Raw genomic sequence first — 144,179 nt, forward strand, 5'->3', positions numbered from 1 at the left:
TTTTTCTTTTTTTTAAGAACTCAAAGCTGCTTACTTCATTCTCCTCCTCCTGCACAAAGTTTATCTCCACAACAACAACCCTGTGAAGTAGGAGGGCTGAGAGTCTGTCACTGGCCCAAAGTCACCCAGTTGGCTCCATGGCTGATCAAGGACTAGAACTTAAGGACAACCTAGACTACAATTTGCGTATTGGTTCGCAACTGAATTGTGGGTTTTGAACTTGGGGGTGTATGTGGTTAATGGCCCATACTTAAAACATAGTGCAGGACTCACATGTTAACCTCACCTCAGCAACAACTTATGGCTGAGCAACAACCCATACTTAACCCACATCTGAACCAAGTCAAAGTGTGGAGCAGGAGCAAGCAAATACCTTTGTTTTTTGCTTGACCCCTATGACCCAAGGGCAGGGAGGTAGTGGGGGCTTCAGGGGGCATCATACACTTAGAATTAAGGACCAAGTTGCCTCTGCCCCCATACTAGAACTGGGGTACTGGAAAACAGAGTTCTTACATATACAAATCCCTCCCCTGCCCAGTTTTCTTTATTTATAAATTTATTTATTTTCTTTATTTAAGTGCATGGAGGTGCTTTCTTCGTGCTGCTTTAGTTAATATATTCAGATAATCTATGGCAAATCACCCAGATATCCTCTAGGAGATCCTAATCTAGCTTCTGCCCACCCCTGTCTTAGAACAACCATCTCCTTTACTGCATGGGTGCCTTAATGGAGGCTTTTGACTGTGGAACCTTGTTTATGGCTTTAGGGCCTGGACGGGATTTGGAGGAAGCATGTATTAGAAAGCAAGTGGCTGTTATAGCCCTTCACTTAATAGCATCTCATAAAGCAGGGATGCAAAACCTCCATCCTGTGGGCTCTATTCGACCTGTGGAGGCCTGTGTCATCTCCAGGGCCCCCACCGCCGTGGCCCCTCCCCTGCGGCATTGTGGAGGACACGGGGAGAGATAGGAAGGGATGCCATTAATTGGAAAAAGGGTCTAATGTCCTGAAATTGTGGGGAGGGGCTTGGTGGGTCACAGAATGGTACAAGTAGTGTACTTTTTTTTAAATCACGTTTTCCCTTCTCAAAATCACATTTGTATTGCATGGATTCCTCACCTTAGCACTACAAGTACAAAGTAAAATGTGTGAAAAATGGAGCTGCCTCTGACAGTTCGTGTATCCATACCAATTGTGCAAACCCACCTTATCCTTTATTCCTAATTGGAATTATTTAAATATTTATGAGTGCATTTCCACTCATTCATCACATGGTCATTCTCATCCTCTCTCATCCCTTTCTTTAGACTCTTGGGGCTGATCTCTGGCCCATTGTAAGCTCCTCAGGGGCAGAGACCCATCTCTGTTCTGTGTTGTTTCAGCAATGCGGTGCAAAGTGCAGTGTCTGTGGACAGAGCTCCAGAATGGGAAGGCCGATCCTGTGGTTCTGCTACACCGGATGCTGCTAGACCGAGGCTAATAGAACACAATATTGCTGCTTTCCCTGAGCAACACACAAATCACAAGAATAGCTGCAGAAAAGGGGGAGGGAGAGAAAGGGAGAGCCCATAGCAACACAGTTGTATTTGCAGTGTCCCTGGCAAGACTGCTGTCATCTAGTAATCAGTAATTTCATACCCACGGTGCCCGCATCTCTGCCATGCAGGCAAAGTGCTAATCAATGTGGAACACATGCCAGATTGACCTCGACCAATCCAGTCTACAAGGCAGAAATGGGATGCCAGGACCAGCCTGCAGCGTCTCCCTCCTTGGAGTGCTTCCCACGGTCCTATGCAGTGCTCACAGGCCTCCCAGGAGAGGATTGGAGCCCCTCTGTGGTACCCATTGCCTGAAAAGTACAGTGTTGCACAGTCGGCATATATAGTTGGGCCTCTGAAATGGGAACAAGCATTTTGCTTTGGAGGGGGCTGGCACAGCAGTGGGGGGCGGGGGTCACATGGATGAGGCACAATACACACGGCAACCACTGCAATGCAGGAGCCGGCACTGCAGCATCACCTGGCTGTTAGCTCAGCTGCGGGGTGGAGGCAATGATTTCAGCAATTGATAGGAGATGAAGGTTGAAATCCCACCCCTGGGAGAGCATATGTGAGCTCTCTTTGGGGAGTTAAAACACCAACCTCAGCCTGACAGCAGGACCAGAACAGGCATCTCTGGCTGTCCAGCAGCCATGGGGCAGTGGCAAAAGACCAATGACCCCCTCCAAAAGTATTTGGTTTGCTCCAGGATCTTCTGGAACTCCTGTCACCTGATGTCCTGGACCAGGGGTGTCTCGCTGTGATCTTGGGCTCCTATCTGTACGAGGCATGGGTTGAACCCCGCCCCCCTTGGGGTGCTTTTCTTTGCAGTAGCCACAACGTCCACTGGAAATCAGGACTTCCATCCTGGGCAGCAAGAGGTACAGGCACGTTCCCGTCCCTCCTTGATGCATGGCGTGGAAGTATCTGCATCTGCATCACTGTGCACTGTTCTCTTTGTCTAACCCTCCAGTTTCCTCCCTGCTCTTGATTTCAGGCTGCAAGCTTCTTGGGGATGGGGACCCACCCCTCAGACCTGGTGCCACTGCTGACATCATGAAACTGTAAACCATCAGGTATACTGAGGTTGCCAGAGAACTGAATTCTCCAAGGTAAAATCGCAGGTGGAGAGCACAATCCCAGCGCAAGGGGAAGGTGGCATCAGGACTTGGGAACCCCAAAGGTTTGCAGAACTGAGATTAAATGAAAGTAGCCCCCCATCGCGCGTGCGCATGCGCGCGCGCACACACACACTAAAGGAGGGGGCAGAAACAGCCCAGTGTTGACTGGGAGTGCTCAATAAGCATGTAGAGTAGACCAACTGGGTAGCAGGGACAGGGGGGAGGAGGTGATGCACTTCATGCTGCAACATTTTGTTGATGCTTCCATGATGGTGGGGGGGAGGATAACTATATTTGTTATGAATTGCCAAAAAAGAGAAAATATGTCACCAAAAAGTGTGTGTGTGTGTGGAGGGGAAGGATACATATTTGCATAAAATACATATTCTAATTTATATAGGGAGGCAAATTTAGATGTATTTACTATAATTTACTGAGAAACAATACATTTCACCATATTGCAGAAGATCCTGGCTTGCTAACCAGGGTCTGCGCATTCAAGCTGCTCCCCAGGTCCTCAGTGTTGAGGAACAAAAGCTCATGTGGCTCTTTATCTTTGGAATTGGGCTGCCTTTCAAACAGAGGACTGTTCTCTGTAAAGAGGACACTTGGCCACCCTGGTGCTACAAGATCCAAGAGCCTCACACAGCCCAGTTCCATTTTTTCCAGAGTCTGCCTTGGCAGCTACTCTCTCAGGAAGCAGAGTTGGCCGGCCTGGTTTCTGCTGGAGCCCATGACCGCTGGAAGAGGTTTGACACTGAGTGAGGCTGCTATAAATAGAAGAGGAGGAGGAGGAGAAAATCAATAACACGGAGGCCAGACATAATGCAGTCTTAAACCACACTCTCATCCCATCCTGTACGACTTGCACTCTTTCCTCCTACTCATGTCAGGATTTGGATGCCTTCCTTATATTTCACTTGGCTTTCAAATGACTTTTTTGACCAAGATGGTTCTCTTTGTGCCTACACAGTATTTTCAGTCATTGCAAGTTTGCTCTAAAAAAAAAAGAAAGAAAACAAAACAACCCACCCATGCTTTGTTTTAATGTTATCTAAAGGCACAAGAGGTTCAAATTTCATTTTGAAATAGTTGCTTACCTGTGTGAGAATAAGAACAAGAAAGCATGTCCCCAAATAACCCCCAAACAAGGAAAGACAGCACTTTTCATTTTATAATCTCTGCACTTTAGAATCACTAATATTTATTTTTCCTGGCAGGAGAAGGTTGATTCATAAATAGGAAATTGCAATATTATATATCATAAGTGTCTTGGCAGTTCAGTGGTCATGTGTCCTACTTTGCAGACAACTCTCTTTACAACTCTCTACCTGCGGTGTTGTCTAGTCCAAGATGAAAGATAAAGCACCTAAGAAGAGAGGCAGGAGGCTTTGTACCTGGATTGCTGTCTGAGCAGGTACACAGGTCCCCTGGCCACAGTCACCCCCATTCTAGTGAGATGAGCCACCTTTCTCTTCAGCTTATAATTATTTCTAAATGTGCATGTATAGATATGGACCAGTATATGAAATATTATACAACTCTGTGTCTTCTTTTGCTCTCTTTTTCAGTGATGCATAAGTAGCCAGCTTCATTCTTCCCTCTTCCAGCTTTTAAAGATCACCTTTTGGAAGATAATAAGTGCCCACTTATTAGCTGAAGAAGTGCCCACTTTAGATTCCAGTATGATGCAGATTTCGGGGTGGGGGGATATCCAAAGGTTTCCAAGACCCTTCAAAATCGCCTTGCCCTCTGAAGACCGCTAGCCCCGATCGACAACAAAATGAAGCACAGCGCTAACCTGGTTTGCGACAAGCCCAAGCGTGCACGGATCACTGCCCTGTGGCAGCCCACAGTGCCCGTTTTGTGGCACTCCTCAGTCACTGTGTGTCGTGAAAGAAAGACAGTGAAGTCTCCAAATGTCCGGTCAGCAACTCTCTTTCCTAAAGAGCCACTTGGAAATGGGAATGAGTAGGACTGTGTCCAACATTTTGCTGCCTGGGGCACAAATACATACAGAAGCTTGGCATCTGAATATTTCTCCAGTACCAGCAATGGGATAGGGCTGCCCCTCCCCTCATGTGTGGCTGGAGGAAGTTCCTTGCTATTGATCAGTAGGGCCGCATCTCTCATCCCCAGGGATGATCATGAACAGGGCTGGCACCATTTATTTGTTGTGCCTGGCGTGGTCCTTGAAGCTTAGCTCAGTGCTGGGGCAGCAGGCTAGCCTAGGGGGCACAGGGCAGAACAGATGGCCCTCTGTCCTCCGACACTTGGCCTCTGATCTCTTCCCCCAGCACCTGTGGCCAAAAGCAATGGCCTTGCCCTGCCTCCCTGGTAAGACTGTGGTAAAGGCAAAACAGGGGGAAGGGAGAACTTCCACAGATGAAAAAGGCTCCCAGCTTCTCCCACTGCCCCCCCAACCCTATGCCCCCCATGTGAACGCCCAATTGTCTTTTTCTTTGCTCATACTCATGGAAGAATTTGCTTTGCAGTTTTCATTCTGCCCACTTCCCTGGTGCTCTGCGGTGACTTCAAGGAGATTTGATACCTGAGATATTTAAAAGGCAAGTGATTTGACATGCTCCTAATGGGTTTGATTGATTCTTTGGCTGTGCACAGCCCTTCCCCTACTATGAAGGCTCCTTAAGGCTGCTGGAAACCAGCATAGATCATAGCTCAGTGATAATCATCTTCTAAAGCTAAGCAAAATCCACCCCCCTTTCCCTGGCCCAGGAAAAAAGAAAGAAAGAAAAAAAGCTAGTTGCAAACTGATGGCTCACATGTGAATGGAAACCATGGTAACAGGAAATGGGGGAGACTGTTCAGTTTTCATCTCTATGGCTGTTCTCTCTTTCTTTCTTTCTTTCTCTCTCTCTCTGTGAGTTTCTGTTGTGGCGGTTCTTCAGATGGTGTATTATTTTGTGGCAAAAGTTCCTGCACAAGGAAAAAGGGGCTGGATAGCTTTGGCAGCTACAGCCAGAAGGAGTGAAGGCTGAAAGTCGTGACTGCAAGTGTCATCCTCTCCCCCTAACAGGCTCCCACCTACACCTCCTCCTGCTATTGCAGCTTCGGATGCCTTCTACCTACAGGCAGCTTCCACAAGGACACAGCTGAGACCGTTTATGGAACAAACCTGAGCAAGCTTTTGAGTCACACAGTTCTTCTTTGAGCCAAAGGGCTGCGTGCATCATGTGAATTTGCTCTCTTAACCCACCTGGCTTTTCTGCAAGACAAGCATGGCCAGCTGGAAAGAGTGGTCTGTATGCATGTGTGTATGGAACCATGGATTACAGGAGAGATCAGACTCTCCTTTGTGCTCTTGATCACAACCCCAACCAGTTCCTGCTTTCCATGTGATTGGAGCAGACTGTTAATGGCACAGTTCTGGTCTTTAAATCCCCGCTCAGCCATGAAACTCACTTGGTGAACCTGTGCTGGTTCAGCACTTCTAAATCTCAACCAAAAGTGACTTTCCAGATGGTTTAGGTTAGAATTGATCACGCTTGCTGGTGCTTATGGGAATTATAGTTTGAAACATCTGGAAGTTACCACAGGCTGCACCTGCTCTAACTTAAATCACAGGTTGTTGTGAGGCTAAATGTGGAGAGTGTTTCAGTCTTGAGCCACTTGCAAGGAAAAGTGGTCTACAAATGAAGTTAACAACTGGTGGTTTTTGCAAAGCTTTGCAGTTATTCATGGGTATGCAAACCACTCTTTATTCTCTAGGTGCTGGGTAGTTTATGCTGTTTGAAAAGATGCTAAACATGTACATATACAGGGTGGGCTTAGCCCCCCCCCCCCCCCCGCCATGGGACCACAAGTAGACGGAGGCTATTAGGGTAGGTAATTTCATTCCAAAGAGCAAGGATCTGTTTGCTTCGGGGAGCCTCAGTGGGCTTGTGCTGAGATGTGATGGATTGCTATGGGTGGAGCTGGGCAGGACCTTATGCTATTTATTTACAGGTAGAGTTCAGGGACTGCAAGAAAATGCTGCTCTTCCAAGTTCCTGCTAGTCAGCCCTGTCGCCATTCCAGGCCACCTCCCCACCTGCTTTTCTGGTCTTCCATCCAAAAGCCCATCAGCATTCTGTGTCCACAGAGCACACTCAGTCCCCAGAGGGCCATCTTTAGACAAAAGGGGCTGCTCTAAGTATCTTTTGTACTTCTGCAAACCTCAGGCATTGCATGGAAGATTGGCTACATTCGACACTGACAGAAGGAGTTCACTATCAGATATAGGGTTAAATTATTTTGATACTGCTCTTTGGCCCTAAAAAGGGCTCTCAGAGTCAGACTAGTAATAAATTTGGTAATAGTGGTGGAGGTGGAATAGACAGCAACTTTCTTCTTGGCTTTGGCTGGGCTCATTTGTTTAAGCCACCTAAGCGAGTAAGTGAAATAATTCCTTGAACTGGAAAACACCTCTGGCATGGAATTTGATGTTCACTCACTGCTCTGAATGTTTAGCTGGTATAACCAGAACTGTGTTCAAAGGCAGCACCTAGAGAAACTACGTTCAAAGGCAGCTGTGGAGACTGCAGCTTAGGTGGAAGCACAGGCCTCTGATGAGGTGGAGCTAGTGGATGACACCAGCACCCCTGCCAATAAAAAGGGCCAGGTCTGTGTCTGTGTGAGCCCTGGCTGGGGCCAAAGAACAGGAGGTGACCACTGTTCCTTCCTGCCCTGCTTGTGAACTTCCAGAGGCATCCCATTGGCTAAAGTAGATGGGCAGATTGTGCAAAGCAGATTGAATGCTTTCCACCAGCCTCCCCCGCCGCCCCCCACCAAAATGTGTCTGCTAGTCTCCTGGTTTTTGCAGGTCACCCAGCACTCTCCTAAATGATAGTTACAGAGAGCAAGAGCCAGAAGCTACAGTGGGATGGATTCTGTAGTATTTTGCCCCACCCGACACAAAATGAACTTCTCCAAAACAAAACTTGCCCTTTGGGCTGACAGAGGTCCAACACCCCTCCTGCTGTCCCGATGAGCACAGTGTGGATGTTCTCAGGAAGACAGAAGAAACTGATCTAGAAGCTTATCCTTCTAAGCTCAACCATCTCAACAGTTGTAGGGCAGAGTTGCTCCAGCCCCTTGACCCACCGTGTTGCTTATCTGTCCACAGCCTCGTATTACCCACGAATGCTTTTCTGCTAATGTACAGAATTGGCACAGTGCCGTTCAGTTCTCATCACTCCTTCAGAACCACCTCCTTCCCCCAGTGACACACTGTGACCTCCTTTGAAGGCTCAGTTCATTCTCACTGCCATGTTCTGCAGTAGCTTCTCATGCAGAACTCGGGGTTCTTTCTCTGAAGTCTGGATGCTTGTGACACCCTCTTGCTGGAGCTGAATCCAGCCCAGTGCATGGCCAGGTTGTAGCTCCTCCCTCCCTCTTCTGACCCATGTGGGCAGCTGGTTGGTCTGAGATGCCTCCCTCAAGGTTATATTGCTCTGATTGATGTCAGCTGCACACAAGTATTAATTACTGATGGGAGTATGGAAGAATGGGACTGGGCAGGAATCAACAAAAGTCTGTTCTGCACGTCACTGCAGCTTGGCATGACCTGGTCCCTGGCTGACCTGCAGAGAGCCATTTCAATTCCTTCCAGTTATGCTTCAAGAAGGAAAGGGGGATCCTACCACCAGAAGCCCCACATCCTGACTATTTTAATCAAATCATCCTGCTCTCATAGCTCTCTAAAAACTGTAGCTAAGAGGGTTGTCATAAAAGGTAGGAGCACTGGGCATCCCTGTGACATCCTCCCCCAAGTTAAGCACTTTTTTTACTCCCCACAAATCAGCTTATTTATAGTACAATGACCTACACACCTTTATTGGAATAACTTAAATAACTATGACAACAATATAAGCTGTTAGCACCAGAGCTGTGTGTGCTATGATTGTGCCAGAACACAAGAAGCCATAAAATTGTAATCCGAACCTGGAGAATCTGTTACGTCCCATACAGATACTAAAAGATAACTTGGATTATGGTGGTGGAATTAGAAACTAGGTTTCCTTAGGCAAAGGTTTCCGCAGCGCTGTCCACTGGGCCACATGGTATTCAAGCACCGATGCCCTAGTAAATGTAGGTCATGCTTTGTTCATGTCCTGCATTTCTGCTTTCAGGATGTGTTCCTTGCCTTTATGCTGTCTCTAATCGACTGGGAGCTTTTCCCCATTGTACTTCTGAGGGTGTGCTTATACACTCATGTTTTCCCCAGTTTACTATATATATCTGGGAAAATACACTGCTGACTGAATTTGAAAGTGCATCTCACAATCCATTGGTTAGCTTTCCAGATGCCACAGAACTTTTGGCCTTTTCACTGCAACCAAGACTTGATTTGGAAAGATTTGTCCCAGTTCATCACAGTCAACTTCCTCAATAACCATCTAACTGAAGTGATTTACTCCAAAAATGGAAAATGATGCCTTGGAACAACCTGTCTCTGTAGTCCATTACATATATATATGTTGCTTTAATTAGCACTTGTCTGCTGGCACCCCAGAGGACTGATGGAAGAAAATGTCAGACCAACATGGGTTTAATCATCTGCTAGGGGAGATCCAGGAGAATCTAAGACCATGTGCTCCTGGTTGGGGTGCAGATACAGATGTGAAGTCCTTGGGATGGGAGGAGAAAGGGGAAAAATGGGAACTTGCCAGACTGAACAAAAAACAAAACAAAAGCACCTCCTTCTCTCCAGACTTTTGGAAAACTTGAGGAAATTTCTTTTCTTTTGTTCTGTTTCTCCCACCACACCACCAACTATTCACATCTCTAGTGCCATGTTTCCACTGGGAGAATGCATAGGGATGTCATACTGAAAAATAGGAATTTCCCCCTTTACCTTTCAATTTGTAGGTGAGCCAGGAGGTGCAGCAGCTGCGGGTTCTCTGACCCCCCCCCCCCAGTCCTATATTCCATTCCCTACTTTCTGGGCTGAGGAAAACGAACAGGAGAGTTTTAAGGGTGAAAAGGGAAAACTATGGATTGTGACCCCAGAACCCTAAGCAAGACAAGTCAGCATGTAAATGTGTCCTACTGTTTAGCCAATAGTACAAATGGTTCAGAGGCTTCCCAAAGGGTAAATGGTATATTATTTATTATGCACCATGATTCTTTCCAGAGTAAGAGTCCAGGTCCCTACCCAAAGAGCTTGCATTCTAAACTTCAACCTAAGAGAAAAGATGGGGCAGGAGGGGTGAGTGGAGGCAGTGGTAAACAGGGAAGCCATATATGCAATTGTTTCATTTACACGTGCTTTGTTTTGGGGCAAACACTCAAAATCCATTGTGAAGCTGTTCCAGATAGAAGTGAGAAAACATGGGAGAGCTACAAATTGAAAATGACATAAATTTATGTAAAAGCCTAATTTGGAATCACATTTGGCTTAGTCACAGTGTATCCCACTGCGTAGTTTCTACCTATGCAACGCGATCCTGTTTACTCAAGAAGTTTATATGTACCCAGAGAATGAATATTATGCTCTAGTGTTATTCAAGACTACATTTGTAGTTAAATTTTGAAGCAGCGCCCTCTAGCGGGGAGCCGTTCTGGAACACATGCTACAATGTCTTTCAGTTTATGGACATCTACGCAGCCTAGATAGGCTGTTGCATGAGGTGCTAACCCTGCGTCTGGCCTGTACCACTCCAGGCTGCAGGTGGGGGCTGACACGATTGAACGCTCTTGTCTGGACATAATCTACATACATAGAAAATAGCACGTTTGTTCTCTGTGGTCACCTTTCCCACAATGCCTTCTCTGAGGAAGGACCTCCTCAAAGGGAAGCATTTGGATTAGGCAGTTCTCTGGAGAGCTCATGCAGTGACCACCCTGCAGGAGCGGTGGTTTTGGCAGTGACATATGTTGTCCGGGCGCACTACCTGGTAAAAACTTTCTTATGGTATACCCTGCGTTGTGTTGATTTAAATGATCAAATGTCCTAAACATCTTAATTCCTAAACAAAGACCAGGTCAAAACCTTTCCATTTCTTCACTTTGTTTGTTTCTATTATATTTGCATTTTTAAAAGACTCATGCTGATATGACTTGAGGAAAGGAAAAGGGGGGATTAAGTTGACCATTGCTTCGTCCTTGGAAGGAAAGTATTATTGGGCATAACGTTTGAGTTTGCCTTGATGCTGTTTCCAAAGCAGAAGGTTATAAGCATTATATTGGCGGAAAGTGATAGAAAAAAAGTGATTGTGATTCAGCTGATTGCTTTTCACTCCGCCTAGGATAGTAGAGGGGAAATCTGTACTTCCTATTAAATTGTTTGCTGGGTGGCTGCCAGGCGGAAACGGGGCTTGTATCTCAGCTCTGGTGGGCACTTGGTTTGATTCGCAAAGTGCAGGATTCGGAAAAGTCGCAGTATTTATCGTGGTTTGAAGGACAATTCATTTGAGCCCATCCACTGTAAGAGAAATAGGCCGAGGCGCCACGGGGGTGGGGGGGGGTGGAAAAAAGGAGGGGAGGTGGAAAAAAAGAAAGGTGGGGCTGCAAGATGGATTGAACCGGAGGCGGGATGGGGACGCAGGGAGGAAGAGAGCACGAACAGGGGAGGAAAAAGTGAAAGTCCGGGGAAGGCGGCAGCGTACAGTTGTTCAAAGTGTTTTTAGCCAACGTGGTGCCCTCCAGATGTGCTGGACTGCAATTCCCAGCATCCCCTAGCTTGGCCAAGTCTGCTGTATAGGGTTTCCTCTTTCCCCGCTCATGTGTCAGCAGCGGGGCAGAGGGCTTTTCGGAAGGAGTCCCGGAAAGGAAGCGCACCACGGGAGGCGACACGGGACCGTCGCCCGCCTCCCCAAGGAACCAGGCACCTACCGCGACGTGGGTTGCCTCGCGCCGCGCCGCGCCGCGCCCAGCCCGGCCTCGCCACGTGATGCACCACGTGGGCTGGCCGCCGCGCTCCCAGCGCGCCAGCATGGCCGGCCAGCTTCCCCTCTCCTCGTGAAGGCAGGCGGGGGCGCGCGGGGAGCTGCCGCTGCTCGCTCCACCCGCGAGCCCTCGCCCGCTTGCGGAGCTGCCTGCCTCTCGCGACTAGGCCGGGGGCGAACGAGCGGTGCGTGAGCACGCCGGTGGGTGGCGGGGGCACTCCGAGGGTGCGCGGGTGGGCGGACGGTGGGGCGACCGCCTGGCTGCGGGGGCGGCCTGCGAGTGACTGGCGGGGCTGATGGAATCGGCCGCCTCTCCCATGGAGCCCGTGGTCGGTTCGGCCCACAGGAGGACTGTGGATGGGCTGTGATGTCACCCCCTCTGGTACGGGAAGCTGATGGCAGCAGGCTGCATGACGTCTTCCCACATCCTATCTTGCTGGTGGCAGCTCAATAGGCCCCACCGCACTAGCGGTCCTGTTGGCCAGGCGAAGAGCCGCAGACAGCGCGCGGCCAGTGTTGAGAGACCAGGAAAGTTGTAGCTGAAAACATCTGGAAGGCACCGGGTCGGGGGAAGCTGGGTTAGGGATTTTGCTATCACAGCTGGCCAAGGTCTGCTTTCTCTCCATCACCCCAAATGCACAGACCATTCTCGGGATTGCTTAAATCAGTATTAGCACAGTCAATTTATTCATTGATCCGGAGTGCGTAAGGTTCCTAACAACTGGAAGTGCAAATTTACTGTAATGTGTGGCTCACCTGCACTTATGTAATGCCCTTCTGGGAATTTGTTTGATGTATTTACTTTTATTACTGGAAGGATTTGAAAGACAATATTGAAACTATCCACATGGTAATTTGTATTCCCTGCCTTCTGACCCCCGCCCCCCAATGTGATTATTTTGCTTGTTGGGGCATCGCCTACTGAAGCTAATGTTTGGCTTTTTGGGTAACTATTTGGAGACACCCCCCATAAACTTCATAAATGAAAGTGCAAGGCATTACAGTAGGGATGGGCAGAAGTTTAGCTCTCCAGATGTTTGAGAGTTCAAATCCCAGAATCCTCTACTAACATGACCAATCTTCAGGAATGCTGAGAACTGACGTCCAAAACATTTGGAAATCTATTTTCTGCCCATCCTTGCATTGCAGGATCAGACCAAGAATATGTCAGTATTTTTGTAAGAACTTCAAACAGATTAGTTATTAGAAATAAACTAGGGCTCTTCAGTGAACTGGTATTTGTTTCTGCCCACTTCATCACAATTCACAATTCCCTATAATTTTTAGTGTATGTCTATAAACTGTTGCATTATTGTGAGCCATAGTGTAGCCCTATATTGGAATGCCAAAAGGTTAAGACCTTTTTATTTCAGCAATATTTTAATATGTTTTAATATTGTCTCCTATATGTTTTTAACTGCAACCAGTGTGGGTTGGTAATTTATTCATGTTATATTTTATGTTATTTCATTTATGTAAGCCGTCCTGAGGCTTTCGCGACAGGACAGCATATAAATATTTTAAATAAATAAATAAATGCAGATTCAAATAGGGTGAAGTGGCATTACAATGTTATGGGGATGTTTGCATTTTATGTTGTCCTTGCTGCATGGCCCTAACTTGCTGCACTGTGTACTTCCTCCTGGCAGGAAATACAACAGTGCTGTCACCCCTGTCAACCCTTCAGTTGGTTATAAATATTTCTGGAAAGGTACAAATACCTCTCCATATCTGTGCTTAATTTGGAAACAGTGTTTTGTGACTGTGCAGGCCTTGAAGACTGCCCATGCCCTGGGGAGGAAAAAGAGTGACTGGTAGTGAATTGTCAGGTGAATAAGTGGGGCCAAACTGAATAGCATCCTGCAGGAAGGACTTGATTTGTACAGGTTGCTGGGGGCTTGCTGAGTGACAGTGGATTTGCTGAGCTGACTGGTTGCTTTGGCTCCTTTCCAGGGGTTCTGGGACGCACTGAGAAACATGGATCCTGCCGGACTGCAGGAGACTGGGCAGGCATCCACAGATGCTAGGACACACTTCAAAGTCTGCAGGTTCATCATGGAGGCAGGTGAGAGGCTTCTGTGCTTTGCTTCCCACTTGGACCCAGTTGAAGAACCTTCCCCCTGCTTGGTTAGTCAAGTTGCAGTCCTGATAAGAAAGGGGGACTATGCAGGAGGGAAGGAAGTGAATTGGGAAGCACAGGACCTGGTGGGTAGTGGGCCTTGCTTTTGTGGGCCAAAGGCAGGCTCAACAGTGGTGTGGCATAATAGTTGGAGTTTTAGCCAGGGACGGACTCAGGAAACCTGGCCATGATGCTCGCTGGGTGACTTTGGGCCAATCATGGATTCTCTGTGTACTTGAAATGGAGAGGAGAAGGGTTGTGTAAGCTGCCTGGGTATAAAAGTAGTGACAACAATAACAATTATTATAAATTAAAAGGGTGAGCAGTGGGAGTGGAAGGAAGAGGCAAGTGGGCAGTGTTGGTCATTGTGGTTGACCACTTTAAGTGGTTGACCCATTTATTAGGCAGCTGTAATCAAATTTTAATTTCAGTACCTTTTTTGAAAACGACCTGCTGTTAATGCAGGTGGAAGCAAGTTTACATCATTTTTCCTTAGAGCTGCAGAAAGAAAAGGACTGAGCACACTGTGGCTCCCAGATGTTGCTGGACTACAACTCCTCTCTCCTCTGCCTTGGATCTGATGGGAGTTAGAGCCCTCACAATTTCTGGAGGGCCACAGCTGCCTCACCCCGAGCCAGAGGCTTCAAACTGGGAGCTGTGCAGCCTTTTGCGTAGGAGAGCTTCCCAACAAATTGATCGTCACTGGTAGCCTTGTGGTCTGGAGTTCGCCGCCCAAGGCGACCGTATTATCTTGCTCCATCACCAAGTTGCCCCTGAGCAAAAGAGGACTCCCTCTTGCTTTCTGCTCTCCAGCCCTCCTGGGGGTGGGCAGGAATAGCCAGAACCGCCTCGCTGAACCTCCCTTTGGGTACCAGGTGTGAAGCTGGGACTGCGCTCCATCCCTGTAGCCACGGCATGCACCATCTATCACCGGTTCTTCACGGAGGTGCCGCTGGAGCCGTACGATCCCTACCTAGTGGCTATGGCTGCCCTTTATCTGGCTGGGAAGGTAGAAGAGCAGCATCTGCGGACGAGGGACATCATCAACGTGAGCCACAGGTAACGGGGATTGTGCTTTTGGCAATGCAAGGATGGTGGGATTCAGCACACTATGCAGGCACAGTGTACAGCAGGGGTAGGCAACTCCCATCAGCCCCAGCCACCATGGCCCCAGTCTTGGATTGTAGTGCCAAGTATCCAGGGAGCTCCAGGCTGCCTATCCCTGGTGTGCATGCATCCAGGCATGCATCCAATTTGTTTAAATTGGGGTGGTGAACTTTTCTGAGGCTTTGGGCCTAAGATGGATCAGGGGCACATTTCAGTAGTGGAAAGGGTCAAGGAGTAGAACAGAATAGTAGTAGAGTTGGAGGGGGGCTAGTGGGCTATTGAGTCTGACTCCTGCTCCACTTGCTGCTTAGCAAAGCTAACTCGACGTGCGACCTTAATATATAGCTATGCAGGTAGGAGGGAGGCAATTCTTAGCAGTTTAGGCATTTTCCCACCAAGCATACCAAACTCAGGCATAAGCCGAGGGCAACAGTTTCCTTGCCTGCAGAAATACAGTTCCCTTAATTTACTTAAAACATGGCTAGGTCACCTTTCAGGGTCCTTTGCCCTTGCAGGGTGGCTTATACAAAACATGAAAATTTAATTGCAGTTTTGAAAACAATTCCTGTGGCCATGATACAGAGTGGGCATAGCTCCAGGGTGAACTTTTAGATTAAAACATTTGTACTAGAACAAACTAGAAACACAATGAATCTAAAACTGAGTCCCTGGGGTTTGCCTTTCTTTACAGGGTCTCCTTATGCAATTTCCAGTGAGCCATAAGGAGATGCTGGACTGGACATGATGTTTTAGATGCCACCAATTCATGTCTATGATTTGATAAAACTGCCTGTGTGTTGGCAAAACTAACCAAGGCAAATTCTTTCCTGGCCTTGTGGTGACCTTCAGAGTCAGGCAGACTGTATGCTACCTGCCTTGATATTTGGTCCCCCCGGTTCAGATGAGCCTAGCCTGCTCCAAGCTGGCTTAGCGCATACCCAGTGAGCTCTTGACTTGGTTCTCCATAGTTGAAAAGGAGACCAAAATGGTTTGAAACTCTGGATTGGGGGACTGCAGTTCAAGAAGCACAAGCCCCCTTTGGGCACAAAGAACTAGTTGCCTGCTTCTTTGAATCCTGGGAGTTGTGTTTTTAGTTATGGAATTTAGATCGTAACTCTAGGCCATATTTCATATATGGCTCTTAGGCATATTTTAGCCATATATAGCAACCTTTAGCTACATTTCATAATCAGTGCTGTCAGCTATTTAATGTGGCTTTCTCGGAAAGGTTTGACTACAACTTCTATCTTCTCCAGTACACCCTGACAGAGATCATGGGCATTGTAGTCCAAAATGCTGGAAGCCATCAGGTTAAGGAAAGCCAGCTCAGTGGGTTGTTTGGCCACTTCTTGACCTAAAGTGGATCACACCCCTGACACCACTGTCATTTTTTAAGAGAAGTGGAGGCAGGAGATGAGAGAGAGAAAAAAATAGCAGAAAGTAGCTAAACAGAGAGTGGGAAAGGTGATGAAAGATGCATGTGATAAAAGCATGAAATGGCTCTGTGCATGTGGAGTTCACTTCTCATTACAGATGATTGTGAGGTCACAACAGAAGCTTAGATGGAGTGGCTGCCTATGTGGGTCTTGGCGTTTGTTTTTTGGCCATTGACTGCAGGCCCAGAGGACGAGCCACGTCAGTGTAATCGCGGCCTGCAAAATGCACCTTATCAATCCGAGTCTTCTCTCCCCAGATATCTGCACCCCCAGAGTGACCCCCTGGAGCTTGACACCCACTTCTGGGAGCTGAGGGACAGCATTGTCCAGTGTGAGCTGCTCATGCTACGGGTGCTCTGCTTCCGTGTCTCCTTCCAGCACCCGCATAAGGTGCAGGCTGCACAACACGGGGCTCGGGCAGAAACGGGGGGTGCGTGACTTGCATGGGAGGCCAGGGGTCCCTCCCTCAGCGTGGGGGATTGGCCCTCTGGCATCTGCCACCATGGCCCAGGTGGGAATGGGCCCCCGTGGGTTGGGAAGTGGGAGTGGGGCAGAGGTCAAGGTTTGTGCCCTGGGAAGGGAGGGTGGACAGTAGCGGAGAGGAAGGATGGCACCCAGGAATCCTAAGTGGGGCTGCGGGGAGCCAGGCCACCCGGGAGCCATGGGCCTGAGTGTCTGATTCTTCCTTCTCGGTGGACGGTGGAGCGTGCAGCTGGGAATGAAATTCAGCAGCTGTGTGAATCGAGTGGTGGATTTCAGTCCTGGTCAAGCCTTGGAAGCTTGCTGGACAAGTCACTCTGTTTGCTGAAATTCCTTGCCACAGTTGTGTTGAGAATAAGTGATTCCCCTTCCCCTGAATACACTAAAGAGTCATATACTGAGTGTTCCGCTAACAAAGCAGCTAGGGGGACTTCAGGATCAACAGCTTCTCCCAAAACCATGATGCCCTCCTGTTGGAGAATGTCTGGCTTCTGCCAGAGCGAGCCACGGAGGTGCTGTGGATATAGGGTGTTGGGCCAGGCAGACCTTAGTTCCAACTTTCATTGGGCAGTCTTAGGCAAGTCCTTTTCTCTACCCCACCAGGGCCATTGTGAGGATTCAACAAAAGGGACTGCGGGGGAAGGAAGAGCTGTGTGATTTCATTCTTGGTTATTTGGGGTTGGAGCAGGGAGACTGCAACTAGGGCTGCCAGAGGAATCTGCTGTGGACTCAGATGAGTCTGGATTTCTCCAAGCCCGTCCTGTGCTTTCTGCAGCACACAGGCTTTCCCAGGCCATGCAGAGTTTGCAGGGCTTCTGGACTGATATTTTTGTTTTGCATGCTTATGCTCAAATTTTGCCACAAAAACACGTGCAAATTAAAAAACTGATAAAAATGCACATATAGTGAATATATACATTATGGGGCATTGGTGTATTTTTGGCCAGTTTCCACATTGCAAGGAACACTGATGCAAATTTGCACAAATTCATTTGCTCAAATCCTTTGTCTACGAATTGGTGGACAGCGGAGTAAAACTTGTCTGGAAATCTGGAAATTTCCAGTTGGAGCAGCCTTCTCCGTATGGGCGCATCCCTCACTGCAAGTCGGTGAGGTCCCCGAGAACAGCGCACTGCAGGCTTGCCATGTGTCACAGCCTGTGTTGAGAGAAACAGGGCTCATGCAGAAGTTGGCGGGCAACCAGCCTGTCGCTCGTGATGTCCCCAGCCGTCCCTGACAGCTGCTCTCCTTTCAATGCAGTACCTTCTCCACTACTTGCTGTCCCTGAAGCACTGGATGAATCGGCACAGCTGGGATCGGACCCCGGTGGCCGTGGCGGCCTGGGCCTTGCTGCGGGACAGCTACCACGGGTCGCTGTGCCTGCGCCATGCGCCTCAGCACATCGCCGTGACCGTCCTTTACCTTGCCCTGCAGTGCTACGGGGTGGAGGTGCCTGCCGATGCTGAAGCGGAGCGGCCTTGGTGGCAGGTAGGGATGGAGCACGCCACTGCCTGGGGCCAGGTAGGGCGGTGTCCCTCCTCAGCCCAGGCTGGACCTGGTCTTGGGGCATGTCTGGGCGGGAATCACTGTGCACGTTTAACATACAGCTTTAGCCAGTGCTGAACAGGAAGGCTTAGAAGAGCAGCTTCTTGGCTGCTCAGTCCCTGCTGCAACCATGGCACTCCCCGGTTGCCGGACTTCAACTCCCGTCAGCCCCAGCCATCGAAACCAAAGGTCAGGTGGCAGCTGTCATCTAAAAGTTTCCAGAGTCGGGCTACCCCTTCCCCACTGGTCCTGCGTTTGCTCTTGCCTGCTTGGCAGGGGCAAGATAGGAGACCAGGGTAGGAAGAGGTGGTCGGGGTGTCCCCTCTACTCACCTGGCCTGTGTGCACACCCGACATGCCATGGGGGGGGCGGGGGTGCTTCAAATGCAGAGGCCAAAGGAGACAAGTCTTGGGAGAGCTGTGACTGGGCCTTCCACTTGGTTCCTTGGATATGAGTCCAGCTGTAGTGTCCTCAGATTGGATCAGGACTGGGTTATTGTGTTCCTTGTTGAAGTGCATCATCCCCCCTGCCCCCTTGTGCTGCTGTTTGTCCCATGGGGTAAAGCATATGAGGAGATGGAGCAAATGACCTCTTCAGGAGGGCCATTGCAGCTGGGAAAATGGCCCCACAAGCGAGGTTAATCCGACCTCATTTGCCATTCATTTGCCATTTCAAGTCAAGGCACATGGGAGGGCAGGGCATGGATCTGCCTTTTCAGCTGGTCCCACCCCAAGAGGCCCCTCTCGGAGAAGCAGAAGGGCTGCCCAGGCTCCTACAGCATGTTGGCAACAGGAATCGGCCGAGTCCTGTTTCTTGCATTGTTTCTCCTATTAGGCAAGGATGTGCTGTAGCGTTGGCATTGATGTGAGGGTGGGAATGGCGGGAGGGGATGCTTTGCCACCTCCCCCACTTTGAGGGCACTGCTCAGGGAACTGGCCAACGCCTTCATATTTTGTATGGGTACAGCTATATATGTCCCTTGAAGTTTTAGCTTTGGCTCCTCAGTGATGCCACTTAGAAGCTCCTCTTGCCCATTCCTGTTTGGGCACTGGAGTGCCTGCAAATTCTGTGGACTGCAGGAAGGGATTCCTGCATGCCATGTGTGGAGCCAGCGCCGTCAGACAACAAAGACCAGAGGCAGAGGATCGTGCTGAATGATGTTGATCTGGGAGAGGTTTTGCTTCCTGTGGTGCCTATTAGAAGCCAGCAGCATGTAGAATGCATGGGCCCCCACCAGGAGTACAGCCAGGGGGTGCTCCAAGGGCCTAGAGGGTGGCCTCTGGACACCCGGAGGACTGCCTGTTCCAGTTGCTGAGATCTGTAGGGCAGGAAGATGCCTCCCACTGCAGGCCTCCTTGCAGGGCATGCAAAAGGGACATTCTCCTGGGTTGCTCCCAAACTGGAAGACTGTCCTTGGAGTTGTGACTCGTCCCTGCTCTCTCGGTGTGAGATTTTAAATGGTCATACCTTTAAAGGTTGCTTTTATTGTTTTGAAATTTGATGCATGCACTATACGCAGCACCATAAGCAGCAGCAGAAAGTACTTTGACCCATTTTTCAGAGTACTTTCAAGTTGCAGGAAAAGTAAGGGTGGGTGTCTGTTGGTTCCTGTCCTGCTCTGTAGAATGTTGTTCCTCTACCTGGTTTTCTGTCCTCCTAGGTTTTCAGTGAAGATCTCTCCAAGAGCATCATTGACCAGATTGTCTTGGACTTGATACGGATTTATGCATTGGATGCAGAGGTCTCTTAAGCACAGCGTAAGGAACAGGGTTTGTGCGCCAGGACCCCCAGACTGCTTCATGTGGGGACTGAGATGGTAGCTCTGCCCCCACCCGAGGGACTGCTGTGTGGACCTGTATCTTTCTGCCTTTAAGCCATCCCGTACAATGGAGTGGGGATTCAGCCAGCATCAGTGCCTTGACAGAAATGGGCAACTGTAGGCTATGTCCCCGTTGCCCATGAGTCGTTCTCCAGTCGGGAGTTAAATTTGGAGGCTTCCTTCTCCTGTAAAAGCAAGTTTTGGGTCCTGTTGGACTTGGTGCTGACCAGGGTTTATAAGAGAGGAAATAATGCAGGAGGGACCCTGTTTTCCCTACATGTTCATGCCTCTAAACGGCTAGAATATCTCCCTCTTTCCTATTTCCAGAACAGTCCCATAAATGGCTCCCATGCAATGCTGTGTCGCTCTGATTTGGTTGTGAATCTGACTGCATGTGTGATGTACCAGACAGATGGTGATAAATTACACACAGCATGCATTGCATCTGAAGGGGCTTCTGTCACCCAGTTCTGTTCCACAGACGTGTTTTCTTTAGTTTTGGAGTAAAAATGGAAGTTTTACTGGGCTACTGTGGTTGCTGTGTTGGCGTTTCTGCCTCTAGTGGTGCTGTTCTGTCCTGAGGAATGTCAGAGGGAATGATGCATAAAATTCCAGAATGCCTGCCCCTTCCCAGCCTATGATTACAAACATGCTACTCCTAAAATTACAGAGGGGTGAGGGAATTCAAATGCTAGAACCTCAAGCCCAGAGGTACCATTTTCTATGTCGCTTTGTACAGAATAGAGGTAATGTCATTGCTTCTGACTCAGGCTGCCTTCTAGCTTCTTAAATTCCCCTCATTGGGACGTCCTTGCTTAGCGCTTTTGCTTAGCCATCCCCACTAGTAGGTCATGTCTCTGCTTAAAGTTGTTTAGAGCAGAAGAGAGAAACTGGCATGAGTTTGGGCTATAATCAGTCAAAACAGCATGCAGAAGATATTTTGTCTCCAGTGGGGCTGAACTGATGTGCACTACTAGGGGAATGGAAGCAGACAGAACTGTGTCTCCAAAGCACCTCTTGAGGAGGTAAATCATATTTCTTAACTTAGCAGAACTCTTAACTTAGCAGAACATCCTTCAATACTACCTTCTGTTTCTAAAGTGTCAAGCAGAAACTGCCTGGACATGTTTAGATTTCTCTTAGTAATCCTGAGAGCTAGAAACTTGTTCTTTTCTCAGGTACTCATGATTTTCTGGAAGCTGCTATTCAGCCAGTCCAGTAGCTAGCATAGGCAGTGGCTAAGCTAATGTGGGCAAAGCTGCCCCCATCACCACATTGTAGCTCACTTGCTTTGCATGCATGAACAATCTCTTGCTATGGTTTAGATAATGGTAGGTTTTCCCATGCAGAGTTTGACCTTTGTTAAATTTCAGGGCTGATGCTAGGGAAGGAGAGTTTTCAGCTCCTGGAAATATGGAGAGCAAGTTATAACGAGGTTTAAGAAGCTGTTCCGAGTGAGCTCGTTTCCTTCATTCACTTTCAGCCATACCAGATCCTCAGTATGATATTTAGGGGCCATTCTGCACATTACACTTTTCTATGAATGAAGCAAATGGGAGTCACCCAAATGCATATGTACTGGAAAACCAGGATAATGATAGATCCCCATTAAATGCATTATGTGGTGATAATCCTGGATTTGCTACCATGTAATATGTGGAACAGTCTTTGGCTTTAACTGTGAACTGCCAGTATATTTTCAGATGCTTGTAATTATGAAAGATAGGAAACCCCTTAAACTCCACTCTGTCTAAATATCCTTGGAACACTGGGCAAAGTACTGGTCTAGAGGTTACAGCTATAATTCATAATGTACAAAAAAGCTTGCTAGGCCAAGCAGGTTTTGTGACACTGAGGATGAGTCCTAAATACTCAGTCTGGGAACTTGTAACTTTCCACATGTTTTGGCTTTGAGCTCTGATAATCCCTCACCATGGGCTGTGTTGGCTGATGGGAGTTGTAGGCCAAAACATAGCCTAAAAAGAGTTACGATGGATTAGTTCCCAGGCCCCTCTGGTCCTGCATTCTGCTCACACAAGGGCCGGACGACCTACCAATGGGAAACTCACAAGCAAGAAAGGAATGCAGTAGCGCTTGGCTGCCCATGTACCCCAGCGACCGCTACACCTGGACATCTCGCCTCAGATACTGCAGGGAGCATGTTGCCCCTGGTAGCTTTATCCTCCATGTATCTGCCCAGTACCCTTTTAAAGCCACCCAGATCGATGGAGAGCACGACACATTGTGAATACCAAAGTTTAACTGTGTGCTTTGTGAAAAAGACCTTCCTGTTACCTATCCTAAATTTCCCACCAATGAGCTTCATGTTGTAGAGGAGTTGCTCCAGCCCCTTCATCACTTTAGTTTCCCTTTTCTTTACTTCTTCCAGCCCCTTTTTTAACATGTGGTGACCAGAATGGTATGTAGTGTTCTAAGTGTAGATACACGATAGATTTGTACAATGGGAGCATTTTCTGCTCTTTTCCTAATCACGCCCATCATGGAATGTACCTTTTTCACTGTTGGCACATGCTAGGTTGACATTTCATTGAGTTTGGCACCACAACCCGAGGATCTCCTTCTCAATCACTTACTGCTCACTCAGATCCCATGAGCTTATATGTGAAGTTGGGCTGTTTTGCACCATGTGCGCCACTTTACCCTTGCTGACATTGATGCACACTTGCCGTTTTGATACCTGTTCTCCCAGTTGAGAACTCCTTGCAATCCATCCCACCCTTTTTAAAGCCACTATAAAGAATTTGATGTCATCAGCAAACTCGATTACTTCACTGCTCACTTCTAATTCCAAACGGTTTATTAATAAGTTGAAAAGCGCTGGTCCCAGTGCTGATCCTTGTGGGACCTCCATTTACCTATGGAGGCCACACCTTGCCTTGAAATAAATCCTGTTGGATTCAGTGGGACTCACTTGTGAGTAGGCATACATAGGATTGCTTCATGGTGCTTTTGGCCCAGGGTTGTGGGTGTTCCATGATAAATGAATGAAAATTGGATTCTCAGGCAATCCAAATTCTGTGCCAAGAAAAAATGATTTGTGTCATGTAGAAATTATGTGACTTGAGCAATACTTGCACAGCTTTTCTTACTTTGCATAGTACTGATTTTGATCATCATTGAGAGGGGGCAATGAGTGACATGAGGTACTGAAATGCCAACCGTGATCCTCTTAATCAGCCACTCTGAAATTTCAGCAGACATTGCATGAGCATCATAGCCATAAAGGCTGCTATGAAACTTGCTTTGTTGTAAGCCAAAACTGAGATTTCAGGACACTAAATTCTTTCCCTGTTATCTTTAAGTTTGATTCTTTTGGATGCTTCCCTAGATCCTGCTTACAGTGATTGCCTTGTACCAGCAGATGGACTTCCAGTCTAGTCGGTACAGAAGCTTGAGTTTGATGGCATTTAACCAGGGAGCTGGGTCCACACCATTCTTTGATCCATTTCCAATGGATACTGTAGTACAATGCATAAAAAGCACCCTTTAAAATGACCAAGGAGGGGGAGTATTTTTTCAGAACCCTCTAAAATAATCAGGGCAGTGGCACATCCCCCCACCCCTGAAGTTTAGGAAGCCAGCAGTCTTACAATGCAATGCTATACATGTTCACTCAGAACGAATTCACACTTTGTTCTATGAGATTTATGTCCGAGTGGCTCTGTATATATAGACTTGCACTCTTCCATTAGAAAAGGCATTATGGGAAGGGGGTTTCAAGCATTATTAGTACTGGTGAGAAACTAAGCAAAGATATCACTGGAGCTCAATTTCATCTATTTGCATTTAACGGCTTCCTCATGCCAAAGGAAGTCCACCTGTCCTGTCAGGTCTTGTCTGAGAGCCTCTGCCCAGTGTCAGGAGAGAGAATGTTGTATTGCTAGGTAGATTCTCAGTCTGGCCTGTCAAGACAGGTGACTCTGATTCATCTCTCAACCGAATGTACAGATCTATTTGTGTCCAGATTCTAGTGTGACAGGAGATGTAGAAGTTAAGCAAGTTGGAACTGCAGCAAAACGTTGCGGCATGGGGTGCGTCTCCTCAGGATTCCAGGCAGCAAAGCTGTGTTGTTGTCAACAATATTTCATTCTCTCTCCTGGCAACTGCCTGTCAACAAGCTTGGAACTCAGTAGGCTCTCTGTTTTGTGTTTCCTTTCTTCAAACCTTGGCATTTCCCAAGCCATCCTCTTGTATGTGGATGGTGCCATTTTGGTAATCTAACTCTATTGTTTGCACTGGGCTTTTCTACATGAGACATTAATCATGCATTCATCATTCCTTGTGCACAGATATTTACAGACTCTTCCTTTAGACAATTTTGTGACCCTCTGGATTCATTTCTGTGCCTAAAGAAAAGGGAAATGCTGCATTTAAATGTAAAAATGAAAACATTTTACTTGTGTATTAGTGTTATTCAGCTTCTCCACTACACCTAGAGGAAAAGCAAGAAAGGAAATATTTGTGTGAGCATTCAGTTCTCAATTCTGTGACAAAACAGAAAGCAAGTACAGCAGATTAACAGCCTCATGTAGAAAAGCTCACTATTTACAACTATCCAGTATTTTGCCATGGGTCTTTCTCAGTCCTACCTAGAGATGCCAGGGATTAAATCTGAAAGAATGCCAAAGCATATGCTCTTCCATCAATGTGGCATCACCTTAGAAGGATTAACACCTGGAGAATGAGTTCACCATTACTATAGAAGATGGGACAAAGTCTGACAAAAGGATGACAAAAGCTATAAGATACGTGGTCACTTATCTGGGGCAGCTTTGACTTGAACTTGGTCCGTTTACTACAAATATGGCTTAGATGGGAACTAGGTCTTTTGTCCAACTGAGTGCCACGTACTTTCAGCTGATGCTTTTGTGATTTTTGGGATGGCCTCTTCCATTTGGACAAATGTACAAGTGGTTTTTTTACCGATTTATTATTTTTAAAAAAACCCTTCATACTTCTCACTTTACTGTGGTTTAAAAAAAAAAGTTCCCAGCAAAAGCAGAATCTCCTCCCTCTCTCCCTTAGAACGAATGTCTTTGCCCACCCCATCTCAGTCTTTGTGAAATAGATCTCACTAATAAACAGCTGACAAATTTGTACAGCAGCAAAGTGACCTCTTTTTTGTTTGAATGTTTTAAATATATATATAATATTCATTTCTATCAATCATATCTACAGGATTAAATGAAAAGAAGCCCAGGCTTGGGACTAAATCTTTCCTTTGTCCCATTCCTTTTCCTTGAAAATTAAACACTTTAGATTTTGGATTTTATTTTCTTTAAACACTCAGATGAGGAAAAAGAAACTTTTTTGTTTTCCTTTTTTTGTTTTTTTTTTTTGGAAAGAAAATATGGCGACAAAAAGATTTACAGATGGGGTTGGCATTTGCCCTTCCGAAGAAGGGATGGCTTTTCTGACAGTGCTGCAGCTGGTATTTCAAGCAGGTTTGCCCTAGGAAAATGCAGGCTATATTTCACATACAGTAAATATTACAAACTTTTAGCCATGGTTTTCTATGTGAAGAGAGCTGAAGTTGCTGGGGGCTGAGAGCAACTCATTTCTATAGCCAAAGACATTCTGGGTAGCTTTCACACCCACCTGTCTTGACTTGCACCCCATCTACTTCCAACCACTGGATAGTACACTTGTCATCACCTATAACAGAACCTGTATTTTGATGGTCTCTGCAGTCTCACATTTAGGAACAGTATGAACAGGCCTTGGCATCAGGAGCATCTGAGGAATTCCTGGCAATGTTGAAAGGCTTGGTCCTAGTGCTTGGTCCTGGTCAGGGTGAAGTCTATCCATTTTGCTTAGATCCCTGTCACCTACCATGAAGAACTGCTGGGTTTCTTAAAGGTTCTGAAAAGAATGTTGTGTAGCTTAGTTTGTTGTTGTGTAGCTTAGTTACAGTTGGGCTATTTTCAGGAGAAAGGCAGAGCAGGTTGAATCTGTTGAATGGCTGATGCCATTCAATTCTCTTCATGATAAAGTGTTTTTTGTAGCCATGTGTCACCAAACCTAGGCATCAGGTTCTTGCTTGGGTGGGACAACATGGCCTAGCTACTGCTGTGCCATATGTGGCAAGGTACTGTTTTCCTTTCTGACTTTCTCCACTACATCAAAGCTTCTTAAAACATGAGGGCTCCCTGTGGGAGCCAGGATGGTGTATCTGACAATGCCTTGGACTCAGATGAAAGAATTCTTCATTCAACCCTGAAACTTACTTTGTAGTCTCAGACAAATTACTCTTTCACTTTCTCTCAGTCCTTACAGGATTGTGAGGATGATAATGGAAGGGCCCCTTGTAGGCCACACTGAGCAACCTGGAGGGAGGGTAGGATATACATGAATGAGTGAGTGAGTGAATAAATAAATAAATAAAATGTTACCTTCATTTTCCTGCTTCAGGGCAGCAGTGTGGTCATAAGATCAGCACAGCATATATGCCAGAAATACAGTTTAACAGCAGCAATGGCTGGTGAAGCTGTCTGGACCATTTTAGTACATGAGGCAGAAAGTACGAATGGTGTACATTGCCAATTAATTGGAGGCACATCCACCAGGATGTCTCTGAAGCAAGCGTCCTTGAAATGCATGGGAGCATCATAAAAACACAGTAGTGCTCGCTCATCCCAGTGGGTCTGGCATAGGAGGACTTCACAGTGGGTCATGCCCTATGCGTTAGATATGTCTTGTCTCCTACTCCTCTAGCTTCAATGGCACCTGAAATCCTTTGCTCAGATGGCTACCCCATCTTCTGCATTGGCAGGGCCTCCTCAATATGATGGTAGGAATTGCTGAGGCTGAACTTCGCACTTCCTGGCTCATTTATTAAATAACCATGAAAGGGGAAAATAAGTGAAGTAATGGTGAGGAACTGGCCCCAAAGCAAGTTTCTTGGAGGAGGTATGCAATCCTCCTGGAGCCTTGTTCCTCCCAGCCCAGAGTTTGCATGTACCAGGATTGGGTCAGGAGGAATGCAGTCCTCCCAGTCAGTGCAAAAGGGGCATTTCGAAGGCATGGTAACATGACTGAACTCTGGAATAAGGCTGATACTAGTAAGTTAAAAGTACAATCTACAGTGGAGGGGTTAGTAGCCTTAACTGTGGGTACAGCAGCCTTCTGTAAGCATTGCTGGTCCATTTTCAAATGTTTCTCCATAACCATGAGGGCTACAAACCTCTGTCTTTGTTTTGGAAATGAAAGTACAACTTTGTCAGATTCATCTTTGCTGAATAATATAGACTGGACAGCCCTGAACAACGATCTGATTTAGTAGCCTGAAATACCAGAAAAGATGTTTTCCTTTCTTATTGGATAAAATAAATCAATAAAAAATTTATCTCCCCCCCCCCTCCAATTACTTCACCAATGCTCAGGTATTTTGAGATTGGTGAAACCAGCTCTAGGAAGCATTTGGATTGACTGTGAGCACTTTGTTGGGGGCTGGGGGCAGTAACCTTTAAATGGGACTTGCTTTTGGTCACCTTTTGGATAACTGCCTGAAAAGGCCTGCATTTGTGTCACTGCAGTCTGCAAGCACACCTGAAGTTCAGTCATTGTATCTGCACAGCACCAAAACCAACAGTGCTTCAGTTTCTTAGGAACTGTTTCACAGTTAATTCTCCCTCCCAACAGGAAATAATCCATTTTCTTTTCCCAGCAAACCCTGTATAAAATACAAGCTACAGCGAGCAATGATTTAAAAAAAAAAAAAAATTGCCCCAGACAAATTCCATTGGGAGCGGGGAAAGAGGAAAGGAGAGTTTGATAACAGGCATGCGTTATGGTCAGAAGGTCTGTTAATACATCTGCCGGTTGGTATCATATATATATATTTAAGATAATAGATGTCTAGATTATTCCTCTCTTTTTTCCTTTTTTGTTTTTTGTTCTTTTTCCGGTGCAAATATAGTTCCTTTTTTAAACTTTGGAAAACAAAAACTGAAAAGAGGTCCCAGAAATAAAGCAACCCCCAAATGGGGGATCATTGTGGGTTCGGTGAGCGTGTTTTGTGTCCAAAGAGAAACAAAGAACATACTAGAGAAATGGGTGGTTTTTCCTGTACACCCTCTGGGACTCAGCCCAAACCCCTCATGGGTGACTGAAGAACACTCATCTTCCCCCTCCACAGTATGTCTGTCACTTTCATTGCATCAGCTCAGCTTCTCTTCTTCATTTGCCTGAGCCATCCAGTAGTGGAAACTTTGTTCCATTTCCACCTGATTGAGAGAAAAAAAACCTCCAGTGTCAAAGAGGAGAAATGCCACCTCCTGCCCACTTTCCTTCCTTACGGACTCAGCTAGTCTTTATCTCCCAGGAGGAACTGGACACCCCTGCTGTGCACAGTCATTTTGACCGGTTACATGGTGGGGTTGTGTTAGAGGGAGGTTTCCATGCTGTGGAGTGGACTAACTGGGCTGGACGAGGAGGTAGGTGTCTTGCTGACATCGGTGCTTAAGTAGATGCCGCTGTCAATGGCATTGTTGTTCTTGTTGGGGGATGGTGGGGGGCTGGCCTGGAAGCGCCTTCTTGTGGGACCCTCGCTCTCCTCCACGTCTGTATCATCAATGAGGGGGATGTTGTGGATGTAGTCATTGATCAAGAACTCTGGTGTTGTCATGAAGTTATGGATGGAGGTCTTTGTATCTGGCTTCTCCAGCCCTTCGTAGAGCGAGCTACGGAACGCTTTCACTACGCGGATCTGCAGGGAAGGCCAAAGGGAAGAAAGACAAGAGAGAATGAAAGCTTGATTCATAGTTGCTGGTCTGAATGCCAGGCCATATATGTGGGTCTTCCTAAATCTTCACCCTCTGCAATTCTGGCTTAGTCCAGAGGAAGTTTGCAGAGATGGGGCAGGAGCCTACAGTTCTACTTAGTTTCCCCCCTCTCCATTCCAGCACTTGTAGAGCAAATGCTGTCAACAGTTTACTAGGTATTGCAAGCATCTCTAGTAAAGTAGTTCCCAGCCCTGCTACCTAATCAATGGCACACCTACACTACAAACTTAGTGGTTTTATATGCCAGTTTAATCGTCATGGTTTCCCTCAAAGAATCCTGGGAATTGTAACTCATTGAATGGGCTAAGAACGTTGTTCGTTTTTAGCCCTGGTTGGGGGAACTGCAGTTCTCTAAGGATGTGGAATAACGATTAAACCAGCCTAATTCGATGATGTTGATATATTTGAAAAGCTATTAATTGAAGATGGCCTTGACGTCATCCATATTAATCTTACATGTTGTCTCTAAAGTGTTTTACTCACTTTCTAAGGACATGCAATACAAATAGAAGCCAGGAGCTTGAATCAGGCTTTGTAAAGCCAAGTTCTTGGTGCTGCCAGCCAGCCAGCTTCCCTCATCACTCTGAAAACTATAGACCACACTATTTTCCCTTGTGATGCAGTTTTCAGATTATTTTCCATGGCCCAGCCATACTTGGGATATACTTAATGCTTCCTGGTGGACACTGATGAACAGGTAGGTAGGTGAGGGAAAGGGAAACTAAAGCAATGAAAAACAACAGAAAGGGGAATGGGAAGAGCAGTTAAGAGAAAATAGGAGAGAATGGTTCATACAGAAGTGTGGTATGATGGAAATATATGGCCAACCGCATTTTACACTTGGTGAAACAATATAGTGGCTCTGTATGGAATAGAGCAGTGAAGGTGGAAATCAGTTTGAAGAAAGGCAAGAAAATGGAAAAGAGGTGATTTAAAAATACCTATATCCACTTTTCCCCTTCAGGACGATGCTGATATGAACGGACACATTTAAAATTCAGCTGAGCTCCACTACATATCTTCATGTGTAGTAACCTGATCCAATGGCAGTCAGAAAGTAATAATTTTTCCCAGCTTTAAGGACAAACCAAATAGTTGCATCCTGTTTGGTTTCACAAGCAGAGTGAACCTGCTGCCTCTTTCAAGGAAGTGTTGGGGAAATTAATTCAAAAATACTTGAGTGCTTTTCCACCTTGATTTAAGTTATGGCTCTTCCTGCAGGACTTTGTGGGTAAAAAGGCCAGGACACTGCTTTTAGCATGGATGTTAGTGGCTTAATTTCTGGTGGATTAATTTCTGCTGTGGAAGAAGAGGGGACTTCTGTCATACTTCTCCCCATGAAAACAATATGAATAGCCCATCTTGACGAGTGCCCAGAAAGCTGGTCATGGACAACAAGTACATAATGTGGACAAGGCCTACATGCTCAGACAGGAGGCGGAAGATTGAAGCGTATGATCCTAGGCAAATGCATGCATTTAGATGCCTTCATGCCACATTCTGTTTTGGGGACGCAGAATCCAGCTCCTTCACCAAGGGGATGGGCCGAAAGGGACCAACCTTGGCAGAAGGCCTGAGAGAGAGACAAACAAGAAAGCAAAAACCCAAGGCAATTCAGGAGCATGCAGGAATGGCAGAAATACTGGATCAGACTGACAGGGAGTTTAACTAATACATACAGAATTTAACAAATACACCTAAGTGCTAAGGCTCCTTAATAGTTTCTTTTGTTCTGGGAGAGAACGGTCTAAGTGTGTGAGAGATCTTGCGTAAAGAGAGGAAGCACATGAGAGAAATGTGGGTTTGTCATTGCAAAAGGTAAAACAAGGGCTCCTGCCAAGGATGTTTGTAGTTAGAAAGAAAATAAATCAAAACCAGAATTCAGCCTTCTTCTTTAGCAGTCTGAGTAAATTTTCATGCACTCTCCCAGTCATTTGCCAAAGCTACCACCATGGGCATATAAGCTAGCCTTGTACTGTCTTGCCAAGTGTTGATGAAAGTCTTCATAATTCTGCATGTGAGCAGACATCCAGAGAAGCAGGGGAAAGGAAAGCACCTTGTTAGCACATGGTAAAATTATAAAGATGACCAGCTTCCTTATGTGCATGCTGTGGTAGGGTATGACCTAGTAAATAATATGTATGAACAGCAAAGGGAACAAGTTCTTACATGACTATATGGATTTAGAGGGCACACCCATTATGTTTTGTGCACCACTGAGCATTGCAAAGTTGGAAAACAGATCTTGCCCATATGGTATAATTCACCAGGAAATTTGTCTATAGAAGTCCTATGGATCTGAATGAGAACTAGAAAATAAGTTGATCATTTCAATGTGGCTCGTATAGGCAAAGTGTGTTGATAAGCAAGAGGGAAGCCACTTTGATCTTCTGTCTTGTATCTGCATGGCAGTTTTAAACTCTTGGTTTAACTGTTAGGGTCCCAGCGAATGAACTCCAGGAACTTCAACTGCAGAGTATTCTTAGTGATCCCTACACCAATCACAGAACTACAGTTACTAAAGTGGTCCTTGAAAGAAGGACCTTTCAGGGAAGAGAGGGTGATTTTTAGAGAAATTACCAAAGAGAAAAGGGTAATGGCCCCCACAAAAAAACTGTATGATTCAGTACCATGCATAATTTAATTTTAAAATTTGGTGTATGTGTATGGGGAGGGGAGGTGTATATAAGGGATCTGTCAGTTTCAATTGTGTCATATGGGAATTGCAATCGCATCCTCTTCACATTGCAGGAATTTTGCAAGCATAAATAAGAGCCAGAGTGGTATAGTGGTTAGACTGTTAGACTGGAACCTGGGAGATCTAATCCCCACTTGGCCATGAAGGTCACTGGATGATTTTGGCCCAGTCACTTGACTCTCAGCCTAACCTGCCTCACAAGGTTATTGTGAGGATTAAATGGGGCACAGGAGAGCCTTTTAAACTGCCTTGGATTCCTTGCAAGAGGATAAAAGGCAGAATATAAATTTTAATAGTCGTAGTAGTAAGAGTAATAGACCTACACAGCTTGTTATCTACCAACCTGAATGTTGACCACTGGCCACTAATTTCAACCACCAGCCTTCATTTTTGGCATCTTGCTATTATTGTCAAATATCTGACAAGCCACAATACAAGGCAGCTATATTCAATTTGGTGGACTTCAGTTTATGTAGGCAAGATGAAATAATTATATATAGCTCCTTGTGAACACTTAAAATGGCTGGAAATGTGAAAGAATTGTTACTTGTTCTTGAAGGTTGGGGGAAATCAACTAACACAAAACAGGACTTGAAAAGGGAATATCCGTTGGAAGCTGGTGGGGCCATCAGACTGGATTCCCAACGAAGCCATGGACCCACTGTGGTGAGCTAACCTCTTAGAAAAAGCGTGCAGTGCAAATGGAAAAGCGAAATGCCAGGTAGTTCGCAGCTGTGGCCGCACAGAGCAAAAGGCCTTGTCAGTGCAAGATGTGGATGGCGGAAGTGGAGATGGAGGGGGCAGCGATTGCTTTCATGCTGCAAGAAAGTCAGGGCAGAGGCCCAAACTGTGACTTTACAAAAGCAAAACAGCACAAACAAAAAGTGAAAGACACTTCCAATCACAGACTCAGGAGAGGAAGAGAAGAAAGACCCATGCATTATTGCAACAGTACGGTAAACTTTCGAGTATTGAGGCCCATCCTTGCTGTTTTGAGGAGGAGACGAGGGAAGAGGGGAATGATGAGTCCATGCAGTGCACTGGTGCCTCGGTCCATGCCTCACAGGCTTCCCCCTCAACCCTGCCCTAGCCAAAAGCAGGTGGTAAGACACAGAAAAGAAAACAAGAGCCAGCGGCTTGAGACGGAAAAGCATGGTGTGGAGTGACCTTTTCTGAACAGGTCTCTAGGCACTGTCTGCAGTGGAAATTCATTATTCAGTAATCATCTGCACTAGTAGCTCAGCCAGGAAAGGTTGCACAGCCAGGGATGGACCTGTTACTACTCCTCCTGTGGACATGTCAGCTCTGCAAGCATAAACGGGTTTAAAAGCATTCCCTCTTCCCAGGGAGCTGTGATTCTGTGGGGGAGGCTCTGCATCAGTAACAGAGAATTCTCACCACCCTCACCAAACTACAATTCCCAAGAGGAAACTGATTAGTCCAGTCACAGACCTGCCTGTGCTTGTATCAGTGAAGATCTGGTTTTAAGTCCCTGGGGTACTCTGCCATTGAGCTGGGCACAAACAACTCATCCCTGTATAACAGTGACAGGTTATGCCACACTCTAGCCTGATCAGAAATGAAGCCCCAAGATTATGTAGATTACAGAGTGGGGCTATTACAGTCTCAGTTTCCTAGAATTTTCTAAGTGGGCTGGAATCTGGAACACCATGGAAAGGGACAAAATCCCATCCATGCTGGATTCACCATGTGGGGAGCCAGTTTCAGCTTCACTCCAATGGTACTTCTGCTGTATGTCTTGACTTTCAACCACATAAGTGAGTGGTTGCCTGCAATTCATTTCAGTGGGGCAAAAATAGAGCAAAACCTACATGTGTTTGGTCCTCATTAAGTTTTTGAAAGGGATCCTTGTTATACAGCTCCTCCATTTTTAATTTTTTATTATAAAGAATAAGCTTAGAAAATACACACATCTTTATTATTACAAAATACTCGAATCTCCACAACTGACTGAAACCTTACAAGAAGCATATGAGTTACAGAGGTTGGGAATGCAAAATTCTCAGTTAATTTTATTGTTAATGCTACACTATTCCATCTTTCAGCAGCTTACAGGTGAAGTCCCTGGCAAACAGTTTCTTGGGAGAAACTCTAAATTATGGGATTCTGTCAGATCCTTGCTTAGATTTGCATTGGGAATTTTATTATGCTGGATTTTCTGACCATCCAATTAGATAGGGTTTTTTTTGAGATGCAAAGCCTCTGGATTTTGAGGTAAAGTGGCTCAAATGTTTGGTGAACCTCCCTCTCTGCTTCCCAAAATACTTTTTACAGGGATTTCAGAGAAATTCCACCTATAAAGTGGGTGCTGCTGATTTGGCAGAGAACTATTTGCTCTGCCTGTTTGACCATGACTGTAGTAGCTGCTAGGAAAAATGACTTTGCATAAGGAGTAGTTTCTTGTTGATGACTATGATAGGAGAATTTTTCTTTTTGTTCTTTTTCTTAGTTTCCTTTGCTGACAAGGGTTTCTTGGAAGGTGAGCTGAATCCTATAGCTGCATGTGATGCCGAAGTCCTCATGAATAAGCAGAAAGCAGTGATGATGGGATGAGGGTGGGGTGAAGAGAAAATAAAGGGAGTTGGGGAAGAGGGAAGGGGAATACTTTGACTAGTTTTATTATTTGAAGTTGTTTTCTTTTTTAAAACACTACAAAAAATTTCCGCTGACACTGAGGTGATTCCATCTGTGATATCTCCGCAGCTGCAAAGGGAAGAGAACAGGGAGGGGAAGTTTGTAAGGGAAAAGTGTACAGGAAAGGGACTAAGATAGGGAATTCATTTCAGGCTCCAGTAAGAAAGGGTTCCAAAACATCTAGTGAATATAGGACAGCAGCTGTGTGAGGCTAGAGCTATGCCTATGCAAGACTGCAAACCAGACACATATCTAAGGTTAGAGAGCATTTGTTCATAGGGTCGCTTATAGCAACTTATAGTTGGAGATGACTTAATGGCATGCAAAAACAAAAAATCATTTCCTGAATATATTAACAGTTCTCTTAAGCACATTAAGTTGCTAGGGGAGTTGGAAGCTTCATTTTAATTCTTTCTATATGCCATCTTCAGGAAATTGTTAACTAATGTAACTGATACATTAACTAATCCAGAATTAACAACCAGACTAGTCTGGTTCCAAATCCAAATAGAAACTTCATTTTATTCATAAAAAATTAGTGAACAGGTAGAGGGAAACCCCATCATACTTTAATCTCAGATTTATTATGACAACATGGTGAATATTAAGGGGTAATCAAGTTGTGCTGTGATGCTTCAGTGCTTTCATTCAACTTACACTGTTGGTGTTGCACAAACACAAGCAACCTCTAGAACTGTGTCAACCATGTATGCAATTGCAACAGGCTTTCCAGGGACACCTGCTGAACCAGCATATGCCATTGGTGGTGTGCTAGAAGTCACTTATGCTAATACATCTATGGCATAAGTGAAATGGCAATGTTGGATATTTCCCCTTGAGTATGCTCTCCTAATGTGGACCATAGCTGACACACAGTAGGAGTGCATAGAAATGCTGTGGAGTTGGTATTGCAAACATGTTGTTAGTACATGTGCTGATTTTTGTGTGTACAACTTGAACTTTTATGTCCAAACTGTGGTCAGTTTGATTTTGCCAACAACACAAGTGTGACCAGTACTGTTGCAACAGACATGTGCCTCCTTCTATATTTTAGGTTTCTAGGCTACACCATCCTCAAGGTTCAGGGCAGATAATACTAAATTTAAAATACAGACAAAAGATGCAAAAAAGTTATCAAGCGCTGTATTTAAACTGTGCTCCACCCTAGTTTAAATTTTAATCCAGCCCAAGCAGCAGCAACAAAAGGGTTTACAATTCTTCTAAAGGAAGCTTATCAAGTATAAGACTCTTTAAAAGGATCTGAATGGTGCTAACATGTTATGCACTGAAGGCTAATTCCAGCAAGGGTCACTTACACAAGGAATCTGGTATCCATGTGCACAACTGATGTGAAATCTGTACACATCTCCCTTTTGGTGGGCACTTTTTTGGATCCCGCAGAACTGGCTGTACATCAAACAGAACTTGAGCACATAAAGCTCTTGCCAGCATGCACAGACAGCACTGAGGGAGCTTCCACTTGCTGAATTTTCTGCTTATTACTGTCACAGGCACAAGAACCTTCAAAAGGTGACAACATGAGCAGACTCTGTTTAGTTCATTAGGCATTCTCTTTTTCCTCACTTGCTTCAAAAGTGGACAAAAATTCCTAATGCTTTCTCAGCTGTTATGAGATTCTGGGTGGGATAGCTCAGCATTTGTATGAAATATAATAATATTGCACTGTTTAGATTTCTCTAGGAAAGAATTGTCTTCCAAAGCTGCAGCTGATTTATGTAGATTCCCAGTTTCTGGATGGGGTCATGAAAAAAATCTACAAAAATGCAAGACTAATGCCATCATTAAGTGATTTGATAGGTTACACAGAAGGTTGTCAGGCTCTGTCTTAAGAAGAAAGTTGAGGATTGGATGCCGCTAAACACAATGTGCTGGGAAGTTCTTTTGCAGAAGGCAGCTTGAAATGAACTCTTGCATAGCCTCAATAATTTCAATGGACTTGTTCAGCAGAATTCCTCAGTAAATTGTGCAGCATACTAATTAAGGGTAGGGGGAAGTGCTCTTTGGATTTTCTGTTTCATTTGCCCAAACATTGCAGGCTGTCCCTGTTTATTCTGTGAGCCTGAAATGACAAATTCCCCTTTGGAAAATTTAGGGTGGAGAAACCCATTTGCCATCCACAACATGGTTCCTAAAAAAGAAATGTAATCATCATCAAAAAGAACAGAAAAACCAGATAAAGCATTTCCAAGATGCAAGAAGTGGGGAAGACCAAAGGCCATAATGGATATCAATTTCCCAACGAGCTGCTGGAAGGGAGGAAGAGAGTTTAATATAAAGGCAGCATTAAAAAAAGAAAGAGAGAGAGAGAGAGAGAGAGAGAGAGAAACAACTGATAAAATGCCAGCAAAGATTACAAGGCCATACTCGAAGGTTTACACAGTAGGGTGCACCCCAATTGAAAAGCAAGACCAGTGCATGTCATATTGAAAGGCACTATGAATCTACCACGCGACATACAATGCTGGCATGACCACCAGCATGGCTCTGATTAGTAGGAAAACCAAAACAAAAAAGAAAGAGAGGGAGAAGAGGAGAAGGAGGAGCAAGAGGAGAAGAAAGAAGGAATTGTTGGAATACTCTAACCCAACCAATTTGCCAAGAATATCTAGTCTGGCAGCTGGAGAACTGAAGAAGTGACAGCTTACCTCTTTGGATCTCTCATTGTTATGCCAAAAAATGAAAAACAAATGCAGAAAGTTTCTTTTCAAGAAGGTAAGTAGGAGTTGGCATAGTTTCTGAAGGGGGGATGGAGGGATGAGGCACAGGAACAGGACTGAGTCAGATAAAAGGAGCAGGGAACCAATTCTTTTTCTTTGATACACAGAGGAACTGGACCATGACATCACTGTCAATGACTTCAAGAGGCATATTCTCACCTTCTGCTTCCAAGTAAAATAAAAGGCTCCCTTGCCTGCCACAACCCATTCACCAGATGTCTTTTCCTTTACTTGCCCCAGAATTCCATCCCTTTCTACAATCATATTTTTAAACTCTTAAATGTCCCATACCAGTTGGGGAGACCAGCTTCATATCAGACATGCTTTTTCTTAAGCTCACTTTTGGTTCTTTCTTTTGAGTCTCTCTACAGTAAATCCATCTTGAGATTTAAGAGTGAATAAGAACTGCTTTGCCATCTCCTCCAACACTGTCTACATTACAAATTTAAACCAGTCTCAGACCTGGTTCACTGTAATGGCACCCAGTCAAGGAACCCAGACAGGGCATGTCCACACTACAAACTAATACTAGTTTTATACTTCTTTAACTGGGAATCATAGTTTGGGGAGGATGCTTAGAATTCTGCTAGAGATTCTTCCTCTACACATAGCTGCAATTCCTAGGGTTCCATGGGAAGAAGGAACGACTATTAGTTTGTTTCTACTGCAAATATGTCCAGAATAATAGCTTTATGACAGTAAGTTTTTCATATTAAAACATCTCCAGGGTGATGCTACAGAAATCCCAGGATTCTTTGGAGGCAAGTTTATCTTTAAATCTGTTTTCACACTGGATTAAATGTGAAGTGTAGGTAGGGGTAGGTGATAGGTGATAGTTGAAATAATGAGGCTTTAAGTGCATAGTAGGCAACAATCCACCAGCATCTTTGTTGAGCAACTTCCATTTATTCTGTAGTGGGTTGTGCGAGAGTTGTGACAAGTAGCATGAATCAGTCTCATCAGGAGTCAGAGGCAAAATGGAATCTGACCTGCCAGTTTAGGCCAGTCAGGGGCATTAAGTCATGCTTAGCAGAAAGAACTTCCCCTGTGTCGATTAGCTGGCTATGCAAACAGCTGCCCTTTTTGTGCTGGCTTTCCCCAGTTTTAAATCTAGCCTCGGATTGCCTTCACCCTCATCACAGGCAGCAGATTACTTCAGATGTAACCCAGGAATGGGGAGGTAAAAATCTAGTCTTATCCAAATGCTTCATGTCTTCATCTGGAACTTGATCTTTTCCTCTCCTCTGGTAATACCCTCCCCACAAGTCTCTGATGTGCAACAGTGAGTGACACACACTAAACACCACAACAAACACCAATCACCATCAAGATGCATAACCAGGCCGCGAAACAAGGCTGGATCCCCAGCTGGTATTGTTCTTCCTTACTGCTGTGGCTTTGACTGAAACATATGCCCATACCCATGCCTACCCCCACCTCACCAGCTGGGGATGTGACTCCAGTCCATTAAAACCAACAGCCACTGATAGAGAAGGTGAAAGAGACGAGCAAACCAAGGATAGAAGGGGTGCAGGTGCTTAAAGAAGGAGGGGCAAAGCGCAGAAATTGTATGGCTTTATAGAAGTTGTAAATCCGGCGTGACTGAGACCGGACAGAGAAAAAAACTGAAATAAATAATATTGCAACAGTGACTGCAGCAACGAGGGACCACAAGGTTGGGTGAGGGGTGGATAGAAGAGAAGGAAGGGGAATATTGGAGGAGGGCAGAAATAGGATGGGTTTTTTGTCTTTGTTTTGTTTGTTTTTAAATCACAAGCAGTAAGAGGAAATCAAGACTCACTCCCGGTACCGGTGCTGGCATTTGCGGCGGAGAGAATTACGTGAGTGGGGGTAGAAATATTGGTTACATCGTGCAGTTGACTGAGGACGGAAGAGCGGCGTCGGACAGCCCCCTGAAAGGAGCCGCTTCTCTTGAAGGTGCTAACTACCTCCATCTGCAGGAGAGAAAATGAGATAGAAAATTTGGATGGCAGCGGGCAGCGGCTGCAGTGGAACAGCGCGTGCCAGCCGGAATTGGCCATGCTGTGTATTCAGCCTCTTGCCACAGGCTTTGAAGCATTATGTGCCAGAGGCCAGCTGGTGGGAGTTGGCACCACACTAATGTTCTTTTATGGGAAGAGCAAATTGCACCAGCAGAAGATCGAGGCAACTGGTCACACCTGAAGGCTCAATTTCTATTTTATACAAAGTACAAACCCATGGCACATCATACTGGAAGACAACAATTGGTTGTGAACCATTCGATTAAGAGCACAATTCAAGGTATAACTGTGATAACTTTGTTGGGGAAGGTGGGGAAAAAATAAGATAGTCACAATGTCGTATCATTTTCAACAGGTTCATTCACTAGGCTATTGTCTGGGACAAGGAGTACTGCCGTAAACAAGGGATGATCATAAAACCTTTTGCACATTTCAGAATGTTGTATAATTGAACAGTAATGCAGATCTATCTCAGATATCCCATTCTTTCCCAACATTTAGCTCCATTCTAGTGTGATCAAGGAACTGTACCCTAGATAGAAGTTTTACTGATGGAGGGGTGGAAGTAAATGTAAATAAGAGAAGGTTTGATGCTTCATGAATGGAATGACCAGGAGCAAAAAGTCTTTTTAAATCTAGCTTAATGGTGTCCCTCTTTTATTTCATTATTGTACAATCACTGGGACTCATTCCTATAGTGAAAAGTGCAGCCCTATTTTTATTCCACTGTCCAACAAAAGGTTCCAAAGCAGTTGAGGTACTGCGGGGCAGGGGGGGGAGGTGTTAACCATGTGTTAATCAAGTTGTTTATGGCCTCAGCAAGGATGAGCTTCCACAGATGAGAAAAAATTCATGAAACTACACATATCTTTAGGACAGCTTCTCATGCACTCATTTGTGCTTGGGTACAGGCAAGCTGTATAAAAATGCACAGGAATTGTCCCATCATTTGTTGTGGAAGAATTGCAAAATGCAAGGATGCAGTTATGTAAATACTGCACTTCCTCCTGTGGGATCCTTGCCCAGGAGGGTAAAGTCTTGCAGGCTGAAGTTTAGGGAGCCGATTTTACTTTGTCTACAACTGACTTGGTCTAGGGAAGTGGTGAACAAGCTGCTGTGCAAATGCAGCAAACCCCCTTTGTTCTTGTCAACCTCACTCTGGTCATCATCAATGGCAGCAACATCATCACTGATGCCCAAGCAGCATGGTGGGGTGACCATCACTGGCTCAGTGTCCCTTAGGCTGATCATTAATCTTTTTGTATTTACCATGTTTTTTTCCCCTCTTCCCCCAATATTTTTCTGGGGATCAATTTTTGCAAACCCCAAGAAGACAGCTGTGACAGCCCTTCCAAAGTGCTCAAGGTACACACTGAATAGTCTGTCATTGGTTCACCACCTTGTTGTTGTTGTTTTTAAGCACAAGATGTTTCTGCAAATATTTCCATTATTTTCGTTTTAAAGAAGGATTTAGGCAGGGCTAAACAGGATAATTTTGACAAGAATGCATATACCTATTTCCTTGCCAAAACCATGCTGCTTATCTCTGCCTAAATCTATGAATTAAAAGGAAGCTGTCAAAAGTAAGTTTACATGGATATGGGGAGTCTTGGGAAGGTTGGAAGAAGCAGAAAACAATGGGGGAAACATTAAAAACCCAGAGAGATGATCTCCCTGTAAATGGGGGAGTCCGCCCACTCTTTTTCACAAGCAAAAATCTCTTGTAGCTTTTCTTTTTCTTGACAGCTAAGCCTTTGACAGCTATTAAGAGAGCACAAAGTGAAAAATGCAGCCCCTCTGGGTCAACATCTATGGTGGCTGCCTTGCACTTTGACACCTCCCCAGATATTGCCCAGGTGAGATTTTCCATTTTGGCCCCTGCAAGCACCTACCCCTGCATTTGATTAGATGTTAGATATATTTCTGTAAATTTCTTGTGCTTGACAAAAAAGTGTTGTGGTGACCCAGTGGCAGCCCTTCCAAGGTGCCATTTAGCAACTTTGTAGGGGCTGTTACCTTGGAGATTGTGGAAAGAAATCTTTGCAAAAAGGAGATGTGGTGAGGAGAAAAAAAGCCATTGCAAGAGCAAAATGGCAGTGGGGACAGAAGACAAGGACTTTAGTGGGTGGACCAAAAGGGCATTGGGGGCACATTTTACAGTAAGTCCATTGTATTTGTGGGGTGGGCTGCCATGTTCTGCAAACTCACCCACTGTATAAAAAGTCCTTTTTCATGCTTGGAAGATTGCATGCATCTTGCAAATGTACCTCAGTTCTTGATTCTATTAATGTATTTTCTTGTGTTTAATGTTAATGATTAAATGAACAGAAAAATGATAAAGGAAAGAAATCAAATTCATATATGTGACACATCTAGCATCTTTCAGGGACTTTCAGAGCTGGCACAGACATTTAGATCTGAGATAGAAAATTCAAATGGCACCCCTGCCTTCTCATCCCACTAAATTAACTTGAGGAATAAGCTGTCCATGCCTCAGTGAAATGAATGGGAGTTTGTGTGTGCTTGTGAGGTAGGCTAGGTGAAGACACAAATGATAGTTTTGAATATTGTGAGAATACACAATCACATAAAAGAAATAATGGTAAAATTATCACTAAATTGTGGGGCAGTGCATGAGCAGAAGGTTTTCAACTTTGAGATGCCCTGCATTCCCTGAGGAAGAGAAAATACTAATACGATGATAAAAATCAGTAAAATGATGCACATTGAATATTCAGTTTCTATTTATTGTGCTAAAACTTGATCAGTAGAATGGTCATATATTGACTGCACAAAGAATCATACAGTTGAAGAATCCCCAGGTTTAACTCTTCCATCAAGTCCATATTATCCTGAAACCACATAAACCGCCCTAGATAAATCCTTGTAATACCTGCCTCAAACAGAAAGCACCTTACTAAATGGTGTACAAGACAAACAGACCAAGTTATCTACTGAAGACTCAAGAAAGTGAGCTATCTCTCACCACAGGGAGAGACAGAACAACCCCTTTGGATCTTGCCTAAAAATTCCTGCACCTGGATATAGCAGTTATATAACACTATTTCACATAAGCATGTAGGTTATACATGCAGCAGGGTGTAGAAATGAGCTTTGGGCCTCACCATACATAGAACTCAGGTAAGGGTCTATGTGTGTGCCCACTTATGTGAGCAAGACTTGCTTGTATGGATAAAAATGGGTGGATAGATCCTGTGAATGATACTTTTTTTTATATGCATTTATGTTTGTATAAAATGATTTAAAATGCTTGTGGGTCGGCAACCATGTACCAGACCTTATGCATAACCTGCACACTAGGTGCAAGTGCAAAGTAATCCATAGACCACATCCAAGCAACTGGTAGTCTGCACGCTGCATAGGGTCTTTGGTCAACTCTAGTTTGCCCAACCCCATCTGATTAGAAGCAGGCGAGAAGCATGGCAACTATTGCATTCCTCAGTTTTTTCCACTAATCAGCTGGGCAGTGGGCAATGGGGAAGAAATGAGATCTCAGCATAACAGGAAGAAGATATTTAAATCCCTCCACCCCTCCACTCTTATATGGGGTGCGCTTGAAGAGAGTGTGTGTGTGTGTTTATGTGAATCAGTGAATGAGTGACGGTGGAAGGCTATGGATTCGTGTGAATGAGTGGGTGGGGGCAAGACTGTGTACGAGTAGGAGTTGGAAGTGAGAAGGATGGCAGATGGGGTCAAGAAGGTGGGGCCCTGGTCTGAGGATGAGGAGAGACTCCTCCCACTGGCTGTGCAACTTGGTCATTCCCAGAAACTGCCTGGGTCAGCGAAGTGCCTGGCCTCAAGATAATCACCTCTGCCTCCTTCATCTCCGAATCTTGACCTAGCCCATCCTCCACAATCCCACTGTTATTCGTTTCACATTCGGATTCTGAATTGTCTGGGATGCAGCCCAAGATCACCATCCTTCTCACTCCCAGCATCAGGTGTTTGTCTACGTCTATGCCTATGTGAATGTGTGAGAGACAGAGAGAGGGGAGCCCACCAGTGGCAGAGAGAAGCAGACCCCCACCTGCTGTGTAGTGCTGTGTGGGGTCTTAAACACTAAGTAGAAATTAATATCCTTCTATTGCACCTCATACCACCCACTCCATGTAAAACCCACGCATGTTTATGCACTGGTAAACATGCCACTGGTACATTCAGAAAAAAATGATTGGAAAAGCTTTCCCCATCAAATCAGGCTGCAAATGTAATATTTGAATATTACACATGCATGCACACACACACCATAGAGTAGACCGCTATTTCAGGGAGAATATATTAGCCTAGGCATCTTATTTTCTGATATGCAGGGAGGATATTATTTAATGGATTGCATGAAGGTATCATTCCAATAGGTGAATGATAGCCACCTGCAATATAAAATGATATTATAGTTCATAAAAGCTCTACCACTTGAATTTCACTGAATATTTAAACCGAATGTATCACATAACATCCATTTGACACCTTATTTTTTGGGTGGTCAGTGATGCCTTAGAGGAAAGGAATTGTGGGAAAGGGGAAACCACTTTCCAGATTCAGTGAAGCACCAGAATACATAACAAAAATCTTATCTGGGGTTGTACTTCTACAGCTGTGGAAAGTATATGGCACTTATAATGAATTTCTTGTCACAAAAATCATAGTTTGCGTAATATTTGACTAAGGAAGGATTTTGCTTATACTACAGGTGCACCATTCATAAATTGTACTTTCACACAAACTCATTCATAACTACCAGCAACATATGGGCAGCAGCATAAAAGTGGTGTGGTCCCATGGGGAGCTGAGACTGGAGTATAAATTCCAGCTCAGACATAGACTCATTGAGATGACCTATACCAATTCACACTCTTGGCCACATTTCCCCCAGCTATATATATAATGGGGAATGTATCCTTTCACCAACTTCTGGTGAACACTGTGAGATTAATTGCTAGTGGGACTAGTTGTGTTGTAGTCCAAAAGAATCAGTCAGATTGGCTAAAATGGAAGAAATAAGGGTACAGACCAGTTTGGAACTCCTGATCTCCTGCTGGTGCAAATGGGATGAGCTGCTGGAAGTAGGAGAGTCTCCATTCTGATGCTAGTAGGCCTTTTCTGCAAGGCATTCTGAACCACAGGAAACTCCCTGCTCTCATCTTCCTCAGATAATTTTGCAAGGTGATGCAAATTTGAAGTTGCACTAGCTGGTTAATGTGCTCTGTTCCCATGTCAAGCAGACAAAGTAGGTTTAGTGGGCTGGGGATGAGGGCAGTGCTTGAGATTTAGAATGGGAAAAGCTTGGACTTAAGCCTGTTAGAAAGCTCTTCATGTCATCCTGGAAGCCCTGATCTTTCATCGTTGTGAGGAAAAGACTGGTGAGGTTCACCATATGGAGGGGAGCCAGGATCCCTGAACAAGGGGGATGGGGGACCTAGGCACTCTTCTTCAGCCTGGGATGGATTGGAATCTGCTATGTTTGAGTGGGGTGGAACTGGAGTAGGAAAGAGATTGAAAGATGGGATTCCTGGGTTGTATTCATTTCATTTTAACAATTAAGCAGCAACTTTGATAAACAACATGCCATTGGTCATTTCTCATCATGCTCCAGGCCTGGGTACTTCTTTGATCCGAGAGCATCAACTCTTAAGGCAGGAACAAGCCACCTTTTGTTTGACTTGCTAATGGAAAAGAAGAATTGCAAGGCACATATCCCACCCACTCTTTAAGGCAGTCTGAGGAAATGGGGAGGGAGGGATGGGGAAGGGCTGCAATCAGAAAGCATGTTGTTAGAACATAGAAGCAAGACATGGGTGTCTTGAAATCACAACTCTCACATGGACCTGGTTTGAGATACTTGGTATAGAAGCCCTATAAAGGTTAAAGGTCAAACAACCTGACTTCAGATAAGTTCCTCCCAGGTTTTGTGCCACAACATTGTGCTGCAATCAGGGACCTTATCTTACTGAAAGACTATGGTTGTGCTTTGTCTGCCATAGACTGTGGTGCTTGATTTTGGTGCAGTGCTAAACCTAGCTTTGCCTTTTCTTTTAAAGAAAACAGACATGTGTCTGGCCCTCAGATTGCAGACAGTCCAAGAGAAGTAAAAATAGTTACTGGAGGCTGGTTTCAAATGGGAGACTTATAGTACTGCCTAGTCCTGCTGTGGAGTATGTGCTGAACTACAGCTGATTACCCACACTTTTGTAGTATAGCAGTTTTTGTATATTTACATTCTGCTATTTTCAGTTCAAACTAGAGGGAGTAATGGTGTGTGGGTGGGGGATAGTAATGTACCTTGCACAGAATCTTAGCAACAGGTAATTTTAAAATTTGCTAAACAAACCTTTTTTGTTCTGTGATTTTTCAAAAAAGCCAATGTGAAGATGCCTTTTCTGTAAATTTCAGAAGTAGTTTTAAAAACCACACTGCCAAAAGGGAGCTGTCTGGGAAGGCAATAGGGAGGGGTGCTCAAATGAAACAAGCTAGTAATAGGACTCAATCTCCTAGGGCCGTCTTAACAGCATTATGGACCTTGGGCAAAGCAGTGTACTGGGGCCCCTATGACAACTACAACTACTGTTAATTTTGGAAGTATTCCAATTTTCCAAGGGTTAACATACACAGATTAGTATGGGGCCCACGGGCAAGTGCCCATCAGGCCCATGCATTAAGATGGCCCTGCAATCACCAAGAATGTCACTGCACACGTCAAAAGTAAACCTCTTTAAAAAAAAGTAGCACTGAAAAGTTCTAGATCTGTAGAGATTGTGCTGCTGTTTCCATCTCATCCAAAAAGTTGTATTTTGTGCTCTCTCAGAAGGATTTGGAAGAAGCATAGGGAAAACACAGAACACCAATTTGGTGATGCCATGTAGATGTTTCATAAACAGCAAGTGAATTAGAGGTGGCAATTCCAGAGTAAATACTAGTGTGGAAGCACTAGTGAAACTTGTAGGAGAGCAACAGGGTTTTGAGTGGCTGTGGAAGAATTATGTCTGAAAGTACCTTGTCCTTTTCCTTGTACTCTGTAGGCTCACCTTCCCAGTGCCCCTACCTTCTTGCTGCCAACATCTTATTGCCTTAACATTGAGTTAATATGGGTGTCTCTGCTTTATTAATCTGTACCTAACTAATCACATTTGATTGATTTGTAGGTAAAGTCATCAACCATTCAATGAAATTCAGTTGCAGAATTCAATTTCCAAGGTTTATGTTTCCCATGGCAAACCCAAGAAACTTGGCCTTTAGCATCTTGGGGTTTGTCTTACAGAAAGAGCAAGATCCATGATTCTACTTTGAGACCTCATTGCTACTCAGTATGGGTACCAGAGAGGGCACTATTACTAACAAAAAAGAACTTATCTGCCAGAATTTTTTCTACTCTTAACAAGATTTTCTAATTTACATATATAAAGCCCAGATTAATTGGAAGGACAGATCCCTTAGCTAGCTGGTAGCCAAAGTTCATCTGTAATTTTTTACCTATTCCACAAAATGTCTATTCTACTTCAATATGTCAAACATAAATCCCCCTAAAATGTATCTGCCAGATGCTTACCATCCACTGCAAATATTTAATCCCCTGAATATATATTTCAGGCAGGAAAGACCCTGCAAGGGAAAGGGAGAAGGAAGACCTGTGGATTGTCCAGTGGGGTCTCCTTGCTTCACCTCCCCAGTACAAGAAACATCAAGTTTCTTTTCTTTTTTCTTTTTAGATGCCATTTAGGTGGCAACCTGGGGCCATTTCCAATAGTGGATCTGCTTGTAAGTATGGCAGTCTGCTTCTCGGACATAAAAATGATCAAATTGTTGTGGTTCCTGGTAAGGTGGAAATATGTGAGGCTCTTACGTTTGATGCCTCTATTTCCCATCTGTCACATGGTGGTTTAAAATGAAGTTACTACAGAAATTACTACAAGTACTGTTCCTGCTACTGCTATTGCCAGTGCTACTACCATCTCATTCACAAATTTACTATCCTGGGCATTTTCAAGTAGCCCAGCAACAGAATCGCCATCCCATTTCTGCTTCTATAGGCTCCTCTGTTCATGCATCCAAGCACTGCATTCATTAGCTCTTTCCGCTGAAACAAGGCAGTGGGGGAATGAAATGCCAAGACTGGCATTATGGGTCTCTCTCTCTCTCCCCCAGGCATGAGCATTAGGGTGAAACCACCATGTCCTGGGAAGGGGTAGGAGATAACCAGATGAAGGGTTTGTCTTCAAGTCACTGCTAAAGCAAAGGAAGGACTGGATAAAGGGGGTGGGGGAAGCATTGGTGGGAGGAGTCAGATGCTGAAAGGCTCCTCCCCATTATCTCATACCTGGGTCTGGATGCGATTGAGGCCACGGAACCACAGGATCTGGCCACGGCGCAACTCCCGCTCAGCATGGTCAATTTCCTCCTCGTCCTCTGCCATCTCCTCATCGGTGATCTCATCCTTGCCGGGACCATGCCCTGCCTCCTTCAAGCATTTAAGCTGGCTGGTGGGGATGGTGGCAATGACCTGCAAGAGGGGTCAGAAAGCTATTCTACCTTCCAGGTTCTTCTCTGTAGAACAGAGTCCTATATGTCCAAGGGTCAATCGGTATAGCACAATTTTCTTGCACTGCAGTAGAATCTGGTACTGGATGCTGCATTCACGACTTTGAGGGGCTAAGCACATGTTACTTGCAAATACGTGTCACTCAAACTTGATGCCATTTTTAAAAAATCAAAAAGCACTTCAGGGAGGAAATTTAGAAAGGAGAAGTATGCAAGCGGAGGAGGTGATATTGCTCCTTTCTTCCCCCATTTGCTGTGCTTCTGCTCCATATGGTTCCTGGTGGCCTTTTTCCTTCCCTTAACAAGATTCTAGAAGTGTATCCAAATCCACCCATCCCAAAGCTTTTATTTTTTTACAGTAAAAATGGGTCCATTTTGTGTTTGTATGAATGTATGAATGTATGTATGGTTACAACCCATGAGAATCTCAGCCTTCATGAATAAAAAGGTTTCTAGTTCTTAAGGCTGAGGAGAGGGTTTTGAGACAGCATTGATAAATTCCAGTGAATTCAGGAACCAGGGCAGAGGCTGAAGAGCAGGATATCTGGGGACATGAGGGTAGAGTTTCAGCTGTCCCATATAGCTCTTTGCCCTTCTCCCAGACCTATAATTAGAAGAAGCAGAAGACATGCAGAATAATACAATTCTCAGGGAGAGTTATACATGTGGGTCCAAAAAATGGCTTGAAGTGAAGGGAGGAATTTGGGTTCCTTCAAAGTAGCTGCTTCTGCTTGCCTGCCCTTCCTTCCTTCCTTCCTTCCTTCCTTCCTTCCTTCCTTCCTTCCTTTCTTTTAGTACCACCCTGGTAATGGAAAAATCTCCCCATTGACTGGACTGACTAAAGCCAAATGACAAATTGCTTGGTACTTCCCCTGATTATATTTTCAAAGAAAGTATCATGCAACTCTAAAAGTTAGGATCTAACTGTATCATAAATTCTGCAATGCATAATACACCAGATAAAAGAAACTCTTAACAGTATTATTTTTAACTCTTCTGATATTTGAAGGCAAATCTTGATTTGGCAAGGCGGCTTCCTGAATAACGTCCTTTCAAAACATTTGTTGGCGAAATCAAAATTCTGCAGCAAGGGCAATTGAAATTCTGTGCAGAGAAAGGAAGGAATCTGCAACTTGCATAAAATTAAGCATATTTTCAAATATTTGTGCTTATTTTGCAAACTCTATTTCTCCCAATCCTAGGAAAGAGACAGTACCCTGTTCACTCCTGAGATATTACCGGGCATTTTCTCAGCACATTTAATGATTATTGGTTTAGTAAGGGCTAGAAACACATTCATTTGCTATTTGTTCCATGTATCTATCCTATCTTTTCCTGCAAGGAGCAGAGGGAGCATAGTTGATCCTCCTGCTCACTGTCTTATCGTCACAGCCCTCCAAAGTAGATTAGGGTTCAGACCCAGGACCCTAAGCCACAGGACAGTCCGCTTTGTTTTGGAGAGCACAGCAGTAAAAACAAGTCTCTAGGCTGAATGCTAGAAAGTCCTGGCTTAGTGCAGATGGACAGGTCAGAATTAAGATTTTTCTTACCTGTCCCCAGACAAGCTCGCCAAATCCCACAAAGAGACACCAGAGCCATTGCTCCGCATTCAGTGGGGAACAGCTGAATGGCTTCCCCCCAAATTGCACAATGATGATCTGTGTGGTGGGAAAAAAGAGAGAGAAAGCAAAAAAAGCAAAAAAAAAAAAAAAAAAAAAACCTAGTGGGAGACCCACATTCCTTAATGTACCACATACACACTCTATTAGGCCCATTTGAAGTGTTGTCAAATTACTGCAGTATCAGACACTAAGAGGAGGTAGGGTTGGACATAAATTGTCAAGTTCAGGCCCAAAGGGAAATCAGGATCCTCCTCAGAGCACAGGAGAACTAGGAGTAGAGGCAGAACAACAAGAGGCAGGCATGCTGCCTCAGATAAGACTGAGAACAGGAACTGAAGGCACGCAACCAAGTTCAAGGAAAAGATCGTAGCTGTTGCAGGGAAAGAAGACCCAGAACACTGTGAAGGACAACCATGGGGATAGAAGCAGGTAGAGCTTTCTGTGAGACAGACAAGCTGCTCTAAAGGTTAACCAGCATGCCAGTGGCCTCTTTCTTTTGCAAGGGGTACTGGGAAATGGGACCAGAGCAAACAGAGTTTTCTCTAGCTGTGCCTCATTCCAGATTCCTTAACAGAAATGAAGTCTGAATCCATATAATCCTTTCCTGTTACCTATTTCTTCTTCATTTCAAAATTTAAACTGTAAACTCCTTGTGAAATGCCTAATAGATTGCATAATGATAATGCTAATCATTATTGCTACTGCATATAATAATGTAAGAATTTTGTAATAATATATTGACCATGCTGCCTGGTAATTATGATAGTTACAGCCCAATATACAGAGGGCAGCAAGTTGGGGGAGGCTGACATACATGCATTTTTACCACCTATATATTCATGCCTTCACCCTTCCCCAGGCCAAACCCATTCAGTTTTGTACATCCATCACTTTGCAAGTATGTACCTGGATGCCAAAGGTGCCCAGAACAATGGCGCAGAATATGGGGTTGCTAAAAATACCATCAAAGACATTGCGCTCGCCATGGATTTTGCGAGCATTGATCTCATTGAAGAGTTGCATCATGACAAAGGTGTTGAAGATGATGGTGTAGTGCTCCGAGGGTGGGGAGTGCAGTGGGGCATTGCGGCCACTGTCGATGTCAAAGAAGACTTCACCTGTGGATGGCATAGCGTGGTTAAAACAGCACATCAAGAAGAGGACGCTAGAGTTCTCTCTTCTCCTAACTAGATTGAGCTAACAAACCCATGACCCCCCCCCCCCCAAATTACCAGTCAGTGTCATGGAAACCCACCGACAAATAGGAGCGTGAAGATGATAATGAGCTGGTACACAGCATGGCCCAAAATGTTCTTCATCATGGTGCGGGAAATGAGGGGCTTGTTGCGTCCGTATGGCTTGCGCAGCAGCAGAGCCTCAGTGGGGGGTTCGGTGGCAAGAGCCAGGGAAGCAAAAGTGTCCATAATCAGGTTCACCCACAGCATCTGCACTGCCTTGAGTGGAGAGTCCTATAAGAGATGAAGGGCCCCTATAGCATCAAAAGGTCCAACACTTAGTGGATAAGAAACAGAATGAAGCAGGGATATCTCCATGATATGCCAAAGTGGCATTTGTTGAGGTGCAAACTTTCTGTCAAGCTTATTTCTGAATAGAAACGTTCAATTAAACGTTCTGTGGCATTTGTTCTGTGGCAAGGAGGGCAGTGACCAGAAAGCCTTCTCAATAGCATCCCCATTTGTGGAATTCTCTCCCCAAAGGGGTGAGCCTAAAACTAATGTTGTTATGCCCTTATGGCCTGGCAAATACATTTTTTTTTTATTCTCAGGCTTTTAACTGTGTGTTCTTATGCTTGCTTAGATTAGAAAAAAAGGTCTACAACTCCAAAACATGCTGACTAGGGCCTGCTGGGAGCTGCAGGCCTTTTCTTCAGTCTAAGCATGTTCAGGATTCTAACTTTAACTTTATTTTTCTTGTTTGAGCTTTTAGGATTTCTTTGTGTTTGATTATGTTTTAGTAAATTTCCTTAGAACTCTTCCTGAAAGGCAGAATATAAATCTTCTAGATAAACTAGGAAATAAATATGCAAGAAAAAAAGAAAATAAATATGCATCATCTATAAACAAAGGTTTGTTTATTTCATTTATCATGTATATTTTAAATGTGGTTTTAATTTTCAATGGTATTTTTTCCTCTAGTGTTTTATATCATGAAGCATTTTAGACTGTATTTTAATGAACTGTTGTAAACTGTCCAGAGAACTTCAGCTGTTGGGTAGTATGGAAGTTAAATAATGATATAATTTTTATACTGTCCAATTCTTGGCTGTTGTTTTCACTTCAGAGTGGTTATTTCAATCCATATGCAAATTTAACCACTAAGTAATTGTGCAAACAACATTTTAGCCAACAGAAAAGTTGTTTCACAGATTTCAGAAAACTAAGTTAACACCATAATATAATGTCCAACTGCACAGTAGGCCTGGTCAAGGCAGGGGAGTTCAGGGAAGTTCCCTCACCATTTCCATCTATTCTGTAAAGTCCACTGTAAAGTGTGATTTTCCTGTCCCTGCTCCAAAATATCAGAGGAGTGACTTACCTTTTCTCCTTTATTCCTCATAATCTTCCCTCTGAGGGAAGAAGGTATTCATAGGGATTGTGCTCCTGAAGGCCTGAATCTTCCCTCAGGATTTCCTCCACCATTTCTCCCTCAAAATTCTCCTCAGGACACAGAGGCTGTTTCTCAAGCCCGTTTTTATCAGAAAGCCAACAGAAACCAGGTCTAGCATGGTCTTGTGTCCACTTTTATGGACCATCCTGGATTTGAAAGTTTGTCTAAAGGACTGTCCACCATTTTGAAGGGGTCCTCTAATTGGAAACTGTCCTCATTTAACTGTCCTCTAACCTCTACCTGGAAACTGTACACCTCACGTTCTATTTAAAGATTTTTTAAAAATCATCCAAAGGAAGACCCAGGTCTTGAAGTTGTCCTTTCAAAAGCAGGTTGTGCAAGACAATACAAGTCACTTATATATTTATTTCATTTATATTGCTTTTGCTCAAAGCCTTCACACTTTAGCAAGATGCACTATATTTCTGTTTATATTAATCAGAATGGCTGACATTTGTTTGTTTGTTTATTTATAACTTTTATATGCCGTCCACTACTGAGGTCTCAGGATGGTCTTATAATAAAACACAGTGGAGCACAGCATCCAAATTGGTTTTCTATACAATGAAACCCAACATTAAAGTCAGACTCAAACCTTAAAATAATGGGAAAATAAAAAGGGTTTAGCCTGGCGCCGAATGGAGAAAAGTGTCAAATTTTGTGCAAGCCAGTATATTATCACTTTTTTTTTGGTGAAGTAGTTCTTGGCAATTTATACATGCACAATTTTTTTCTTGGATTCAACATTTATCTCATGTCTCTGCCTCAGAAACATTTTCCATTCACGCACCTATGATCCCCACACCCCAGCCCCACATGCAAATTATTTCTACAACAGCCTGCAGAAGCAGCCATCGCTCCCCACAGGCTCGGTTTGTGGTCTCCTATTTCTGGGCAACGCAGCTCCTGCCATTTCTTCCTCCCACCTGTGTGATGCAGGCGCCAGTGAAGGCTACAATGACGGCCACCACGTTGACTGTCAGCTGGAACTGCAGGAATTTGGAGATGCTGTCGTAAACGTTGCGGCCCCACATCACGGCCTTGACAATGCTGGAGAAGTTGTCATCTGTCAGGATGATGTCTGAGGCCTCCTTGGCCACGTCAGTCCCTGCTATGCCCTGTGGGTGGCACAGAAATACACAGGTAGGTACTTTTGGGCAAGGCACCTCTGTTTTTTCCCTCTTGTTTGCTGATGTGGCAGTGCGCTCACTGGATGCTGTTGTGAGCTGATGCAATTCTGCTAACTATGTGAATGGGTCACCATTGTTTTGGAGAATTTCCAATGACCAAATATGATTTGGCACCACAGAAACCCTCTTACACCAGGCTTTTAAGGATTCATTCCCTACCCAAATTTCTGGGGCAAAATAAAAAAAAATATTTTGTGAAGGTGAAGGTGAAATTGCTCAGTAATTGCTCTGGCTACCAAAGTCCCATATTGAATTGCTTCATTCCCAGAAATGTTAGAGTAAGTTCTGTACCATGTAAGCTGAGTTTGTCCCCTGTGTTTTGTATATCTACCAGAAGCCTTCACCAGAAACCTGCTTTTTAGGCCTGTAGGTTCTGAGCCATACTTTCTGGATGACAAAATGCAGACAGATATCAAAAGTATTTCACTAGATACATGTTAGGGAGTGGTTTCCTTATGATTTGCACTGGCTCAGTGTTCCAAATCTTGAGAAGTGGATCCAGCATCAAAGTTTTAGTTAGGAATCTTGTAAACTAATACGTAGTTTTATTGACAGTATTTGCTATCTTGCAGGAGCAGGTGAAATTGCACAATCTTCCAGTCCATAAACTTTAAATAAAATACAGTATGTGGGAAGTGTAAAATCTGTATCTTTTAAAATGTGAATGAAGGATTGTTCTTTCTCAAGAAGTGTAAAATCTGTATCTTTTAGAATGTGAATGAAGGACTGTTCTCTCTCACAGGAATGTGATGGAGGAGGAAGGAGGTGACTAGGCACAGTGGTGGTGGCATTGTAAAAGTAGAAGCAATATCTTCTTAAATGTAAATAGTATCTTTGTAAAATGTAAGCTGCGCAGAGCTTGCGGTGAAGTGTAATCTGTATGTCCATGGAGATAAGGGAAAGGATGAGGCACATACACAGATTCTTTCAGAGGGACAAAAGAGATGAGCTAACAACTTTTGGGGAACTTTAAACTGTTGAGGGACAGGGGAGAAGACTAATAAAAATTGTAGTTACTAGAGTTCTAACATATAAGGTGCACCGGAAGATTGTATGCTCGAGAGTAGCCAGCCAATGGCAAAACGAGAGTAGAGTTGAGTGGCGGGAAAAAGAGGCTGTATAAAATCTCATTGATGTTTGAAATAATTGCTCTTTGTTTCTCAGACTTCTGAGGCATTGAGCCAGCCTTTGCGGGGGAGGCCCTTCTCCGGGAGCTTTCTGTGAGGGATATTAGGAGGGTGAGTACCCAGAGGAGGGCCTTCTCTGTGGTGGCGCCCCACCTATGGAATGCGCTCCCCAGAGAGGTCCGCCTGGTGCCGTCGTTATTTGTTTTTCGGCGCCAGGCCAAGACCTTTTTAGTTAAATGATATTTTAATTGTTAATCTGTGTTTTATTTAATGGTTTTGTATTATCGCCGAAAACTCCAAATTTTTAATATTGTTCTATGCTTTGTTTATTTGTTTTCCTTGTGAGCCGCCCCGAGGCTTTGGCGATGGGTGCAGCATAGAAATGTTATAAATAAATAAATAAATAAATAACCACTTTTTGTATGGAATAAACTGCTTGTACCTACTTGAATCCTGTCTCAAGGAGTTTTAAATTTCACACAGTATATACTAACTTAATGTATTGCTAGGTTGTATTTATGGTTTATAAACAAAAAAGAAACCACTGTGAAACCAAAACTTAAAGACCAATAGCTTATTAAATGCTGATTATAAATTGATGACAACAATAATGGCCAGCAGAGTAAATAAATTTGGGGAAATGATATAGCTTTATGAAGTCTTGGTTGGATCACTTGGAAAATACTAAATTTTATAGATTATATACAAAACACAAAACAGCCAACATGATTCTGCCTTATACCTGCTTAAAAATTGATTCCAATGACTGCAGTATAATATTTTTAGGTGATTTGGAATTGGTCCTCATTTCTGTAATCTGATTCACTTCATATACACAGGCCTAATGACTGAGATTCTAAGAATTGGCATACTGTTTTCTATAAAACTACAAAGAGCTGTTAGACAATGTCTATTATATATTGAAATCATGCCTCAACAAGTGAGGCAAGAAGGAAGCATAAAAGACATAATTCTAAATCATGAATGTAAAACAATACTGTGCAAATGTTGCTGTGTTTCTGTTGTAAGACCCCATAAGGCCTGCTAGAATTCTCAAAAACAAATTAAATCAATTTAGTAATGTGTGTGGATATAAAGCAAACTCAGGAAAATTGGAATTTATATCATATATGGAAAGGGAGCATAAAGTGGAATTTGAATGTATAGAAGATCAAAAGGAAAAACAATAGGGGTCAAATATTTGAGAATAATGTTCACTGGAATCTTGAAATAATGTTCTTTGGCAATGTATATATACAGGAGTATTGTGTAAAGCTGTACAGAATCTGAAGAAATGAGCAAAATTGCCTGTTTCATAGTTGGGGGATTACCATTAAAAGGAAAATTCTGCTAAGTTTAGTATTTCTCTTTCTTACATTGTCAATTAAGACTTCACAAAGGTATTTAAATATAATTCAATCATGAATCAATCAATATTTGATGTAGCTATAAAACACCATGGGTGAGATCACAAACATTGCAACATGAGAGAGCTAGAGGAAGATTTTCAGTCTGCCATAAAATCATTGAATAGTATAGTTGGGGGTTGCCAATAAGGGCCATGGGTCTAGCCCCCTGTTCACTGCAGGACTCCAAGCTAAAGCATCTCTTATAGATTGCTGTCTAGCTGCTTCTTGAGTGATTCCAGTGTGGGAGAGCTCCCAGGTTATAGGATTCTTTTAAATACTGCTCTAACAGGTCATTTTTCCTAATGTCCATGCAGAATCTGTTTTCCTGCAACCTGCATTCTGGAGATCCAGGCCTTCCTCTATGTGACAGCCTTTCAAGTACTTGAAAAGTACTATCATATCTTCACTCAGTCTTCTCAAGGCTAAACATGCCTAGTTCTTTCACTCTTTCCTCTTGGGGTTCTGTTTACAGTTCTCTGTTCATCAGTGTTGTCTTCCTCTGCAGCTTTTCCTGTTTGTCTGCATCATTCAGGGTGCCCAGAACTGGATGCAAGACTCAAGATGAGGCCTAACCAGTGCTGAGTAAAAGGGAACTAGTACTTTGTTGATTTGGAAATGATATTTCTATTAATGCAGGCCAAAATAGCATTTGCCTTTTTTGCAGTAGATCACATTGTTGACTCATATTAAACTTATGATCAGCAAAAAATCAGAGATCCTTCTCACCTGTGGTATTGTTGAGATAAGTATATTTCTTCTAGTAACTGTGCATTTGGTTTCTTGTTTCTAGGTGCCAAACTTTGCATTTGTTCAGTGCCTCAGCTTTTTAAGGTCACTTTTAATTTTGTTTTATGTCTTCCAGAGTATAAGCTATCCCACTAAATTCTGTGTCATCTACAAATCTGATGAGCATTCCCTGCACCTCTCCATCTGAATAATTAACAAAAATGTTGAAGAACACTGGGCCCAGCACAAAATCCTGCAGTAATCCACTTAACCTCTCCCCAGTTTGAGAAGATGCCTTTGAGAAGCCCTGTTTGAACCCAGTCCTGTATCCAACAGTGGATCTACCTGATAGTTGTTCCATCTAGGCCACATTGAGCTAGCTTGCTAGCCAGAATATCATAGGGAACTTCGCCAAAAGCTTTGCTGAAGTCAAGATATACTATTCCCACAGTGATCCCACAGTAAGCCAGGGAGGCTACCTGATAGAAAAATGAGATCAGATTCATCTGGCAGATTCATCTTGATGAATCCATGTTGGCTTCTAGTAATCATTGCATTGTTTCCAAGGTGTTTGCAGACTGACCACTGTATAATCTGTTCCAGAATTTTCTCAGGGACTGATGTCAGACTGATTTGTTTGTAGTCCTCACATTCCTTCTTGTTCTTTTTTTGAATGCAGAGATAACATTAGCCCTCCTCCTATCATTTGGCACTTCGCCTGTCCTCCAGGATTTCTCAAAGATAATAGGCAATGTTACTGAGCATTCTTCTGCCAGTTCCTTTCTTTCTCTAGGATAATAGATACTCTAGGCTCATTGGGTAATGGGGAGTTGAACTTGTTCTAAGGAACTTGGGTTCCTTGATCATTTGCCTATTAAGCTCAAGATGCTATGCTGCCTCTTTTGAGGGAAAATCTAGCCAAAGAAAGAATTGAAACTTCTATTGTTTCATCTGTTATCATTTTGCTGTCATTAGTGACCAGCTGAACCACAATTTATTTCCTGTTTTTTACTATGCATGGATCTGAAGGCTTTTCCCTTGCTTTAGCATCCCTTACACTAACCCTGATTTCAACTCATTCGCAGTTTTAGCCTTCCTGATGTCATCCCTGCAATTCTGCACTAGGTGCTTTTTCCTTTGTAACCTGACCTTCCTTTCACTTTCTAGATGTCCTTTTTCTGTTTAGGTCTTCTCTAAGCTTTTTGTGAAACTACATTGGCTTTCTTGTCTTCTACCTTTTTTCTTTGTTGGAATTGTTTGCAATTCTGCCTTTTGAATTTACTTTGCCTCAGTATACAATAGTTGTGGATTTTAGACAGCAAGAGAACTGGGGGATTATTCTCGTGAAGCTTGTGAGTGAGCTGGAAAACATGCAAATATTATATTTCCTAGGGAGTTAATTTTTCATAGGTCAAATTACCAGATAGAAATGTTAATATGCACATTTCTTTTCCCCAATACTTGCAAATCAATTTATATTCAAGAAGCAACCAGAGGCACAGGTATAGCAAGACCTCATATTTCTTTTGAGAAATTATTGAGCCCAGTAGAAAGAAATAGAAAGGATTATTGTCCAATGCATGTACAATATTAATAAATTATCTGATAATGGAATAAGGGTATTTAGACAAAAGTGGAAAAGATAATTTAACTTAATCTCAGAGGGCAAATGGAATGATTTCTGTTTAAAGTCTAGAAGGAATATACAAGATGTTGTTTCCAGAGAAAAGTACACTGTGAATACCACATAAGAGGTATATGGTATTACACACTAGACTATGCTGTTTTACACTTAGATGTTCCTGGTGGTAATCTTTTAAAAGGAATCTCTGTAATCTTTTAAAGGAGTATTGAAAGAATATAATTAATTGAAATTGCATGGTGTAAGTTGCAATGAAGTCCAAGAACTATATTCCTGGGTGATGTTAAAGATGAGATCTCTAACCACTTTGTGGTAACGGTGAGCTGCAAGGATCTGCTTAACAAGAGTACTGTGATCAATATGCATCTGTCTGTGGTACAATGGAAAAAGATTGACTGCTATGATGATGAATGAAAGAGCAAGTTATAAATTGCTGTGGGAGGGAAACTCCATCCAAACTTTCCCCAAAAGTTGGATATCATTGATCAATTATTGGAAAAGGTTCTTGCCAGATGATTAGATATACTATAGATTTGTGAAACTCGTAGGTCACAAATAGGTGTGGGGAGCCTGTCAAGGGCTGTATTTCCTTGGGGCTAGTCTCATGGGGAGGTGGCTGTGGCTGGAGAAAAAAGTGGTCAGGACCAGAATCCAAACTGGGTCGGGCCAAATGGTTTATAATCACTGCTGACACCTTATTCTCCATCCCCCCCTCCCCTGCGCCCTTTCACTTAGCAGGCTGCTGGTTAGATTAGTCTTGCCATCTGTCTAAATGGATAGCTTGTTGCAAACTTCCTTGATTTTATGCATTTAGGCTCCTACTCTCACATTTTTGCCTTCCTTCCCACCTTGCTCCTCTGGACTACCTCCTCCTTCTCCATACAACACTTGCATGAAACTAGGCTAAGGACCACAAATGGCTCATCCTTCTCATTTAACATTCCATATGGAGGCTCAAATCAGTCTCTCAAGGACTCTAACAACATAGATCAGCTGGGTATCATATTCATTCTAACTGCATTGTCTCAGCTCACACTGATGATAAATATATGGAGCAGATGAATTCAAGTATACACACATACATAAACACAAATACATAACACACAAATGGCTACACACACGCATACACAAAGAGCAGCAGTAACACTATATAGTATTATACTCAGTATATTAGGATCAGTTATGACTGATGCTGGTGCTAATTTTACTTTCCAAAAATTTTAGCTACTTTGGACCAAAAATATATTACTTAAATCCATATGCAGCAACTCTGACTTTTACATTTTTACTCTAAAGTAGATGTAAGCGCCCTGATCCAGTACTTAAAAGCCCCCTCCCCCTCATGCGCACACACAAATTAGGGTCTCCATTTGGAATGGTGGCCCTGTATCTACTTTAAAATTGGGAGTGGGTACACACATAGCATCTAGATAAAAAGTAATATCTGTTTTGGCCCTGATTCTGATAATTAAATAACTATTTATTGAAGAACTACCTATGACTAAGTTGTAGCATTTCAGGTTTTTTCCACTTTATTCTATAGCTTTAGCTATAGATGCTTCCAGGTCCATCTTTCATTGCATCATCACCTGCTTCATTCACATATTTTCCAGACTTCATCCACTCATAGCTTTCCTATGAGCTTTCCACTCATATTCCTATTAATTTTCCATCTTTTTCTTAATGGAGAAAATCCATTAAGGACAAAATGCTGTGACTTGAATTCATAGCATTATGAACCCTCCATCTGGAAGCAACCCAGATGTACCTGGCAGCCATCAAAGCATGGAGAATAGGAATGATGGATGCTGGTTCTGGTTCCATAACTGGCTGGTTCAGGGAGAAGGCAAGCCTAAAACAACAGACCAAGCTGTATTCAGCCCAAATATGCCTTTCCCTCTATAGTGTCAAGGTCTGAAAAAAAATTCCTGCAAATTTGCAAAAGATGACTATGTAGAAAGCACTATCTTAGTGACACCTGTGATGTTCTCAAGTCCCTAGTCTCTTCCTAAATCCCTTGTGCAGTTTATGGTAAAAAAGTTTGTTTTTTTAGTAATAAGTTGATAAACAGATAAACATAAACATACATACAGTGTTCTTTTTTTTTAAATGGCAAACAGCCTGCCTGAAGCATGGGGGGGAGGAATGGCTGATGGCTGAGCCAGCGTTCCATTCGCGAGTATGTACATCTGTCACTTCCATTGCGACTCCAGGAGGAAGCTGGGCTCATCCCACAGATGAAGGACATGCTGTGAGCTCCCTCTTATATTATGTTTGTCTTCACCCTAGTTCCCTGTAGAGTAGATGTCCCTGTGGACACAGGGGAGGGAGTTCAGTTCAGCTTCTCTTACCATAGCAAAGCCCACATCGGCCTTCTTGAGTGCTGGTCCATCATTCGTCCCATCGCCAGTGACAGCAACCACCTGGCGCTGGTCCCCAATAGTGCTGTCAATGATGCCTTTAAGGTCAAGAATGCGAGTTAGCTAGTAGCGAGGGTGTATAAATCTAATTCAATATCAGAGAGGTCTGCATCTTACAGTGCTATGCATTCACAGATAATTTGGCCTGCACATCTGGAATTCATTTGCAGGAAACAACATCCAGACCCTGAAAAGTCCTACTCCCCTACCCCCATACTAAGTTTTCTTGCTTTTACCGAGGGCAAGGAGACTGGCAGTCTCTTACCTTTCACCAGGGTATGTTTGTCAGTGGGTGATGATCGAGCCAGAACCCGTAGTTTGGGCCAGATTTTATCAAGGCGTTCTTGTTCTATCTGCAGAAAAAGTATTGGGCAGAAGAACATGGGAAGCTTACTGATACTGAGTCAGATCATGGGCCCTTCTAGGCTAGTACTAGTTGCATTGGCCCTTCACGGCTTTCCGAAAGGTTTTTCTCCCCTGACCCATCCAGATATGCCAGTCCTTGAGCCAAGGACTTTTGCATGCAATGCATGTGCTCTACCACTCAGCTGAGGCTCCTTCCCCAAATGTGGACTTCACTCACATAATTCTCCTCAAAAATTAAGAGGCCAGATAAAATGTGCATATTCATCCCTTGATGGCTGCAACATCAGGTGATTATTTGCATGTGTGAATGGGCTATGACATCACAGGTTTTATATATTTATGAATGTTTATGATAGCAATACAAACAAAATGGAAACTAGCTACAGATTTCAGGAGAAGGAGCATTTAAAAGAAATGTCCTTCCAGGTTAAAAAAAAAAAAACCCCTTATGAGCACAAAGCTATAATGACAGGAAGCAGGCTAGGATAAAATCTTTCTCCGTGAAGTGCTAGCTTTCTGCTTGCAAGGAGTTCATTTATTTAACATGTGTTGGGGTGAGAAATAAAGTGAGAACTAAATAGCTTTGGCTATTGGATGTTGGAGAATAAAATCCTGAAATTCTAAGACCAACACCATCAGAAAGATTTAAAATAACAGATCCAGTCACCTCTCCCTTTTCATTGCGGATTCGCCGATTGAACTCCTTTCCTTCCAGGCACAAGAAGTCCTCCCCTGGCTGGATGATGCCACACTTGGCAGCAATGGCCCGGGCTGTGTTGATGTTGTCACCTGTCACCATGCGGACTGTGATGCCAGCACGCTGGCATTTGCGGATAGCTTCTGGTACCTGCAATAGAGACACAGGGCTTCTGAAACTAGGGTCATTGATCTTCTACAATCTGTTTTTCCATGCAACTGCTTTTCCTTCAAAACAAAACTGTCTGTCTTAATCATACTTTTTTTTAGAAAGAGAAAGTAATAAATAAATGGGGTCCTAATTCAGGCATTCAGGATTTCCACAGATGGCCACGCTCCCTTTCCCTGGGCTTGCTCCCTTTTCCCTGCTTCCAATCATTTGGTGGTTCCTTGATTTTTGCATGTTTTTCCCATTGAAAAATTTAAAATGCCTCTCCTAAGGCTTGGTTACTGGTGGTAAGAACTGTAAGCTAGTATTTTTGGCCCTGCCCACCAGTGGAATGCATCCCTGCAGAGAGACCTGAATTGGACTTAGTCTTCAGGTTGAAAGAGGTTCAGCACACTTGACCTGAGGAATCCTGCCAGAATTTTAGCAGATGAATTTTATATTAGTTGGAGCTTTCAAAACTCTTTCTGCAAAACTAGTTTAAGGAACATCCCTCCTGATCCCCAAAATAACCACCATCAGGACAGGCCCTAGGAGAATGAAAGACTGCATAAAGAATTGCTGCATCCACACAACCTTAGAATAGTTGTGGACAGGACCAAATCCAACACACTGTCTACTCTGGCTGCTGCTGTTGTATTATTAACAGGCAGGGGTGCTTCCAGATGAAGGGCTCCTAGCCACTCAAAGACATTAAGAACATTAAGCTGAATCAGACCATTGCTTTGTCTAGCCCAGTACTGTCAGCACTGGGTTTCAGGGGGGAGCTTTTCCAGCCCTCTCTGGTGATACCAAGAATTGCACCTGGAACTTTCTGGATACAGAACAGGTGCTCTATCACTGAGTCACAGCTGGTCCCATTGTGCAGCTAGCCCATCTTTCCCTTACTACTAGGTTTTTAGGGGGTAAAAATAAAGATGCAATAGGAAAATGCAGGTTTCCAATGGAAGACAATGATGCCTGTTCCCTTCATAAAATCTCCTGTGAACAAGGCAGAGCAATGGCATAGTAAAAGCCTTTTCTGGAAGCACCTGGAATACCTGGGTGATCCGAGCTCTGGGTCTGTCACTGGGGACAGGCATGAAATCTAAAACCTGAGATGAATTTCTCTTCCCTAAGAAACAACCAGGGAGGACCATAAATCTTAAGGGATGGGGTGGAGTATAGTTTCACAGAAAAGCCATTCAAGCTGAGCTGTTACCTCCGGCCTCACAGGGTCCTCAATCCCCACTACAGCAATGCAGGTCAAGTCTATCACAATATCATTTTCATTGTCCCAGTCCGGCTCTTTCCCTGCAGGGAAATCACGGTAGGCTATGCAGATAGTCCTCAGTCCATCACATGCCATGGGTTCAATCACCTTCTTGACCATTTCATCTCGGTCACGAGGTCGGAAGACCCGCAGCTCTCCATTGCTATTTAGTATGTTTGTGCACCTGGAAAAGGGAGAACACACTTAAAAACAGATTATACAAGATCCCTTCCTCTGAGGCTACAAATTTGCCACCCATGATATGAAATGCCTCTGATTTTTCATTACCTGAACCTGAAAGGCACTGAATTTTTAGAGTAGGACAGAGAACTCTAAACATATGTGAATTCCACTTGAGAAATATTCTAAGTCTCAGGGAGTTCCAAGTCTACAAGGTTTACCATATGTGAAATAGCCAAGCTCTGACTTTTTAAAACTCTACACTATAATCTGAAGTAGGCAGGGAGCTGAAACAGGGCCTTTTCAGTGGAGGTGCTCCATCTGTCAAATTCCTGAACCAGAGAAGCTTTCCTGACATTAACTCTGTTGTCTTTTTGATGCCAGCTGGAGGTTTTTTTATTTACCAAGGCCTGGGGATGGTTTAGACATTTTGAATGTATTTTATTTTACTGGGAGGGATTTCAAATGAATTACTATTTTGACATCTCTATCTCTCTCTTCCTCTCCCCACCCCCTTCCTTCCTTCTAGCCTGTTCATCCATCTTAACACATTCCCTACCCAGTATAATGGCCATAATAATGCTGAGATTATTATACTGAGATAATGTATGTTCATTATTTTGTTTCTTCTCAAGCACTTTGCAAATGAAGCTAAGTGTTTTGATGGAGATGCAAACTTCTGAGTTCAAGCTAACTCTAATTCTGGAGCAGGAGTACTTGTTCATGTGGGAATCCCTTTAACTCACACAAGGGTGATCAGACTTACTTTTTGAGGACAATTTCAGAAGCGCCTTTGCTGAAGAGGCGGTAGCCACCATCAGGCATGCAAGTGACGGTGCTCATGGACTTGCGGACAGAATTAAAGGTGTAAACCTTGTAGAGCTTCTCTTCAGGGATCTGTTCACGCACTGGCTGGTAGTCACGTCGCAGGTCAAGCACAAAGCCCAGCAGAGAGCACTCCGTCTTATTGCCAACCTGGCGTGGCAGCCCCCCTTCTTGCTCTGGAGGCTGGAGGTAACAGAGAGTAAGAAAGGACAATCACATTCTCTAATGCGTCAAGCCCCATCAATTTGCTCTGACAAAGGGTGGGGCAGTCTGTGTACCTGCAAGCAGGATCAAAATTGTGGGGTCCCAGAATTTGACTTTGAATTCAGGGGACATATCTATATTATAGTGTCAAAACTGGTTTAATGGTCAGTCCCTCTCTGCAGGGAACTCTGGGAACTATAGTTCTTTTCAAGGTGATTTTGGGCTTTCTCTCAAAATGTTATCATTCCCATCCCGTCCTGCCCGCCCACCCCTTCCCCGCAAGTCCCAGAATTTGCTGGAGAAAGCAATGACAAGTATCGGCTGGAGAAAACAATCTGGTATAAAAATAATTTAAGCTGATTTATATCAGTCCCACCCCCTCTGCTGACGTCTTGGCTGCCCCTTCCCTGTAGAAACTTTTTTTCTAGCTAGACTTCCTTCCTGTACTGGAGCCTGGCTAAGGCAAAAGGAATTTGAGCAGCACACTGCTGAAGGTACAGGAGTAGGAAGGGCCTAGCACCTCTAAGCCATTAGCCACTTTGTCTTTTAAAATGAATCTCTGGACACTGCTTTACCTATGACTGGGGCAAACGGTCACTTAAGGAGATGGCTCAGCTGCTGCCATTTCTCTTTTGGCCCTAAACCTTAGAAGGAAGCACAAAGTATGTGAATCCAGATGGTCAGCAGAACATAGGTACATAAGAGTCAGACCCTTGGTCCATCTAGCCTACTCCTGTCAACACTGACTGGCAGCAGGTCTCCAGGATCTCAGACAGAAGGTAATCTCCACCCCAGCCCTATCTGGGGACGCCAGGAATTGAACCAAGGACCTTCGAAATGCAAAACATGCAACCTTCAATTAAACAATGCCCCCCACAATTCCTGATAAGATGGAAGGAAAGATGCCTTGGTTCTCTACTACCTTTATGAATTCCATCCATCAAAGCTCCCTCCCATTGCTGTAATTGTTATTCAAAGTGATAACCATCTTATAGGTGAAGGGTGGACAGAAAGTAGATCGCCAGATGTTTAGCACTTCAACTCTCAGCATTCCTGATAGGGCCTTCTGTGAGTTGATCTCCCAAACCTCTCAAGATCTATCTTTTGTGCAACTGGGTATAGGTGTACTACAGTCTGGGTTCATCTACCCAAAGGTGGCAGTGGAATGGAGGATGGGTCAGCAGACAGAGGGCCACCACTCACTAGTATCTTGGTGGTGTAGGCACTGTTGATGGCGATGGCATGCACAAGCAGATCCAGTGTCTTGGGTGTCAGGCTGCTGGGGTCAGGGGTCTCCTTGTAGTGAGTGTCGCCCAGGTAGGACTGCACAACGGTCATGCGATTGGTGGTGAGGGTACCAGTCTTGTCAGAGCAGATGGCCGTGGCATTGCCCATGGTCTCGCAGGCATCCAAATGTCGAACCAGGTTGTTGTCCTTCATCATTTTCTATAGAGAAAGATACCTAAGTATTTAGCTGCATTCAAATGTCTCCCTTTAAGGGTGCAGAGGGAGTTTGAGCTGGGTCCTCTGGCAGCAGTCAGCCTTCACTGCCCGACCTCCTGCACCACCAGCACTCTGGGCCTTCAGTCAGTCTGCCAGGCTACAATCTATAGGCGAGGGTGCCTCCTGGACTAGGCTGAGTACTGTCAGATAACCCCACAGTCTGAAGACGGTCAGCTAACCTTCTTAGTCAATGGACAATCATCATTATATGGCACACCATATGAAGCCCTTCCTTTTAAGCTAGTCCAGCAGTCTCAGTAACACTCCCCATTTGCCTTGCCTAGTGCCAAGCCATGCCATGCTTCATCTCATTTTCCCTCATATATCCAATCCAGTTGTTGATCCCCAGCCTGACTATACGCCCTGCCTTTGGCTCTCAGTTCCTGCTTTCTTGATCTGGGAGCTGACCTCAAGCCCATTTGGAACCATGCTTCCTGCCCCTCATATGTTCATTGCCACTTTCCTTGACTACAGGTAATTTAGAGGCACAACAGAAATGGAACATGGTATGCCTTCTAGCCTACATTCCTGGGTGACAGGATTGTGAGCCATGCCCTCACCAGCATACAGGTCAAAACCAATAGAACCCGCCACCACTTCCAGGTGAGTCCTTTGCCCACCTGCACCAAAATTTCATGAAAGAGAGACCAGAGGGCCCCAATTTGTAAGGGAGATCTGCATTGGAGGGTAACAGAGGGTCACAATGTGCAAGCCTGATATTTCAGAGATAGCCTCTCTAATGGGAAGGGTGCCAACCCTGCAATAGGATTCTCACCTTGACAGAATAGGCTAGGGATATTGTGACGGCCAATGGCAGACCTTCAGGCACAGCCACCACCAGGACAGTGACACCGATAATGAAGAACTTGACAAAGTATTGCACATAGACAGGAGTGCACTCGGCCAACCACGTCTTCTCATCAATAACAAATGTCTCAATTACAAAATACAGAACCAGGATGATGACAGTGATAGCTGACATCACCAGTCCTAGCAAGAGCAGGAGAAAAGAGAGAACAGAACTTCAGGTGTGATAATGAAACCTGTGTCCAAGTACCATGATCCCACCAACCCCTCACACATACACTTTGTGAACATTTGGATCAAATGCCAGAACATACAGAATTGGAACTAAAGGTGCTTCCTAGTGCTATCAATCAAACAGCACAGTGTAGCTCAAGAGCAGGTAGTGTGTGCACCTCCAGATAGGCTGGACTACACCTGCCACTGTCCTGCACAATTAGCTAAGCTGGCTGGGGTTGATGATGCTTGAAAGCTGGCTGTAATTTGACTTTAATTAATTTATTCCAGATCATTAAAGGTGGCTTACCTGTTTGGGGGCATTGAGGAGGTGCCCACCCAAGGATGCCCAGCAGTCCTTGGGGGGATGCCCACAATTGTCCAGTTTTTAAAAATTATAGTCTAGTACTGAGCATGATCAGCCATACTTGATATCAGATGGATTTTTTCCCCTTCAACTGTCCTTTGCACCATGGGGACTGAGCTACTTAGTGCCATTGGTGTAACTATTTTAGCTTTTCCTCCCTAAAAGCATTTTTTTCTGTTAAAAAAGAACCAATAGTGAGAAAGCATGGGAGGTCAACAAATGAAGGACAATAATGGCTGGATTGATATGAGTTGCTACCCACAATGGGTTGTCATGTCATGCAGGCATGGACTGATTTCCTTAGGGTGGCTTGTTTGTGGGCAACAAGCCGCTGAACAACCTGTACGTGTTGTAGGGATTATTGTACCCACAATAGGCCATGGAATGTGGGTGACCAACCTCATTGTGGGTTCTGAGAATTGGCTTCTGAGGTGTTTTGCAAGAATGGCAAAATCTCCTAGCCACTCTTGCCAAGTGGCTCCCAGGCAATGGCCAGAAGTGCCTAAGAGGTGTTTGGGGGCAGCTGGCACCGACTTCCTCCCCTTCTTGCCATAATCATGAACGGTTTGGCACTCACCATGGCTTTTCTGCCTTAAAACTCTTTTTCTTCAGATTGTGAAGAAAAAATGCCTGAGGTTGCCAAGCATTGATAAGATAAATTTTTCCCTCTTAATTTTCACAAATATTTGTAGAAATAAATTTTAAATATTTTTGCACATACTCACACAACTGTGGGTATGTTAACCTTGGGCAGATAACATACGGAGATATGAGGTAAAGTTATTTTTCTCTTTGGTTACATCTGACAGTTGTCAAAAGGCTTGCTATCAAATGTAATCAATGACATGAATGATCTTAGTTTGCAAAAAGGGGGTGGCACGTGGTTCACCCTCTTTATGGGAAGATCCTCAGTTTGTGAGTAGGAGATCATGTTTCACAGGGGCATCCTCAGTTTGTAGCTGTCAAAGGTTATCCCAGTAAATGGAGTGGCTTACACTTTGTTTGGCAACCATGGGCAGCCCCTCCTAGATGTTGCTGAAGGGATTGTCTGTCGCTGAAAAATCAGTGGTTGCAAAAGCTGCTCGACAGCCAGCCTTTATGGAAGGAAAAAACATACTGTGGGGATGCCTGTGGTGAACCCGAAACAGCTTATGATGGTGATAGCGAGTGGGGAGACAACTTAGTCTGCGGGAGGACTGAGTAGGGAGGGAGGGGGCTGTTGGGAGCACTGTGGACTGTTTCCATGACAACCAACCCACCATGGTTTACTGCCAGGGTGCATTGCCTGGATCTCCCATAAAATACTGTGACTTAGGTAGGGCGATTACAGGATAAAAACGATGTTAGAAAGTGTCCCCTCCTAAGCTGAGGGCTAATGGGAGCTATTGGCTATCAAGAAAATGAAAGGTAAAAGAACTAAGTATGTTCAGACATAGGTGGATGGGCAGAAAGGGAAAAAATGGATCAAAAGGATTACACAGTTTCATGCTTCCTTGGGCAGTGGGAACTTAAGGGCACCCTTTAGAGCACACATTTGCTTTTAGAGGAAAGGGCACTGGAGATTGTGGTGTCTTCATAATAATTTGTTGATGTGCAAATATGCAAGTTGAGCAGGAGTGACATAAGTGCAGAAATAAGCAATCCCTCAGCAACATCTGTCCAACATCTCTTCAAAAGTAAATTTACCATTACTCAGTTCTCAGTGTACACATACTGCCTTTGCCCTTTCAGGGATCAAGCAAAACCATTTCAAGCCTTCATCTTAGAAGGCTGGGTGTGATTTCCATTCAAGATGTTTCAGACGGTCAGGTACCCCTTGTCCCCATTCAATGCCCAGAGATCTGTGACCAGCCATGGGGAGCAAGCTACTCCAGCATTTTACATAACCAAGTGGTCAGTTTCACAACATTGCAAATTAAAAGAGTTTTCAAAAACAGGATAGGGCAGTGCAGGGCCCCTTGGCATCACACTGTCTCCAGTCTATGTGAGGAAAATTGCTTTATCTTTGGTGGTGTAATCACCTTATTGAGAATCTCAGCTTTCCTTCTTTAAAAACAAGACAGCATGTTTCTAATGCTAATGACTATGCAGATATATCTGAAAGCATGTAGGCAGTGCCTGCTGAAATAACAAAATCCAGAGGGGTAGCTGAATATAAAATTTCCAGTGATTCTGGGTGGAAGATTACTGCTTGGGACATTTCTTCCTTGCCCCTCAGCACAAGCAACGCCTGAATAAAGTAATAAAAATGGTAAAATAGAATAATCAATCATATAAAATGAAAAGAAAGATTAAAATTTGTTTAATTGATCCAGGTTTTTTTTTTTTTTTTGGAGAAGATTATTTTATTTATCAGGGTGTAAGAGTTCTGGCTACATCCTGTTTGCCATACCTCTGGGTCTGTACCAGCTCACTGTTCCCCACAAAGATCTATGGCGTAGCATCACATTGTACCTGCTTTCCCGATTTGCACAGCCAGTTTGGTGAGCTTCCCCTGAAGAACAGATTTCTCTTTTTTGGGCACGCTGGCTTTTTTCTTCTCCCGTTCTTCCATCTCACCACCCTCAGCACTTTTCAGGGGTTGCATTTCCATGGCAACTGCCCCATCCTGCTTTTTGGCTGTGAAGAGACAGGGAGCAAACACTGATTCACCCAAAAGAACAGCATTCCTTCCTCATATGATCCTAATGCTAGGGTTGCTAGGCTCAGCTCCTTGCTTGCTCTGCTCCACACATCTTAACTTCTTACCAACACTACCGTTCTAGTGGACATTAAAAGTATTGGAGCAGGGCCAGAAAAAGAAGGAAGACAGCAGCCCTAACTACTAACTCTGCCTTAGTGGGACTTATCTCCTCTGGAATCCATCTGCCAGCAGATGTAAACACTTTACTTCTGAGTAAAGCAGCATTTGTCTCCTGAAGTCAGGACTGGTTTCTAGAGGAGCACTTTCAGACCTGTCCAGTAGAAGGCAGTATATGCACAAAACTTGCTGTCTCTTATTGCCCTTGTCCAACTTTTGCATATCCCAAGTTCATGTACATCCCAGTTATCCAAATAAATAGACAATCACTCTTTTTCATTCTTCTCACAGAAACACCTCCACAACAAAGTTAACCAGATATATCTGTCACATCCATTCTCTGACTTGCAATAAATCATGTCACTGCTGTTTTACTGCTTTTGCAGAATCTTTGGAAGGCATTTATTGTTTTATATTGTTGCAGTATTTTTATACTGTGTGTGCGTTTATGTAAACTGCTTGGAGATCCTTGGCCATCAAGCAGTATAGAAGTAGCTGAAATAATAAGCAAATATTTTTTTTAAAAAAATGGCTCCTCCCAGTGAATTCTGAAGTTCCCTAAAGGAAATGTTGTCCACAAAAATCACAACAGCTTCAAACAAAACTGGATTCCCTTAGGAACAAACTATACTGGTGCACAACAATGAACAATTCCTCTTTACATGGCAGGTTTCAGAAAGTTTGTTTCAGATGACCAAAACCATTTTCAACACACTTACACTGACACACACAGTTTGTCAAACATAACATGCATGTACCCCCCCCCCCCGCTGTTACCTTCCCATTTGATTCTAAATGCCCAGCACTACATGATACTCTAACATGGATTTTGATAACATTCACCCACTGGACCTTGTACCAGACCCTTATTTCCTATGAACTTTTGTTTACATTTTATTCTCCCTGTGACAGGCCTAGTTCTGGAGTTACAAAATCTCTATGTTCAAGTTTCAGTTCTGTAGCTATCTGGTGAAGACATCACCCTCTCTAGGCCTGGATATACCCATATGTAAACAGTAAGTGTTCCCTTTTCCTCTTTTTTGCTTTCTTGCCCTTAACTGCAGAAAATGTGCAAATTATGAAGCCTTCCTACACATATGCAATCTGAATTGCTCCTGGGAGACCAGGATGACCAGAGGCAAAGAAAAACAGCACTCCTGTTGCTTTCACAATTCAGAATCTACTGGAGCACATCTTGGCATAGGAAACACTCTATCTAGTTGCCAGCTGACTGGGACAAATGCAACATAGCTGATTTTTTATATTTTAGAGCCAGTTTCCAGAAAAGTGAGGGATGAGGTAATTCCACCTCTGACCCTGTCACACCCACATTCATTTGTTAGTTTTTAGCAATACAATTTAGGTCAGGGATGGGGAACCTGAGGCCCTCCAAATGTGGGGTTGCATTTTCTAGGCAGCATGGCCAATAGACATTGGATGAAGAGAGCTGAAGACCAAAAACATCTGGACAGGACACAGCTTCCGCACACCTTTCATAGGTGTATAGATAGCTGTTATGCTGGGATCTCTACATCAAATTAATTTGTTAGCATCTACCTTCTGTGCAACTTAATAAATTTAGGTTGCTTTTTGTAGGTATGGTACATATCACAAATCAATAAGCTTCATAAATAAGGAACCAGACTTTGAAATAGGGAACATGTGGCAAACCGTTACATTGCACGGCAGCCCTGGCATAAGTGACTAGACGCTTCCCAGTCCACCAGTAAATGTTTGGCTCTGCTCCACATTCCTCAAACCTCCATTTGGTTGTGCCCCTGGTCCGCCCCACAGCTCTCCCATCTGGAATCCACAACTATTTTTTGCTAACTAATGAGGAACTTTGCACTTTGAAGATTTGCTAATATGAAGACTGTCAAGGTTCTCCTTACTTTCACTTTCAGGCTAACCAGGAACATCTGTGTTATCTTAAGGTTGGAGACAGGTCTGGGTGACTGCAAGACATTTGTTTTTAGAACTGGGAGTCCCAAGAATTCTAGGCATAACTTGAAATGTGTAGTGACTAATTTGCAATGACTAATGACTAATTCAATAAACCTGCAATCTTTATATAGAGACCAAATGTTTTAGAATACATTTGTTTTTTTCTTGTCCCCTTATCTGTGTCTTGGTGAAACATCTAGCCTGATGAAATATTCTGGAGAATTTGAAAACTTGCTCATAATTTTGTCATTTGGTCAGTCCTGATCAAACTATTATCCAGCTGTGGAGTTGGGAGTTTTATGTTCTGAGAGACAGCAACCCTAACAAGAGCGCAGTACGTCTTTGCCTCAGATCACCAGGCCTAGCCCGTTTTGTTGTTTTTAAAATAGCCCAGTTTTCTGAAAGCAGCACAAATTATGGCTATGGCTAGGCAATCTGGAACCAAGTTGTTAAGGCCTAGAGAAGGCAACCCCTTTCTTCTACATCTGTTACCTGCATCTCAGTGCAGAACTAAAGAGTAAGCACTCAAGGGAAGTGTTGGGGGAGCGTCCCGGAATTTTACCTTTGTTCTGATTATTCTCCACTGTCCCATCCTGCTGCTTCCCTACAAAGAAGAAGGGAACGACAAACACAGGACGCTTGAGAACAGACAACATGGCACCAGCACGACACACACACTATGGAGAGCGTGGTTCTTGACAAACACAGACATTCCAGCCCCTCCCATCCTGCCCCACTGGAAGGTCTTGGCCAGTCAGGAGGCTACAGAAGGACACTGGCCAGCCTTCCTTCCCAATATATTGCCTTGCTTATGTGCTGGACTACATTTCCTGCCACTCCCAGTTGTTGGCCTGCTGACTGGGGATGATGGTACCTGTATTTCAGCACAGATTGGGGAGAAAGGCTGGCACATGTTTGCTGAGTTGGGAGACAATGGACCTAATCCAGGAGCTTCATTTCTGAACAGGTAGGAGACATACCCCAGATACAGTCCAGTCTGTGAGTGATGAGCAGGACATCTCATTGACCATAGAAGTGCAGAGTGTGGGAAACACTTGGGGCTAGTAATGCATATACCTGAGAGAGATACAAAGCACTCAGAGTGACAGGGGAGGCGGGGAGAACAGAGAGCAAGAAAGACTGGATGGAACTGTGTTAATTCAAAATCATTTGGATAGTTTCAGTTCCCTGTGAAGAGAAGAGGGATGGCATCCCACCCCACTTCAAACACTATACACTGGGGAACCATGTGACAGTGGACTCCAAGTCCCAACAGCCCCAGTTGGGATGGGGAATAACCAGGGATGGAGGAATCTGCAGTGCAACAACATCTGAAGGACTGCATGTTCTTCCACTGCTGTATTAGATGCACATAAGGCATACAGCGATACAGAGAACAAGGCATGTTTAGCTGGGTAAGGGTGCACAACTACAGTAATAGGGTGCTGTTGGAAGTGAAATGCTTCCCTATCAAGGAACTTCTTAGAGAAGCCTGGCAATCAAGCTTGCTCTGTCATGATCCTTAGAAATACGTCTTCATTCTGCCAGGACTTAGAGGCTGTGCCATGATTTACATGTGAATTCCTAACACTGATTCTGTGAACATGTTTTGTTCTTGCTGCTGCCAGATTTGGTGCTGTTTCTGTAGGGCACTTGCGCAAAACATGGGTCTCTCCCTCCGCCTGGCTGCCACTTGTTTGCTCACACCTTCTCTGGAAAAGCAAAGAGCCAAGCAAGCTGGCAGAGAGCTGTCCCTATCTCTCTACCTTCTCAACACTGCTTGCTGGCTCACTTAGGTGTCCACGTGCCCTCTTTTCACAGAGGACAGCTCTTTATTCAATGGAAACTTCTGTTTGGAGGGATTACAGTAGCCACTTATGAATTCACCAAAACAGAAGAAAATCTCAGCAAAAAGGACAAAAGAGGACACCAGTTTGCATAACATTTGGATAAGCTAATTTATTTTCAGAAGTTATTGCTGTGATTTAAACAGAAACAAAATACTTTGAACAGTCCCCTGGCAACCCTTCCAGAGGCCTCTCCTCTGTAAAAGAAGGTACATGGCTTCCAGGGCTGTCCAGTCCAAGTCTGTTTTTGAAATAATAAGAGAACAGCTCTAAGAAGGAGAAGCCAGAGGGGCCTTGGAGCTGTCCTGTCTGCAGTGAGCCCAGGGACAGCTCACCTGGTCACAACCTTCTCCAGCATAGTTCCAAACTACTTCCTCCACAAATACAGATGAATTGTATTTTCAGCTCTATTGTAGCAATGGTTCTTAAAATTGCATCCATACATGCTCATTAGAATATGCACACTTGATGCATAGCTATGGTTTGGGTTTTGGGTGAATTATTCGTTTGGTGACACATAAGTGAGCATCTCTTGCTCTCTGTCCTGCTCTCTCACTCTGGGATTGGGCCCCAGCTGGGCTGCAATTAGTGGGTGCACAAGTGAGCAAGTAGCTGTTAACACCAGGTCAGAGCACAGCACAAGAGAGGTTGAGTCTCTAATCTATAGCCATTCCTCTGCTGGGTGTGCACTTTTGCCAGGTGTCCAGTGATTCTTTCTCTGGATTTGAGTTACCAGCCAGTCAGTATATTACTGATCTGGGTAGTAAAATCCTGCTGCATGGAATGAAACCACAAATATTTTTTTCAGCATCCTGAGTCTTTGAGCTTTTCTGTATGAGGCTGTTAATTGGCTGCATTGGCATTTGGCTTTATCACAAAACTTCGATCCAAACTATAGCAGAAGTATTTCCTTTCCTGTTTTTCTGCTACATAACCTCTAGGAGATTTGCGAAGTGAGGCATTTATTCTGTGCTCATGGTTCCTTAACAGATAGTTCTTTACAAATTTTTCAGACAGCATCATTATCCTCCAGTTTTGCATCTGTTTTTAAGAGCCTTTCCTGAGTTTTGTTTTGTTTTCAAGAACAGGGAACTGGAGTATTATTTTTGAGAGGAAAATTGATATTTTCCTACTTGTGTTAGTGTGATATTCAGCTATAGCATAACATCACTTTGATGTTAAGTAATGAACATTCAAAAAAGGAAGAGCTCTTCGTGTAGAGCTCCAACTGATCTGAATTCTGTAACAAAGTCAAAAGAAGATGCTGCATTTAAGTGTCTTGTGTAAAAAGGTTACAGAAGAGGGCAACAAGAATGATTCAGGACCTGGAGGCAAAGCCCTCTGAGGAAAGATTGAGAGAACTAGGCATGTCCAGCCTCAGGAAGAGAAGACTGAGAGGAAATATGATAGCACTGTACAAGTACCTCAAAGGCTGTCACAAAGAGGAAAGACATGATCTCTTCTTGTTCATTCCAGAGTGCATGACACAGACTAATGGACTTAAAAGAAACCAGATTTAGACTAGACACCAGGAAGAATTTCCTGAGTGTCAGAGCAGTACAACAGTGGAACCTATTACCTGGGGATACTGTGGTCTGTCCCTTGCTGGAGACATTCAAAAAGCATTTGGGCAGCCATCTAAATGGGATGGTGTAACTTGGTGTCCTGCAAGAGCAAGGGTTTGGACCCACTGGCCTCCTGGCCCCTTCCAGCTCTTCTGATCTATGACTCTATGAACTGCTGTAGGTGGCAACTATGCTGTAGCAGCATTGCTTCAATTCACAAGTGAGAAAAGCATTTTCTTTCATTTTCGGAGTTAAATGTGGCATGTTCCATCTTCAGAACAGCTTGCCAAAGTGCTCCTTAGACTCAGAAGTGAAACAGGAGAGTCACAACATTGTCTAAAGCACATATAAACAACTGTGCATAGGGAATGACTAGCCCATAACAATGCCTCGTGCAGAAAAGTCCCGCGTCTCTTTATTCCATGGGATCTGTTCCTACTCAGCCATCTTCCATCCTAGGTCTGCCCCCCAGGATTTGGCTGACTGCCAGCATTGCCCCAGCCCCTTTCTAATGCATTCTGTTCTGCCATGGCTCAGCCTCCTTGGCTCCATACTCTGGCTTGCCCCCTGCCAGCTCTTTGTAGCTGGTTTGTATGCAACTGTTTTAAAAGCAAAGTTGCTTTCAGAAAAATGATGGCAGCGGTACTCTTATGTTGTTAGCCACCTGACAGGTTGAAAGGCAGGTAATTAGTAAAAGTAATCAGAAGCAATTAAACAGAAGCCATGTGGGAAGTCTGCACTGTAGCCATGGTTGAAATCTGTACATTCACAAGGAAGTTGCAGCTGTATGCGTGTGTGTGCATGTAGGGAAAAACTGCTGCCATGAAAGATTGTGCAAGAATGAATGGAAATGCCTCAAAATGTGTGTGCAACAAAGGGAGAGGAAAGTATGCTTTGGAATATGATCTGCTGGAGGGGTGCTGGGGGCAAGAGCTGGGTCGAAGAAGGAAGCATGCTGCCTTCATGTGCCATGTGGGGTTTCCTGGCTGCCGCCGGCTGGCCTGGACCTTTGGTCTGATCCAGCTGGGGTGGCCAGTTATGAACAGCCAAAAAAGAGGAATTGCATCATCTGGAAAAAGAGGACAAAAGAGAACATTGATTTGCATAATTTTGGCACATGCTAATGTATATGCATATATGCAAGTCTAGAAATAATTATTAGTTTGATCCAGCAACTGCATTCCACAAGAAGAAGGGCTCCACTTGCCAAAGATCCCTCTGACTTTGTGGAATTCACCCCTCACCACATGAATGAGCTCATCTCATTCTGGAGGGTCTGATCCTCTTTAGAGGGCTGGAGGAGGTAATGTGAAAGGAGGGAGCTGGGAGGTCTACTTCCCCCTGCGTGGTCCAGTCCAACTTAAATCTGAAACCAACCAAGGGTGCTTGAAATAGGAATAAAGTACACCTCAAACTGGAGAGGAGGACCATGTAAACTGCCTAGGGTTCCTAACAAGAGTGAAAAGGGTGAATATAAATATAATAATTTAATTGAATTATTATTAAATTAATAGTGCAGAAGATTGTGACCATGTGATCCATCTGCCTGTTTAGCCTGTTGCCCAGGTGTTAATGGTTAATGGATAACACTTTGCATAGTTCTCTATCTTCATACTAGAACTGGGCAGAGCGAATAGGGGATGTCTTCAATCAGAGGATTGTCCTCTGTAAAAGAAGATACATGGCCACCACAGAGCTGGAAGAGTTCTTGTAGGTTCTTCTGGAGTGAATGTGGAATGGATGCTCAGATGTGGTATGCATGGCTAGTCTATGTGAGCGCTTAAGAAACATGTGCCTTCTTGTGCATACCCCCTGTACTCTCAATGTTGAAAGTCTCTGCCTCAGCATCTAGGGGAAGTCCATGAAAGAAACAGCCATGGGATGGGAGAGATTGCAACACACAGGGAGGGAGGGTGCATTGGGGTCACACATGGTGAGAATCAGAGAAGGGAGAGAAAAGCAACATTAATAAGAAGATTGGAGTGGCACGCTTGAGAGACAGCAGGCCCAGCAATGTGCAAAGACAGATTTCTGTGCTGGCACAGCTGAGGAGGCTGCTGTGTTCTGGGGCATGCTGGCCTTGTGCCAAAACCCCCTCCAAGAAGGTCCACTCATCAGTCCATTCCTCCAGCAGAAAGCTCAGGAATAATGTTGAAGCCAAGTATCATAGACCTGATCAGTGACAGGAAGGGAGCCTGCTGCAAGGTCCAGGTAAGCCACTCTGAGCTTATTTCAGAAACAGAATAAATAAAGAAGCAAACAGAGCACAAGGCCTGGGATGACAGTTGCTAAGCAAATGCAGCGTAAGGCATTAAGGTGCAAAAGAGATAATTGCTGGGCCCCGACTGGTCAAGGATTTGCAACACCAAAGTCATCTTAAAATGGCTTTAAGTAGTACATCACAACATGATGGTATTGGTCAGTAAACACTAATTCCCACTTCATTCATCACTGAGGGTGGTACACCCACAAGCCTTTTGTGACTGTAATGCATGGCAATGCCCATTAATATGGAATCAGCCAGTGACTTCTGTGAGTGTATATTTAATAAAGCATGCCAGCCGGGCCATGAGTGGTGCTGAGCCAAGGTGTACTGATGGGAAGCCAGTCACTCTGGCATGGTGTAATTCCCATCTCTAGCTAGTAAGAATGGTTTATTCTGCTGCCAGATAGTCATGGTGCTGAAGCAGCATCCATTAGCATCAAGTAAGTTTAGAGTAGGACCGGCTCTGCATACAGTCGGCTTCTGATCACCAGACTGGGATGTAGAGCTCGCTCCACAGATTCCTGGAATCTTCACCTAAAGGTCTTCATTAGATTGCTACTTTGAGACACTTTCCCTTTGCTTTTTACTCTTGAGCAAAACCTTGAACCTCACCAAAGAAGTACTTAGATTGTGAATTGCTTTCTCTTTGTTGACACTCAGCTCCCATTACACTTGACCAGTGTTCCTTGATCTGTGCTGCTCAGATCTTTTTGACTACTACTTTCATCAACCTCAGCCAGCATGACCAATGGGATGATGGGAGATACAGACCAAAACATAGGGAAGGTACTAGGTTGGGAAAGGCTGCTTGACTCTCTGTACAGTTTATTGCCACCACCTACTGTCAAAATTTACTCTGGGAGCTCTTTGTGGGCAGGAGCATTAATGCCATGGATGTGGATGACCTTATACAAAAGATAATTTTAGTTCTCTCACCCACACTGTCCTACCACTTCTTCACTTTCAGAGGCCTTTTCCAATATTGAGAGGGCACTATCGCAGATCTACACCCAGTCTCCTGGTGACCCCTGTTCATTCCTTCAACTAATTTCATTGTTGTTGTTGTTGTTGTTAGTTGCGAAGTCATATCCGACCCATTGCAACCCCATGGACAACATTCCTCCAGGTCTTCCTGTCCTCCACCATCCCCCAGAGTCCAACTGCTTCAGTGACTCCATCTAGCCACCTCATTCTCTGCTGACCCCTTTTTCTTTTGCCACCTATTGTTCCCAGCATTAAGGTGGCCAAACCCAAACCTGTATAGTTCATGGTCCTTGAACACAGCCAGTTTACAATCTCATCTCTAGACTCCTTTGACCCCATTGACAGGGTAACTTTTTTGTGCAGGGGGAACACTGTTCTTTGTGTACTGGAGTGCTTCTGGATAAATGAGTGAAGTTATGCGGCGTTTCTCATGATTGTTGGGTGCTTAAGCCAAATCAAGCCTGAAATTCCAAGAAGAAGAAATGGGTGTGAGGTAATAAGGGTTTGGGCAGATGCTGGACTTGAAGATCAGCCACAGTGGTTCTCCACCTGTGATGTATGAGTTCCATTTTGCAATTTGTATTACAATGCATTACAGACATGGTTTGTAAATATCTATGCATTTAATAAATTTGTTTAAAGCCTGCCCATTAGCAACATGCTCCCTAGGTGACCATTACAGTATAATATATGTACGTATATGGGTAACACAGCTTTCCGCAAATGTGCTGGACTACAACTCCCATAATTTGCAGGCAGCATAGTTCTTTTTCTCCAAAAAATTTGTTTGAGAGGACTTACAGAAAACAAATCAAGGACTCACACATAATGTGAGCCCACAGTTTATTGAACTCATGGTTATCCTTTGGTTTCTTTCCCTGCCAGCATTAGTCTGTCTGATGGTTGAACAAACTGTGGTTTGTTTTCTTAAACCCTAGGTCATTTCCCTCCTCCTTACACTGCATCTCAAATGCCTTACAACAGTGCCAGCTGCTTGCCCATTGTCTTTTTAGCCTGGCAAAGCCTGGCAAAGCAACTCCTTAACAAGCCACAGTACTGGGTTTACATATGATGACAATTTATGGTTCAAATAAGCAATCCATGGTTCACAACTCATCAACAATTTTTTTTCTGGGTTGTTAATTTGTTAACAAATCATGTTTCATTAGTATGGTTGGGTTTGTATGACACAGCAACCCAGAAATCAACAACCCATATCATAGGTTAATGTTATATGTAAACCCAGATAAAAAAGTAAAAAAGTAAACAAAGTACAGAAAACATCAAACAGTGTAGCAGCAGAATCATAAAGACACCCTAACTATGGGTAGTAGGGAGATCCAAAGGCAGAACTACCTTATCAATTTCCCCCTGCATTAAGCAGTTTCTCAGCATTCATCCCAAAAGTTTGTTTACATACCCCATCTCAGCAACGTGTGGAGCACCTGAGAAGGCCTTGGATCATCCCACAGATCCACAGCCATGTCTGGAATATCCCTGAAACATCTCCTTTTTGTGCCTTTGCATGGCAGAGATCCAATGCTGGAGAAGCACTGGCTTCAGCTCTTGCTGCAGGAGACTTGCCAATCAGTCTCCCCAGCCAAGGGCAGCTCTCTCTCTGCGCCCTCCGAAGTAAGGATACGGAAAAGTTATATGGCCTGTAGAGTACCCCAGGGATCATGGGATTCCAGCCTTCAAGTCCAAGAAAGTCCAATGTAAAAATGTAAAAAAATCCATAGGTTTAAAACAATTCAAAACAGCAAGACCAGAGCTCGCTCTGAGTGGGCGGGGATGTGGGGGAAGGCATGTGGTTACAAAGCTGAGATGCTATGAAGCCACCTTGACTATACTTAAAATGTTCCATCTGCCTTCACCCAAAGACTAGTACGGGGACTCAGAAGGAGAAATCTTGTTGATCCATCTTTGAATTTCTTATATTTGAATATGCATGGAATACGAAGGAATGAAGGAAGAGGGCGGGAAGTGGGGGGACTGAAGCAAGTCTGGACACTCCCTTAGCTGTGGTGTTGAGTCAGTGCCCTTTAGCAATGCTATTGGCTGGAGTTCCATCTAGGCTTAGTTCATCCCGGCACTGAGTCATCATTGAGTGACCACCAGTCAGATCCAGTCTGGTCCTGCCTGCGTTTAGGTCCTAAGGACAAGGACTGAACTGACGGTCATATCGGGTCAAGCCCTATTTAAAGTATTTCAGCTAATTATTTTGTGCATGTCTGTATTCATTTTAATGTTGTTAAAAACATTGAAATCATTAAAAGCACTGTGGGATTCATCAGTGATGCCCACCAACCTGGTTGGCCTCACGAAGGGCACTGGCTGCTAGTCCTGGTGCCTACGTGCTCCTTCCAGTGGCAGAGGCAGTGTGCCAATGTACAGCACTTGCCAGGGGACTTGGGCAAGTGGGTGCTGCAGCACTCGTGACCTGCTTGTGCGTTTCCTGTGGGCAGCTTGCTAGTCTCTGTGGGACGAAATCGTGGTTCTAAGTGGGCCCTGGGTGTGATCCAAGAGGGCTCTTTTTATGTTGGTTTTATAGTAAGCCATCCTGCAAAGATTTGGGTTTGACCAGAATCATATCAGTAAATAGAACAAGTGAGGTCTGTGTATACCAATAGTGTGTAATCCCTACAATGTGGCATTTAATGTACTCCATTGCTGATATTACCAGCTGTGATGCTGTGTCCTTGTGGATGCACAGAGAGTTGCTTAGCAATGGCTGAGTTAATACAGCATGACAGTGAACCAATCTGCCATTGTGTTTCAATTGATTGTGATGGACACACAATGGCAACTGCTGATGGCATCACTGAGCAAACCAACTGCAGATGTTCACTCCAACATCAAGTACCGTCTCTCAGTTATAATTACTTATTAAATGCACACCCCACCATTCTTCCATAGAACTCTAGGTGCATGTAGGACTCAGAAACAGTCTCCTATCCAGATCCTGACCAGACTCAGGCCTAATGAACTTCACCATCAGACCATCACACATGGGAGCAAAGCATAGTAGGGAAATATATACAAATATGAACTGGTGACCAGATGGTGCCAGTTCATGCTGGGCAGCGGGCAAATCAATGATTTTCAGTTTGACTGGGTGATTGGAGGGTGGCCTTGGATTGACCCAGACTGGCTGACATGTTGGCATCTGATTGATACATTGGTAGTGAGTCAGCTATTGATACTGTCAGTTTGATGCAGATGGATTTTGATCAATAAATGAAGCCGTGGAAGACAGCAATGATCACTGACAGTGAACCAGTTAATGCTGATATTGGTTTAATGTCCATTGGCCATGATGGATTTAGAACAGTGTCCCTTTACCACAATTCACTTAGCAGAGTGATTAGTAGTGGTAGGTGGTAGGTTTTTAAAAGAAAACTGTGGTGCAAGTTGGACACAACTTCTTTGAATTACTACACAATTACATTGGCTATTTGGAAACAAGCAAAAAAGGAGATCCAAGGAGTGAATTGCTGTTGACTTGCACAGATTCTTTCTTTGAAAAGTAGTTCCTTTATGCACAAAGAGAGGGGTGAAGTTATGCCTGCTTTACTATACTTTATGTGGGTTAACATGGTTAGCCTCAAACTCTAGTTTTATGGAAAACCCAACAGTAAAGAAAGAAATACCAAAGTCATGACCGGACTTATCTGAATCAGATCCTAAAAATGATGAGCTGCAGTTCAACTGGCTGAGTCCAATTTCAACCCCATTGAGCCAAACATGCCGAGCCAAATGCAATCACACTGTAGTGCCCTTTAGATATTCTCCCAGTTGCGTGGGAATCACTTATTCATGTATAGCGCAGAGAGCATTTGAATGAGCCAGTTGCATGGATGGGTACTGATCACATGGGTCTTTCCCAGGTAGTGGCACCACCCTGCTCCAGAAGCAGTGCCTATTATGTGAAAGGACCAAGGTAATAGATCCATATACATGTGGTTGGGTCATTTCAATGGTCTCCCTGTGCTCATGGGTTAGTAGATCCCATATAGTTGGAAGAGCATCAAAAGGACACTTCTGTCATGTGCTCATGGGAGGAGGTGGGAGTATTATGCCTTTAGGGAGAAGAGGTGCCCTTGAGGCATCTGGATCCAGATGGCAAAATGAGGATTCCAGGTAGAAAGGCAGGCAGAGATAAGGATACAGTGAAGGCAGGCAGATGGTTAGGTGGGCATGAAGGGAAACACAGGCAAAAGGTCTGCTGAAACAAGGGAAGCTGGAAAGAGGCCAAGAAGAGTAGAACTGAGAGAGGACAGAGTTCTGTAGTGTCACAGCTGTAAGTTGCTGCTCTCACAGGGGGAGAAGTCACAAGAAGGTGACACAATGGTAGACAACCTGCTGGCCACCAGATGCTTTGGATTACAATTCTAATCAGCTCCATCCAGCATGCTTCATGGTTGGAGATTATGGGAGCTTCCATTCATGGCTAGCAACAAGAAGCAGCAGGATCTGACCATGGTAGGGAAGGACAGAGTGAAGAAAATAACTGGTGGACCAGAGAAATATATGGAGTCCCTCAGAAGAATGGGGTATAAATTCCGTCTAACCTTGCAAAGGCTTTAAGTTTGCTTTCCACTACTCTGAGAACATTCCTCCAGCCAATTTTCAAAAACTTACAAGCAATCTAGTAGAGCAGTGTCAAAACCTACAGCTTGCCGAATGTTTATTTGGTATTTGATGCTGTTGATCCTTTACTGGTGCACCTGAGCTGATATGATGTACAGAGCTATTTCTTATCACTTTTCTTTTTTAATGAAGCAAAAGAAACAGACAATTCAGGGATGGATCTGGGTGGCATATTGCTGTGTGAGATAAAATATCAGCAAGACACAGCCCTGCTTGTGGAACTAAGGGCAACAGCTGATGCTGAACATGAGGTCCCCTGAATGAATTGAATGACCTTGCAGTCAATATACCATGATGAGGTCCTGCTGTCTCATAACTATGATTGTGTTTGCTTGCTTAATACTACCGATGTTGAGACTGCAAGATTCACAAATAAAACTGGTGATAGTGGAAGACACTGTTTATGGGAGATGGACTTGAGGCTGTTCATGTTGCCCTTACATTGGCAAGCAAAATGCAAGTGTGCACATGAAGACTGAAATACAGCACAGAGAAACAGATGCACACTCAGGAGTGGCTTATCTAGACCAGATGGGCGGCCTTACCTTTCTTATCTTTCTTTTCCTCCTCTTCCCCACCAGCACCCAGCAAAGCGAAGATAATTCCAGTCTGTGAGTTGACTCCAACGGCCGTGATAACCATTCGCCCAGAGCCTTCCATGACATGGGTGCCTAGAAAAACCCAAGGGAGACATCAGGTGGGGAATTGGGAGCAGAAAGGGCAAATTCTTGGGATTTACTGCAAGATCCTGCAGCCCAGAGGTGGATGCAAAGTAGAATGGCACCTACTGGTGGATCTCGGGGTGGTTTGCAATAGACCAGCAATGCTTCCTGACTCTCTATGGCCTGACAATAGCGATAATTTAAAAAGCAACCCCCACTGACCAATTAGATTGTTGAAAAAGAACACTTTGCAGAACTTCTTTCAGCTTGAGGGCTGAATTCCATTTTGGAGATCACTCAGAGCTGCATTTCAGCACTGTGCAGGGTTGCAGGCAACTGGGGGGAAATGCATGGGCCCCAAAATCCAAAAAATAATATTTTCATTCACAACACCTTCTGCCAGCAACTAATTCTTAGAAGCAGTTCAGCCTTTTACAACAGGGAAAAATGTATCCACAAATGTTGGGAAAGGATGGGTAGAACTGGAGAAGGACATGTGGTTATCTATAAATCCTGAAGGGCCAGACTGGGGCCCTGTGTGGGCTGGAGTTGACCTACAGGATGGAGGTTTAGCACCCCTGGGCTGCAGTCTTGCAGCACCAAGCCGCTCATGGCAGAGTGCAGGAGTACTAGCCTAGTTTTCTGGCAATGGGGATTTCTGATCCCTTATGGAAAGTTTTAGTGTGGCTGTGAAAGATTTGGAAAGGTGGCACAGTTTTCACAAGAGAGCAAATATGGTTGTGAAAAATGCTCTCCCTCCATTTTGGCTTAGCCCCTGTGCCTAACGGAACCATTTCCAGGTTGCTTCCAGGTGAGATTACAGCTGCCTCTGGGGTCCATTGTCAAGGCAGCAGCAACAGCAGTGGCCCTCCTCGAACTGCTGCTTTCAAGTTGACTCTCAGGGAAGCTGCAGATTTCCTGGGTGCTTCTCAATGAGAAGATCAGTGAATGTGGACACCCACCCCCCACCCCAAGAATGGTAGCTTTCTTGCCATGATGTATCTTTCCTGCCATGTGCAGACACAAGAGCGGATGAGTGTGTCCTTTAGGGCAGGGATGAGCAGTCTTCAGGATTGTGTCTTTGTTTGCAAACCCACATAGGCAGGAGTACCTGGCTAAAGTCAGAAGGTGAAGAAGGTAAAATTCAAGAATACTAAACCCAGGAGTTTGCGGTGAAAACTAGAACTACTGAAAAAAGCCCCACCCCTCATTATTTATTTATTTTATTTAACTTCTCTGCTGAAGTTCTCTAGATGGTTTACAATAACTCAGTGTTCAAATCCATTGCTAGTTAGCCCAACCTTTCTTCATTTCAACAGTGCAGTTCAGGGTAGAGGAGTCAGAAAGGCTTGTTGATCTACTGCAAATCACCCAGAGTCTAGCAGATTGATCCTCTGCCTGCCCTGATTTGGGGCTCAGTCCCTAGGGTGAAACGTGGCATGAAAACAGCCTGGGTGTTCCAAACAAGCTGTGGCATCCTTTCTGAATCACAGGGGATGCGTCGTTCTCCCTTGGGCACCCAAAACCCTCCAAGGGCCGTCTCCTTTAGTGAGCCCACCTTTTCACCACATTGCTCACTCCATATTGCTGCTGCTGCTGCTGCTGCAGCTCCTCCTCCTCACCTCCACTTGCTCACTTGGCTAGCAGGAAGCCAGGGAGCAAGCGGGCTGTGGCGTCACCTGCTCCTCCCTCACACCACCACCACCACTGCCTGAGTCAGTGGGAGAGGCAGGTGATCAAGCAGGTGGAGGGGTGAAGAGGAGGAGCAAGCCCAGGGGGTCTTCTCAGTGGGTCCTGGCTGGGGTGTGGGCCCTGCTCAGGGCAGAAGAGCAGGAGGCCCTTCTCAGGCGTGTCAGTGCAGCAATGGATTCCTTGCAGCTAGGAGGTTCTGAATCCATTGCCCCCTCCAGGATCAGGCACACCCAAAACCCCCTGGCCTTCTGGAGTGCGGCTCTTTCCTTTGCATATTCTTCACCTGACAGCAACATGGGGTCCTTTTCCGCCGATTTGCGCACATGATCTGACTCCCCTGTCAAGGAGCTCTCATCGATCTTCAGATCATTCCCTTGGATGAGCACCCCATCTGCAGGAAGTAGGTCACCTGGGGAGACAAACAGGTTGAAGCAATGGACTCAGAGTACAATTTAGCTTAAGCTACAATCCCATGTTCTCTTATGTAGGAGAGGTAGCTACCCTGGGGCCCACTCTCAGCATGGGAAGATGCTGTTTGTTCCCTTCTGCCCTAGATCTCATCTCTTAGAGCAGAGGTGGCAGAAACTTAGGCCCAGAGGCCAAATCCAACCCTCTTGGGGTTCTAATCTTGCCCTCTGAGATGTTTCTGCGATGGTCATACCCCCTTTCCCAGGTTCTGCTCCCTTTCCCCATGACTGCCAATCATTTGGTGGTTTCCTAAGTCGTGGACAGTTTTTTTCCTGCATTCTAAAACCCTGAAAAGGAAGGAAGAGCTTTAAGCTAAAATATATTGGCATTTTGGGAGGGTGATCCTGGATCCATCTTTGCTGCTGGACGCCCAGGTGACCTCAGTGGCCCAGAGCACATTACCAGCTTTGGTTGCTGCACCAGACACGCTTGCTCCTGGACAGGATAGCAGTGTTCCATGTCCTGGCAATCTCATGATTAGACTACTGTGATATGCTTTATGTGGGCTGCCCGTGTCCCTGGTTCAGAAGCTGCAGCTGGCGCTGCAAGCAGCACAAGTGCCCAGCTATGCCCGCATAACATCCATGCTAAAGGAAATGCATGAGTTGGTTGTTAGGTAGCCATTGTGCTAGCTATTCCCAATCATGCTGCAGGTATATAAAGCCCCAAACAACCTGGGATCAGGATATTTAGCAGGCCTTCTTCTCCTGTGCCTACCTAGCTGACCATTAAGATCTTCATCAGTCTCACGGACCATTCTGCAACCAACAGAATGTTGCCATGTCCTATCTTGAGAATGAGCATTCTTGGTGGCAGTGCCCGTTCTCTGAAAAGCCTGCCTCTGTGCCATTTGGGAGGGAAACATTTGCTAGGTTTTAGATACCTCCTGAAATTGTAGCTACTCACTCAGGTCTTCTCTAGCTTGTACATAATTGCAAGGGATCATATGCTGCTCCATTGTACTGGTTTGGTATCATTTGTGTATTAGTACTATGGTTTTTAAAATGTTTTAATAGGATATTTTAATAGGATCTGTTTTGTGTAGTTGAAATTATGTTTAATAAGGTTTTAATATTGTGTCTAAATATGTTAATATTTGTATGTGAAAACAGAGTTTTTTAAAAAATATTAAGTGCTATGCAATGTAATAATATAGTAACTTATATAGCACTTAATGTTAAAAATCTCCAAGTGATCCACATATGGATCTTAAAAATCACATTTAAATGCAATATTAAAACATATTATTTGTTTCTGCTGTTGTTCTTATCATTATTATTGTTGTTTCTGGCCCCACTCCTTTTGCTTTTGATCCCACCCACTACAGCCATGCAGCCCCCAAGAGCTCCTCTGGATTTGTTGCTGGGCTGCAAGAGCTTCCCCAGAGTAAGGCTAGTGGAGTGCTACCAGTCCCTGTCTGCCTTCTTCCTCCGTGCCCTGTTGCTGCAAAGAGACTGTGGGGCCTGACCTTATGGGGCTGACCTTGCATGACCATGTTTGGGTTATTACTTCCCTTCCTCATCCACCGCCACTCCATGCTTCACAATTGTTGCTTCATTTCTGATCTCTTAGAGCAAGGAAAACGAAAACAAAGCCAAAACCTACTTGCCAGCCCTGATTATTATTATTTTTAAATCATTCTGAGCATATGCATTTTTGTGTGCTTAAATCATAGAACCCTTGGGAGTGTAGGAATTTGTGTTTGCTGCTCTGATGCTAAATGTAAGCATCACTATGTTGTAAATGAAAAGAAAGGTATGTTTTTCAAATAAAAAGTAAGTGACCACCTGTAGCTATGCACATGCCCAGCTGGCTGCCCCCTAATTGCAACATGTTTTGCAAATACATAATAGGGTCAGCCTGCATGGCCCCAGGCATAACCAGGAGCTAAAGCCAGGCTTTGTTCTCCTTGCCTCCACCTTCTCCCACTCTTTGGAGAGCCCTTTGTGATTGCAGGTAGTGGGGTTCTGGACTTTGGCCCCCAAAGGCCTAGCCCTCCTGCTTTTCTGCAGTCCACATCTATGCACCACATCTGCAGGAAAGGCTCACACAGAGTTCTTGTTCAGCAATCCACAGCTACGAATCGTTCCCCATATTAGACCACAGGGCCCTTCCTCCAGCAGTGGTCCCAGGAATTCCTAAGCAATCCCATCCTCAGCAAGTCTGCACTGATAAACCCAGCCTGGCCAATCATCCAACCCCTCCCTTGCCCCTTACCATATTTGATTTGGGCAATGTCCCCCACAACCAGTTCAGCCACAGGGATCTGGACCTGCTGCCCATTGCGGATGACGGTGAATTTCTGCTCCTGTTCTATGCGGCTCTGCAGACCTCGGAATTGCTTCTCCTTGCTCCAGTCATTGAAGGCCGTGACCAGCACCACGCAGATCACTGAAAGCAGGATGGCAGCGCCCTCAATCCAGCCAGCTTCTGCCTCACCCTCATCTTCGGCACCAACTGCCACATTCCCACAGGCTGCACAATGGGGGCAAATGACATTGTGAGGGGCTGGCCCACTACAAGCCCTTCTCTTTAAGCATGCCTTCCAATCACCTTGTCTAAGGCAGGTTCAGAGGATGGCAGCAAGGGAGAGAGCCTTTCCAGGGTGGACCCTCAACTGCGGAATGGTCTCCCCAGCAAGCGCCACCTGGTACTAACATTGCCATGTTTCAGCATCAGTTTCAGGTTGTCCTTAGGCATGTGGTGGCATATGTTGGGCTAGTTAATTCATCAGTTGAATTGTTTGTAGTTGTCAAGCACAGTTTAATTTTAGAGGTTTCTTCTATTTTCTTGATAATTATCTTTAGCTTTAAAAATTTTGGTATGTTTTGATTTTGTTGTAAGATGCATCATTTTTGAGAAAAGTATCTGATAAAGAAATATATAAAGAAACAATAGTAATAATGCTTCTACTGGCTCCCAGCCCCACCCCCTCAAAGAATTACCATTAGCCTAGAAGAGAGAGAGAGAGAATGACTAAGGATGCAATCCTACACATGTTTAGATGGGAAAAAGTCCTACAAATCCCAGGATGCTGCAGCCATCATGGCCCAATCTAAACATGCATGGGATTGCACCATTACACATTTCAAAATGCAAAAGTAGAACTGGAGCAGTGCAGATGTGGGCAAGGAGATCTGGCCGTAACATGCTGAGTGCTGTAGGCTTTTTTTCTTCTAAATAGGCATGACATTGCACCTTAAAACTGCAGTTTTAATTTTCTATTAATATCATAATCATCATTAATTGATTATATTTCTATACTGTCCATAGCAGAAGCTTTCTGGGCGGTTCAAATAAGTCACCCATCCCAGTTTCAACTAGGCCTGTCTTCTTTAGCCTCCAAGATCAGAATCAGGCTGCATGGAAGGTCATGTTTTCATGGTTTCTTTTCTAGTGTTGAGAAATATCATCCCATTCTCAAGAGTATGTCTGTAAATAGAGATTGTTACCTTGATTATTTTGCTTACTATCATCTAATGAGTGACCCAAAAACGCATAAAGAAAATGAGCAAGCAAATGAATGGCAAGGACCAGTTCAAACATGAGTTCTCAAGGGGAGGGGGCACCTGATGGCAAGCTGCCAACTCTGGGTGCTTCCAGATGGAGGGTGCCAAGTTCTAGTACCTCCTCTGTCTTTCCTTCCCCCAATGGATATTAAAAAAGCAAAGCAGTAGCAAAATAGGAGAGGATTACAATTGGATTACAATTACAATTCTGTGTATGAGATGGGCCCATGGAAAGCCTTGTCTGGAAGTACCCTAAAACAAGAATGACTCTGAGGTATTGTGGGAAATTAAAATGACATCTCCTCCAGACCTCAGGAGGGTTCCATCATTTGACATTCTTCACCATGCCTTGGGGTGATGCCATGATGAGACTTGGCAGGAAATGAAAATCATAGTTTGGTGTGAGGGACTTCTTTTGACCAAGGCACCAGGCAGGGACCAAGGCTGGCTTCTTCACACAGTGTGTCATGAAATGACAGGATTCACAGGATGAAATTATGGGCACCGGCTTGGGCAGCTTTCAAAGGATATAAGAGAAATTAGCAAGCAATCCCTGGCTGTGAGTCATGATGGGTGTCGATGATCCCTAGCTTCCAAGGCCATATGCCTACTGAATGATAGCTGCTGGGGAAGATGAGCTGGGTGGTGCTCTTGTCCTCTGGTCCTTCCCACAGGCCTCTGCTCCATCACAGTGTGAACAGAACGCTGGACCAGAGAGGGACTCAGTCTCCTCTGGCACAGCTCTTCTCATGTACTTATGTTTTAATACAATGCCGGAGACAATGTGGAAAAGTAAAAGGACCGCTCTCAAATCCCCTCAAGGAGGGAGCACCTCCGAGGGATAGAACTAACCACAGAGTTCGTGAGGTCTGCATCTCACCTTCACTCTCTTCGCTTGGTGGTGCATAAAAAGACAATCCCAGGGAGATGATGGCAGCGATTTCAAGAATGATCAGGGTCACGTCCTGGAGGGCCTCCCATACTAACTGCAGGAAGGTCTTGGGCTTCTTTGGGGGAATGAAGTTCTGTCCATAAATCTGCCTTCTCTTTTCCAGGTCAGCCGTGTTGTCTGAGAGGCCTGGGGGGCAGAAGGGAGACATCAGATGGCAAAGACTCCAGCGCTTGAGGAAACTAGGCCAATTCATGTCCAGGTTCTCCCCACTTTTTGGTACAAATGCACCAAAGAGGTGTATAAAGTTCAAATGTACTGGTAAAAACATACATTGCAAAAGGGGGCAAGAGTATCCCTCATATAATACCCAGTTCCCCGTGTTCCCTTTCTTTTTGGCTTAGGTTAGAATACCCTTCTCCAAACACTACTTGTTTATGTGCAAAGATTGTATTTGTTGTTTGTTCATTTGCTCTGATGTCTGGGGGAGCCCCATGTCAGCCCTCATCTCTACCCCAAGTGGTATAGCCCTGACACAGGCTTGTCACCTCAGAGACCCAGCACACTGCCATAGGGGAAATGTTGGCTTAGGAGTGAGGAGGCCCAGGTTCCAATTCTCACTCTGCCAAAAAGCTCCCCAGGCAATTTTAGGCTAGTCACTACCCCATAGGGATGCTGCAAGCATATAATAGACCATGTCTGTCCCCTTGAGCTCCTTAGAGCAGGGGTCCTCAAACTTTTTCACCAGGGGGCCAGTTGAAAGGTGCCAGTGCTGGGCACGGGCCGGAAAGGCGGTGCCGGCTGGGTGCGTGCTGAGGCGGGGGTGGGGCACGCTGGCGTGGCAGGCGTGCGATGCAGCAGCTTGCTCGCTTGGAGATTGTTTTCTCCGAGTGAGTCCAAAACGACCTCCTCACGAGCAAGCCTCCACCTCCCTGTGCAGGGGGTGAGGCAGGCGACGGCGGGCACATGTGCGCCCGTGCGTTGAAAACCTCCGAGGCAGGCCGGATAAATGGCCATGGCAGGCTGGATCCAGCCCCTGGGGCCGTAGTTTGAGGACCCATGCCTTAGAGGAATGGTGGAATATCACCAGCAGTTCAGTGAAACTGTTTTGACTATGGTGCCCAGGACACAGAAGGCATGTGGTTTAGCCTGTGCTGAGTATTCGCAGCTCCATCATCCCTTGCCCTCTGCACTGGGCAAGAAGACTGCATTCTTCAGCATTTCACAGGGCTGTTCTCCCCTCTCCATTCTTATACTACTGAAATCTAGCTAAACCTGCACTGCCTTCTGAGCCACATATGCTAGCAAATTGACCATAACCATTTCCATTAAAAAACAACGTATGCTTGCGCAATGGTCATTTCCCCTTTTCAGAGAGCGGGCTGTGGAAGGGAAGCATAGCACTGGCATTTATCTCAGTGCTTAACCAAGAAAGACCCAGCTTAAGTCTGACCATGCCAGTGGAGCTGTGAAGGCAGGCCTTTGGGCAGACATCCAAGGCTCCATGCAGCAGAATGCGCAGAAGTGGTTCAGGGTCTGGGCTAGCGCCATCATGCAGGACAGGTGTAGGCAACATGGAGCAAATAGGGGGAGGAGCTTCCGATCTTTATTTATTTATTTTATTTAAAGTTTTTATATGCCATCCCATTACTAAAAGCCTCTGGACAGCTTACGAAGAACAAAAAGACAAAGAACAAAGCAAACCGTAACAACAACAACAACACACAACACAATGGCTGTCCTTGCTGTGTGATAATAAGGGGGATGTACACAATGTGTTCCTCTCCTTTAATCTGTGAAATGCCCCCTCCCAAGTGTTCTCTGAAAACTGTGGCTGTAATGCCAAGAGCATTGTTATGCAGAAAAGCCTGTTCTGGCCTGGTGCACCTCAGCATTACAGAGGCATTTCAAAGGGCTGGTACCTGTGGTGAAGGAGGAGGCTTCCCCTCCAGGTCCGGATCCCATGGCTCCTGTGAGATAAAAGGGCCCCGGGGTGACACTGCAGTTGTCTGTCCTCCTCTGCTCACCTTTGGGTAGCCCTGGATGCAGGCTGAGAGGGCTTTGTGAAATATTAAAAATGTCAGAGACCCAGGCAGCCAGCTGGAATCACAACCCAGAGGCTGTTGAGAAATTCCCTCCACAACTGGCAATGGGGGAGACAAGCAGCTCCCATCTCCCTGCCAGCATATCCCCTTTAACTCGGAGACGCCCCTTTTGTGGAGTTGTGGAATCATCCCAGCAAAGGTACGCCAGGTGGCAAGAACCCTTAGGCTGAGGATTCTGTGCTGGATACCCACACCACTACCTTCTGGTCCAGATTACTACTGTCCATGCATTTTTGAAGCCTTGATTTGGTTTGAACAATTAAAAGTTTCTTTTTGCACTGTAAGTGTTGTTCAAGCACAAGCAGTGGATTCAAGGCAGTGGGTTAGTCTGAATGCGACTGACAATGCCCTAACACATTGTATTGGAAGCCTGCGATCCTGAACACAGCCTCATTAGGGAGTGCTCCCTATTGAACACAGGGGGGACAGGGCTTCTTTGCATGAGGCATGTATTCAGCATTCATGATCCTTCGCTTGTGGAAGTTAACAGGGCCTTTTCCCAACACTGTCATCCTCCAGGCCTCTCTCCAGTTTTCCACCCATTTTTGCTGGCGGCAGAGGGAAGCTGTGTTACAGCAAGGAAAGTGTAGCATTACTTTTCAAATGGTAACAAACCGCAATGAAAGTCTCCTCTAGCCTGGCAATTCTGCTATACTGCAGCTATGCCACAGTGCCACCTTGTGGCTGCTTCATAGGATGGTGAGAGTGTGCCATCCTATGCCAAAGGTAAGTGTGCAAAGGGTGGAGTTTTCCTCCCACAGTAAAATCAGAAGAGGAAGCATCAGTAAAGCAGCAGGTTAAACCCCTTGCGTAGAGAAACCCTAACTTCTGAGTAAATGTGCAGAGTGTCGTGCTGTGTAACAACCATGGAAGAAGAAAAAAGTTTTGTACACCTAGAAGGGTTCAGAGCACTTATTTCACAAAACCCTAAAATGGCCCTGTAAGGTGGGTCAGCATAATGCTTATTAAAGGTAAATTAAGGCTCCTATATGGAAAGCACTCCAAAGACCCAGCTGGGTGTGAAATGGAAGGTCCAAGGACCATATCCTGTACTTCCTGCCACTTCCCTGAAATCCATCCATCTTTCTCTCTCTCCTCTCCCACCCCCTCCCCCTCTCCCCTCTCTCTGACTATGCAGATTTGTTTGACTGGAGAAGCAGGCGTAGTGGGGGGAGGACTGCTTTGCTGATCACAATCCCACCTCCTCAGCTTGCTTGTTCTGCACCTCTTCTTTACTCTGCAAAAGGGTAGTGAAGAGAGTGAGATTTGACCACAAAAATAGCTAGGCAAGAGGCTAATGGGGACAAGGCTACTGTACCTTTAGTATTAAAATGCATTATTTGTTTATTACATTTCTTTCCCACCCTTTTTCCTGCAAAGAACCCAAGGTGGCTTATGTAATCCTCTTCCTCTCCATTCTAGCCTCACAACGGTCCTGCTATGTGGATGCCCTTGAGCCCTGGTACGTGCCTTTTGTTAGGTAAACTTGGAGGCAGTGAGAGCAGCAAAGAAACAGCATCTCACTGCTTCTATCCAATGTGCTCTCTGCCACCCAGTGAAGCAGTCTGGGGTTATTTGGGGCCTGCTGCGTGCTGGCCCCAGGGACATCTTAACTGCCACCTGAGGCCAATTGCAATATATTTGCAAGGCACTTCCAATATAAAATCTCCTTCCTCCACTGGGTCCTAGACTCTGGTGGTATCTCAGTGGAGTCAGGCAAGATTTCTGGAGCATCTCCTGGTCAGTTTTTGTTGGATGAGTTCCAGTCTGAACAGCTCAAAGATGTCAACAAGGTGCTTGGACAGGTCCTGTTCTGGCCCCTGGCCCCTCTAGGGGAATAAAAGCCAGCGGGAGGGAGCACTGACTGGGCCAGGGAAGTGACTGATGCCTTTTTAGGGAAGGGAGTGGTCCCATGCCACCTGAAGCAGGTGGTGGGGAGGCCACTCCTGAAGAAACCCCCTCTGTACCCAGAAGATCTGAATAATTTTAGGCTAGTGGCAAACATCCCTTTCCTGAGCAGGGCCCCTGAGTGGGTGGTGGCCAACCAGCTCCAGACCCTTTTGGATAAGAGTAAATATCTGAATCCATTTCAGCTGAGCATCCAGTGATTTTTTAGCATAGATACAGCTTTGGTCATCCTGTTTGATGTCTTTTACTGTTAGAGAGAAAGGGGGAGTATGACCCTGTTGGTACTTCCAGACATCTCAGCAGCTGGCTGAGTTGCGAGTGGGGCAAACTGTGTTACAGTGGTTCCACTACTATTTGGAGGGCTGTCTCCAGAAGAGGGTGCTTGGATGAGATGCCTTGGCTCCTTGGATTCTCCAGTATGGGGTGCCTCAGGGGCCAGTCTTCATAGAATCATGAAAGAGTGAAGCTGGGAGGAGCCAAGAAGGCCACTGGGCCCAACCCCCTGCTGGTACAAGTCACCAATTCACACTGTCCCACTCTTGTCCCTGTACTATTTAAGATCTACATGAAATGCTGAACAGGGTAATCTAGAGTTTTAGATTGTGTTGTCATCTGTAGGCTGATGACACATAGCTCTATTTCTCCTTCCATTTCAGCGGGTGAGGCTGTGGATGCACTAAACCAGTGTCTGGCTGTGACAATGGACTTGATTGAGGGCCAACAAATGGAAGCTTAGTCCAGACAAGACTGAGAGGCTGTCAATGGATGGTTCTTCTGACCAGATGGAAGGAATTCAGGCTGTTCTAGATGGGGGCACACTCCCCTTGAAGGAGCAGGTTCATAGCTTGGTCCTGGAATCATCTCTGTCACTCAAGGCCCTGGTCGCCTCAATGCATTTTACTGGATGTGGTGGCCCAGCTCTCCCTGTCTGGACAGGATTAGCTTAGTCTCCATAATCTACACCCCAGCAATCCTTCTGCTAAATTACTGCAATGCTCTACATGGGGCCTGCCTCTGATTGGCCCCTCTGAGGGAAACTTGGTTGGTAGCAACAAGGGGAAGGGCCTACTCAGTGACAGCTCCCCCCACTCCCCCAAGCTATGAAACAAGTTCCACACTGAGACTTGCCTTGTGCCAACTCTAATACATTTTCAGTGCCAGGTCAATACTATCCTCTGTGACAGGGCATGCAATTAATGTTATATTGGGGTATTATGTCAACTGTGGAATGGATCTTGTGACTTAATTGTGTAAGCTATTGTAGCTTTTTAAAAATGTGGTTTTAAAATTGGCTTTTAAAATCTGTATTGTATTTTATAATATTTATTGTTATTTTGTATTATGTTTTTATTGTATTTTATCTGCTGTTGTGAACTGCCTAAAGAGGTTATCAGGAGATATGGAGATGATGATGATGATCGTATGAGGTAGTCTGGAATCATAGTAGAGTTGGAAGGAGCCATGAAGGCCATCAGGTCCAACCCCCTGCTGTTGCTGGACACCAAGTTACACCATCCTGTTCAGATGGCTGTCCAGTTTCTTTTTGAATGTTTCTAGTATGGGAGAGCCCACCACCTCTCTAGGCAGCTGGTTCCACTGTTGCATTGCTCTGACAGTGAGGAAGCTTTTCCTGATATCTAGCCTGAACCTGGGTTGTCACAGCTTGACTTGATTATTCTGTGTCCTGCACTCTGGTATCCTGCTCAGTGTCCATGCCAAGGCCATGCCAGTTGTGGCCCCACACTGCCTCCAGAGAACTTTTCCAGGATCAGTCTGGGCCTGAGACAAGAAAAGGGCTCCCATTCTTGGATTGCACTAATTCAGTCCAGAAGCTACCAGCATGTGGCTCCTTGCAACAGGCTTCAGGAAAGGCCACAGCTGACAAACCATCCAAAGCTGGCAAAAGGTGCTCAGGCCCACTGAAGCTGCTTCAGCCTTCAGCAGCTGTGAGAGCATGCGTCGCCGGTGCACCAGCTCCTTCCCTGGGAGGTGCAGGACCTCATCCCAGGCAGGCTGTGCACCAGCTCCTGGGACAGGGGAACCCCTCACTCCCTGGGCCTCTGCCTTGTCAGCACTCCACTTCCACTTTCTGGCCCTCCTCCAGGAACATCAGCAGGGGTGGCTTGTGCCATCTGAGCAGATAAAAAGCTGCATCATCCAAAAGTCCCTCTTGACCCAACAATCCAAAGTACAGGAGCCTGGGAGCCGTTGTGCCCGGCGTTGCCGAAGGACAGCCTGGAAGCAGGAGCATTTTGGAGGTGTTTTGGTTGGCTTGGTTCGCTCTCCCATGCATGGCCTCTCTCTGCTTGCTGCCCACTCCCTGCAGCTGCTGCCCCCTTCCCACTTGCTGGATTCCCCCACACTTTCTCTTCTCTGTGCAATGGGAAATGAGCCTGCGACTCCCTGCAGCACGGAGAGCCAGTCCTGGCTGCCGCCGCAACCTCAAGGACAATTCAAGGGGAAAGCAGCAGAGGGAGAGATGGAGGCAGGCAGACAGCTGGCTGGCCGCCGGCCGGCTGAGCCAGTCTCCTCTGTATCCTTGGTGGTTGCCACGGACCAGTTGGACAGGCTCCCTCTCCCACACCCTTGTGAGCCAAGATCCCGCAAGGAAGGATGTTCCCTTGCTTTTCTTACTGGGAAGGAAGAAGGATGCCTGCACAGACATCTCAAGACCAGAACCCACATCAGCTGGCAAGGACATTAATTAGCAGCAGGACTCAGAGCTTCAACGAAAATGAAGATTTTACAGAAATACTACATACAGAAGCTATTCCCTATATGGCATGGACCATGCTGACTGGGGACTGTGGGACTTGCATGTTATTACATTTATATCCCATCCTTTTTTCCTCTTGTGAGGAATGCAAGGCAGCATACATAGCCCGATTTTATCCTCCCAGCAACAACAACCCTGCAAGGTGGGTTGGGCTGAGAGTAAGTGACTGGCCTAAAGTCACCCAGTGAGCTTCACAGCTGAGTGGGAACCAGAACCTGGACCTCCCGGGCCCCCAGTCTGACACTGTCACCACTGTGCCTCACTAGCTCTATCAAGAGGCTGGGAATGTGGCTCTGTGTGTTGCTCGGATTCCAGCACATGTGATCCCACACATGCCTTCCCAGAAACCTGCTGCTGGTCCGGGGCTGTGACCTCTTGGAGGGCTGGCAGTGTCTGTAGCAGCCAGCCAGGCTGCATTTGGATTTCAAGCTGCCACAGAAGGGGCAGCAGTTCAGAGCCACTGGCCCACAGAGCAGGAGCCACTCCTGAGTGGCCTGGGGAGCTCAGGCCATGCTGGTCAGGGAGGCGCAGACTCGGTCTCCTCTCCTCTGCCCTGAGCCCTGAATTCTGCCCAAGAAGGACTCAGTGGCAGCAGCTACAGGTTTGCTTGTGTATTCATTATGTTTATTTCCTGCCTTTTTTTCCTTCAAGGAACTCAAGGCAGCTTACACAAGCCTCCACCTTCCTCCTATTTGATCCTCACAACAACAACCCTGTGAGGTAGGTTAGGCTAAGAGTCTGGATCCAGCTTTAGTCTGAGAAAACCCCTTGAAATCAATGGGATTTAAGCCAGTCATGACTAACTCTGGATCCTGCCCAGCAAATGTTATAGAAGAAGGGGCCATGGTAAGTTTGGTTTTAAAGTGGTGTGCATGAGTGGGGGGAGTGGGTTGAAATTCATATGGAGCTCCTCTCAAGTGTGGTTCTCCCTTTCAGGCTTGGCCCCACCAAAGCCCACTTCACTGTAACTAAATAGCCCACAGAATGGCCAGGGCAATGGGAGCTGGAGTTCAAAGACATCTGGAGGGCCAGAGGTGGCCCACTCCTAACTAAATCCACTTCTGGCCCCTTGCACTGGGAGGGCATCCCCATGGCTGCAGGCACAGGCTGCTCCTTTCGCAGCCCTGCACCTTCTTTGTGCTGGAGATTGCTGAGGAGTCACCCAGCTACATGTGCACGCAAACCTGAGGCTCCACCACAAAGGCCACAGCCAGAGACCGGACTAACTCCTGAAGACGTGATGGTGAGGAGACACACTAAGACGCAGGAGCAACTTCCACAGTTTACACTTTTCCTGATTCAGAAGCTGAAAGCAGCGGGGGGTCTAGTCCAGCCCTGTGCATGCCAACGGGTGACCTACACATTCACCAGAGGGAACATGGGGGTGGCAGGCAAGGTGGGGTGAAGCGGTACAGTCAAGAAGTAGTCATATTTCCAGAAGGAGCATTCCTGATTGCAGGTTGTAAATCCCATTTGTGAATGCTATTCTAAGTAAAAAAAATAAAAAAGCAAAATGAAAACTAAACACCCTTGCAAGGAGAAAAATAGTCTGCCAAAAAGGGGGGGGGGGTTGGCCCACATGAGATAGAAGAAGATGTGATCCATTGCCTGCAAACTGAAGGGGTACAATCTGTTTTACTGTCTAAGGGATGGAGTAGTACTGACATGGGGCAAAGTCTGTACATGCTACTTTTATACTTGCAGGGCTTTTTCTTAATGTAATGGGACTTAAGGACTGTGTGCGTCTCTCCTGTCATAATACTTACATTTGTTTTTCAGCAGTACCTTGGCCCTCACCCTATTATCTCTGTCTGCTGGCAAAAGGAAGCAACACTTCTGGACATCTGAATCAGAAATCTACAAAGCATGAATCAATTGCCAATGTTTATGCATCCAGTTTTACTTCTAAATTGCAACACAACACGGAATGGCCTGGACAGATGAACTTCAATTAGATTACAAATAATAGTCATAATAATCATGAAACAACGATTCACTATAATTAAACCCCACAAATTGTCAGGAAGGCATGCCTGTCAGTCTAGGATGAGGCGGTGGCTTAAAGAGACTGCAATAAACAGATTATATGGCTTCACAGTCCAGGGGCAGTAGCATCTCAGCACTGCAAGGACAACAGAGGTGCTGTGCTGATTGAGAGCAAAGACTTGTTCAGTCCAGCACTCTGCTTTCACCGGGGCCACCCAGAAGCAGGGTCTCTGCAGCCCTGGAGGACCATCATGAGCCTGATGGGTGACCACTAACGGCCTTATCCATCATGAATTGGCCTAATCAGAACTCCTTTTTAAGCCATCGTGGTGGGTGGGCATCACCACTTCTGGAGGAACCGAGTTCCATGGTACGGCCATGTACTTCCTAAGTCTTTCTTTTCATCTTATCCTAAATCTCTTCCCATTCAGCACCCCTGGATGACCCTGGGTTCAAGTACTAGGATGAAGAGAGAAAAATGTCTATTTGCCTGCTGCCCCTGACACTACCAGAAGAAGGAACTTTTTCTTAAAAAGAAGCATTTGTTCATCCTCGAGAGAAGCAAGCATTTCTGTTTAAGGCAGGGTGCCAAACCTCAGGATGGGAGGCCAGAACTGGCCCTCCAAGCAGTCTGAAATCTCTATGGGGTCCCCAGAATGCCCTTCATCATTCCTTCCCTTAGCTCCATTCCCTTTCCCACAACCACTGTTCATTTTGTGGTCTGGCAGCTTTTGGGCAATTTCCTCCCCATCCTAAAATCTGCTCCAAAATGGATAAAAAGGGCTCTGATCCCCAGGTTTAAAAGATCTGAATAATGCTCGATGAATTACACCCTTGAACTGACCAGAGGTAGGCACTGGGTGTCCTCTAGATGTCTGAGGCTACAGTTCCCTCTTAGCCCAGTCAGCATGACCATCAGGCAGGAGAGATGGGAGTTGTAGTCCAAAATGCCTGGAGGGCACCAGGTTGCCTTCCCCTGAGTTAAATAGTTGCCACACTCTGAACTAGGCTATATTGAATGGTGCACCTGCGACATGACAGATGCCCCGGACACTTGGAAGAGGCTCTTTCTGGTTCTCCACCCAGAAATGCATCTCACAAGGGAGCCCTTGGGGCAAGTCGGTACCTGGAGCTGCCGGTGTCCCCCGGTAGGAAAGGAAGTTGAGCAAAAGACGCGATACACGGCAAGCATCACCCAACCGTAAGGTCTAACCGTTGCCGCTTCATAGTGAGGGAGCTGGTCATTCTTCACCGGCAGTTTCTGGAAAACCACACTCCCCATGGCTCCTTGGCTGAGGGGCATTTTTGCCAAAAGAACTGGCATTTGCAGGACAAGAGTGCGGCCTCCTCAGCTTTGTTTTTGGTTCAGTTTGGTTTTTTAATGCCGGTACACTGCCGGCTGCTCCCAAAGCGCTCTTTGCCAGCCATTTTTCTCAGAGAGAAGCCCGCCAAAGATGCTGCGCTGGGAAGAGAGTGAAATACTTTGGGGAAATAGTCTAAATTAGTCCCCATGGAAACACTTCACTGCTCTAAAGCACCACTGTTTCCTTTTGTCACTGGCCAGGTACTGCCTCAGGGGCAACCCAGAAATCCTTAACAGGCAGGAGGAAAACAAGGCTGCGGCTGCCCCTTCCAGGAAGAGTCACACCCAACAGGCACAACACAACACCCTTCAGTCACTGTGCTGCAGAGCTGGACCGCAGGGAACAAGCGGCAGCAGGTACAGCTAACATGCAACACCCCACAAATGCTACCTGTTCACCATCTCCCTTCTGCTTCCCACCTGCTCCGTCCTGGCACGCTTGCTGGCAGAGAGTGGCCCAGGAATACCTGTGAGCCACCTGCACATACCTGGGCTTCTAAAATGAAATATATTCCCCAGTTTCCTTTGGGAAAGGAAGGATAACTTGTGTGCATGTATATTTGGGCCTGCTTTACCTACCCAATGTTGCGGGCTACCCAATTACAGAAACTTTAATCATGCAGGCTTCAGTAAATTAGTCTACCAATGAAATTGGCATTTATTTGCATCAGCGTGCGAGCACAATTGCTGAAGTAAGGAAGATACTTTTACATAATGCGCACACATATTGTTGCAGATATCTTGAACTGACCACCTGCTCATGAAAGGAAGGAGGAAATGTTACTTTTACAATGGCCTTTGTTATCTGGAGTTTTTATAAGTACTTGCATCATTTTTTAAAGCGCTGTTGTTCAAGGGCACTTTTTTAATTGGCTAAGGATGCAGTCCAATGGCTTTCCAACATTGTCTGTGGGGATATAGGATTATTCACAGCCTCAGCTCTGCGGTCCTGCAACCTTGGATCTGGGACTCCAAAAGACAAGCCCCGCCCCCACTCACCTTGTAGCTAGCATAGAAAAACTGCACTAGCTGTTCTCTGAGGATGCAAGTGGACCTCCGAGAGGGGAAAAGGGCATGTGGGATGCGGGGAGGAGGCTGGGTCTGGCGGCTTATGCTGATAACTAGAGAAGCCTCCTAGGCTCACATGCATGGGGGGGGGGCACTGGGTTGCACCCCAAGGGTGTGATCCTAGGCACACTTAGAAATAATTTGTTTCTATGTTAGGCCACTCTGGGTCAGACTGAAGTGACTGTTACAGTTCTGAGAGGATTAGTAAGTTCAGCTATGAGGACGTTGGGACCAGGACTTTCAGTTTCTCTTACTTCCACGAGATTTTCCAGCGAGCAGTTGGACTCTGGGGCTAGGGTGGGCCTAACATGGCTAGGTATGTATCAAACCCCCTGCTCACAAGAGCACAAAATACACCGATAAATTGTGTGTGTGTGTGTGTGTGTGTGTGTGTGTGTGTGTGTGTGTACCTATGTCTACATACATCTATGACTGTGACCAGCTGAGGTCAGTCTGCACTCCAGGTGCTAACTCTTGATGAGCAGCTTCAAGGCTCTTGCTCCCCAAGTTCCTTCTACCAGACTTGGACTGTACAGGCCTTCAGAGAGTGGGCTGGTCCTCAAACAGCTCTTCCAAGCAAAGTGGGACATGTGACCAGTTATTTGGGAGAGAGGTCCAGGGTGCCGCCTGGCAAAGGGAGAAGGAGGGCCCCCAAACACAGCAGGGTTCCTGCATTTGAAGGGAAGCAATACCTACTTCCATTCAAAGAGCCCCTCTCTCAGCAAGACCAGTGAATCTGGATTCTAAACTGACCAAAGAGCTGCTGAGAGCCTGCAGTGCCCACCCAGCCTGAGAAAAAGCATTGTGGCTTGTTTCTGGGCCTGGCAGGAGCCTGAAATGCAGAAAGCAGCAAGTGCAGCTGTTCACAGTGTTGGAGAGGAGCATCAGCACCGATCTGTTGCTGCAGACCAAAGTGGGTTTAAAGGGACAAAGACAAGGGCAGGGAGAAAGGCTGGCAACCCCAGAACCAATGCTCTCTGTTGTTGTTGTTGTTGTTGTTATTGCTGTGGTTATTAATTCAATGGATGAATTGCCCTAAAGCCAAAGCTGTCTTGGTAACATGCATAATAAAGCATCACACAATACAACCAATGAGAAAAACCAACCATCAAACACATTTGCATTACTTTAGAAGTGGCAACCACAATTCAACATTGAAAAGACATAAATAAGTGAAAAGCTAAAAAAACATGCTTTTAAAATGCAGCAGCAATACACTTATTAGAAACAAAGCAAGCAGCAGTTTAAAAGGCCTCGGGAAATTAAAAGGTCTTTGCTTGGCATCAAAAATTCAACTAAGTAGGGCCAGATGGAGCTCTGCACAGAGGACATGCTACCATTTGGGAGCCACCACCAAAAAGGCCTGTTGGGTTTTCCACACAGCTCTCACAGGGTAAGCACATTTATCTAATCACAGCCAACAATCTGGACACTCCAAGGTTCAGTCCCCAACTCTACAGAATAAGTGGGATAGTTTTCGCGAAAGGTGTTTACTAATGTGAGGTTGTTATTGTGCAAGTTGAGGTTTAATGGTACACTGTGTAGGGTACAAAAGCACAAAACATAAATACTCTGGAAGTGGCCTGCTGGACTATCCATGGAAGGGCTAAGTCTTTCCCAGCTCCCACAGTGGCTTTGAGCTGAAGGCACATGGGGGTGGGGGTGGGGGGGATGCAGCATTTCTGAACTGTGAATGTAAGTGCAAAGCGAAGTATGACCCTCTAGCCCAGAAGCCACACCCTGCTGGCCTGGGGTCCCAGCCCAACTGTCTGGGATTCCTGTATGGACACGGCCCCTTCCCTAGACCCTTCTCTTTCCTCTGGCCATGCTTTGCATCCTGATTTTGAGCAGCACCTGCAGCCTTCCAAAAGCACTGGCACGCCTCTCCTGAGGCTTAGTTACTGGCAGCAGGAGCCTGGCACTGCATTTTTGGTACTTTGCCTCTGGAAAGCTTCCCTGAAATGGAATTTGGCCCTCACACAGGAAGAGTTTCTGAAACCCTGAATTAAGTCATTGAGAATGTGGGGGCTGTATGTCTGTTCGGCCCAAACACCCATGAAATCTGGTACCTTCGGTGGGGGACGTCTTGAGTCTCCTGCAGAGCCCGTTGACATCGGTGTAGCTCTCCTGGATTTTTTGGAGTGCATCAGCCCCACGCAGCTCCATGAGGGAGCGCAGCTCTGACAGGGTGCAGCCAAAGCCACCCGCATGGTTGAGCTCTCTCCGCTGGTTTTTGGGGTAGAAATCCACAGAGCTGTTGGCCATGTCTCCCATGGTGGAGGTTAGCCTCAGCCAGGCTGGGCTGGGCTGGCAACACTGGAAAGATGTGTGGGGATGAAGACTTGCCTTGGGCTAGCTCAGCCTGATAGATGGAAGGAGAAACCTGTGGAGCGGGATGGAAAAAGGAACATATTGGAGGAGGAGGAGGAGGAGGAAGCAATGCCTGGAAGTTGCAGTGGCGTCTTTGGGGTGGTGGTTTCTTCTGCTCACCTGCTCAGTCCCAGCTGTCTCCTGCGTTCATCCTAGAGAGCTCCAGGGGGAGGGGCCACAAGGAGTTTCCGAGGCCAGCGAGGGGACCATGCCATGGAAGAGCAGAGGAGAAAGCACTCGTCAGAGGCTGGCACTGTTGGTGTTCCCACTGCAGAAAGGAACCCTGTCAAAAGAGCAACATGGTACCATGGCAGTAGAAAGGTGGGCCTGCTGCAGCATGCATGCCAGTGTTACCTTAATTTCCTTGCTTGTTTGCTTATTGATTAGAAATTAGATTAGGCTGCCTTCAAGAACCCCTTTACTTGCATGTGTTTTCCTGCACACCAACATTTACATCTGAAGTTCTACCATAACCTTCAATACATTGCAAGACCCAACAAGGTGAAACAGACAGATGGCTATCCAGTGGTAAACAGGGCTGCCAACCACATAAATCAATTTGAATCAATTAATCCAAGGGATGAAGTGTAAATAAATTAGCATGTTTCCCCAACACTCAGTCACCGGTGCTTTTTTGACAGATTGACAGGAGCGTGAGATAAACATAGTTAAGTGAAGAAAGGCTGCAATTCATTGGTTAAGAAGGAATGGCTATCTTTACTCTCTCTCTCTCTCTCTCTCTCTCTCTCTCTCTCTCTCTCTCTCTCTCTCATTCTCTCTGTCCATCACCAGGGGCCTCTAGCTGAGAGAAGGTCACACCTGTACTGATGCAGTCTTACATTGATTGGATTCAATTCTGTGATTATTTGCATGCTGCCTAGTTATATTGTCCGCTATTTCTTGCATTGCTTGGCCATTTGGTCTTACTCTGTTAAAAACCAAACCAAACCAAACCAAACCTTCTCTTTGTATTCATGGTCTATACAGTAACCTACTTATGTGGCCACTCTGTGTATCAAATGAAATGATTTCTGGCCCACAAAGCTTCTGTCAGAATAAATGTATTATGGTACAATCTTATGCAAATTTAGACAGAAATACATCCAAGGAACTCAGCTTGAGGTTTATGAAATTTGGAGAATCGTAGGGCTTATTTCTGTCTAACCACACACTGGAATGTGCATTGAGTCATGAAGGTGCCACAGGTCTCTTGGTTGTTTTCCTTCTAGGAAGAACATTTCAGCCAGAAAAACCTTGATCTTTTATTTTTCTGCATGCACAGAGTATCTTCCTGCCTTCCTCCCCCGACCCTCTCCATGGTGATGCTCAGGTGGTAAGAGAGTACGTCCTTCCCCATTAGGTCCTGGTCTCCATTGCAACACTGGGTCTTGCAATGGGCGTCCGGGACAGAGCGAAGTGCGCTGCAGCCAGCCAGGCCTGCTTGACGGCCGAGCTGTTGGCAGGGAGCTGTCCGTGGTGCTGAAGCGGCCGGCTTGGCTCGCGGCGCTGCTTTCTGTGCTAATTCAGAGGACGAACCGTGGATTTGGGTGGCAGTGACTGCGCAAGCACTCATGCCACGGACTGCAGTTTCCGGCGTGGTCATCATTCTTGGGAACATGGGCACATGTCACGGGCAAGCGGTGACCTTGCAGCTCGTCTCGTCCCAGAATTTCTTTAAAAGCATCTTTCCCTGCCTGGTGCCTTGGATTACAGCTCCCAGCATGCCCCAGCCAGAATTCATTGGGGTAACTTGGAAGTTGTGGTCCAACACATCTGGAGGGCATCAGGCAATGGAAGGCCAATTTAAAGTACGTGAAATACTGCCCCTTCCCCTTTGCCCGTGGTACACCATTACCCCTCGCTTCAAAGAAGGCTGCCTTCGGAAAAGCTAGAACACAACTCTCTGTCTTTCTTGTCTTGAACACAAGAAAGTCCAGTTGGCACCCCAGTACCACCCTTTCCCCTAAAATGCTATTCTTCCACATGCAGTAAGTTTCTCTTCAAAAAGAGCATTCAAACACCTGTCCTCCCTCACTTGTACTCTGAAGCGGTACCGTCCAGGAGGTGCTTGATCATTGCCTCAATGCTACCGATTGTGCTGCACACTGGATCTCATTTGTCACTAGTAATAATCCTGGCATGCAACTCCTCTGGCTCTGCCATCACCACCTTGGCTTATTCTACTGATTCCTTGACAAAATAGCCTAGTCTCATTTTAACAAGAAGAAACCCCCGGACTCAGCAAGGATCTGTCAAAATACTCTCTGTGGCGTGTGCCTTTTGCTTCTGCAAATTCTGATATGTAGAGAGAATCCCTTTTACTGCAGATGAGCAGCAGCAATGGCATCGAAACCCAGAACAGCTAGAAGGCAGGCACAGAACTCTGGGCCTCAAAGCTTTGCCCCATTGGAACACGTCCTGCCCTAATCCTCAGGGGAAAATGGGTCATGACCCACCTCCATGTGACACTCCCTCATGTACCTATATGCCACTAACAGTTCCCCTCTGAGTCTCCTCTTTTCAAGGCTGAAAAGACCCGGTTCCCTCAGTCTCTCCTCATTTGGCTTACCCTGCAAACCAGCCACCATCCTTGTGGCCCTACGCTGCACTGATCCCAACCTTGCTATATCCTTCTTGCAATGTGGGGCCCATAACTGAACACAACACTCCAGTTGTGGGTGCACCAGAGTCATTAAGAGTGGCAGTAATACTTCTCTCAATCTAGAAGCCTTGGGACCTACCCACAAGCTTCTGAACTAGGAACCCTGATGTGTGCTTATGAACCAACCATATTCTTAAGTGCAGCCCTTCTCCTCCCACAAGGTGAAGATACTCATTTTAGCTGTCAAGATCAAACAAAATAGCAATGGTAAATCCATCTTCGGTGAAGCCCCATCAGTATGACTCTCCCTCTGGATCTAGAGGGTTTGGTTACCAACCATACAATTCTGGAATAATATTTACTGTCTTGTTTAAATATTGCTGATTCTGCTGTTTCAGGAGTCAGCCAATGTTGGCACCAGATGCCATTAAAATAGCCTTGCTCCTCATTATAATGCCAAGGCTTGTGCTCTACTCTCTCACATATGGGATTTCAGATATAGCTTATTTTAATGCTAAATGAGCAGGCAGAGCCATTCTAACTGCCTTGGGCAGATGTCTAAAGGGAGGCAGCTTAGGATGTAGCATAGCTGGCTGGAGCATGCTGGGTGTTGAAGGCCTTTTTACTGTTTAAACATGTGCACCCTAAGCCTGGACCTAACTTTAAATGTTTTGGACTGCATTTCCTAGAATCCTGACCATTGGCTTTGCTGGCTACTAGCTGAGTCCAAAATATCTGGAGGGTACCCAGTTGCATACATCTAGCCTTGTAAAGCCACCCAGGTCTCCTGACGTGGGCAATGTGAGTGGCTAGACTTAGGGAGTGGTAGACAACCCACCCACTTGGCTCCCTGCTGCAAGCGTGGTTGGAACAGCTCTCTGGAAGCACCATTCTGGCCTTCAGCCTCCAGTGTTCCTGACCACTGGTCAAGCAGGCAGGGCCTTTGGGGACCAAAAATCCAAAACAATGGGAGGGTCTTTCTTTCCATCACTGGTGTAGAAGGCAGGCCCTAGACTGGGGCAAGGGAAACATGGGTTCAGTCTTGGAACCTGGCAGTGCCAGCCCAGCCCTTTCACTTGGCAGAGAGAGGAGGGTTCCCCAAGCAGCTGGACCTGAGTGAGTTGGAGGGGCAGTGAGTGATTATTTTTTGCCATACTAATCCTGCATTTTTTGCAAGAAGAGGCGGTTCTGGGTTTCTCGTCTCAGGTGCTAAAACAACTTGAGCAGCCTTGGGCTGGAAGCATGGCTAGCTGGGTGGAAAAGAGACTGAAGGTGCCACGACTCTCCTAGGCAGACACCCCTACAGCCTTTTCACATACTATGCAAGGAAAACCCAGGATCACCTCCAGGCTTGGCTTCCTGACAAATGTGCTGGAAAGAAATTAGGAGGGTAGGTACTCGGAGGAGGGCTTTCTCTGCGGTGGCACCCAATCTATGGAATGCGCTCCCCACAGAGGTCCGCCTGGCGCCGTCGTTATTTGTTTTTCGGCGCCAGGTGAAGACCTTTTTATTTAAACGTCATTTTAATTGTTAACAATATTTGCTTATTTATCTGGCCAGGGCGACTTCTTTTATATATTTTTTATTTATTTTATATTGTTAATTCTAATTTTATATTGTTATTTTTGTATTTTTTTGTATTTTATTGTGTTGTAAGCCGCCCTGAGGCTTCAGCAAGGGGCGGCATAGAAATGTTTTAATAAATAAATAAATAAATAAATAAATAAAGTTACTCAAATGCTGTACGATACATTTAAAAAGTCAAACTGGGAATCTTTATCCCAAAGTTGGAGGGGATGAACCATCAGAGAATAAAGTCTCAGCTTCAAATTGTATAAAATCCTCTTTCTGCTGTGTAGGGCAGGAAGATTTTTTTTTTTACCTAGTGCAGCATCTAAAACTCTCTCCAGCTTTGTTAATATAACAGCTGCCTCCTTTTTCCTATTGACCAAGAAACTGAAGGTGTTTGTCTACAATGGAAACTGCTCAGGGCAGCAGCTAGATTTATTTTGAAAAATTGGGGCAGAGAGAATCAACTGAATTATGCTATTGTTATTATTTCCTTCCATGATGATAACAAAAGCTATACCAAGCTCAATCATAAAGTGGATGTTCACTTTGTCAGAATGTTTCATTCCAAGTGTAGCACACCACAGCTCAGTGCCAAATAGCGGAAAGATACAAAGCAGGTTAGCCGTCTCCTCTATTGGAGCAACTTCCAAACTTGTGCAAACAAATTCTATTTATTATTTTTCTAGGAACCAACAGGTCAACAATCATCTGCAACTCATCAACAGGAGGTAACAAACAGGTTCTTAGTTCTTATAATAAAGAAAACTCATCTGTTTTCCAGATGATACAAAAAGCTTGTAACCACTACAGAAAATATACCTGTACACACACATACATGCACGCACATGCTTTTGCTCACATAGCAACAACTACACCACTGAAGATAAGGACATAAGCTCAGGCAGTGCTGTGAAGTCTCAAAAGCAAGATGGAAGATAACTGCACCTGTTAAGAAGAAAATAGCACAGAAGTTAGTTCTGCAAATGTTTTGGTCTTTAATCCCAGAAGCTCCTGCCAAGTAGCTAATGCTTAGGAATGCTGGGAGTTGAAGTCCAAAACATCTGGAGATCTACCTTCTACCCACCCCTGTGCTAGGACTTCATATCTTACTTGAACAACCTAAGGAGAAAGCAGAAATGTGAGATTATTTCTGGAAACCGCAAGAATGCTAACGGTTTGAATGTGTGATGTATGGAAGACAGTTCCAGCCTGGATCAGCTCTGAAGGCAACTGGGAGAGTGACGTCTGAATGTTCTTCCACTTAACAGGACTCTCTGCACACAGAAAAGTAAAACAAGGAGAGGAGAGAGCTGGAATGCTTTCCCTGTCATGCTACATTTCCAAGAGGAGGGAAGGGGAGGCATTCTTTGTCACGCGATCTGTGATTGTGAAATGGGCTGGAGAAAAGGTTGTAAAGAGGTGGGAGAAGAAATCTATTTCTCCCAGGAATCACGGAAAGAAGCCCTGAAATAGGTCAATATTATTACCCCCATATTGCAAATGGGAAGCTCTGAAAGAAGAGGGACCTACCTAACTCTAAGGCTGCCTACTGAGATCAAGGGAGAGGGAAGATTAGTACTTGGGGGTTTTCAGCCATGCTCAGTGACAGGTAATTTGCCTTTGATACTTTGGAAAAGCAGAATAGAGAATTCTATTTGCAAAGGCAACTTTGTTTGCTCCTACAACCCTCTGGGAGATGACGCAGTGTCTACTCCAAATAGTCCCTCCTGGACACCTCATAAAAGGTGTAGGAAGGAGTCTTAATTCATAATCACAGTGGCACTTTTGTATCCTGGGTGACACCTTTTGAAGGAGTCTGTTAGCCAAGTTTCTGAAAAGTGCTGTTTGATCTGCAGCAATCAGCAGTATGGTCTAGAGAGATCAGAGCACTCCAGTTGGACCTGAAAGACCCGTGTTCAAATGCGTGCTTGTACAGAGAGGTTACTGGGGATGGACTTGTGCCCATTTCCCTCCCTCTCTCAGGCAGACAGAGAGAGCTGAAGTTATTTTCAACGTTACTCCCTCCCCCACCCACCCCCAATTTTGTTAAGATGTTCTTGACAATTGTTCTCCTGGAAAGGAATCGGTGCTCATTCCCTTTCACTCTCACAAGGTGTTTGGCTAATAATAGCACAATTCAAGATGAAATGCACCTTGGTAAAAAGTTGGCTTTGTCGCTAGGAGACAAAGGTCAACTTTGTCATCTTTGGTCTAGGTGTCTCCGTTGATCCTGGCTGTAAATGAAAGGGACTAGCTCACAGCAACGAACTGCACAGCAGGGCTGAGAGAACTCAGTTGGGTCACTGGAATCCAACAAGCCCATTATATGAAGTTTAGACCCAGCAGACCAGCCAGCTCCAGTCCAGTGCCCTCTGAGATACTGGGCTACAATTCATGCTGGCCAGGGATAATGGGAATTGTAGCTCCATTTGGGGAAGGCTGCCTTAGCAGGCTTCTCATGTGCCTGATTAATGATTTCTAAAAGCCACCCAAGGCTGCCCAGGTCTCACTTACAGAGACCTGTAACACTCAGTTTTTTTCTTAATGCAAAGCAGCCTTGGAGGAGCTTAAGCTTTGAGTGAGGAATGACAGGATCACCGACATTGGAAAGAGGAACATTTAATCAGCTGCCTGTTTTCCCTCTTCAAATCACCAGCTGCTCTTTCCAATGCAAGGCTATTGGAAAATATTACATCCCAGATTCATGCTGCATGAAGAGAGGCGTTCTTGGTGGCTGCTCCCTGTTGAAGGTTCTCCCTGCCGCTGCAGATGCAGCTGGACCAAATCGAGCCTGTGCCCCTTTTGGTAAGCCTACTAACCTGGGGCCATGCAGGTATGTTGGATTCCAACACTCCCCACTGCCATGCCCCCTCCAGCACAGGCTCAGCCCAGATGCAACAAAGCCCAATTTGAAATAAAGCAGTTGCTCTGGGTTTGCTGAATTAGCATTCTGGTCTAGCAGGGTGCCTTTAATGCACTCTGTGAGCCTTCTGGGAGGCCATGGGGCAGGGTTGTTGGGTTACAATCTGCATTGTCTCTAGCCAACATGGGTAAGGAACAATGGGAGTCGTAGTTCAACAACTAGAGGGCCACATTCTCCCCACTCCTGTGAATGAGGCTCTGGGTCTCCCTGAGAGGCAAACCTTGTGTCTCTGGGTTGCACCATTTCAGATTAGTTCTCAGGTCAGAACACTCTTCCATACAACATTTGTCTTTGCACACAGTAACAACAAAAGCTAGCATATCAGGAAAAAATGGTTAGGCTAGAACTCTTTTCCCTAGACATCTCGTCTTCTGCCTGCAGAGAGCTTTCCTCTGTGAAGGAGAACTCCACTGTGTGAACAGGCAGCCTGCAGTGCTTCAGCCATGGGACAACTTTATCGCTTCCTTGCAAACTAGGCATAATTTTAACTATTGAGGCTGGGAAGTTCTGTTGAGGGTCTTCAAAATGGGCCCCTGCTTCCTCTCTTGAGACAGAGAGAGAGAGAGAGAGAGAGCGAGAGCGAGAGCGAGAGCGAGAGCGAGAGCGAGAGCGAGAGCGAGAGCTAAAGCATCTCAGTTTGGCTCTCTTCTCCACCCTTTCACACTCCTATGAAGCCTGTACATTAACCACCTACGCACTCCCTGCCACCCACAGGCAGCTGCATGTACTTCTGGTAGAGGCAGACTTACCCAGCCTGACCCTCCAGAAGTTACTCAGATGGTCTGGGGCTGATGTGGGTTGTAGTCCCCAATAACTGAAGGGCACTGCACTTTAAACCAGCTGGTAACACTACAAAGGCTGCCCCTGCATGTTTTACAGCAACACCCCCAGACTTCTTTGGGAATATCTGCCTCCCACCCCAATTTGTTCCTGTTCTTACTCAAGGAGCACAAGCTTCATTGGGCAGCACTGCACTGCACTGAGGTGCGTCATCCGAATAGTTCTTCTTAAGCATCAGCAGATGGCATTAACGCTTTAAATGCGCTCTGCTGTAAGGTTTCAGTTGAAGACCTTGCAACCCAAATTGGTGAAGAGGAGGGGGTGGGGGAAAGGGGGAAGAGCCCGATGCCCAGCTAAAACCTGCGAGAAGCCTGGCACCATGATCCACAAAGTCGTCCACTCCTCTGTGGTTCAGCCCAGTCTATGCAATCACAGAAAGAAAACCGTGGGTAAGATGTCCTTCCCAGGACTCCACCAATTCAGCCTGCAAGTATGCGTATGCATGTCGGCGGTTCAGACCCTCAGCTCCTGGGGTCCCAACCTGGATCATTTTGGGTGGCAGTCCAGCTCAGATGGCCCCACCTCTTTTCCATGGCCACCCTTCATTCAGCAGCTTCCTGGCTCCTGTGCATTCCGAAAAGTTGCCAGTCCTCTCCTAAAACTTAGTCACCGGCAGTAAGAGCTGGAGGCCACCACCCGGAGGTTTTTGGCCCACCCCGGACTTTGGGCCCCTCCCCCACCAGAATGCTGCTCAGGAGAGTCTCTTTGAAACAGAATGATGTCCAGCACCCCAGTGCAAGTATTGAATGCCCATGTATACAGAAATGCACACACCTCCTTTCACACAAAAAGTGTACATCAAGGAAAACGAGAGGCATGGCCCCTCTCCAGCATGCTATTTTTATCAACAGCCATGTGTTGCCTTTTGTTGGAGAATGGTCCACCATTAAACTGCCTTAACAGCACACTGAAGTGGTGAAGACCAGGCAAAGCGTTGCCGCTTGACTGTGCTGATCGTCTAAACCAGCCCTCAGAGTAACAGCATGATGCACCATCAAACCCCCAACACCAAATCTGCTTTGCTTTAGTTCTGGCTGCAACAATGCTTCTTTGAACCACCAATGCTGTTCCAGTCTGAGATGCAGTTATCCCATTCAAGACCCTAATGCAGTCTTCCCCTGAAGAAGTGCTTCCTAGATGTCTTGGACTGTAACTCCCAGCATCCCCCAGCCAGCACAGCTGTTGTGGGATGCTGGGAGTTGTAGTCCAACACATCTGAAGGGTGCTGATAGTGCCAGCTCCAGTTTTTTGAGGGTCCTTGAGTGAGATAGCCCCAGTGGGGCTGTACAGAAATTGCTTTGGCAATGGGGTGCTATAGAAATGATGATGATGATGATGATGATGATGATGATGATCGTCCCTGTCTTTCAGGGAGTCTGTCTGCTCACTGCCATTGCAGCCACCAGCTGCTCCTGCCCCTCCTTTCCCCCTCATTGCTGCCACTCACTTGCTGGACTGGCAGGGAGGGAGCAGCAGTGCCATCTTTGGCTCCTCTACTGGCAAGCTTTGCCGACTAGGCCGCGGCAAGAGGCAGCTGAACAAGCCGGGCACAGTAATAAAAAGGAAGAACATCTATGTGGGCCCCTCTTGGAATGTGGCCCTTGGCAGATGCCCAGCCATTCTGACCCCGGTGTGTTCTAGCACACATCAAAGAGCTCCTGTACCAATGAGATCGGGGACAGGAAAGAGGAGCCATGGTACTGCCAATGGGGAACCCCTCTTGCATGCAGTCCATGAACTACTTACAGTGTTGTCCTCCCGCCCAGTGGGAGGCAGTGCTTGATTTCTTATTAGGAACATGACCTTCCAAACAGGGAACTTTGATTCATTGACCCAGAAGATCTGCCCTCCAACAGGGTCACCACTTTGGCCTTCTGCAGTAGCTCATAAGGCAATTGTGGGCCTTACATAAGGGGATTGTGGGATCAGCATCGAAGGCATATATGCTGAGCAAGAATCCCAGTGGTCAGGGACTGAACTTCTGTGGCCAGCCTGTCCGTGTACTTTACAAGAGCCAAATAATTTTTGCAAGTATCTTGGTACAGAGAAGGAGCAGGCTGTAAATATGAATCCCAAAACAGCCATTAAATGAGAAGAGTAGGAATAGCATTTATTGAATCGATCTATATCCCACTTTCCATGTTTAAAGGTATATGATTGTGACTGATCTATTTCTGCCATTTACATTCTGCTCTTCCTTTTAGACTTGCTCTTTATAAGCACTGCTTCCCTCTCTGGGTGTGAACCAGGGGCAGGCAACCCAATGCCACCCAGATCTTTTGGAGTCCAGCTCTCACTGCCATTGGCTGCGGTGGCTGGAGCAGATGGGCATCCTAGTCCAAAGCACCTGCTGGGCACCAGATTGCCCACCCCGATGCAGATGCACAGACAATTTCCTGTTGCAACTGAGCATCGCAGCTCTTGCAGCTGACAAAAGCTTGTGCGGCAGTAAATGTGTTAGTCTTTAAGGTGCTCTGTGTTCTTTTTCCTACGTTCTCACATCCTTTATAAGCCACATTTTTCACTTCTTCCCCATTTCCCTGAACTGAGAGATGTTCCAGGGCAAGAGCTTTTATCTCCCTTTGGATGATCAGGCACGGAAGATTTGTAGCATCTTTGCCATTTTTGCTTTTTCCCAGATATATCAGCAGAGATTAGTGGAGGCAAGCAGGCACATTGACAGCTGGCAACAGACCTGCCGACCCGACCCTGTGTCAGACCTTCCACGGAGTGAACGGCACACTGAGGGGTGGCTCTCAGACACTCAATCCCCCCCCCCCGCCACTGCCCCGTCATTCACATAGCAGACTGGCTGGGTACTCTTCCTCTGCCCCCCCACCAGCTCAGCCGTTCCCCACAATGGGTCCCTCCACCTGTCTCAGAGAGTATCTGCCATCAGCTCTCCCCTCTGGCCAGAAGTCAGGAGTGCTGGGAAAGGGAAGGCTGGTGGAATAGGGCTGGGAGCACGATCGTCACCTCTGCAGAGTACTGCATGCCAAATACTGGGGGTGATGCCCATCCCCCATCCTTCCACCCACTGCTTTGCTCCTGGTGTGGGAAAGAATTCTGTGCTCTTGAATTAAAGTGAGTGACTGAGAAGGGAGAGTGAGACTTGCCTCCAGGCAACCTATCTTTACAAACAGGACCCTCAGGGCATGTTCACCTGGCCCATCACAAGGAAATTCCAGGGGCGTCTTTTACAACAGCAGCCTTCTTGTAAAGAGTCCTGAAGACTCATGGCCTTTTCAGCGTCCATCTGTTACATGCAGTGGGCAGAGAAGACAGGGACTGAGCCAGGGCTGGTTTTCAAAAGTGCACCAGCTCCCTCAAAGCGACAGATTCTCTGCATTTCTCGTGGCAACAGCTGATGCCGGATGCAGGTAAAGGTGTTCTGAGGACTGCGGGCTCAAGGTACCAGCTGGAGAGTGGAGAGGCCACCTGGCATCTGCTCCCTGCTGTGCCGCCCTGCTCCCAAGCATCACGCTCCCGGGGAGTCCTTGCCGTAATTAATTGGAGCCAGCAGGAAATTCCGCTATTCTATTTCTATTACTTGTTCTTTTTCCTTGGCACTTTCCTTCTCAGAAGCTTTTAGAAATAATTACGCAAAGGAGGGGAACCCCCCCCTCAAGAATCAAGCAGTGGCTGGAGGGCTCCCCAAGGGATCCAGTCAGCTCCCAAGGGGGGTGCATGGGTGCAGAAGGGATGAACAGGCGGGTGACAGCTCTCAAGAATTTTGCTTTGTGGAATGAAAGTGCCAGCAGAAGGCTCCAGGGAAGCCTGGCGGTGCAACTCCGTCTCACTAGGTCCTGCAAATGGGAGTGGGCCATGACTCCAAACAGCTGGGATTCGGGGCAGCCCTGCAAGGAGGCGAGGCGAGGCAAATGCCTTGGGAATTATTGGCGGGGGAACCTTGTCTGTCTGTCTGTCTGTCTGTCTGTCTGTCTGTCTGTCTGTCTGTCACTTGCTTTTAAATGGCACCTATCTTCCACAGTGTTCAAGGTGAGATCCATGGTTGTGTGCACGTCCTCAGCACCACCATGGCTGCATCTTCACAACAATTTGATGCCGTGGAGAGGTGCCCCAGCGAATCCCACTGTGGAATGGACTCTAAATTTGGGCCTGGTCTGACACCTGGGGCTCTGCAGTGCCCACAGATACCGCTCTGATGCCCGCCAGGTCCTTGGGCCTCCCAGTAGGGCTGTCCTCGGGCACCACCTTCATCTGGGTTCAACAGGATGCCTTTGCACACTGGCAACTCAGAGTCCTCACACCTTTCCCTGGGTACTTACATTCTTGGGCAACTTGCTCTTCTTTTCATCTCACCTGTGTACTGTATGCAAATGTATCAGTCTGTAGCTGGCCACATCTACCCTGGCATGATGCTATGAACTGGAACGTCGCCCCCTCCGCATGAACCCTCTTCATGGGCATGCCCGCAACAGACTCAAAATCCAAGCAGCTTCCCCCAGTCCATGTTGGGGCCTGCAGCAGACCAGAGATTCAGGTATGCAGCTATTTGGCATTGACTCCATCTCCTGTGCCCCAGTTTTGTACTGCCAGGCCATGGACCCTCTGGCTGCCCCCTGCCCCCTGCCTGTTGTAGCTCAGCAGCACTGGATCTTCTTGCCAAAGATGCCCATCTCAAAGCAAACTGTGCTATGAGAATCAAGCATGTCAGTCAGGAAGAAGCACTGGGCAATTTGCAGGACTTACTCAAATTGGAGCTGAATTTCCAGCAGATGATCTGCAGGTTAAGTGTACAGTGATCACAGCCAGAAGGATAAATGGACGGACAGATTTGTGAGCAAGAACAGATCAGGAGACTGGGGTGGTGGCAGTGCTTCAGACCAGTCAGCACTGCATGGGCTAATTGCTGGAGGATTATGGGAACAGTAGTCCAACACATCTTCTGGAGTGCACCAAGTTGGAAAAGCCTGGGCCAATGTCTTGAAAACCCCTAGAAAACACACATAGTTCGGGCACATGCAGGCTGCAGTGAATTCATCTGGTGAAGATGCCAGGAGCATCACCTATCAGGCATTTCTCCTGCAGACACCTGCCTCCCCAACAAAAATGGAACGGGCATAAAGGCATCAGTGTATTTGCATTCACTATAACAAGGATGTCTGCAAAAGGGGTTCATTTGGTAGCTTGCACCTTCAGTGGGATGCCTGGCTTTTCACGGAAACTGGGGAGCTCACTCAGCGAGAGCAAGGAAACTGCAGCTTGTCAGGTCTTTCCGCAGCACTGCAAGACAGGCGGCAGGTATGCAGAGAGGACCTGCTGGGAAGGGAATGAGATGGGCAGCTGCAGACTTTTGTTTACTCTGCCTGGCTGGGGAGCAAGTTTCCATTCCACTCTTTGGCTTCGAAAGATATGCAGAACCTTTTTTGATCCTTTCCTGTCTGTGGATGGAGCAGAAGCATCCCTCCCCTTTGCTCTGTTTGTCTCTATGCAGGTAGGGAAATTATTGCAATCGATAGCACCTCAGAAAGTATCACCCTTCTTGTATGTAAAAAGATGCAGAAGAGGAGGGCAGCAAGGTTACCTTTTGCCAAGGGTACCTTAGCTGTGTCTACAGGAAGAAGACATCTGTGAGAAGTTGACTATCGTGTGGCACCAGCTTCTTAGGCATTAGCAAAAGAATACATTTGCGTAACATTTGCCTATAGAGAAAAACTGAGAAATAATTCTTCTACTTTATATAGGAATGCAGTACATCTCATCATAGTGCAGAAGTCTGTGAGCAACCTTGCCTGCCTCTTCAGTTTGCTGCCCAGGTGCTAACATTTGATGGGCAACAGTTCTTAAAAGCTCTTTTTCTTTTGCTTTATAGTTATTCTTTATTGTGAATTTCAGAACCAAACTCAAACTCAAACAAAAAAATGAAATAAAATATTGCAATTTTCTTATGAGGTTTAAGTAAATTATTACCATAATGCATATATACTGTGTGACCCTCTAAATTTTATATACAACAAGATAAATTACTATTATTGAGAACAATTAGGCAGAGACTCCAGTTTGGCAGCCCAAATATCCATATTTTTGTCTATTTGTAAATTATGCCTTAAAACCAACCATTCAAAAATTGAGAGTCCCAGCAATATCTGTTTTGTTATTTCGGGTGGCCAATCATACTTACAATATTGTTGCATTAGTCTTTTAACCGTCAAAAGGAAATGGAGAATTCATTTGAATTTGTTGTTGTTAGTCACGAAGTCGTGTCCGACCCGTCACAACCCCATGGACATTTCTCCAGGCCTTCCTATGCTCCACCATCCCCCGGAGTCCACTCAAGCTCACACAACTGCTTCAGGGACTCCATCTAGCCACCTCATCCTCTGCCGTCCCCTTCTTCTTCTGCCATATATTGTTCCCAGCATTAGACTCTTCTCCAGGGAGTCCTTCCTTCTCATTAGGTGGCCAAAGTATTTGAGTTTCATCTTCAGTATCTTGCCTTCTAAAGAGCAGTCAGGGTTGATCTCCTCTAGGACTGACCAGTTTGATCGCCTTGCAGTCCAAGGGACTCGCAGGAGTCTCCTCCAGCACCACAACTCAAAGGCCTCAATCAGATCTAATTCCTTACATCTATTTGTCACCTCCACTGTATATTCATCAGGAATATGATTTAGGTCATACCTGAGTGGCCTAGTGCTTTTCCCTACTTTCTTCAATTAAGTCTAAATTTTGCAACAAGAAGCTCATGCTCTGAGCCACAGTCAGTTCCTGGTCTAGTTTTTAGTGACTGTATAGAGCTTCTCCATCTTTGGCTGCAGAGCAGATAGTCAATCTGAGTTCTGTGTTGACCGTCTGGTGATGTCCATGTGTAGAGTCGTCTTTTGGGTTGTTGGAAAAGAGTGTTTGCTATGACCATCGTATTCTCTTGACAAAATTCTACCAGCCTGTGCCCTGCTTCATTTTGTACTCCAAGGCCCAACTTGCCTGTTATTTCAGTTATCTTTTGGCTTCCTACTTTAGCATTCCAATCCCCCATGATGATAAGGACATCATTTTTTGGTGTTAATTCTAGAAGGTGTTGTAGGCCTTCGTAGAACTGGTCAACTTCAGCCTCTTCAGCACTAGTGGTTGGGGCATAGACTTGGACTACTGTGATGTTGAATGGTTTGCCTTGGATTCGAACTGAGATCATTCTGTCATTTTGGAGAATGTATCCCAGTACTGCTTTTCCTACTCTTTTATTGACTGTGAAGGCTACTCCATTTCTTCTGAGGGATTCTTGCCCGCAGTAGTATACTGATGGTCATCTGAATTAAATTCACCCATTCCTGTCCATTTTAGTTAATTGATTCCTAAGATGTTGATGTTCAGTCTTGTCATCTCTTGTTTGACCACATCCAGCTTGCCTTGATTCATGGATCTTACATTCCAGGTTCCTATGGAGTATAGATCTTTGCAGCATCGGACTTTCCTTTCACCACCAGATATATCTGCAACTGAGTGTCCTTTCGGCTTTGACCCAGTTGCTTCATTCTTTCTGGCGCTACTAGTACTAGCCCTCCGCTCTTCCCCAGTAGCATACTGGACACCTTCCGACCTGAGGGGCTCATCTTCCGGCGTCATATCTTTTTGCCTTTTGGTACTGTCCATGGGGTTTTCATGGCAAAGATACTGGAGTGGGTTGCCATTTCCTCCTCCAGTGGATCACGTTTTGTCAGAGCTCTCTGCTATGACCTGTCCGTCTTGGGTGGCCCTGCATGGCATAGCTCATAGCTTCATTGAGCTATGCAAGCCCCTTCGCCACGACAAGGCAATGATCCATGAAGAAGTCATTTGCATTAACCTTGCATTAAAGAGCAAGAGGCAGGAAGCTAGTTAAGAAGAATTAATTGAAACAGAACTGGACAAGGCAGTCCTGCAGAGAGAAGACAGTCTTCTGGCCACATTCAAAGAGGAGACTGTCTTCTGTAAAAGAGGTCACGGGGCCACCCCAAGATTCCATCTATTCCCATAAGTGACTAGGCTGTGTGTGTGTGTGACCACACAGTGACACCCAAACTCCCCTTCCTTATTCCTAGAGACACCTGCTAAGAGCAGTCCCTCCAGACTGTCAGTCAATGAGAATGTCTGGAGCTAGTTCTCCCTCTTTGTACTTTCAGAGCAACAGACCATTCTCTGGCAGAAACTCTTTATTCTCCAAAGTGCATCTAGTGAGCATGATCAGCACAGAATGAGTCTCTGAGCATGCACAGAGCATTTTGTTGAACCCAATCTAGTCACTACTTCAGAACCCACGCCCACCCACGCTTTTGAGGAACCCTGGGTCTTCTCCCTCCAGGAGGGCCCTTTTGGAGGCGGGCAAGCCTCTTCTCTGTATGCCACCCCTCTGGTTGGCTAGCCCTTCTCCCAATGCTGAATATGGGGTCCAGAGTTGTACTGGACTTGGCCGGCTCCTGGATTTCCTGCCCACACCCCCTCCTGGTGTTTGTAGATCCTGCCTCTTCTCAGAGCCACCTGATCACCTGGAGAGGGTGGCCTTGAGGAAGCTCCTCCACTTCTCCCATCTTAACGTCTGGTGGCCCAGTTTGTCAGGAGCCCTCTTCTCCATCTGAAAAGTTTGAATCTTCCTGATCTTGAAATTCACGTCAAGCACAAGTGCCTCTTTCATTCCCAACAGGTAACATGCATATTCTCTAAAATTTAGAGTCTAAATAGGCCAGAACATTAGGGTCTGTTTACATCTATACAGAGAATAAATATTCCTGAATATGTTTGATGTTGCAGCTAATTTATAACCAGATCTATTGTGATTAATATTCTGTTGAAACATTCTTATGTTTGTTTCCTTCAAAAAGGGAAAGGTTATAATCAGTTGTATGGTCAGTTGAACATAAATCAGAGAGCCAGAGTGATGAAGCAGTTAAGAGCCTGGGTCTGAGACTCAGGAGACCTGGGTTCTAGTCCCTGCTTGGCCATGGAGCCAACCAGGTGACTTTGGGCTAGTCACAGACTCTCAGCCCAGCCTACCTCACAGGGTGGTTGTTGTGGGGATAAGATTGAGAGCAGCAGGGGGAGGAGAATGTCAGCCACTTTGAGTTCATTTTAAGAAAACAGACAGGATAGAAACCTGATGATAAATAAATAAAGCAAGTGGAGAAAAGTCTTCAGCAATCTGTTGAGGAGACAGCAGTGACTTAGGCAACAAGGCCTCCTTTGAAAACAGGGATGTTGCACAGAAACACTCTTCTTTTCATCCCTCAAATGTTGGAGGAGACATTCATGAAACTCTTTCTGCTTGGGGGCCAAAAGGTTCTTCCAAGTACATTCCTGCTCTCTGAACTGTCTTGCTTTCTGTAGCCAATTTACACTTTGCACACCTACATTATATTTATGCCTTGGTACTATGCAGGTGTGTTGGTCTACAAATCCCATTGTCTCCAACCAGTAGGAGTGCTTACAAGAGTGGTCATACATCTGGAGCTCACCATGCTGTGGAAGGTGAACAGACCCATAAAAAAACCCTGAGATGCTGATAAGCACAAACATTTAGAACCATTAAATAGAGAAGTAAAACACAGGGCACAGTGCGTTAGAGACGGCTGCTTTAGATGCACGCAGACCCCCAAACGCGGAGGCTGATGCTCCTCCGCAGGCTGGAGGGGAGTGTGGTGGCAACGTTCCCCGTGCCTCGCTCCATGCGCTTTATTGAGGAGGCCCCTTTCACCAGCACAGCGGGGAAGCGGAGGAGAGCTGGGGTGCTGAAAGAGACTGGCACAGGCAGGCAGCTCAAGCCTCGTCTCCTCCCTCTCTGAGCTGCATTCTCGCTCCTGTAGAGGCAGCTGGGCGGGAGTGCCAAGTGCCAAAGCTGGAGTCAAGGTGCTGGGATCCCCACCGCCCCAGCCTGCCTGCTATCCCACAGTGATACTGGGAGGCCACAGGACTGAGCCCATACAATCTTGGAGAATACGTCGCCAGAAAAAAACCGACTCGAAAGCAGCAACAGAAAGCAACAATAATACAAAGAACTTTAAAAAACACTAGAACTGGAAAGCCCGGGGAAATAGCATGGTCCAAAGGACATAACTCAAGCACCAGATGAGCCTTGTGGGGAGAGGAATCCCACAGCAGGGATCCCCTTGAAAAGGCCCTCTGCTTAGTGACCTCACACCATTTATGAGGCAGCAGCCCCGAAATACTGTCCTCTGATTTGCACGACTTTTTAAAAACAATCTTCTTGCTTGTTTGCTTGCTTGCTTGCTTTCCTCTAAGCACACTTGGATTTGTTTGTTTACTGTTGTGGCTTTTTCCTGCAACCAGGAGAAAAAAAGGCTGCATGAAGCTTCCTAACACAAACATCACTAAATGGTCAGACCAGTTCTGAAGCCTGCAGCTTTCTCCCATAGGACATGCCTTGAGGCGCAACATCATCAGATGCTGCTGCTCTGCCCCAGGCCTGGGAGAAACCTCAATCTGCCATTTTTCCTACTCTCTCAAAAAAGGCATGGCAATATCAGAGGGAGACTTGAATAGCTTCTCCCAACCAGATGCTCTGGACTGCAATTCCCATCAACCCCAGTAAATGCTGGAAGCTGTAGTCCAATACAGCTTAGGATGCCTTATTGGAGAAGACTGGACCAGATCACCCTCTAGACCGCTCATGATCCATCTGTGTCCCAAGATACACTAATGTCACTAACTGCTCACTTGCAGCAGCAAGGCTTGTTGGGAACCTCAAACATCCATCTTCAGGAGAGGCTCGCCATTGCCTCTCTGCCTGATGCTCTGGCCTTGCCTCTGTCTCATCTCTCTGCTGGGGAATAGATTCCTCTGCCACATATTTCCACTGGGTGCAATTAGCCCCTTCAGCCACTCCCAGTGAGAGCGATACAGCAGAATTGCTCAGCCTCTGAGGCTGCCTGTTGCATTTTTGCAAGAGTCACTGTTCTAGATTTTGCTTTCTTCCAGTTTGGAGGCACACCTAGAACAATGGCTCTTTGTGGAACATGGAAGATGGGCTTCCTTGAGTATATATGCATAACACCACTAGCTGGAAGGACCTCAGAGGTCATCTACTCTGACCCCTCTGCTCAATGGGGAATCCGTATTCCAGTATGCAGCAGCTTTAGCATCCCTGAAATATGGATACTTGGCTGCTGTTTAAATCTCTCCACTCCAAAGAGAGTATAAGGAATTCTTTCTCTTTTCCTTTCCCTTTCTCCACTTTTAATTCGGGGCGGACACAAGAACAATGCACATGGTGGGCATGTCGTGAGTGGAGCCGGCTGGAGCCGGGGGTCGGACTAGATGGCCCGGGAGACTGCTTCTGACTCGCTCTGTTTCTCTGTTTCTCTGTAACAGTGTCCCCTGGCTATTTAATTGACACAAGCAAGTGAACCAAAGTGGACACTAATAAAAGTTTGGTGGGAAATCTGACCACTCCCCAGCCCTGACTTTGGGAACCCATGTTCCTGTACCACATAGGCAAAATCAGACCCCTGTATCTGCATGCCATTCCAAATATAACTAGCACCCATGGTTTTGTAGTTCGGATCATCCAAGCAGGGGAGAATCTCCCTCTCCCCCCCCCCCCCACTAGATCTGTCAAGAGGATGCATTGAAAGGGTGTGGAAGGACCCTGCCAGATCAGAACATCACCGTGTTCCCGTCTGGATCCAGGCAGATGCCTCCTGGGAAGCCCAGCGTGACTGGCATGGTCTAGAGATGGCATGTAGGCATGAGGCCTGGTATCCATGAGCAGAATGGTTTAGCAAAACACAACAAGCGATTGTACCCGCTGCAGCAGGAGCTGGAAGCCTTTTCCTGTCAAGGGCTGTGCTTCCTCCCGAACAATTTGCTAGGACCGGCATGCTGACCGTGTGGGGCTGGGGAGCACCCAAAGAGGCCAAGGCCAGAAGCAAAAGTGGGAGGAACTGGTTTCTATTTCTCCCTCTCCTGCCTTTCCACACTCCAGTCAGTGGCTAAGGAAGGGGCAGACTGTTCTTCCAGATTTCTGAATGAGACACTTGCAGAGAGCTTCTGAAGCTGGGCTGAGGGCCACAGGTGGCCCTGCTTTACTCCAGAGCAAGAAGAGGCCACCACACTTATTCCAGGATGCAGGAACCTTGGCCTCGAACGCTGATGCCATAGCCATTCTGATCCCACAGTCTCCTCCTGGCTCCCACATTCTCCTTGCTGCGCTCCAACATTTGCAGGAATCTTTTATGTTTTGGCCTCCCGACTGTCCTGCTCAGCTCTCTCTCTCACTCCTCCCCCCCTCCTGCCAGAACTGGAGCAGAACTGCAGTGATGCTGCCTGGGAAATATTAATGAGACTCTTTCTCTTTTCTTCCCCACTGCCCCCACTGCTGGTTCCTAAAGAGCTGCAAAACCTCATTAAAATAGGAGGGGGTGTAGGGAAAGGGGAATCACAGACTGCTGTTACATTTGAATCCAAGACTAGAGAGCTTAGGGGGCAGGTCTTTAGCCTCACAACAACCCTGTGAGGTAGGAGAGAACGTTTTGCCCAAGGACACCCAGTGAGCTCTGTGGCTGTGCAGGAGATCTGAATGGTTCAGGTCCAGAGGGCTCTTGGGCATAAGCCTAGCTTACACACAGTTGGACTAGTGACACATCTAGTACTGTATTGCACCACTGGCAGCACCGATCCAGGAACTCAAGCTAAGGGATGCTGGGAGTTGTAGTCCAACACACCTGGATGACACTGGGTTGACAATAGCTAGCGAATGCCATCACTGGTATGCACAACTTGGAAGAAAGTGCCATTGGGTTCATTGGGAGGGCTTCCTGGGCAAGTTAACGGGGGGGTTGAAACCTGCGCCTGCCCATCTTTAAGATACCTGAACGCTTTTTGTTGGCTTTGCTAAAGTAGACAAGAGCAACACAATCTGCCTGAGCTGGGAAAGGCCAGGGACCGAACCTACAAACTTCCCCTGCCTGACTTCTCAGAAACCTCCATCTCTAAAAGGCTCTCTGGGGATGCCTGGGCATTCTGGCTTTGCACACAAAACACAGGAGCACACCCAGATTGCAGCTCCAAACATGAACAAATGTCTGTTGAAAATATGCACAAATCTAATTCATTCTTTCTGTTTTAAAAATGATTTTTTCTTTGGTGTTCTAGCTTACATCGTGGGGCAGAGAGCTTTCAAAATATGCTTCACTTATCTTTTGCAAGCCTTCTTACACATCAGTAAAGAATCTTTAACAACAGAGTTTAAAAACCAATAAAACGTATAGCATTTATCATCAAAACCTGAAGTCACCTTAAAACATACATATACACCCTCTTTTGGGCCACATGCAAGTATTATGCCAATCACAGAATTTCAAAGAGGCATATGCTGATCAACAAAAAAAGCTGGGGAGAAAAACCATCAGTTTCAAGTTTGGACTTCTTTTGTGACTATGTACACTGAAGGGATGGGCCTTGGAGCTGCCAGTCAGCACTCGACATGTTGAGAATGCACCAAGCAAGCACCTGGATCTGAGCCTGTTCCCACTCCTCTCTAACGGTGAGAAGTATGGTGCTTCTATTTGCATTAACATCATTACCTCTAAATTTGCATCTATAACAAAATGGCAGAATAGGCAAGTACCTTGCAAATCTGTGTCCTCCATTTTGGTGATTGTTGGGGGGTGGGGTGGGGGGTATGTATAAGTGGCAACTCTTCACTCATTCCACCAGTGTCCTTTGCTTAGTGTGTGAGGGTGTAACCCCATGCATGCATAGACAGAAGAGAAGTCTTCCACCTCCCAGCATTCCTCATGCAGCATACCTGGCTGGGGAGTGCTGGGAGCTGTAGTGCTTTTTTTCTGTCTTAAGATGCATAGGTTTGTGCCCTGAGGGATTGATTTTCATACAATTTCCTTGTAGCATATCATTCATCTGGCCCTGTTTTCCAGGACTTTGGGTTTCTGGTCTTTGGAAAGTCACTGTTCCTTTGGAGTGATTTTCCATTTGCAGTGCTTCCACTGTGCTAATAACCCAGCCTTTAAAAAAACAGTTCTGGCTGGTTGAATAGCATGCCCTGAGCTCCAGAAGCCAGTGTCTGCCCAATTCTTGCAAGGTGACTAACCTAGACCCAGGGGTGCCAGTGCCCGCTCCAGTGCTTTTAGCAGTGGCTTGATCTGCAGCCATCCACAGACGTAAGAGGCTTCCTTGCAAATGGTTGCAGAACAACGGCCTGGCAGCAGCAAGGGTTGCTGACCAGGTGGTCGACTCTACCTACCTACAGCAGCTGATGAGAGCACTCAGTGCTTCATGTGATTGCAGGAGAGGTGGTGGCCACATGGGAAAGACATTTAAGATTCTTTTTTCCCCCTCAAGGTGCCTTATTTTGGTCTGTATTTCTAGTTTCCCTTGATAAAGAGACCATATGTCTGGAAACGCATCAGGAACAATGCGTGGATAGCTCTGCTTTGTTTCTGAGGTTTGGCCTCTATCCTGGTTGCTGCAGAAGGCCAGGGCTCCATTCAGCAGGATGACTGAGCAGGGAGGGCTCCAAATGCAGCAGGCCTGGCTTGGCACATTTTGAAGTGTACAAAGTGATGCACCTAATCCCTAAAGAGAAGGCTGTACGTGCCCAATGGTCTCAGTGGTGACTAAGTGGCCCTGAATGTGAGCGGAAGGCTGTTAAAGGCCCACAATAATCTTCCTATTTGCATCTGTGACATGTCAGGGTGGGCTACAGAATGGGATCACCTCCTCCTCTTTGTTACACTGACTCAGCAGATTTGGGTTCATGACATCCTTAATGCATGAATGGATAAGGCTGAGTTATGCTGAGTCACAGCACAGGTCCATCTGCACCAGGCCTGTCTGCTCGACTCTGTAGGTGCTCACCAGAACAACTTTCTCAACCTGATGTCTGGCAACCATTCAATGGCCATAATGGGCACTGAACCCAGATCTCAAATGAACTGTTACCCCCATCTGCTGCTGCTCACCAGCCCCAGGTCACGTTTAGCTGCTTTTCAAGTTACATTTGATCCTTTCAGCCGTTCATCATGGCTTGCCCATGGATTTCAGCAGCAAACTGCCAGTGCATTTCCTCAGCACCGTATGGAGTGTGGCCCACAGATGAGTCCAAGTGAAATACGACCCCCAGACCGACAACGGGGTCAGCATCAAGGGTTGGCAAACTCAGGTTAGAATCACAGAAGAGTAGAATTGGAAGGGGCTACAAGGCCATTGATTCCAGCCCCCTCCTCAATGAAGGACTCCAGTAAAGCACCCCGGTTTCCTGCTGAAGGCCCACTCTCCTTCAGGCAGTTCACTGGCAACTGCCTGCTGGATCTGCTCCTCCTCGGGACCTTGGCAGGCTGCTTCTTGCCTGGCCTCTCATTCTGGGCCAGACCACGAGGGGTGGTGCAATGGGATGAGCAATGGATGCCACAGCCTGCTTGCTCCCAGGCTTGCTAGTTCACAAGCCAGCGGACGGAAGCAGTGACAAGGAAGAGGAGCAGCAGCAGCTGGTGACCACGGTGCTGAGAAAGGAGGAAGGGGCCACTGAGGCTTTCTTGGCCAAGGACCCTCCAGATCCCGGAGGCTGCCTGAGCATCCAACCCTGTCTTCCACGGGTATCTATCAGTGCCAACTCACCAATCTTTCTTACCTAACTGGTCAGCTGCGCTCTTCCTAGTGGCCACTGGGAAGAGACACCAAGAGACTTCCCGGCTGATCTGACCTGGGTGGCCGCCTCTGCGTCTGGCCAAGAGAGAGGGAAGGGTCCAACGGGGCAGGCATGGCTCCAGCTCCTCTTCCCCATTTAGGTCATGACTCAGGCCCTGAGTGGTTCCAGCAGGTGCTGGGAAGGCCGGTGTGCACTCCAGGCCTGGCTTCTAATGGAGTCATTAGCTGCTTGTTAGACGGAGAGCAGATCTTTGGTAGAAGGCCAGGGCAGCTTAATGCATTGGCTCTGGTGCCCAGGAGAAGGGTCCCTGAGGGCAAAGCAAGCCAGGCAATCCATTCATGGTGGGGGGAGAAAGCAAAGCCAACAAACAAGAAGGAAATTATTTAAACCTTCAAAATCAGACCAAATTCTCCCCTTGACTAGATTCTATCTCACTTTAAATCAAGGGCACGGAATGGGGAGCTCTCCAGATGTTGCTGGACTGTAACTGTCCTCATTCCCACTATTGGTCCTTCTGCCTATGGCTGATGGGAGCTGTAGTCTAATAACATTTGGAGAGCTACACATCTCCCACTCCTGGTTTCAGTTTAACCCAGTTGTCTCCATGTTGCACTCCTCTGGCTGCTGAGTTTCAAGGTTCAGGATCAAGGTTGTCCTGAGTCAGATACTGCAACATTTTGCTCTCCAGCCTTCCCCATCATGCCTGGTTTAGCTGCCATACCTGGATCATCTGAAATCAGACTGCAAATAGTAGCATTTACATAAGGGTGGCTTCTATAACCTATATAAATTGTGCAAATGGACCACATCTGCATGATTTGGCTTCTTTTGCATAATATATTTTTGCAATTTTGGGCTGCTATTTTTGTGCAAGTCATTCGGTGGTGCCAGTCACAGGCGGGGGTGGGGGCACGCAGGACGTGGAAGCCTCGCCCACCCCCACAACTGCTGGAGTTCTACTTTGGCCCACCCTTCTCCTTCCCAAGCTTCAAGAGAAGTTCCACCCACACGTTTTCAGGCATCGCTTTGCAGCTGTAAAGGCTAGAGGCATGTGTGCCTATTGACAGCATTTTGCAATGCAAGCAGGGATGTTGACTTCTTTGGCTAACACCAATTGCTCCTCCTATTTGTCCTCTAGTGCAATCCCAGGATGCACATGCCCCTGCCTGAAACCATCAACTGGCTGCGGCACACCTGCAAATACCTCTCTGTTTCAAGGCAGCGTGCCCCAAAACCAGGTATCAGGGATGCTGACTGGAGACTTCTTCAACCTGGTATCCTCCGGATGTATTGGACCATAGGACCCATCATCCCCAGTCATCATGATGATCCACCAGGGATGGTTCATCTGGGGAGCATGTTGTTGGAGGCTGCTGTGGAGGATTGTACTATGAAGAAGGCCTTTTGATTCCTTCCTCATATGTGTTAGTCTATATGGAGATTCTAACAGCGCACCCAGAACAGGTCTTCTCAGAAGTTCATACTGAATTCAGTGGAACTTGCTCCCAGGAAAGTGGGTACAGGAGTCCAGCCTAAAAAAGAAAGTTTGATCCGCTGCTTTGCCTGAAGGTAGGGAGGAGCATGTGCTCCACCTGCTTAGCAGTGAAGGAAAGGCAGTCTCCACATGCTCAGAAGCACTTCTGTGTTGTTATCCATACATTTATTGCAGTAGGAGTGTTGAAGCTCTTTCACTCTGACGGCCAGATCGGATTTTGGAAAAGCTCTGCATTGGTTTGTGGTGCAAAAGGGGGAGGGACAAAAAAACTGCTTAATTGAGTGTAACAGTGTTACATCCAGGAACAAAGTCTTAGGAGAGGCATTTAAAGCCTTTTAGAGCAGGGAGAAATAGCACAAAGGTCAGGATACAACCCAGTGATTGGTGGCCAAAGGAAATGCCCAGACAGCCAGATTTTGCCTGTGGATGAGAAGTTCCGTACCCCTGTATTGCAGGATCCAGCCCTGAATGGTGTTGAAATGACGCTAGGGCTGGTCTCTGGTATTACTTAAACCTGGTAGTGAAGTGGAGCAGGGAGAGGTGGTTGCAGTTCTTTCAATGAGGTGAAGCTGAAAGAGGATGGGGTGCTCACTGGAGAATAATTTAGGAAGCAGGCATGTCCCTAAAGGCTAAGGTGGGAGTGGGCCTATCTTACCTTGCGCATGGTACCCCACCATCCTGGCTCATTAGCACAGCACCGTCTCTTTGTCTCCATTGTTTTGCATTGTAACCATGTTTCCTCAAAGTCTGGGGTTGAGTGTCCTTGGGGAATATTGAATTCCAGGAGGAAAGGGTGCAAATTTCTAAGGAAGACTAGGATCTGAGGCAGGTGGAGCCTTCCTCCACTTTCCAGCCAGGACTTGGATGGGTTGAATGCCCACAGCAGAAAAATCCTCACTGGTTCACACCGGATTGGAATGTGGTGTGGAGCTACTCTGTATTTTGCCAAGTCTTCCCAGGCAGAACTGGGAAGCACTCTAGCTTTGTTCTAATGGCGTGCGGCTTTAAGAGAGGTTGCAGGTATCCTGCTTTTACTCCCCTTTACAAAGCTGGTATTGAGCCCGGGTCCTGGCCTGCAGATGGCTACATATGGCAGCAGCAGGTACCACAGCCAGCAAGCATGCACTTAGCAGCATGTTAGGGTCTCCCCCATGATTTGCTGTGGAACTGAGAGCCAGAGCTGAGCTGAGGTGGGGGACAGGTTACCCAGAAAATAGAATCAGTCTGTGTGGGGAAAGGGAAAATCCAAGATCAGCAAGTTGGGGAACATGCCATATATAAAACCCTGCATGGAACTGGCCAGGTGAGCTTCTCCTTGCCCCAGGTCTGCCTCTGACCTCCTGGGCCTGGCTCTCCGAGTCTGCAGTGTCAGGAGAGCCAGATTCCTCCAAAGCCTGAGCTATTTTTACCCTCCGTTGCCAAGCAATGGGTGATGGAGCTGCCTGGTTCCTGCTCTGCCACGTTCTCCAGCTTGGCACAAACCCATGGCAGGGAATGTGTTTGGATGGGGGGAGAGGGAGCTGACAGAAAGGCACTGGGGAAAGCAAGTGGGGATGGGGGCCCAGCAAGCTATGTCTGACAAATGGTAGCCCCAGGGATGCTCTGGGCCTCGGACGTGCTCTGCTGAATCAGATCAGGACCCTCCCACTGCACAGCAGCTGGTCAGGTGCTGCTGCAGGCCTCACATGCCTGCTGGTTCTCTCCAGCAATCAATATCTAAAGGTATGCTGCCTTTGGATACAGAGGCTCCATTTTTAGCTAGTTTGATCTTGCCTTCAGGACTGCTCTGGCCCCTTCTTTTTAAAAGTCCACATTTGTCAGTAGCCTTCTGTAAGACACTTTTGCATTGCAGGGAAGACTTCCGTTTGCTGTCCCAAAGCTATCATCAAGTGATTTAATTTGGTGACTCAGAGTTCTAGTGCTCCCTCTCTCTCTCTCTCTCTCTCTCTCTCTCTCTCTCTCTCTCTCTCTCTCTCTCTCTCTCACACACACACACACACACACACACACACACACACTCTTTTTTGCACAACCTTCCCAATTCCATATTTTTCTATCATACTCCATGTACATCCCTGTCCCTTAACCTGCCTATAAATGAATGGACAAACAAATCCCCAGCTTTTAATGTCTCTCTTCCCACCTTCAGGTATCCATTTCTATACCTTCTCCAGCTCTATGGTTGGTGCTTTGTAATGGGCTCAAGAGGATTGCCCACAGTCTTCCAAACTCATGTATATGAAAGATGAGGTTAGCAAGGGGTTCTAAAAAGCAACAAAAAAGCCTGCTTCAGGTAAAGGACAGAAAAAAGAAATGGTGGTCCAACTATTCACTGAGGATGGCAAAAGGAAAATAGATGACAAAGAAAAGGCAGAACTGTTCGATTTGGTTCGGCCTTCTTCCAAAAGTGAGTCTATGACCTCCCTGGCAAAGGTGAAGTACAAGCTGAAGGGGCAGCATAGCAGCTTGAGATCGATAGGTCTAGGAGCACCTCATTACTTAGAACAAGTTCAGATCTCCAGCACCCAATGGACCTAGAGTATCTATTATCTTAGAGAAAGAAAGGAACTGGCAGAAGAACTCTCAGGACCACTGCCTATTATCCCTGAGAAATCCTGGAGGACAGGTGAAGTGCCAGATGATTGGAGGAGGGCTAATGATATCTCTGCCTTCAAAAAAAGAACAAGAAGGAACCTGGGAGCTACAGGCAAGTCAATCTGACCTCAGTCCCTGGGAAAATTCTGGAACAGATTATATAGCAGTCAACCTGCAAACAAGTTAGAAACAATGCAATGATTACTAGAAGTCAACAAGGATTCATTAAGATGAATCTGCCAGACAAATCTGATCTCATTTTTCTATCGGGTAACCTCCCTGGTTTACTGTGGGATCACTGTGGGAATAGTATATCTTGACTTCAGCAAAGTTTTCGGCAAAGTTCACTATGATATTCTGGCTGACAAACTAGCTCAATGTGGCCTAGATGGAACAACTATTAGATGAATCTACTGTTGGCTAATTAACAGAAATATCACTTCCAAATCAATAAAGTACTAGTTCCCTTTTACTCAGCACTGGTTAAGCCTCACCTTGAATCCTGCATCCAGTTCTGTGCACCGTAGTTTAAGAACGATGCAGACAAACTGGAAAAGATTCAGAAGAGGACAACAAATATCATCAAGAGACTCAAAACAAAACCCTGTAAAGAGAAACTGAAAGAAATGGGCAAGTCTACCCTAAAGAAGAGAAGACAGAATGGAATTATGATAGTACTTTTCAAGAGGAAGGCTAGGATATTTTCTTGGTCATGCCAGGGTGCAAGGCATGAAATAATGGGCTCAAGTTAGCCAGATCCTAGAAGGAAGCCAGATCCTGGCTGAACATCAAGACAAAATTCCTGATGGTTAGAGCAATACAACAATGCAACCAATTACACAGGAGCTCTCCCAGATTGCAGGCATTTAAGATGTGGCTAGAAAGCAATTTGTTAGGACTGCTTTAACTTGGAGTTCTGCATTAAACAGGGAGTTAGACCCAATGGTCTTATTGACTCCTTCTAATTCTACCCATGATTCTAATATAAACTTGTTTTATTTTCAAGCCCTTCTTGGTGGAAGGGAAGAAGAGAAGATGGTAGGAAGTTCAGGCCTCCACTCTGTTCCTCGTCTCTGTTAAAATCTTTCAACCAAAGCCTACTTCACCACCCCACAACCCTGAGTTGGCTATAGTCCCAATCCACAATGCTCATACTAACTCAGACTTGGGCAGTCAGGCAAGTCTACGCCTGACTGAAGGCAGTGTGCAACTACCATCTTTTTCTATTTGTGGATAGAAACCTCTTCTGCCTTCAATATTTTCTTCCTTCATTTGCTTAGGCTTCAACTCTATGCACGGATATTCAAGTGAAGCCTCACTGACGATTATGGGACTCACTTCTGAGTAAACATGAGATGGACTTGACTGCACATTCATTTAGATGACTAGCTCTTTCATATGCCTATGCTCTTCCATTTGTGGGGCACTTAAAATATTTGTAAAGGGTAAATGATGGCATGGATGTCTCATTTGTATATTCTCTAATATTTGCCTTACTTGTGAAAAATGTATTTTAAAACTTTCCAAACCGAAATAATGTACTTTGGCAAAAGTAGGAAAAAAAGTATGAGGCTTCACCTCCATGGGCTGGTTCTCCGCTTAAAACTCATCTGTTTTTTAAAAGGTTCACTTCCATAAGCTAATCATCACTTGATGGCATAGTTTGATGATATATCACCCACTGCTGATTGAGTCATGTGAACAAGCCATTATTACAGATCAAATGCCATTGAGAATGTGCATATCCTCTCAGAAATGCCCTGCTTGGTTCACTCAACCAGCTAGAAGCCACCAATCATTGTGTGACCAAGTAACAAGATATCAGAGAGTGACATATAAACATAGAAACAGAGTGAGTCAGAAGGGGTCTTCTGGGCCATCTAGTCTGACCCCGGCTCCAGCCAGCTCATGACATGCCTACCATGTGTATGTATGAGTGAGCATGTATGAGTGAACAAACCCATGGACCAGACATATTAAAATGTTCCATGTGTCAGAAAGTGCTATTATTCCCCTGTGCACATGCACACATGCACACACACTTTGGTCAGTGCCTGGATGTATTCTTGGGGGACTTGAGCTTCACACAGTCTATGAATTAGTTCATAAATCTATCTTCTGCACGAACAACTGCCACATAAAGTGCTTACCCCAATGTGAAAATGTGCCATCACAAATTACAGGTAATCACAGGTAAGGCCCCTGTGTATAAATTAAGCCATGAAGGGTGGCCATGTCTTGCAAACTGTGTGTGAAGTAGGCTTATAACCTAACCCTAGATCACATCTGCATAGACATTGCAAATTGTTTTATGCAGAAGAGTGAGGGAAAACAGGGCATAGATGGGTTATAGCATTTGATCAGACTCCACATGGGAGAAGGCGGGGGGGTAAAAAAAGCACTAAATGTTTACATAGAGAGATAGACTGCCTGAATCAGATGATCCAGCCTTTATGGAGTTGTGCAGTGCTAATAGAGACCCCACTGGACAATCCCTTTAAAAAGGGAGGGATCTTCAAGCCTCAAAAGCAACTATGATATATAAAAAATATATATTTCTATAATCATATAATTATAGAAATATTATATTACCCAGCAGAAAAAACATTAGCACCTTAGGATGACGAGAGACATCCCCCGCTACCATCTTCTCCAAATGTTTTAGAATCTGTCAGAATTTCAAAGTGCAAAGCTGGGCAGTTCAGTAATCCTGAGCTTCCAAGTAACAAAACCATCTTCAAAGGGATGGAGTGAGTGGAACAGCACAGATACAGACCTTTCCATGGAGTGTGCACAGAAACAATTCCTATGAAGGCAATGCCTTTAATAAAACTGATAATATATTAAATGCACCTTGGAGACTAAAGAAAAATAGTAGAATGCTGGTAAGCAACCTTGACATATATTAATTTTAATGGGGTTATTATTAGCAATCATTTATGTTTGTATTCGTTTTTGCATTCAAAAACAAAAACAAATAGATATGTCACACACACACACACATGAGTTGAGCATTTCTAATAATATACATTTTTATTTTGGTTTTATTTAAATTGTTGTGTGTGGTGGGTATGCTACTAAAAGTATATTGTTAAACCCCCCAGGCTGGTCTGACTGGCTGCTTGAAATGAATCTGTGTTAGCACTACAGGTGAACTGCATACAGAGACATGCCCTTGCAGCATCATGGAGGATTCAAGGGACCAAATTCTTGGGTTGTGCAAAAACAGGCCAGCCCTGTCAATGCCAGATCCAGTATGGCAGCTAGCTATTACAGTGTTGCATCCCACTATGCATTTTTTTGCCATCCTGGATCTCTTTGTCCTGCTCTTTCTGCAGTTTGGACAGGGGAGCCTTTAAGTATGTAATTTACCACTGGCCACCATTCAAATACAACTTGAGATGGCACAACATTGGTCACGTTTTACATTTGGTTCTGTTGAACAAGCTGAAAACTCTGAAAACTCTGAAAACTCTTGCCACTTCTTCTGTCAGCCTTCCCCATCCTGGGGCCCTCCGGATATGTTAAACTTCAGCACTAGACATACTGATTGGGAATGATGGGAATTGCAACCCAAACCATCTGGAAGATGTCATGGTTGGGACGGCTGTCATATGGCATCCTCCACTTAATCTGATGCTGCCTAAAGCAGTGTGCCTTTGACTTCTGCTAGTTCCTTAAACTTCTGCTTGTCGGAGCACAGGGTTTGTTGAGCATGGTATCTCTCTCCTCCAACAGCCCCCTTTTCTCTTTCCAGAAGATCAAGTGAAGAGTCCTCTCTTGTCTTCATTATGTTAAAGCTGGCCAGTCGCTTTGTGATACAAAGTGAGTAATATAAAGGTCATTAGCAAGAAGCATCTATCAAGTTAAAACCCTCTGATTGTGGGCTTAGTTCTTGTCCATATCAGGAGTTAAATCCAAAGTGAATTCCCCTCCTTTCTACACCAAAAAAAGTTGACTGTACCCTCAGGGAGGTTAGTGCTGCTTGTGAGCCAGATGGTGGGAACACCAACAGTTACTTCATTAGTCTGCTCATATGGTATGAGACCACAGGGATGATATCAGACCACAGGGATAAGAAAGCCACACACTCCCTTTCTCTGACCTTCCCTGTTGCACAGTGTCTCTCTGCAAGCCAGTCTGGTTCTCACCAGGGGCTTGCTAACCTTGCTAACCTTGCTAACCTAAGCTCGTTCACCTCGGCATTTCAGCTAAGCATTCCAACTCTGCCTCTGCTCTGTGTTCAGAGTCTGAAATTCCCATCTTGGTATGCAGCATTTTGAGAGAAGCAGGTCCAATCCCTACAGAGATGTTGTTTTATCCCTTTCTGAAAACCGAAGATACACTTCACACTGAGCTCAAAAGATATCTCTAGGTATCCTTGATCACTTTCCAAAGAGTGGATAGGTATCCTCCAGCAACAGAAGTGTAGCAGATGAGTTGACCATCAGATTTAGAGGTGCAATGCTGTTTTCTGGGTAGCAGTGATGCATCAGGATTTCCCCTATAGCTGTCAGCTGTATCTGAGAATCCCCAGGCATCCTCCTTCAATCCAAGTGATGTCACAGTCCATATGCTGGCAGGGAGGGAGAGGTATCAATGTTGTGAAAGGCCTCCCTGTCCTCAGGAGTATATAGTGATCTGCTTCACAGGGTCATCTTGGCCTATTGTGTCATCCAAACCCAGGTGGCATGGCTTGTTGGGGAGGGAAACCCATAACCTATTTGCTTAATATGATCAGCTACACCTTGGTGGGTAATCAGGCAAATTATACCCAGCATATAGGGACATCCAACATGGCTAAAGCAAATCTTTGTGACTCATTTAAGTCAAAGATTATATAACGCACATTCAAGACTGAATTTGGGTTGCCACTGAACCATAGGTTATTATTGAAACATGGGTTATCATGTTGTCTGAACCAAGTCCTTCTGTGAAACAGCCAACTGATTGCTACATCCCACTTTCCAGCTGGATTTCTTATGGAATGAGGATCAGCCCCTGTAGCTGCACAGCAATGGGTGCCAGCATACAGTCTGGGCAGTACACTAGTCTAAAGATTCATTCCCCAGGGCAGTTAACAAAACTGGAAATGAACTCGCCTTCTAAGCTGAGAGGCCATCCTCTTTCTCACTGCTGCCACTTACCATCCACTGTGGGAAATGTTCAACAGTTGCTTTAAAAAGGATCAGCAAATACATATTTTTTTTTAAAAAGGGATGAACAGAATAGGACATGTTGAACATTAAATAAAACAAACTTCTCCAATCTGGCAGCCTTGAGATGTTTCAGACTACAACTCCCATTTTCCTCAGATAGTTGGTCAATTGTCAGCTGGGAAGAGGGAAGTTGTAGTGCCACACAATCAGAAGAAACCAAAGTGAGGAAAGAATGGCATAAAGGAAAACATGGTACAGAAGTACTTATGCGTAAGCAAGGAAAATCATATCCATTGTTGGAAGTCCATTGCATGGCAGTGAGCTGGTTTCCCATTCGCCATTTTGGTGACCCTTAGGGTGCAGTCCTATGCATATTTACACAGAAAAAAGACCAACAGCTCGCAACATTTCCCAAATTGCACAGCTAGCTAGAGAATGCCCAGAGCTGTAGGACTTTTTTTCTGTCTAAACATGCACAGTGTTGCATTCTTAATTAATTAACCAATAAAATTGATACTCTGCCTTTCTTACATGAAACTTAATGAAGCCAGCATCAAAAGTGGTCTCTCTTTAAGGCACTGATCAGACCAAGACCTGCTTAGCTTCAGTTGCATCAAGTGCTTTCAGGCTGAAGCAAAGCAAAATATAGCAAAAGTAGAGGGGAAGAGTTTTAATGTTTCAGTTTTGCTAACAAAGTGGGGACAGGTAGAGTGGCTACTCGTGAATCATTTAAAAAACGAGGATAGGGATTTGTATAAAATGTGCATATGCACATATATATGTAGAGGAGCAAATTTAGAAGCAATGATAGAGGCTGGTGACTCCAGTGTCAGTGAAGGAGTGCATTGACTTGGAGCTTAAGGCTGTCTGTTTAAGGAGCTGTCCATGGTGCTAAAATCCATCACCGAACACAGTCCAGTGCCATTAAGAGCTCCTTTAAATTTCAAGCTGAAGCTCATACTGGATACACCAGTCCTCTAGCATTGCAGCTGGCACCCACTGCTGGAAATAATGTAATTAGAATAGAATATTCAGCATATTTTGTCATACTGTGGGAGGCTGTGACCAGGTAACAGCTCAGGTGCTGTTAAGCAAGCTAATGGAAAATAGTTCTTACACTGTTAAAAAATCTTTAAACCAGAGTTGGACAGGACAGCCCTTTGAATAGAGGGGTGTCCTCTGTAAAAGAGGGCATATGGCCACCATAGGAGAGAACTGGATGCTTTGGAATGAAAAAATAAACATTTCTGACTCTCACTGGTTTATCTATAGTGAAAGGGGAAAACCTCTCCTTTTTCTCCACTCTACCTTAGGCATCCAAAAGCAAGAAATATTGCAGGAAAGAAAAAATATATCTGTGTATGCACTCCAGGTATAGTACCTAAAACAACTTGCCTGACCAAGCATGCGCTCAAGGCAGCTGTTTCCTTGAACCCACTCATACCTTCCTGAGACACACTTTTGCTCCTGGCTCCAGTTGGTGGACTTCTGGTTTGTAGTGAAAAACAAAGCAATTCCCACAAGCCATGGAGTACCGCAGGGGTCCATTTTGTCCCCTTTGCTGTTTAACATCTACATGAAACCGCTGGGAGAGGTCATCAGGAGGTGTGGGCTGCGGAATCATCAGTACGCTGATAATACCCAGCTCTACCTTTCGTTTTCCACCAATCCAGGTGAGGCAGTGGCTGTGCTGAACCGGAGCTTGGCCAAGGTAATGGGCTGGATGAGGGCCAATAAACTGAAGCTCAATCCAGACAAGACGGAGGTCCTGTTGGTTGGCGGATTGGGCTTCGGTGAGGGTGAACTGAACCTAGTCCTGAACGGGGTTGCACTCCCTCTTAGGGACAAGGTCCGCAGCTTGGGAGTGCTCCTCGACCCAGAGCTTTCACTGGAAGCTCAGGTGACAGCGGTGGCGAGGAGCGCTTTCTTTCAGCTTTGGCTGATCCATCAGCTGCGCCCCTACCTGGAGTACGACTGCCTGGCGACAGTGACACACGTGTTGGTGACTTCCCGCCTTGACTTCTGTAATGTGCTCTACATGGGGCTACCCTTGAAGACGGTCCGGTTACTTCAATTGGTTCAAAATAGAGCTGCCAGGCTGCTGACGGGGACTGGGAGTTACGTTCACATGACTCCAGTCCTCCGTCAGCTTCACTGGCTTCCCATTGAAGTCCGGGCCCAATTTAAGGTGTTGGTGATGACCTATAAAGCCCTAAACGGCTTGGGTCCTGGTTACCTGAAGGAGCACTTATGTCCATATATGCCCGCCTGCCCCCTGAGATCAGCGGGAGAGGCCCTTCTCTGGGAACCCTCCATGAAGGAAATTAGGAGGGTGAGTACCCAGAGAAGGGCTTTCTCTGTGGTGGCGCCCAATCTATGGAATGCGCTCCCCAGAGAGGTCCGCCTGGCACCGTCGTTATTTGTTTTTCGGCGCCAGGTGAAGACCTTTTTATTCAAGCATCATTTTAGCTGTTAATAGTATTTAGTTATTTTATTTATTGGCCAGGGCGACTTATTTTATATTGTTTAACTTGTTTTATATTGTTAATTTATTGTATTTTAATTGATTTATTTGTAAGCCACCCTGAGGCTTCGGCGAATGGGGCGGCATAGAAATTTTCTAAATAATAATAATAAAATAAAAAGTTAAGACCACACAGAAGGTCTGATCCACAGTCAATCCAGACTGAAACCCAGCAAAACTCTAGCAGTCTCCTAGAAGCATTCTTTAAAGGGGCAGAGAGTGGGGAACAGTCATGCTTATTATTAGAGCGTCCTGCCCTGGCTGCTTTGCTGTTTAACAAAAACAGCTTTCCCCAGACTGGTGCCCTGAAGATGTGTTGGATTATGGCCCCACATAGTTGCCAGCTAGCACGGTCATTGACTAAGGATTATGGGTGTTGTAGTTCAGCACATTTGGAGGGCACTATGCTAGGGAAGGCTCTACTAGTGATTAAGTCTCACTGAATGTAGCAGAACTTACTTCTGAGTAAACATAAAGGGTTGAACATTTACAATTTACTAAGAAGTAAGTCCCATGGAGTTCAAGGGGGTGGATGTGTGCATAAGATCGAAACTTTGACCCCTAGCAAGTATGCATAACCAACTCTACTCAACTTAGTTGGGCATACTTCACAATAAGTATACATAGGATCATGTCACTAGTCATAAAATATTTGTCTTTTTGCCAATTTTTATTGATGTTTTCCCTGGTTAAGGAGACAGAAATGTATCTACAGCAGAACCATTTTAACATTCTGCCTGGTTTCCTTCCAGCCAGGCAACTTATCATAACAGCATCCTGGTTATTCCGTTATGGCTTCTCTTGCCACTAAAGGTGCTTTCACACATGACACTAAAAACCTGTTAATGTTTTCCTATACATCTATTACAGAAATCTAAAACCAAGATTACATCCAGTTTAAAATGTCTCTTTGCAAGATTCTAGGACTGATTCATTATATTTACACAGTAATAAATGTAGCACAAGAGGAATCCAAATAAGTCATTTATGTCATATGTAAAACAGTTCTGTTGGATTTTATCCTATGCTATTCCAGGATTTCAGACAACTCCCCACCTAAGATACAATACAAATAGATCAGGCTCATTTTCCTACCTTACCCTTAGCTGCCATTCCGGCACTGCCTCCAGTGAGAAAATATATACTTCAGAAAAGTGTTTGGATGCTGTCCATGTCAAGCAAAGAATATTCTTTCACTGTGGTGGAATAGCCTCCAATAAGTGTTTTCCATACACCCCAGAAATTTGCTACATGGCAGGTACAGTTAGCACAGGAGCCCATCTTATGTTTTCGCCCTCTTATGGCCCTCCAAAGTTTTGGCAGACAACAGTCATTAGCCATAGTTGGCCTAGCCAATAGTAACTCATGGAAATTATCGGCCAAATTACCTCAGGTGTTTGGGCCTACCCAAACTCCTAGGCCCACCTCCAACTAGAGAACTTTTCAGATACTGTGAGGGGAGCTTTTGCTGGAATATGCTGAGGCCAAGCCAAATGGACAATTTCTGGGTCCAAAAGCTACAGAAAGGCCCCATAGCAGCCTTTCCCTGCCTGGGGTCAGGCTACAACTCTTATCAGTAACAGCCGAATGGCTAGGAGTTACAGCAGTTGTAGATATCAGCTTGTGCAAGGCTGCCCTACAACAAAGGCTGCGTGTATGAAAACCTCCCATGGAGCACACAAAGTTGTGTTGTAGCAGGCTGGTCTCTGTGTACCAGGCCAGTATCCTCTGGCTGGCTGCTGCTCTCCCGGTTCCTGGGCACAGGCCTTCCCTCTCACCTACGACCCATCCCTTTTAAAGTGGAGATGCCTATGACCAAACCTGGTGTCTTCTGCTAGCAAAACAGGTACAATACATGCTTTGAGATCTAGTTGAATACTGGCATTTGGTTTTGTGAAAGTGTGGATGTTCATAATAAGCTAATAGATTTAAATGCTTCAAAGAGATTTTGGTCTGTACTCTAGAATATTGCTAGAGAAGGTGGGAGAAACACTTAAGTCCTAAAAACAGGGATACTGGGGCTTAGTCATGCTTGGGAGTCTTTGCTGTGTGGGAGATAAGCTGTGAATTCTTAGGGAGGATTTAAAAAGACCAAGCAGTAGGTGAGTAGGCAGCCTTTTCTGCCTGGGACCAAAAAGTCTGAACATACTGCACCAATTCTGGGCAATGTGCACTGGCTGCCTGTATGTTTTCAAGCCCAGTTCAGGTTGCCGGTTTCAACCTATAGAGCCTTATACGATCCTCCTTTGGGTGCCTTAGCCCAGAAGACAGCAACAAGGGAGTCCAGCCTTCTTGATGATGGACCCCCAATTATGGAATGATCTCCTTAAGGAGGCCCCTGTCGTGATAAAGATAACCCTAAGGACATGGTTATCTTTCTGGCATCAGGTTAAGACCTTCTCTGACTTTTGGCTGCATACAATATGGTTTTGAACCAGGTCTTGAATCCTGTCATGTTGTTTGCTTAAAATTGTTTTGAGATATATGTATGTCTCTCTGTATGTTCTATGCTTATGTGTTTGTAGGTACATGGTTTTTACAGTGCATTTTTAAAATGTGATTTACAGAAGTAGAATGCTGGTCACAGAAGTTTCTCCCTCTTGCGCTCTCTCTCTCTCTCTCTCTCTCTCTCACACACACACACACACACACAGAGCGAGAGGGGGAGAGAGAGAGAGAGAGAGAGAGAGAGAGAGAGAGAGAGAGAGAGATTGTTTGGAGCCTTTTTCCTTATGAAAAAACAGAAAGGAAAATACACAGGCAGTATTTCTCTCAACCCAGTTTTGCCCTCTGTTCTTCTGGTCAATCAGTACAAATAAGAGAGCACTTACTATTTATATTTTAATCATATTAAAACTCATTTCAGTTTTCTTAATGTGAGTTATTAAATTAAATGACTCCCATTTAAACAGTATCTGTATCATAGGTATTTGGCTGTTTCACACTAAATTAGGATGCATTCCTTTCCTCCCGCCTTTAACTTGTAATGTGTGAAAATGTCCCAAGAGAGTGAAAAGAATAAACCAAGAGTATGATTAAGTGTGTGTGCACGCATGTACGCATATGCGGCATGCACACAGGGGGTCACATAGCTTAAAAATCAAGAGTTCCCCTAGTTAGTGCAGGCCTGACCACGGCAGCTCTCCAGGTTTCAAGCTGGCATCTTGCCCAACTTGCTAATCAGTTCCTTGAACTCAACTCGCTTGGCATAACAGGCCCTCAGGCATGTTTGCTAGCTCCACTACATTTTATTGTAACTGGGGCTCAGAGGATGGACTGGAAGCCAGGATGTTGGGTTGCTCTCAGTATATATTAAACAATGCCATTCAGCACTGCCATTTTCCTCAGTAGAATGTTCCCCTCACCAATTCTGACTCTTCCTTAAATCAATAGATATTAAGTGTAGTTCCCCTGAGGATGTACAGAGTAGTTTTTTATTTGCAACTAAAGTAACCACAGCCAGTCCACGCACACAAATAGAATTAAGGGTCACAGTTCATTCCAAAGCAGCTGTCAACTAATGGCTCCCTTGAACACCATTTTTCTTGGTACCAGCTTAATTAATTAATTAAAAGGCTCCCCTGCCGTTTCTCTCTTATTCAAGAAATTAAGCCCTACCTACATCTCCCTCAACAGTATTCTGGAAGAAAATATTGCAGCTGTGAAATTGTCTTTGTTTGGGGTTTTCTTGGCTTCTGGGTTATGGTGGTGCTCTTGTACCACTGCTAAATCTCGCGTTGGTGTGCCAGGGTGGAGAACCTGTCACTTTTGATGAGCAACTTCTGTCCCTATCAATGTCCTGCTACTGACCAGGTTGCTTGGAGCTGACAGGAATTAAAGTTCAAAATATCTGAGGGATCCCCAGTCTTGCAGTACACCATACCTGGGGTCCCTTTCATACAATATTTTTACATATGTGCCGAAGGCCTTACGCCATTTGCTTGGGAATAAGTTCATCTGAACTCAGTGGGATTTTTTTCTGAGTGGACATGCCAAGGATTTCACCTTTGTATTTCTAAATGTTCATTTAAAAATGTCTCCAGTGTGACAAAACAGGTGGACAATGCAGATCCCAGTTTGGTATGCTCTTGGTCAGCTGTTACTGTGTGCTGAGTGTATTTTCATTTACTTATTTATTTATTTTCTATACTGTCCAATAACCAAGCTCTCTAGGTGGTTCACAAAGTACCTTAAAATAACAATTTAAAATACATCATGATAAAAATGTATTAAGATCATAAAAAGTTGACAATACAAAATTTAGAAGCAAATTTTAAACAGTTATATATCTTTTTAGAAGAAAAAATATTGCCAGGCCTGAGTAACAGGTAGCAGGCCCCAGAAAATGCCCATCAGGAGAGTATGGTCTTCATCTGGCACCAAAAAGATAAGAATATTGGTGCTAGGCAGGCCTCAGTGGGAAGCTCATTCCATAACTGGGTGACCATCACTGAAAAGGCCCTTTTCCTTGTTACCACCATCTGTTCTTCCCTTGAAGGTAGCACTTGGAGGTAGGCCCCAGAACTTGATCATAATGTCTGGGTAGATAAAGGTCTTGGTCTGAATCAGGGCTGGATACTATGTGGAACAGTTGAGTATCTGTTTACTTTCATCATTGACCTTTCCTATTCTGGCCCAAATTTCCAGTCATATTAATTGGTCACACTGGCAGGAAAAGGGTCATAGAGCCCTTCTCAACTGTAAGCTAAGGGCCAGCTGACTCCAAGCTTCCCAAGTGAAATGAGAGACAGACATGCATATCTGTGAGCCAAATGCAAGCTCAGCCGCACCCTCCTCTCCTCCCTCTTGAGTCAGACAGGTGGCAAGTTCACCTTCCCTCCTTGATTTAAATAGGCATAAGATGCACCTTCGTACATTTACCCATTCACTGGTGGCCTTCTGAGAGACAGAGACAGATTTGCTCAATTTCTACAGCAAAAACCTGCTGCTGGGACAGAGGAACATCCAAGGAGTGCCCTCCACAAAGCTTCTGCTCCAGTCTCAAGGCATAGTCACTTTTTCCCCCTCCATTTTGCACAGCAATGTCACATCTCTTTTCACCCACAAACTCTGTCCACAACTCCGCAGTTAACAGAACTGTGACTGAACTGGGGGCCCTTGATGGTCCTGAACTGAAACTGATATTGCCTACTTACA

General features: G+C 45.5%; 2 protein-coding genes across 13 annotated transcripts; one reads left to right on the top strand and one right to left on the bottom strand.

Annotated features, from left to right (window-relative positions):
- Positions 1-11,606: 11,606 nt before the first annotated feature.
- On the top strand, positions 11,607-46,929 carry CCNQ (cyclin Q). 11 transcript variants are annotated; one of them, XR_006416003.1, is made up of 11 exons: positions 11,840-11,929; positions 13,501-13,612; positions 14,542-14,725; positions 16,467-16,599; positions 17,950-18,177; positions 19,895-19,991; positions 32,115-32,221; positions 34,026-34,055; positions 36,324-36,943; positions 38,729-39,231; positions 46,676-46,929. XR_006416003.1 is itself a non-coding variant. In XM_044443467.1 (7 exons), exons 1-6 carry the CDS (start codon positions 11,915-11,917, stop codon positions 19,982-19,984), a joined length of 762 nt encoding a protein of 253 aa, XP_044299402.1. In that variant the 5' UTR covers positions 11,840-11,914; the 3' UTR covers positions 19,985-19,991; positions 38,729-41,309. The 11 variants fall into 11 exon arrangements, 5 of the variants coding, with proteins under 5 accessions (XP_044299404.1, XP_044299403.1, XP_044299402.1 ...); XR_006416001.1 differs by lacking the exon at positions 46,676-46,929 and having other exon boundaries at positions 38,726-41,309; XR_006416000.1 differs by lacking the exon at positions 46,676-46,929 and having other exon boundaries at positions 38,729-41,309.
- Positions 27,610-103,603, bottom strand: ATP2B3 (ATPase plasma membrane Ca2+ transporting 3). Of its 2 annotated transcripts, XM_044443465.1 has the most exons (21): positions 103,399-103,603; positions 90,115-90,312; positions 87,943-88,200; positions 85,541-85,666; positions 83,449-83,574; positions 72,154-72,195; positions 69,302-69,466; positions 66,236-66,450; positions 65,161-65,403; positions 63,695-63,936; positions 62,698-62,932; positions 61,302-61,481; positions 60,534-60,621; positions 60,200-60,306; positions 52,681-52,872; positions 50,382-50,595; positions 50,033-50,244; positions 49,055-49,162; positions 47,284-47,466; positions 38,790-38,903; positions 27,610-28,781 (listed from the first exon to the last, which is right to left on the bottom strand). In XM_044443465.1, exons 1-21 carry the CDS (start codon positions 103,601-103,603, stop codon positions 28,458-28,460), a joined length of 3,777 nt encoding a protein of 1,258 aa, XP_044299400.1. In that variant the 3' UTR covers positions 27,610-28,457. The 2 variants fall into 2 exon arrangements, with proteins under 2 accessions (XP_044299400.1, XP_044299399.1); XM_044443464.1 differs by lacking the exon at positions 38,790-38,903.
- Positions 103,604-144,179: the final 40,576 nt, after the last annotated feature.

This window comes from Varanus komodoensis, unplaced genomic scaffold (assembly GCF_004798865.1).
Source record: "Varanus komodoensis strain SLA01 unplaced genomic scaffold, ASM479886v1 scaffold42, whole genome shotgun sequence".
NCBI classification, from domain to species: domain Eukaryota; kingdom Metazoa; phylum Chordata; class Lepidosauria; order Squamata; family Varanidae; genus Varanus; species Varanus komodoensis.

What these genes read in the sequence shown, in the direction of transcription:
- CCNQ (XM_044443467.1), top strand. An exon ending in ATCATCAACGTGAGCCACAG is followed by an intron (nt 14,726 to 16,466) that starts GTAACGGGGATT and finishes TTCTCTCCCCAG; the next exon opens with ATATCTGCACCCCCAGAGTG. An exon ending in CCTTCCAGCACCCGCATAAG is followed by an intron (nt 16,600 to 17,949) that starts GTGCAGGCTGCA and finishes CTTTCAATGCAG; the next exon opens with TACCTTCTCCACTACTTGCT.
- ATP2B3 (XM_044443465.1), bottom strand. Translation starts at nt 103,603, where the DNA reads ATGGGAGACATGGCCAACAGCTCTGTGGATTTCTACCCCAAAAACCAG. An exon ending in CCTACACCACCAAGATACTA is followed by an intron (nt 63,937 to 65,160) that starts GTGAGTGGTGGC and finishes TGTTACCTCCAG; the next exon opens with CCTCCAGAGCAAGAAGGGGG. An exon ending in CAAACATACCCTGGTGAAAG is followed by an intron (nt 60,307 to 60,533) that starts GTAAGAGACTGC and finishes TTGACCTTAAAG; the next exon opens with GCATCATTGACAGCACTATT.